This window comes from Phocoena sinus, chromosome 16, assembly GCF_008692025.1.
Source record: "Phocoena sinus isolate mPhoSin1 chromosome 16, mPhoSin1.pri, whole genome shotgun sequence".
Classification (NCBI taxonomy): domain Eukaryota; kingdom Metazoa; phylum Chordata; class Mammalia; order Artiodactyla; family Phocoenidae; genus Phocoena; species Phocoena sinus.
In genome coordinates this window covers 46,732,550-46,839,633 of record NC_045778.1, presented here as the reverse complement: position 1 = coordinate 46,839,633, position 107,084 = coordinate 46,732,550, and the positions used below count along the sequence as shown (strand labels likewise).

The 107,084-nt window shown below is 38.1% G+C and overlaps 1 protein-coding gene and 1 pseudogene across 6 annotated transcripts; both read right to left on the bottom strand.

Moving 5' to 3' along the window:
* Positions 1-12,902: 12,902 nt before the first annotated feature.
* MINPP1 (multiple inositol-polyphosphate phosphatase 1) lies at positions 12,903-91,207 on the bottom strand. 6 transcript variants are annotated; one of them, XM_032608906.1, is made up of 5 exons: positions 90,520-91,202; positions 87,407-87,604; positions 84,354-84,451; positions 74,352-74,485; positions 12,903-13,128 (listed from the first exon to the last, which is right to left on the bottom strand). In XM_032608906.1, the coding sequence occupies exons 1-5, from the start codon at positions 91,154-91,156 to the stop codon at positions 13,113-13,115; spliced, it is 1,083 nt and encodes a 360-aa protein (XP_032464797.1). In that variant the 5' UTR covers positions 91,157-91,202; the 3' UTR covers positions 12,903-13,112. The 6 variants fall into 6 exon arrangements, with proteins under 6 accessions (XP_032464797.1, XP_032464796.1, XP_032464793.1 ...); XM_032608905.1 differs by lacking the exon at positions 12,903-13,128 and adding an exon at positions 18,225-18,437 and having other exon boundaries at positions 90,520-91,203; XM_032608902.1 differs by lacking the exon at positions 12,903-13,128 and adding an exon at positions 37,612-40,164 and having other exon boundaries at positions 90,520-91,207.
* Positions 91,208-91,288: 81 nt separating this feature from the next.
* On the bottom strand, positions 91,289-106,700 carry LOC116741305 (annotated as a pseudogene).
* Between the last annotated feature and the right edge of the window lie 384 nt (positions 106,701-107,084).

The following is a 107,084-nucleotide window of genomic DNA, read 5'->3' as shown; positions in this document are numbered from 1 at the left end:
GTGTCCCCTGCATTAGCAGGCAGATTCTCAACCACTGCGCCACCAGGGAAGCCCTCCACTCTTCTTATTTTATTTATTTAGTTTATTGAGGTGCCCTTTCCTTTTTTTTTTGTTTTAACTGAAGTACAGTAGATTTATAATATTGTTAGTTTCAGGTTTACAACAGCAAAATGTTTCTTTAAATTGTGACACATATATAAAGCTAATTTCTCGGGACTTCCTCGGCAGTCCAGGGTAAAGAATCTGCCTTACAAGGGAGGAACACTCCCAAACTCATTCTACAAGGCCACCATCACCCTGATACCAAAACCAGACAAGATGTCACAAAGAAAGAAAACTACAGGCCAATATCACTGATGAACACAGATGCAAAAATCCTCAACAAAATACTAGCAAACAGAATCCAAAAGCACATTAAAAGGATCATACACCATGATCAACTGGGGTTTATGCCAGGAATGCAAGGATTCTTCAATATATGCAAATCAATCAACGTGATACACCATATTAACAAATTGAAGGAGAAAAACCATATGATCATCTCAATAGATGCAGAGAAAGCTTTCGACAAAATTCAACACCCATTTATGGTAAAAACCCTCCAGAAAGTAGGCATAGAGGGAACTTTCCTCAACGTAATAAAGGCCATATATGACAAACCCACAGCCAACATCATCCTCAATGGTGAAATAACTGAAACCATTTCCACTAAGATCAGGAACAAGACAAGGTTGCCCACTCTCATCACTATTATTCAATATAGTTTTGGAAGTTATAACCACAGCAATCAGAGAAGAAAAAGAAATAAAAGGAGTCCAAATTGGAAAAGAAGAAGTAAAGCTGTCACTGTTTGCAGATGACATGATACTCTACATAGAGAATCCTAAAGATGCTACCAGAAAACTACTAGAGCTAATCAATGAATTTGGTAAAGTAGCAGGATACAAAATTAATGCACAGAAATCTCTGGCATTCCTATACACTAATGATGAAAAATCTGAAAGTGAAATTAAGAAAACACTCCCATTTACCATTGCAACAAAAAGGATAAAATATCTAGGAATAAACCTACTTAAGGAGACAAAAGACCTGTATGCAGAAAATTATAAGACACTGATGAAAGAAATTAAAGATGATACAAATAGATGGAGAGATATACCATGTTCTTGGATTGGAAGAATCAACATTGTGAAAATGACTCTACTACCCAAAGCAATCTACAGATTCAATGCAATCCCTATCAAACTACCACTGGCATTTTTCACAGAACTAGAACAAAAAATTTCACAATTTGTATGAAAACACAAAAGACCCAAAACAGCCAAAGCAATCTTGAGAACGAAAAATAGGGCTGGAGGAATCAGGCTCCCTGACTTCAGACTATACTACAAAGCTACAGTAATCAAGACAGTATGGTACTGGCACAAAAACAGAAATATAGATCAATGGAACAGGATAGAAAGTCCAGAGGTAAACCCATGCACATATGGTCACCTTATCTTTGATAAAAGAGGCAAGAATATACAATGGAGAAAAGACAGCCTCTTCAATAAGTGGTGCTGGGGAAATTGGACAGGTACATGTAAAAGTATGAAATTAGAACACTCCCTAACACCATACACAAAAATAAACTCAAAATGGATTAAAGACCTAAATGTAAGGCCAGACATTATCAAACTCTTAGAGGAAAACATAGGCAGAACACTCTATGACATAAATCACAGCAAGATCCTTTTTGACCCACCTCCTAGAGAAATGGAAATAAAAACAAAAATAAACAAATGGGACCTAATGAAACTTCAAAGCTTTTGCACAGCAAAGGAAACCACAAACAAGACGAAAAGACAACCCTCAGAATAGGAGAAAACATTTGCAAATGAAGCAACTGACAAAGGATTAATCTCCAAGATTTACAAGCACCTCATACAGCTCAATAACAAAAAAACAAACAACCCAATCCAAAAATGGGCAGAAGACCTAAACAGACATTTCTCCAAAGAAGATATACAGATTGCCAACAAACACATGAAAGAATGCTCAACATCATTAATCATTAGAGAAATGCAAATCAAAACTACAATGAGATATCATCTCACACTGGTCAGAATGGCCATCATCAAAAAATCTAGAAGCAATAAATGCTGGAGAGGGTGTGGAGAAAAGGGAACACTCTTGCACTGTTGGTGGGAATGTAAATTGATACAGCCAGTATGGAGGTTCCTTAAAAAACTACAAATAGAACTACCATATGACCCAGCAATCCCACTACTCGGCATATACCCTGAGAAAACCATAATTCAAAAAGAGTCGTGTACCAAAATGTTCATTGCAGCTCTATTTACAATAGCCAGTACATGGAAGCAGCCTAAGTGTCCATCTTCAGATGAATGGATAAAGAAGATGTGGCACATATATACAATGGAATATTACTCAGCCATAAAAAGAAACGAAATTGAAATACTTGTGGAGGTGGATGGACCTAGAGTCTGTCATACAGAGTGCAGTAAGTCAGAAAGACAAAAAACAAATAACGTATGCTAACACATATATATGGAATCTAAGAAAAATAAAGAAAAAAAGAAAAGGTCATGAAGAACCTGGGGGTAAGATGGGAATAAAGACACAGACCTACACACTACCAAACATCAAATAGATAGCTAGTGGGAAGCAGCTGCATAGCACAGGGAGATCAGCTCGGTGCTTTGCGATCAAGAGGAGTGTGATAGGGAGGGTGGGAGGGAGGGAGATGCAAGAGGGAAGAGATATGGGAACATATGTATATGTATAACCGATTCACTTTGTTATAAAGCAGAAACTAACACACCATTGTAAAGCAATTATACTCCAATAAAGATGTTAAAAAAAAATCTGCTTTACAATGCAGGGGACGCAGGTTCAATCCCTGGTCAGGGAACTAAGATCCCACATGCTGCAGGGCAACTAAGTCTGTACGCCACAACTACTGAGCCTGCGTCCCACAAACTACAGAGCCCACACGCTCTGGAACCCGCGTGCCACAACGACAGAGCCCATGTGCCCTAGAGCCTGTGCGCCACAACTAGAGAAAAGAAAACCTGCACGCCACAGCTAGAGAGAAGCCCGCGCACCACAACAAAGGGTCCACGTGCCAAAACGAAAGATCCCGCATGCCTCAACAAAGATCCCGTGTGCTGCAACTAAGACCCGTCACAGCCAAAAGTAAATAAAATAAATAAATAATAAATAAATATTTTTTTAAAAAAGATAATTTATCTGTGTTATCTTGGAGTCCACCTTATAGAAATACCAGTGACTTGATCTAGATAAACTTTGTACCAACCGTGACTTTTTCTTACTCCTGCCAGTCCTTTGTATCTCAAAGCTCCAGTTCAATCAGTACAGTAGTCATTGCTCTGGATTAGGCTGTACCACAGAAACAAAAATAAATAAAGTAGGAAATCACGGTCTAGTGAAGAGTAAATAAACAACCGCGAAGGAAAACAGAATCTGATAAGTGCTCTAATCCAGCAGCAAAGTTTTTATGAATCATACAGGGAAGAGGAAATTATTCAAACTGAGGGTCAGAAAAAAGGGCCACAGGAGGAAGTATTATTTTAGGTTTGCTGTAAAGCTAAAAGAATTTGACAGGGACTGGCTTTTCTTACAAAGATCTAGGTTTTTTTTATTGATCAGGTTTACAAAAGAAAGTCTGCCCTCAAACTGAGAGTAATTCAAGAGACTTTTTATCCACTGGGGAGAGTAGGACCTGGGCCAGGAAAACTTGGGCTAGATTCAGTTGGTTAAATGGAGGTTTCCAGAAATGAGAAAATTCCAAGACTTAACTCCTAAGCTTTACTCCTGTTGTTTCTCAAAACACGTAGAGTGGGTGCTTTGGGTCACGTGGTAAAGGTCGACCTGGAGACTGAGTTCAACTATGTGGGCAATCAATCAATCTGTCAATCAATCACATCTACACAATGGAGCCCCAATAAAAACTCTGAATACTTCTTTTTTTTTTTTGGCTGCGCTGTCTGGCATGCGGGATCTTAGTTCCCCCACCAGGGATTGAACCCGTGCCCCCTGTAGTGGAAGCACAGAGTATTAACCCCTGGACCACCAGGGAAGTCCCTGAATACTTCTTAAATCAATATATTGTACACCTGAAACTTCTTTAAAAATTAAATTAAAAAATTTAAAAACCTCTGAACACTGAGGCTCTGATGTGCTTCTCTGGTTGGCAACACTCTTTGTACACTGTTACACATCGATGCCAGGAGGGTAAGGCATCCTGACTCCACAGGAGAGGACAATGGAAGCTTTGCATTGGGTACCCCTTAAACTCTGCCAATGTGTCTCTTTCTTTAGCTGATCTTAATCCTTTCCTTGTAATAAACCATAACCATAAGCATAAGAACTTTCAGTGAGTTCTATGAGTTCTCTGCACAAGGTATTAAATCTGAGAGTGATTTTGGGATCCTCTGAAGTTGCAGCTGGTGTCAGAAGTGAGAGCAATCTTGGGGACTGTTCCTGTTAACTTTGTAGTTGGCTGAAACTCCTTAGAGTGGATGTGGGAAGTGAGGGCAGTCTTCTATGGAAACTGGGCCCTCAAACTTTGCAGTAGGGCTAACTCTGGGCAAATATTTACAAAAATCCACCAGGTATTAAGCTGCAGAACATGTCTCAACAAAGTGCAAGAATTAGTAATATGAAGATCACTTTTTATGACAACAATGCATCCGTCTTAAAAATCAATAAAAACAACAAATAAAGACCCCCCCATATACTAGGAATTTTAAAATTGTACTATTAAGTAGTTTATGGACCAACAGAGAAATTATATGGAAATTAGAAAATACTTGAAAACGAGTAATATTAAAAATACTATCCAAACTTGTAGATGCAAATAAAGCTGCTCTTTGAAGAAAATTTAAACACATTAGAAAAAAGGAATGTTAAAAGTTAAAAACACCCAACTTGGTAGGTTTGAGAAAGAACATCAGAATGACTCCTAAAAATCTAGAAAGAAGGAAATAATAAAAGTAGATGAAGAAACTAATGAAATAAAAATCCAACATTATATTATGAAGTTTTAACTAACATACTCTCAAAGTGGACATTAGCCTAAAAATATTTACTGCAAAGAAACCACAGGTTGAAGAGGATACTAATAATGTAAACACAAGTAACAATAAAATTGAAGAGCTGACATTTCTCACACTTCCTAGTACAATCTTTACAGAAATAAATTAGGTCCCCTCTAAACAGCAAGCTAGTAAACTTGAGGTATGGAAAGAACATTTTTTAAAAGGAATCTTTGAAAATGTATCCATTGTCCTGCAGTTTTTGTTGCTAAAATTACATAAATGTAATAACACTGTCTAAATACTCTCATAGTTGCCCTTTTGAAAATATGGAAGGAGAATTTGCTAACCTGTTTTAAAAATCTTCTAAATGAAAAGTTTTAGTGAGTTTTGTATATATGTGTTAAAAAGGGGGAAAATGCAATGTGTAACTATTGGTTTGCAAGAACAACTCACAGACATCAGAAAAGATGGAAATTCACTAGCCAGATCTTCACTAGCCAGATCTTCAGCCAAACATTTGCATAACTGGTGAATGTGATAGAAAATTATGAGTAAAAGGAGCCAATGATGAATTTTTTTTCCATTTGATCTAAGAATCTTTGTGAGTTATTGTTTCAGCAGAGCCATACATTAAGAACCAGGTAATGAGACACAGATCAATGGAATAGAATTGAGAGTTAAAAAACAAACATACATTTACAGTCAGTTGATTTTTTTTTTTCACTGTTGTGGCCTCTCCCGTTGCGGAGCACAGGCTCCGGATGCGAAGGCTCAGCGGCCATGGCTCACGGGCCCAGCCGCTCCGCGGCATGTGGGATCTTCCCGGACCGGGTCAAGAACCCGTGTCTGCTGCATCGGCAGGTGGACTCTCAACCACTGCGCCACCAGGGAAGCCCCTGATTTCTTTTTTTCAACATCTTTATTGGAGTATAATTGCTTTACAATGTTGTGTTAGTTTCTGCTGTATAACAAAGTGAATCAGCTATATGCATTCGTATATCCCCATAACCCCTCCCTCTTGCGTCTCCCTCCCACCCCTCTAAGTGGTCACAAAGCACCGACCTGATCTCCCTGTGCCATGCAGCTGCTTCCCACTAGCTATCTATTTTATTTGGTAGTGTATATATGTCAACGCTGCTCTCTCACTTCGTCCCAGCTTACCCTTCCCCCTCCCTGTGTCCTCAAGTCCATTCTCTACATCTGTGTCTTTATTCCTGTCCTGTCCCTAGGTTCAGTTGATTTTTGACAAGCTTACCATGACAATTCAATGACGGAAAGAATAGTGTTTTCAACAAATATGCTGGCACAACTAGCTATCCACATTCAAAGAATAAAGTTGAACCCCTTCCGCACACCATATACAAAAATGAACTCAAACTGGACCTAAATGTAATAACTAAACGTATAAAACTCTTAGAAGAAAACATAGATGTAAAGCTTTAGGACCTTGGATTAGGCACTGGTTTTTTAGATATGACACCAAAAGCATATGAATCCAAAGAAACATAAGAGGTAATTGACTTCATCAAAATAAAAACTTGTTCTTCAAAGGTCACTATCAAAAAAGTGAAAAGATAACCCACAAGATAAAAAAAAATTGTAAATCATATATTCAATAAGGGTCTAGTGTCCAGAATATATAATTACTCAACAATAAAAAGATAAATAACTCAACTTAAAAATGAACAAAGAATTTGAGTAGACATTTCTCCAGAGAAGATATACAAACTACCAACATGCACATGAAAAGATGCTCAGCATCATTAGTGATTAGGGAAATGTAAATCAAAACCACAGTGAGATACCACTCACACTCACTAAGACAGCTATAATAAAAAGACAGACAATAACAAGTGCTGGTGAGGGTATGGAGAAATTGGAACCCTCATAAGACTGCTGGTGGGATTGTAAAATGGTGCACTCACTTTGGAAAACCATCTGGCATTTCCTCAAATGGTTAAACATAGAGTTAGCACATGACTCAGCAACTTTTTAAGTCCACACAAAAGCTTGTACATAAATGTTCATAGCAGCATTATTCATAATAGCCAAAAAGTGGAAACAACCCAAGTGTGCATCAACTGATGAAGAAATAAAGATAATGTAGTATATCTATACAATACAATATTATATGGCCATCAAACAGAATGAAGTACTGATACATGCTACAACATGGATGAATCTTGAAAACATTATGCTAAGTGAAAGAAGCCAGACACAGAAAGCCATATATTGTACAAATCCGTTTATGTGAAATGTCCATAACAGGCAAATCCATAAAGACAGAAAATAGATTAGTGGTTGCCAGGGGCCAGTGGGAGAAGGAAACTGGAGTGACTGCTGATGAGTATGGGGTTTCGTTTGGAGGTGATGAAAATATTCTAAAATTAGATAGTGGTGATTGTTGCATGACTTTGTGAATGTGCTAAAAACCACTGAATTGTATAAATTAAAAGGGTGAATTTTATGGTATGTGAATTATATCTTAATTTTTTAAAGATTTAAAAAATACAAGTATTGTAATAAACTGAACTAGTCCAAAATTTTGAACTGCAGCATCACAGAGTCATAACTGGTTTTTTTGTTGTTTGTTTGTTTTATTTTTTGGCCACCCTGCACGGCATTGTGTGATCCTAGTTCCCCGACCAGGGATCGAACCCGCGCCCCCTGCAGTGGAAGCTCGGAGTACTAACCACTGGACCACCAGGGAAGTCCACAAACTGTTTTTTTTTTAAAGAAGGAAGTATATTTAATCATCTTGCTCTCATTAGCAAAAACAATTTTTTGTACTGTCACTAATTAAAATGTAATTTAAAAGTACCTTTAAGACAGTTTAACCTTTATCTTATCCTTTAAATTTTAATTCTGGCCTATTTCATATTGTATATAAAATAGTAATGCAGCAGTACGGGGATATAGTTTCTAAATATGTAAATATACATATATTGGATATTAATGCACGAGGGCTTTTATGGATGTGGAGCACAGTCAACAAAGTTAGAGGCCACTGCTTTGGTGTCTTGTTAGATGACAGTCAGGAAAGAAACCTCAGGGAAATGGATATAAGAAAATCAGCAAGAGGTACTGACATATCAAATCTTAGTTTATATTAAGAATACCAAAGGAATTTATATACATGATTAAAATAAAAGCTAATCTGAAAGTCTCTACTGGAAAATACTCTGAAGTTATAATTTTAACTCATTTCAATTCTTCATCATGTGGTGGCAATTTGGTACGAAGCAAATTTCCATTCTGTGTTTCTCCACAGGAGAGGGTCACATCTTATATACTGTGTACTAAAAATACATCCTTCAAGAATAATAGTGTTACAGTTCTTTCTTCAGTTGTGTCCCTGACAGCTAGCCAGGCGTTGGCTTGCTTTACCAATTCAGCTGGTACCGCAGACGTTGTCTGGTCCAGTGTCCAATTTCTTTTCTCCACTTGTCCTGGAAAAAGACAGTGGTGTCCCTGTAGTCTGTGATCTGTCTCTTCAAATGTTTGCCTGACCTCATTATCCAGAACACTCTATAAATGTTGTCTGCTACACAGCCCTGAGTCTGTGAAGGAGCAGAATACTCTCTTGAAAGTGACAAAGCAAAATAGAATGATCTGTCTAGCCAGGCTCGGAAAATACAGTTGCCAGGTTCCTACTGGTTTGGAGAAAATGCATGAGCAATGTGCTGGCCACCACCCTCTGTTCCTGAAACACTGCTGTGAAATTTTATAGAAGAATCAAAAACTAAGAGGAAAGCCTGCCCCTTTGCTGGCATACCTGCCCACTAGCTGTTCTTCAGGAAGTGCTTTGTACTGTATGAATGATCACGAAGCTCAGAGCATGGCTGCACACATATCCCCACATCGCCGGTCAGTTGGCCCATAGATTTAATGTCTTTCCTTTCAGTAGGGTGACACCATGGGAAGACTACCCAGAAAAGTCGTGTTTGAATTCCTGGTCTTCTACCTACTGGCCTTGGGGAATCACTCAACTTCTCTGATCCTTGGTATTCTCATCTGTAAAATGGAGATAAGGACAACTACTGCGTATGGCTGTTGTGCAGCTGAAATAAGAGAATATATCTAAAAACAGCAGCACAGTGTCTGGCACATAGTAGATACTCAACAAATGTTAGATTTATTTTTTGCAAGTCAGGGATACAGGATCTGGGGTGATTCCCCTTTATCATCCCACAAGAACTATCACTGACATTGCTGGTGTTGCTTAACCAAAGGACAAACAGCCATATACACTTCTTCTTGACAGGAAACCATGATTTTTTTTTAAACATTTCTTTTGTAAAATATTTATTTATTATTTATTTTGGCTGTGCTGGTCTTAGTTGCAGCACATGGGATCTTTGTTGCGGTATGTGGGCTCTTATTTGTGGCATGCAGACTCTTAGTTGCGGCATGCAGACTCTTAGTTGCGGCATGCATGTGGGATCTAGTTCCCCGAACAGGGATTGAACCCAGGCCCCCTGTATTGGGAGTGCAGAGTCTTACCCACTGGGCCACCAGGGAAGTCCCAAACCATGATTTTTTTGGATGGTATTTGAGCTTGGATTCTCCCCAAGGCAGAGCCTGAGATAAGACTAGTGTGCAAGTATTTATTTGGAAGGTGATTTCAGGGAATGAGGGCCTGAGTAGAGTTGGACAAAGAAGAAAAGCCAATAGAAGAGTATGCTATCAAGGTCACTGCTGCGGGCAATGGAGGTGGATTCCACCAGGACCTTCTAAGAAGCATGCTGAATGCCCCTGAAGGATGGGATGCATGAGCATTTCCCCATTGTTTCTGTGCTGTAGTAGTTAGAGTTTGGGGGTGTTAGCCCGCCACCCTTCCAAGCTATGCATGTCCACCAGCTGACTGAGTGCACCCACGGGTGCCTGCTTGCAGCAAGGGCTGTCGGGGAGAATTGAGTCAAGGCCTTTGCCCACCCCAGCCAGGACTGGCTACATGATTTGTGGGATCCAGTGCAAAATGAAAAGGCTGGGTTCTCTGTTAAAAAATTATTAAGAATTTCAAGACAGCAACAGAAGAACATTAAATCAAGCCCTTCTAAACAAGAGGCCCTGTGCAACTACGCAGGTCCCATGCCCCATGAAGCCAGCCCTGACCCCCTTTGGGGCTGGAATTAGGGACAAGGCCAAGTAAATGTGAGTGGAGGCACCATAAATGTCAGAGGCAATGTGCCCAACCTGAGAGATTGAACTAAAATTAGTCTAAGCCCGTTGTGGGGACCTCTTTCCCCTTCTATAGTAACGGGTTCAAGGATGGTCATGTTCTGGCCAATAAGATGTAAGGGTGTTAAAGGATAACACTGAAGGGTGTTAATTAAAGGGAGGCAAGCAAAGCAAAAGCTTTTTTTTTTTCCTCTTTCCTCTCTCCTTTCTGCTAGAGATGCTGTCCTGTGAGGACATGATTCTGGGAGCTGCAGCAACCATCTTGTAGCTATGAGGAGATACTGCTCCTACACTGAGGATGGGGTCCTTAGAGGACTCTGGTGAGTTTCTGGGCCCACCCTGGGACCACTATTTTGGGACTTCCTACTCAGTAACAGTAAGTGTCCTATGAGTAAAGTCACCAGCAGCCAGAAGCATTCCTAACTTAGTACGACTCCTAAGTACCTTCTCTCTTTGGCCATACATTTCCCACGTTCTTTGAAGCAGAGCAAAGGCTGCTACCTGTAGACTATGCTTTGATCAGGCCAGGGCAGATGAAGAATTAAATAAGTAAGTGATTGCCTGTCGTTGAATGGGTAGAGGAAAGCCACCTCTAATTTATCTTCCCTCTCTGCATAATCTGCATCCTTTGCCTCTGGCTACTTTCTAAATTTTACTTACTGGGAAGAGTGATAAGAAAGGACGTGACAGTTGATTCCTCCATGCCCACACTAGTAGGGATTTAACCACTACCAGAACTGCTTTTCTAGGATTAAGTTGTTTAAACTTTGTAGAGGATACTGTTGTATTTGCCTGCCCTGAATTCCCTTCATCTGGTAGTGAATTCCATTTTATCTTGGAGAACTGTCCAGCCTCTTTGCTTGTGCTCTTGGTAAGACTTTAGAATCAAGGTATCTGGCCCTCCTTTGACCAAGGCCTGGGCAGCTAATCCAGAGGCCAACTGGACTTTCTCTCCAGGAAATCTGAAACCCAAGGCAGTGCCCTGAATGGATTAATTCTTGCTATCTAAATTCTAGGTGATCCAGGGTTCCTGTCCTTGCTGAAGCTCATCCTTAGATTCTGTGAGCTATCCTATATATCTTCTTCTTTGTTTTCTTTTTTTTTGTCCTGCTACCTACAATTCCTATTGCACACCACCAAAGAATCAAATAATCCAAACTTCAAACCTAAAATTTAAAGGAAGTGGAAACCCCAAACACAAACATCATTATTCAGCAGCTTATAAGTGAACTCCCTTACTTTCACATATCCTCTCACATTAATTGAAAATCTATGTAGCAGCCTAATTGCAAAACTAGCTCCAATTATCCACCCTTCCACGTATGCATGTACTTTGCAATGTAACTTGGTCACTCCCACCAAAAGGTGGAGAATATTTCCCCAACTTCTTTAACACAGGTTGACTTTGTGATTTGCTCTGTCAAAAATTTTGACAACAGAATTTGGTTAAAGCAATGATGTATCTGTTCAAAGCCTAGGCCCCAAATGGCTTTGTCTGCTTCTGATCTATCTCCTGGGGCCCTGTGACTGCCATGTGAACAAGCCTAGGCTAAACTGCTGAAGGATGGGAGGCCACATGGAGCAGAGTTGATTCATTTCATCCAGGTCCATCTTAGACCAGCACCCTACTGACTCTCATCCAAAAATCTGAAAAGCTGTCTACAAGCACACCACCGCTGACTACAAATACATGAGTGAGTCCATCCACAACCAAAGAACCATTCAGATGATTAATAAACTCCTGAACAACAGTAAATGGTCACTGTTTTAACCCACTGAGTTTTGAGATAGTTTGTTATACAGCAATAGCTAATTGATATCACCTATAAAGCATAAGGCACTGGACTGGTATTTAACCAATTATTATGTGCTTAATAAGTATCTAGCACTATGCTCATACATGAGTGCTTATTGAGGTTCTCATGGTAATCCCATAGCTTGTTTATTTATTTGTTTGCTTGTGTGTTTGTTTTAAAAATAACGTAGCCCCTCTCTACCTACACATTTTAGAGAGGCAAGTATTTTAGAGAGTCATATTGACTATACCATCTAAATGGTAATTAGGAAATTTATCTGATACCAGAATATTTGTTTTTTATCTGGCATTAGCATAATCCAGCACGTTGCCAAAATCAGAAGGACACTCTGTTTTAACAAAGTATTGTGAGAGGTAATTGTGGACCTTGGGCACGGATTATTCCTATCACCTTTCTCCCTTCTTCTTCTAGCACATGTTTGAAAAATTGAATATTTAAATCTGCCAAGGGCAAGGCTTGTGGTTCTAGTGAAGACTGGAGTAACCTTAACGTTTGTGAGCCAGACCACAAAACACCACTAGTCCAACAGATTCAGAAGGCTTGAGTCAGTTCTGTGATCACTTTTGGAAAATTTTAAAACTGTCTATCCATTTAAAGCCAATGGATAACAAGGGGATCTCGTAGAAACAAATGAAGCAATTCATTTCACAGAGTAAAAGGACGGATTTCAATAATGGGTATGTTTGATTTTCTCAGGCTTTGAAATAAATTTTTGAAAAGCTGTGTTCTAACCTGGTGCCTAAGACCAGCAGTTTATATAGCACAGTGGTTCATTTAAATAGATGAAATTATAAATATATTTAACATATATCCATCATTTTTATTGTACAAGGTATTTCTTAACAAAATGTGATTTTTAAATATCATTAGTAACTTCAGGTTGTGGTTCCAACAGGATTTAGAAAATGTTTTTGCTGATTCATTTGGCACAAAATGTTTCCCCAAAACACAATGAAAATCCACTTGTAAAAACAGGTTTTCCAGTGGTTCTGGTTATAACTCAAAGCAAGCTTCCAAGTTTCTTGATAAATTTGTTTTCTCTTCCATGACATCATGAAAGAACAATTCTTGCAAAAGACACATAGAAAACAAAATGAAACAAAACAAAAGTTACTTAGGTCTGTCATTTAACTCTGCCAATTGCCAATTTATTGTTAGCAAAATGCATTACTTTTTTAAAGTGACGCAGGAGGTAAGTTACTTGAACAATATATAAGCTAAAAAACACCTAGCAAACTAAATAGTTCAGAGGTTTTCCACCCTACTCCATGATATTTCTAAGTTGTCAGACAAATTTATATTTATCAGTGATTATTTCTAAATGTTTTATCTCTGAAAGAAGGAACAAGTCAAACTGTAAGAAAAATGAACTTTGAAGAGTAAAATACTGTTTGGGGCAAAAGGAGAAATGGGAAATATAATCAGCAATGATGAAATTATCTAAGTGACAGTTTGTTTTATTGGGCTGTAATAGAATGTTTCCACATTAGCAGGTCTAAATGTTCACTCCACCTAATCAAAACCAGTTGTTTCATGTTTTTTTTTTGTTCCATATTGAGAAACAATTAAGCAAAACTCAAGGCTTCTCAGTGTAGCTTTAAGAAACTCAAATTACTTAGTCCTCCGAGCAAAGTTCAGGTTTCAAATAGAATTATTAAGGCGGAGAAGCTAAATCTCTTCCAAATCCAAATTACAGTTTTACCTGATTATTGATCTCAGATTTCAAATGTTAAAGACACAATTTACTCTCACTTCTTGCAACTGGTTTTGTGTCACTCTTTAAGCTTCAGACTGCAAACTCGTGGATGCCAAGAGTACTGGTCATTGTGATTCTGTATGTTTGTTGTCTTAGTCTGCCTTGTCATATTTCATCTGCAAACTTTTGATCTTGATTTATGTGTCCTTTGTGCTTTTTATCAAGATTGGAAAGGAAAGAGAAAAAGGAAAATAACTTCCTAGTTCTTCTCTGGGGGAATATAATTTCTTATAACTATTTCTAAGTGGGTCAAATTCATTTTAGAAACCTCTCTATTTCATTCCCAAGTGCTATCCTTTGAGAAGATGGAAACTAGAAAGAGAGGAGAGGAGACTATTCTTGGTTCTCCAACCCTTAGAAGCTTCTAGTTCTTAGGACATTTATTTCAATTTAATCTATTCATAGATATATTTTTATTGTTCAGTATCAATGAATACTGGGAGTGGGAAGGGGGTACTCCCCAATGAGGATATTCTCAAAATCCTCAAAGAAACAAATTTAGATAGGAATAAAATCCATAAAACAAGAGAAAGTTTGAAACTAGAACATGCTAGAACTAGAATCAACTAGAAATGTTAAAATGAAAATATAGTTGTTGAAATAAAACATTTAAAAATGAGCTTCATAGCAGCTTCTTTACTGCTGAAGAATGAATGGGTAAACTGGAAGGTCAAACAAAGTTTATCTCCCAGAATAAAGAGAATGAAAATGTTAAAGAAGAGTTCAAAGAGAAGAGGACACATCCAAACCCTCCAATACCTATTTAATAGAGTGTCAGAAGCAGAGAATAGAAGAAATAGTGAAGAGGTAATACTGAAGAGATACTAGGAAGAACATCCCAAAACTGTAGGGAAAAAATGAGTCCCTAAATAGAAAATTCCCATCAAGTGTATAAGAGAATAAATTAAGAACACACTCTTAGGTATATCATGTAAAATTCCAGAGCACCCAAGATAAAGTGAACATTCTAAAAGCTATCAGAGGGAAAAGACATAATAATACAAGGAAGGAATGAGAATGAGATTATCAGCAACACTGGAGGTTAGCAGTCAATGTGCTAAAGGAAAATAATTTTGGACCCAGAATTCTATATCTAGCCAAATTATTATCCAAGTGGAAAGACAAAATAAAGACATTTTCAGACATATGAATATTTGGAAAGTTTACTATCCAAAGATTCTCTTTGAATAAAATATACTAGGGTGTACTCCCGCAAGAAGAAAAGTAAATCTAAAGGAAGGGTACAAAAAGTCACAGTGAGCAAATAAATCATCAGAAATATAGTATTAAATCAAAATGAATAAGTTTTTAAAATTATGTGTTTAAAAACAAGCTGGAAACAAAATTTCAGAGAGTAGTAACACGGGAGTTGGGAGGAATAGTGTAGAGAGAAGTAAAAGTAAGTTGTGTCTTTTTGTGCTTGGAGAATAGAGATACTGATTAAATTATGTGTTTAAATATTTTAAAGTAACCACTTACATGCACACACATATATAAAACAGTAGAAGAGGGAAATGTGGAAAAGAGAAATGTAGTCAATACAATAAAAGACAGGACTAGAGAAGAAGAAAGGGAAAAAAAGAGTCAAGAGAAAAAAAGACTTAGCCTTAGTGACATTTTCTGAGCTCCTGGATTCAGCCTTACCTGATGCTAGATGCACTCCTGGACTTCTTACCTACTTGAGTCATTCAATCACCCTTTTGGCTAAAATTAGATTAGATGGATTTTTACCACATGCATCCCAAAGCATCTTAATCAATTCAGCCTTCATATTCATCACCCATATTTTTGCTTCACTTGCCTTCCCTTTCATGCTGAATTAAATGCTCACACATTTCCATAACATGTTAAAATTTATTTTTGAAAACTTCCAGGATATAAATAACGAAAAAAAAATTGACTCATTGCTAGATTCCTCATTCCTCTGACTTTTCAACATTTCTACTTTGCCATTCCCCAGCCCTGCATAGAGATGTCATCTATTTTTCCACCTCAGAGTCTGGGCCACACGGTCTTTGTTGGAAGAAGAACTTTTTAAAAATCAACTTCTTCAAGCAAAAATGAAACACAGGATATGCCATTTATAGAGTGTTTTCATACCCAATTTGATCTGAGACGATAGCTTGGGGACAATTAAATAGCCATAAAATAAATCAGCCTCAGAGAGCCTATTTCCCAGGTCTAACATCCATCAGAGTTCCAAGCAGAGTTCCTAATCAGTTTTATTTACATAGGAAAGCACTTCCAGTTATAATTTTTTCCTGCTGCACTCACTGGGCAGGATTTTCTCCTGACCATCTGCAGAATAAAAAGTACTCCTTACCTGGATCAACCTTTCTCTGTTTATAGAGAACCTAGAAGCTTTTAAACATTCCACCGTCAGCATTTATCTCACTGTTGTGTGACTGTTGGTTCCTCTCTCCTAGCAGATGTTTGGTCAGAGGCTGTACCTCAGCTATGTTTTGGTCCCAGGGCTTAGCGCAGGGCCTGGCCCCCAGGGGTTGCCTGGCCCCCAGCGGTGATCAGTAAGCATTTGCTAAGTGGATGGATGGGGCCCCATACTTCCCCTGACTATGCTCTGTGCATTCCAGCTTCCTCATTTAGCTTCTATCACCTCTCTCAATGCCTCCAATGTCCCCCTCACTCCCCCTGGACCTATTTTTCTCTATTTGACCAATTCAATCTCACTTTTTTTCAGGAAGACTTCCTTAACTTGGTGACCACCCTCTTTGGTGTCTGTCACCACCTGCCCCTTGCTTTATTATATTCTTTATTGAGGGCAGTCACTAGGAAACATGGCATCTTTGTGAAGATTAGGAAAAGGTGCCCTCTCTGGACAGATACGCCCTGAGGTACATCAGAGCACGTGGCTTTGGGGGCAGAGAACAGACCAAGCTCAACCCTTTTTCCCTATTAGCTTTGTGCCCTTGTGCAGTGAACCGTGTACAGAGCCAGATGAGGTGGCCCTGACACAGAGCCTCCTTCCTGAACCAGACCACACCTGGGGCAGGGACTTTGTTTGAACCCCACCTTCTAAATCTTTTTAAGCCCCTTTTTATATTCCCAGCCTTTCATCTACCACATTCTTCATTCTATGTGATAAACGTTGTAACTGCTGATGCTTATTATATGAATTTGTTGATTCTTGCTAGTTATTAGATTTCTTATAGGCTGGTTAAATGAAATACTGTCATTTTCTGAAAAACAGAGACAAAATGATTGTGAAGCAATTATACCTAGTTGCTTTTTATAACAGCTTAATTGTGATATAATTCTTACAACATAAAATTCATCCTTTTAAAGTGTACAATTCAGTGGTTTTTAGTATATTCAGAGTTATGGAACCCATTATTGCCACAATACTTTAGCATATTTTCCACCCCAAAAGAAACCCCATATTCATAAACATTCACTCTCCTGTCTCCCCTCCTTCCAGCCTCTAGCTACCACTAATCTGCTTTCTGGATCTTTCTCTATGAATATGTCTATTCTGGACATTTCATATAAGTGCATTCATATAATATGTGATCTTTTGTGAATGGATCCTTTTACTTAGCATAATGATTTTAAGGTTAATAAACACTGTAGCATGGTTAAGTGCTGCTATTCTTTCAAAGTTGACTAGGACTCCATTGTATGAATTTATCACATTTTATTTGTCAATTCGCCAATTGATAGATATTTGGGTTGTTTCCACTTTTGGGCTATTATGAAGGCTGCTGCTATGAACGTTCATGTGTAAGTTTTGTGTGGACACACATTTCCAATTTTCTTGGTTATATACCTAGGAGTGGAATTGCTGGGTCATATGATAACTCTATGTTTAACTTTTTGAGGAAATTCCAAGCTGTTTTCCAAAGTGGCTGCACCATTTTACAATCCCACCATCACTGTGGGTTCCAATTTCTGCACATTCTCATGTAAACATGCTATTGTCTTTCTCTTTTTATTAGAGCCCCTTAGTGTTTGTGAAGAGGTATTTCATTGTGGTTTTGATTTGTATTCCTAGTGACAAGTGCTGTTGAGCACCTTTTTGTGAACAATCAGACTGAAGGTAGCGTAGGGATGCAGCGAGGTCTCAGAAACAACTGGAGGCAGGGTCACAAGTGCAGTCAAGACTCCCTCTCTTTCCCCATCAGCTGCTCTGCTTTTCTTTTCTTTTTTTAAAGGAAAGCACAATTATTTGTTTTAAATTTATTTATTTTTGGCCGCGTCGGGTCTTCATTGTGGCACGCGCGGCATGAGGGATCTTGCGTTGCGATGCGTGGGCTTCTCTCTAGTTGTGGTGTGCAGGCTCCAGAGCGCGTGGGCTCTGCTGTTTGCGGCATGCAGGCTCTCTAGTTGAGGCTCGCAGGCTTAGTTGCCCCAGGCATGTGGGATCTTAGTTCCCTAACCAGGGATGGAACCCATGTCCCCTGCATTGGAAGGCGGATTCTTTACCACTGTCCACGAGGGAAGTCCCCCTGCTCTGCTTTTCTCTGCAGGTGGGCTAGGCTTTCTTCTCTCTCATTGCAGACCAGCTTCTTCCACACGGCTTCTGCCAGCTCCTGCCACCAGAGAAGGCCTGACTCCTTTTCTCAGGGAACTCTGATTCATCAGCCTTGCATCAGACACTCAGGACTAGACCAATTAATAGTGAACAGGAAATCAGCATAAGACAAAAACATGGCAGCTCCCAATGGAATCACATGACTGAAAAAGGAAGAGTGGTTCTCAAGAATAGGGAAATGTTATTGCCAGTGGAAAAAGGAGATACTGATAATATGAAATAGTATGAGTCCATGGCAGGATTAACTTTGAAGAGCAAAAGGTACTAGATTTTTGGTCTCTAAGAGTTTTAAAATGGTCTTTGGTCAAAAGCCTTAAAGGTTTTTACTCACCTGAACTATTGCCAAATACAAAGGAATATATACTTATAATCTTAATGCATATTAGTGATGTTCTTGATGTTGTTTGTCTATTTAAACAACAACATCCTGGGGCCAAGGTAACATTATAACAAAGCTTTTGAAGGAAATGCTATTTTAATAAACTACAGCATCATTCTGTTAGTTTCGCAACTTTCATTAACCTCACCAAAAAGGATTCTGATGAAAGGCTGAACTCAGAGGTCACAGTCTGGCAGCCTACGTACCTGATTTCACCTTATAACACTTATTGTTTGACTCACATGGTGTTTTTTTTTTAAGTTTGAATTAATTTCCCACACTAAAAAATCTGGAAATTTCACACAGAAATCTGGATTTCTAGCTTCTCTTGAACAATCAAAGGCACCGCCATTCCATTCCCATTCTTCTGCAGGCATGTGGTTTGTAATCCCTGATTTGAATTATTTTGATCTCTAGTCATTAACTGTCTCTGAGGAAGCATATACCAAGTAACTAAGTCATAGTTTCCATTCATGTGGCCTTGCTGACTTGTAAGGTGACAGGATATAAATGGGGGATTCGCTTCACAGTTGAATGAAACAAAAATCTCTTCCATAGGTATTTAAAGTTTGTGATCATTTTACTTTTGGGCTCTTGTATAACAGGAAGGGAGATTATAGAGACAACATAAATTCTCTTTGCAAAACCAGGAGTCTTTGTATTAATTCGTGGTCTTCTCTCAAAACAGGCAACTCCTAATTAGTTTTAACTACCTACCACTGGAGGATTATATTTATCTAACAGTATTCCGTAGTTTCTTTAACAATTGTCATAAAACATGTCTTTAGTAAATAATATAAACATATATAGTTATAATAATATAAATATAGTTAATAACACTGTATTACATATTGGAAAGTTGCTATGAGAGTAGATCTTTAAAGTTCTCATCAGAAGAAAAAAAATTTTTTGTAACTGTGTAAGGTGATAGATATTAAACTAGACTGTGGTGATCATTTTGCAATATATACAAATATGGAATCATATGTTGTAACCTGAAACAAATATAATGTTATATGTCAATTATACCTCATAAAAATTAAAAAAAAATGTTTTTAGCTTGAAGTGCTCTAAACAATTCTGGTTCTAATCTAAGGCCATCTGGTTGTCATCTTACTCTAATTGATTGCAAGAAGTTTATAATCGTGCCTTTTACCTAAATCAACCCAATGAAAGATGGCACTCTGTGTTATTTCAATTCGGTTCCTTAAGACTCGAGAGGCCAGAGTATTGCTGTGTTAACCAACGACTGCCTGAGGTAGACCCTGGGCTACGGTACCCAGATTCCCCTTCAGGAACGAGGGATTTATTCCCTCAGATGCTGGGAGTGCTGTTGGAAGATGTCTTCAGCTGTCAACCCTATTTAAACTGCCTCACCCAAGGTCATGTCTTCTCCGAGGACATACCACATCTGAAGAATGATCATTTGAGGATATAAAATCCTGCCCCTCTTGCCCCAATGTGGGATATCTAAAGGGCCATTCCATCCCCAGAGCTCCTGAGGTCTTCGTTGGGAATGCATCTTAGTTCAACTTCTGCTTAATCCTGCTTCCCTGTGTCCCTTCCATAGGTGTTGATCTCAAGCTCTCTTTAGTAACCCCCTGCACCCTAATCTCCATCTTGGAGTCAGCTTTGCGGGAGCCCATCTTATGAAACTACTATGAAGAGGGTGGCTACGAATAAGGGTGGTGTTTCAGAGAGGGGGGGAAGAAACCAGGAGATCTGAAGCACAGGATTCCTATTTGGGAGGAAAGGCAAATTAGAAAGTGGGGAAAGTTTCTGAAAGCCCAGCAAGAAAGTCTCCACTGATTCTCAACCAAAGCTTCTAGAGAGCAGAAGCCAAGCAATACTGATTATCCTTCTCCTATTTCCTATTATCGATAAAATACTCACAAACCCAAAGAGAGGAGATGAAAAAGTTACAGTGGCATTACAAACTAGAAATGCTGCCCAGCCATCTGTCAGATGTCAGGAAGAACGTTTATGTAGTAAAGCCTGGAATGAGAAGCCCGGGGACATAACCGAGGGCTCTAAGTAGGGAAACGTGGGATGGTGAATATGGGCAGAACTATAGACTGCTAGAGATGATTGCCCCCAGAGGGTGGGGGGATCAGTTTTGAAGACTGGAAGCCCTATCTTGTAAGGGCCAGGGGATTTATCCCTTAGAGTGAACAGATTCAGAATAAAATGGAATCAGCAAGCTAACAGAAAGATGGGCTAGGTGGTTTGCCCATCCAGTCCTCCAGTCTAAGATGCAGACAGAGGATTCTAACACTGACGATTGCCCCATGTTTACAGGCATTCACCAGGGCTGAATACAGTTCTCCTTTTTCAAGGATAATCAATATTTAAAATGTCATGGGGGAGCCTATGAAACATCACGTAACATAAATGACAGAGAATTTGGCATTTGAAGTTTTCCGAATAACGTGTTTGGAAAATATTCCTACAGGAAACTTAACTAATTTTAGAAAACATCAGGTTTTTACCCTGGATAAGATTTAGGAAACTATGGATGTTTGAAATAAAAGATGAACTATGGGTAAGAAAACAAACAGATTAAAAAAGGAGCTAGCTGAGATGGAATCAGAAATCAAAAGCTGTATGAGAGGATGGGACTACTGTAAAAAAAAGAGTTATAAATACAATCACAGAATTAGTCACACGTTGACAGGAAAGAAAATTGAAGCAGTGATTTGGAGAATGAGCTTGAGAAGAAAGAAGCATAAGAAAAAACAGAGATAACCAATTTTTTTTTATGAATGGTTTGATTTTCATCTGTTTATTTGTTCATTGTTTTCATCTGTTTTCTACCTAAAAGATCTACTGGCTGGAAATTCAGTATTCATTCTCAGTGTGTTCTCTCAACTCCTTGATTTTATAACTATTAATCAAGCTTCACTCTATGGCATTTGTTTTCCTTACCATGCGCAAATGTGAATGTTGCACTGGTAACTTCAGAATGACCCATTAGCAGTGCTATCCCCCTGAGTATCTGTTATCTTAACTCTGTGGCTCTTGGGATACTGGGGACAGTGTTTCTGAGAGGAAGGCATGTATGTGGGAGGAAGTAGAGTAGAGAAGGTTACTCAAGTTTAAAAAAAAACAAAAAGGGAACAAGAAAAAACTGAGGACTTCCCTGCTGGTCCAGTGGTTAAGACTCCGTGCTTCCAATGCAGGGGGCACGGGTTTGATCTCTAGTCCGGGAAGTTCCATATGCCGTGTGGTGCGGTCAAAAAAAAGAAAAAAGAAAAAACTGAGAGTGAAAATGTGATAAATATATACGGCAGAGACTAGAGATTCAAGATAATAATTATTCCTAAAATACAAGCCAGAATAAACATAAGCAACAAATTAACAATAGAAAACTTTGCTGATATGAAGATGTATCACAGTTCGTGGAATTCAAGAGCCCATTATATATCCAAACATGAAAAGTAAGAAAAAAATGAACACCTAGACATATTCTGTTAAAATTTTCTTTTACTTTCAAAAAATTTTGAAGTGCCCTACATACAGGAGAAACAACTGACCTACAGAGGAAAAACTATAAGCATAAAATAAGACATATTCTTTACCTCTCGTGTACAGATGAAATCATAGACAGGAAGGTGGGTTGTAGAAAGAACAAGGGTGCCAAAGTTTGAGCTATTACAGTAATTCCTTGTCAAAGCAAGTCCTGGATCTAGGATGCAAGTTATACCCAGTATCTCTAATAGCTTCTTAGACTCCTTTGACCTGCTTGCCTTTTCCCTCTGTCCTCTGCCAAGAATGAATGACCCTTCAGCAATGCTGTTACCAGCTAGTGCACATTCCATCTTCACAATCAGGTTCAGTAAATACCAGGCCACCATCAGATTGACTGCTCTGAACTCCTCTGTCATCACACTTTTGAGGCACCCGATCTGCTGGATCATTTGTAGTGATTTTTGTTTTCAGTTTGTGACCACAAACAGGTATATTAGTTTGCTATTGCTGCTATAACAAATTAGCACAAACTTGGTGGCTTAAAACCACTCAAATTTATTATCTTACAGTTCTGGAGGCTGGAAGTCTGAAATGGGTTTCACCAGGATAAATCAAGGTGTCACGAGGGCTGCAGTCCCTACTGGGGGCTCTAAGGGAGAATCTGTTTTCCTGCTCTTTCCAGGTTCTCAAGGCCCGCCTGTATCCCTTGGAACACGGCCCTCTTCCATCTTCAAAGCTAACAACTGTTGGCCAAGTTCTCATCACGTTGCATCACTCTGACCTTCCCTTCTGCCTTCCTCTTCCACATTTAAGAACACATGTGATTATATTGGGCCCACCTGGATAATCCAGGATACACTCTCTCTCTTAAGGTCAGTTTGTTAGTAACCTTAATTCTATCTGCTACCTTAATTCCCCTTTGCCATATGACCTAATAGGTTTTAGGAATTAGAACATAGCCATCTTTGGAGTTCCATTATTCCTTCTACTACCAACAGGCTTCTCTTGTCTTGCTTCTGGCTACCTTAACTATTCATTAGCACTTCCAGAGAAGACTGATAATAAAAAAAAAGGTAAATGTTGACATTTATTTATAATTGATAAGAGTTTGATGAAGGAGGGGGAAACTCATGGCTAAAATATAGACCTGAGATTACATCAGTGGTGATTAAATCAGATAAAATATGTGAAATCCTCTACCCTAGGATTGACCCAGAGCCTTTTGATTAAGTGGAATCTAAAGTTGATACCCCAGGTCCTTTCAAAGCATGGCTACTAGAGTTTGGTCTTTCATCTACTTTTACACGAGTCACTATTTCACAAAATTCTCGTTACCATCTTTCTCTTCTCCTCATCATCATCCTGAAAATATTTTTTATTTCTCTTCTGGATACATTCAGCATGGAAAGGTTGCCATGGACATTGTGTCTGTTTTATTGTTGTGGACCAAGAGTCTGTCCAGTTCCTCTTCTGAGCTGATATTATGCACCCCTGCTCTATAATTATTATTACAATGAAGGGATTGACAGAGGGAACTGTACAGTGAGCAAGGATTGAAGGAGTTCTAGCTATTTGGGAAGAAAGCAACCTCAATAGTCAAGAAAATGTAGAGTTTCATTTATATATGTTATATCAGTTATGATCAAGTGTGGTTGTACATAACAGAAACCCCCATAAAGGGAGGTAAACATAGAAGGGTTTTTCTTGCATGTAGAAGAATTGCAAAAGTGGACAGTCCCAGGCTTGCGTGGTAACTCTGCAAGTAAGACTGCAGTTTGTACTGCAAGGTAAACGTCTAATTCTTTCTTTTTAATGACCAATTTTCAAAGTATGGTGTTAGTGTGCTGACTACCTTCAATGGTGAATGTTGTTTTTCATTTTTTGAAGTTTTAAAAGTATCATTATGAACTCAAATTTTCTACGTTCAATGTGTTTCAATCAATTACAGTTATTCTTTTTGGTGCCCAAATTGTCTCATCTCCTGACAGTTAAAAGCCCGTGTAGGTTGGCTCCAGTCCTTTTGACATGACCCTATCGGTCTTTGAGAACTTCCTTGCTTTGGGTACAAAAAATATGTCAGGCTCATCTTGTACATTCCTGCCCCAGACAAGGAATTAGCCATTTCTCCAATGTGCTCTGGCTCCTTCTAGTGGGAGATGGCATTTGGAGAACACAATCTAGTCTTTACTACTGGGTTGTCATTATTCTTAGGCCTCAGTAGACAGAGTTATTAAATATGTGTGTTTTAGAGAAACCAATAAAATCACTAACAATAAGGCTACTGAATATAATTTAAGTTTCTTTAAAGTCCTTTTTGCCCTTGGAATATTTCCTAAAATATTGTGAAAGACTGTGAAAATTATTAATGTGAAATAATTCTTCTTAAAGTAAATATGTCACCACTTTGATACCCAATTAGGTTTTCTTTTGTCTGTGTATGTTTTTTAATTTTAGAGATCATGTATTTTTCTTTCTGACTTAATCTTGTTTTTTAATTATAACATTTACCTAGTCACAAATAAAAATTTTAAATGGGGTATATTTAGAAAAGTCTAGTTTCCTTTCCTCATAGCTAATTATTTTATTAGTTTTTGAGTTATCCTTTCATCATTTAAAAAAAATACAAACAAATGCTTACAGATATTCCTATTTCTCTTCCTGTTTTACACACAAAGTATCACACTATAAAAACTGTGCTGCACTGTGCTTTTTTCCACTTAAGAAAAATACCCTGGGGATTACTCCATACCAGTATGTACACAGCTTACCCATTTTTTTTTTCATGGCTGCAAAGACCATCATATGTATGTACCACAGTTTATTCAACCAACCCCCTACCGACAGACATTTGTGCTACTTCTTCTCTTTTGCTATTATAAACAATGTTGTAATGAAAATCTTGAATGTATGTCATTATATTTTGTCAGTATACCTTTGGGATAGATTCCTAGACTGGGACAAAGGGTATTTGCATATATAGTATTGCAGATATTGACAAACTTCCCTCACTGGGTTATTTTGCATTCTCCCGGCAACGTATCAGAATGGCTGTCTCCCTGTAGCCCTGCCAATAAAATGTCAAACTTTTGCATTTTTGCCATCTGATACATGAAAAATGATATCAGTATAATTTTCATGTCTCTTATTTTGAATGAGCTTGACCATCTTTTCATGTTTAAGAATCATGGAAAATACATTTTAATTTAAATATATTTGTTGCTTATGCTGGTATCTTCTCACTTGTAAAGTTGGAGAGAACAGGATGGATGTGATTAGGTATGAAACAAGTTTATATTGAGCCAAAGGTAATGCCCAACGTGTTTCTTAGAGTAGAGAAAGTTCTATGAAGCTTTATTTGAAAGATGGCATGGAGGAAGTTTTATCCATCAGATTTTAACATGAATTCATATCGTTTTCTTAGAGCATCCTCCCCTCACTAGAGCGCTCATCTTTAGCTGTGCATCAGATTCACATACAGAATTTTTTTGAAAAAGAAAAGAAATAGATGCCTTGGCCCATCCCTGGACATTTGGACCCGGAGACTCTGGAGTCCCTGTCAGCTATGTTTTTTGTTCTTAGTTTTTTGGAGGTGTTTGCTTGTTTGTTTAAACTAAGGAGATGATTCTGTGCAAATGTACTTATTCAATAAATATTTATTGGGTGTCTACCAAGTGCCAGGGAATGAACTGGCTGGCAGGCGCAAGGAACAGACCAGTGATAAAACAGACATAGCCCCTGTCCTCAGAGACTATAGAAAGATATACCAAAAATACTGAATAGATTCACATGAAGTGTCGCCAGTGCTCTGAAAGGACAGAGGGCTGAGATAGAGAGTAATAGGAAGGAATGCTTTTGGACAGCAATGGTCAGGGACAGTCTCCCTGAAGAGGTAACATTCAAGCTGATCTGCAGAAGCAAAATGGGCTTTGGGGCCATGCAGACCTAAACTTTTAAGGGCTATTGGAAACATCTGAACAGAATTCACATAAAGTCCTTCACTCAGTGCCGGGTTCATAGTAAATGGCAGCTGCTATGGTGATAGTGCAAATGATTTTCTGCTCAGCCAGACCTTCTTCCTCTAAGGCCCATTTCTGACTAAACTACTCCATTAAACCTTCTTTAGTGAATCCAGCCCACACTGATTCATTTATTCACCAAATGTTTATGGGGCCTCTACTGTTTGTCAGGTACCATCCTCAGCTCTGGGGATACACCGGTAAAGCCCACTTGGCTGTCACAGAACACATGTTACAGGAGGAAATTCAATTTTGCAATTTTCTTTTCTTTTCCAGACACAATAGAATTACAGACTCCTGGAGGGCAGGGGACTTACCCCTTTTTGAATTCCCCCCCCCAGTTCCTGACATCAACTAAGTGCTCTGTAAAGTGCTAGACTCTGTGACCTTTTAGCTGGTCCAGTGTGCACCACCGGCCCAGTAGCCAAGGACTTTGAGACCTGGCAGTTCTATTAGGAGAGAGAAGAGAAAAAGTGTAGAGTCTGACACATTAAGGGCCCCAAAGCTATCTTTATACCTTGAAAAAAGGCCAACATCTCTACCATTCCAGTCTGCTGAAAGGCCTGAAGTTGTAAAGTGCCAAAACTCAGATCCTGTTGGCATGGTCTTTAAAGAAGCAGTTTTCATGAATTTGTTGATTTTGTTGTGGTAGTGGTGGTTAACCAACTTAAATTTTTTTTTTTCTTAAGAGAATATGTTTGCCGATCCTGGAGAAGCTTTTGGTTTCCTGATGTTAACCAAAACCCTCCACCTTGCCCACTATTCCCCCCGGCTCCACATATGTGCATCCACATCTATATACTATGTAGAGTCTGTCATTTTATTTCAAACCTCCTGTTTCCTCCAAGTCAGTGCTTCCCAGCATAAAAAACACCTATTATGCCAATAACTTATTGAGTTACAGTTCACTTATTATTAGAGTTTATTATTAGATAAACAATACAGGATGCCTCATTAAATGTGAATTTCAGATAAACAACATATAATTATCTAGCGTAAGTGTGCCCCATGCAATGTTTGGAACATAGTTAGTCAAAAAAAATCTGTTGCTTTATGAAATTCTAATTTAACTAGGTGTCCTGTATTACTATTTGCCACATCTGGCAATCCTACTTGTTATAGGTCTTTACCTGTGCTGTCTCTCATAAGCCTTTAAAAAATACACAAAGTAAGTATGCTAATTTTACAAATAAAGACACTGATGCTCAGACAGAGACAGTAATATCCTCAAGATTATAGCTGGTACATGGTAGAATCAGGATTTGAAGCTAGATATGTTCAAATACGAAGGCCCTGTTTTCACCTTTCTCAAGAAAACCAGTAATTGTTACAACTGTTTTGTCCAGAGCTAAATCAAGCTAGAGTTCTATAATGTGAGGTTAATGGACATGCCTTTGCAGTTCCCAAAACACAGCTCTTCACCATGCTGAGACTTGGCACCCATCTGCCCCTTCTCGCCATGTGAGTGCTACCCAGCCTTCCTGACTCAGCTCAGAGGTTACCTCATGGAGGAAGCTTCTCTGATCCTCCCAGGAAGAGCTGATCATTCTATGTGTCTCCTCAGCACTTGTACAGCGCACCGCAATGATCTTCTTAAGGGTCTGCCTCCCTAAGAAGGCCATAAGTTCCCTGAGATGGGCACCATGTCATTTTCCCAGTGCCTAGCATGAAAGTGGAGCCTCAGTAAATTCTCAGTAAATGCCCAAATTTGAAGCCCAAATCCTGGGCATCCAACTTATATAAACTCTGCTAAAACACGTATGAGATTACTGATTGGAAGACAATGGATCTCCTGGCTGTTTGTGAAAAACGTCATCAGAAAATGGATACTAGAAACTAACCTATCTATGTCACGTGAGTCTTTATGGAGGTACTTTTATTTATTCAATAAGCTGTAAATGATTCTATTTGAACTGTTAGAGTTCATCAGCTAAATACATATTCACAATACAAAATGTGTCTGCTAGATTTCCGCATTTTAAAAATCTTATGAAATACAGTAATTAGACGTGTCCATTAACCATTTTTCAAGACTTTAACATCTTAGTTTTCTAAGGGTATTTTTGCAACAACAGCAAAAATAAATAAAGCATTAATGTAATAATAATAAAGAAACTAACCTATCTAGACATGGACAAGAAAACCGTTACTATTTAACTTGAGAACTACCCTAACAGTTACACTTTTTCTAAATGATCCTATCTTGCTGTAGCCTTTGACATAGCTTTAAGTTGTATTGTTGCACAATTACCTTGAATGGAACATCTGAGAATGAATCAGATTTAGTTAACATTCATAAATATCTGCAGTGGCAGGAGGGAGGAGTAAAGCAAAGTTTAGCCTCACCTTTCTAGCTTGGCAAAGTTCAAACCAGTCATTTTAAAAAGCCAATTTTGCGTGAAAAATGAAGTCATTTTATATGCTAAAGATACATATGCTTGGCATATAAGGACTTTCGTTATTCCTTAAAATATTTCCTTGAATATATTCCAGAGATTTTTTTAAAAAGTCATTTAAAAATGAATTATAATTGTGGTGAATACAGGGCTTCTTTATGTCATTCCTCCTTTGTGGACAGACTTGGTGACTTCCAAAGGCACCCAATTAGATTACTGAAAAGAAATACAGTACTCTTGTCCCTTGGCTGACCTGCTCATCATCGCGAACTGATACTCATATTTAGTGCCAACAAAGCACAACTTCATTGAGAACAGAAATATACCCATTCCCTCTGGTTCTGAGTCATCTGACCACATCCAGGTCCTTTAGCTCTTTTGCCGAGATATTCCAGATAAGAATAACGATGGGTTGATGCCCTTTCCAAAATGATATGTAAGTGCTATAAAAGGTAGCTATTTATACTAGTCAGTAAGTGTTTTAGGAATGATGGACAAATTCAAATTTAGATAATTTCTATTAAGACAAATAATGACTAGACTCAAATGGCAACTCTTCTTTGGCAGAAGCACAAAGATATAAACAATCCACTGAGGAAAACATCTAATTTATTCTTTCATGCTGAGGAAATGACTGATGCAGTTTGGCGTGTCACTTCGTGTGTCAGACAAAGCTTTAAGTCACAAGGAAGTCTGTCTAATGGTGGAGTCCCAGACACCAGCCATGCAGTGCAGGCAGCATCTTGAGAACGAGAAGCGAACTCTCCCTAGTCTGGGCCAGCGTGAGCACACTGTCGGCTGTCCTCAGTATGTGTGGTGGAGGAGGGAGACACATATAATAGGTAAGAACACTGGCTGCAGAGTCAGACTGCTGGAATTTGTCTCCCACACCTAGCATGTCCTGACCTTGGACAAGGTACTTCGCTCTGAGCCTCGTTTTTTTCATTTATGAAAGAGAAATGATAACAGTTATCTAGCTCATAGATTCTTGTGAAGGTCAGTGAGACTACAGGTGAGTGACTTAGTTCAAGGCCTAGCACGGTAAGCACACAATCTGTTAGTCCTTTCTTGCCTGTCAGAATGACTGAAATCAATGGAACAGTACATTGGCACGCAGGTGGACAACGTTTCAGCTTCTGACCACAGCTTCCTCTAGACTGATTTCCATGAATAATGTAAATCATACTTAAAAGGAGCAGAGATTACAAACAGAGGAAGGGATGGCAGGGACTCAGGATTTTAAATGCCTCTCTTCTTCCCCCTCTTTCCCCTTGGCCTCCTTCCCCCCTTAGGTTCTTGAAGGAAACAAACAAACAAACAAAATGCACAAAAGACAGGCCAGGAAAATGCATGTTATAAGACTTTGGCCTAAACCCCCATGCAGACTATAGAGTAAGCTGAGCTGGCCCTTGGGGAGGATCCCTTTCACATGGCTAGAGGCAGGCCTAGGGCCTAAGAGCAAAGGAGCTCCTGCAGCCCTTTCCTCCCAAAGCCCATACCCAAGTTCCTCTGGATCTGACTGCTTTAACAGCATGCAAAAGGGGATTTGGGAAGAACTAGCAAGTCAGCAAAGAAGCAACACATTGAAGAGATCATGCGTCCCTCACCTAGCGCTCACCTGGTCCAGGCTTTCTCAGCAGGTTGGAGTAACGAATAGAAACTTAAGTCAGAATTTTTTTTTATGTGTCATTCTATCTGATTAATTCATAGTTCAGTATTTGAGTACAATTTGTACCATTTCAGATCTGTACTCCAGACAAAATTAGAGTAACTTGAAATACTGTGCTTAAAGAAATTCTCGTGTTCTATCATTAAATTATTTGCCTAATAGTTGACTATATGATTTGTTTAAGTACTTTACGTGCTAAAAGCCAATTATCAGGAATGTTTGAATTATGTATGGTGATATTTCAAGGTGATAGTTTTATTGCAATGAGCATTGTTTTTTTGTCAGCAAGATTCCCGATGTAAAATAACAACTACTGATGAAAATACATGTTCTATACACACCGCAGCCCCAGGACACCTGGCCTAGGTAAGTCCATCAGAGGGAGAGAAAAAGTCAGAAGAAAGAGTCAAAAGCAACAAGCACATCTGGCTCAGAACTTAACTTGTTCAGTTCATTCAACAATTACTTTGTTGAACCGCTATTATGTGCTGGGCACTTGTTCCAGATGCTAAAACCGATCCACCCCAGTTTAGAAGTCAATGACAACCACAAAGAGGATTCAAGCCCTAGACCCCGTGCACCTCAAACCTGCCCTCTTCTTTCTCAGCACTTAACTCCTTCCCCTCATGTTAATGGCTTTGCCCTCCACCCTCATGCATCCTGAGAGCAGGGTAGGAAAGAGGGGAGGAGAGAGAGGAGAAGACAGGTTTAAGCTTCCAGAGCTGGCAGATAACAGAGGATATCAAAAGAGGCGATGTTTTTGGTTGTTTTTCCTAGTTTCACTTTTTTCAGCACTGGGGTCAAAAGCGGTAGTCCTGCTGACCCCAGCGGGTTCTGCTCTCACAAAGCATCTTTAGATTTTAACTCAAGGCACAAAGCCTCACTACTTCTCCCTCAGTTCCGAGTTACTACGAACCTCACATTTCTGTCACTGGACTGTCATTTGGCCCCAAATAGAAAATTAGCTAATTAGCTTTTGCTCTCAATTGGGGAAAAAGTGGCTTGCACCAGCCAGAAGAGATTCAGGTAGATAGCCTGTACTTGTTTGCTTTGGGAAGTGATTTGCCTGCATTACATCATAAGCAAGAAGATTTTCATACAGGACTAGCCTAGAGCAATAATAATCCACTCAAGTGTCATGAGCTGAGGTGAGGCCAAGTTCTAGAGACAAGAAAAAGCAGCTCCACCAGACAACTTCCTTTCCAGGCCAATCCCAACCGTCAGTTATGCCAACGCAGGTCCCCAAATGGAGCTGGAGACTCTGGAGAGCTCAGCACAGACTTCTCTAAATCATCACAGGGCTTGATTTTTTTGAGCTGCTCCTTAAATTTCCTACTCACCTATCCCCGCCATCTTTAAAAATTAAATCAACTTATATTAACATGCTTATATTTTAACTTTGGAGGTTTGAAATTGAACTAATTCAACCAACTAGGTCACTTTGTGTTTAAAAACAAAGAAAAGAATTCAAAGAGGGGAAAAAAAAACTCTCCAGACCTCATGATCTAAGTGTTTTCTTGCTTGTTCTATCACTAACATACTCTCTTTGGAACTCTCTTCATTTTCCAGATGTGAATAAAACGGTGAGATGTGAAGAAGGTAAGTGACCCTTGCCAAGTCACATAGCTAGTGAGTTGCAGAGATAACACTAGACCACAAGACTGTACTTCAGTCTAGTGCTTTTGTTTTGTTCTCAAACACAATAGAGCCTTCCTATAGTCCATAGACTTGTGTTGTAAATTACTCTATAAACTAGCTGTTAGAGTATCAGAACAGGAGCCTGAATTTCTTTAATTGGCTAAAAAAATGTTATCAGTTTCGTGAAAGTTTCAGGTTTTGTGGCTTTTTAAAAACCATCTCTTTAGTTGGGTTAGTTAGTAAATAAAAAGCAACAGGTAATTTTTTTTTTTTTTGGCCAGGCCCTACTTCCTTGATGATGCGGTCATTGTAACTGTTTTCACGATCTAAGAACTACCCCCTGATCGTTCTCTCTTCCAGTTCTGCATCAGGCATGTCGCTTACACTGATGACATCCCAGTTTTCTGAGATTATAATAACTATGCAAAAAAGCTTCTTTCTCAACTGTTGCCCTTTGCTCTTTGCATAAGAATCAGCTCCAGGTAATTTCCTCTCGGTCCAGTGGTTATGACTGGGTTCTTTCACTGCTGGGGCCTGGGTTCAATCCCTGGTCAGGTAACTAAGGGGAACTAAGATCCTGCAAGACAAGCGGCACGGCCAAAAAAAAAAAAGAATCAACTTTTGTATCACACAGATTCAACTTCTGAACCTTATCAGATCTTCTGTTTGGAATTCCAGAAAGCAGTATAAGAAAAACTGGAGAAATCCCCAACTTTCTAGTTAGAAGACTGGACTGGGTGGGTGTGGCATGCTATGGATTTGATTTCTTGATTGCTGTGTTTACAATGAGGATAGCTGTGAGGTATGGCAGAAACAGCTGCTGAGTCAGAAAGCAGAAAACGTGAATTTCAAGTGTCCTACACTACAAATTAGCTGACTGAACACAGACACAAATCATAGGTTGTAGGTTACATAAACAACAGAATTTAGAATTGGAATGGACTTTAAGGACCTTGGTCCAATAGCCTTGTTTTACATATGAATCAACTGAGGTTCAGAGAAGTTCAGTAATTGTCCAATATATATGTACTTTCTATATATATATATAATTGTTCTATATATATATATATATATATATATATATATATATATATATATATTTTTTTTTTTTTTGGCTGCACCGCACAGCTTGTGGGATTTTAGTTCCCCAACCAGGGATCGAACCAGGCCCCTCAACAGTGAGAACGTGGACTCCTAACCCCTGGACCACCAGGGAATTCCCAGGAAGTAGCTACCAATATTAAAAATATGTATATAACTGGATTTCTGGTCAAAATGACTCAGTAAGTCCACACTTTGACAAACCTCTTCTGCTCAAATAGTAATAAAGACAAAAATAAAGAAAAGATATGAGGGGCCTCATAAAAATACTACATATTCCATGAACCAGAAACAGGAGAGTAACATGAAGCAGTGAGAGGGGCTGATGCTCCTGGCCAGGAAGCGGGCAGACACGGTTGGGCCTCTAACTTCTGAAATTTAATGGGGATTAAATATGTTCCAAATGAGATAGGAAATTAATGATTTACTGGTTGAAACAAGGGATTTCAAAGGATGAAAAAGACTGCTGTACAGCCACTTCCAGGAGACATGGCCTAAGAGAAAGCAGTAGGCCTTGGCAGGCCAGGGAACAGGGGGCAATGGCCTCAGGAATCAGCAAGATTTTTTGTCAGCAAGATTCCTGATGTAAAATAACAACTACTGATAAAAATGCATGTTCTATATACACTGCAGAAAGACAATGCTTATGCCCAGGAACGGCTTGGTGATACAGGAGACCCCCAAATATCATTATGAGACATGGTTTGGGGCTAGGTATTCAGACTGCAGCCACTGCAGAACCATTAAACAGAGGTAAGGACAGAAAGATTGAAAAAAAGGAGAAAGAGGAAAAGGAGAAAAAGAAGACATAAATAAACAACTTCTTTGGTAAACAAGTATGCCGAAGACACTTCAAACAAAAAGAAATCTAACGCTAAAAAAGAGAAACAAACAATAAAATCAACAATGAGAACATGAATTCATCCCTGAAAAAATTAATTTTATGTTACAGAATGGCAAAACTCTAAAATAAATGTTTAGAATGGCCAAAGAGATAAACTGAAGATTAACTTTCATTTTAAAAGAACAACAAAAGATAAAACAAAAAGAAATAAAACAGGTAAATATGAAAAAGAACCAATTAGAAGTATTGGAAATTATTTTTAAGTAGTCATGAAGTTTTTAAAAAGTAGTAATAAAATTAAACAAACAAACAAAAAAAACCTCACCAGACCGGATAAACTCTAGACTAGATGAAAACAGTAAGGAAAATTAGAAAGAAGCATTGAGAGACAAAGGTTGAAAAATATATAGAAAAGCTGTGAAGAGCCCTGAAGGATCAATTTACAGGTGAACAGATTGAAAGGATCCAACATACATCTAACAGGGGTTCCAGAAGAGGAGAATGGAAAAATGGCAAAGAAATATGTTTAAAGAAAGAAAAACTGAGAAGTTTCCAGATCTGGAAAAAACCATTCGTTATCAGGTCTACCTTCTCATACTAAACAAAGACAATCCCACACTTACATTTCAGAATATCAAGGATAAAGAAAAAGATTTAAAGCTACTAGAGCCTACAAGTCAGTACAAGAAAAAAGGCAGGCAAACCAATACGAAAATGGGTAAAAGACTAGAACAGGCACTTCACAAAAGAAGTTACGTAATGGTCATTTGAAAATGCTTAATTTCATTAACCATAAAGAAATGCGAATTAAAACCACAATGAGATAACTCAACACACTACAGAAGTAGCTAAAATGGAAAAGATGGATAATACCAACTATTGGTAGAAGGCCAGCCATATGGCACTTTCACATACCATTTTTGGGAGTATAGATTGGTTCAACTTCTTCAGAAAATTGTTTAGCCGTAACTACCAAAACTGAACATATGTGGACCCTATGGCCACAACTAGAGAAAGCCTGCGTGCAGCAACAAAGACCCAATAAGCCAAAAATAAATAAATAAGTAAATTTTTAAGAAGTGGGCAAATTATTTGAACAGGACCTTTATTAGTGAAGATATATGAATGGTGATCCTCTAAAAGACTTAGAAAGGAGAATCTGAGAAGATGACAGTGATGGCATGATTTTTTAACTTTTCCCATCACCTCCCATCACCTAAAAAGAGAGCAACAAAAGTTAAAAAACAAAAATCCATAGACTGTATCTGCAACACAAGTTGATGAAGCATCCCTAAGAATTTCCCAAACTGAGAGGGTGGAAGACAAACCACCAGTTGCTACAAGGCCCATACCAATAAGCACCATCTTACTGGGAAGAAGCAGAGGGAAGCAGTAGAGTAGCTGATGGAATGAGGGAACTCCCAAGTCACTATAGGTACTCACTGGAAGTTTAGAGGGTTAACTGCTGTTGTGCAAGGAATTACTACCTTAAGCTCTGAGAGGACTTGAGCAGAGGGGCCCTATGAACTCTCAAAACTCACCAGCTGAAGCTCCCTTCTGGAACATAACTTTGAGAAATACCTCCTGGGAATAAAAATCCATATTAAACATGATAGAGACAAAAAGGGCACAGGAAAGAGAAGGCCCAGATGAAAATGGGGGCAGGAACAGAATCAGGAGATCTCTGAAAGGGCAAGGAAGCGCACTTCTGACCGACTCCACCCTCCCCATCCCCTGATACCCCAACCAAGGTTCAGGAAAATAACTTAGTACTAGATATGTAGGAAAATCTCACATAGTTCTGAGCCATTTAACACCACCTCCCTAAGTACCCTGTAAACAGAACACTAAGGCTGCAACTCCTTCCCTACATTTTTGTTTAAATCTGCTGGTTAATTCTACTAATTCAGTAGAGGAATATTCCCGCTTGGGTTTTGTTTTGGCTCATTCGGATCTCATCTCAATTATTTCCCAGTTCCGTAGTGGCCTGTGTTTTAGTCATGTCCTGGTCTTCTGACGAGTCATTGTCCCAAGGACTCCACCTCTCTCTCTCTCTATCATAGATATGGTTCACAAGTACATATTTACATATTTTAAATCAAAATTGGATTTTCTTCCAGAATGAGAATATTTATTGAAAAAGTTTCCAAAAGCACCCACATTGTTAACATTTGGTCAAGAGACAATCAGAACCCCAAGGTTAGTGGAATGAACTCTAATGAAAACTGCTGAGAGAATCAATAAATCCCAACTTAATCTTTCATATTAGCTATTTCATAAATAATGTAAAATAAATATTCTAATGAAACAATTCTTATTATACTAGGAGTATTCAATTTGGAAGGCTATCATTCTAATGAACAATTATTTGTTCTCCCAGTAACACAAACAAAAGTATGAACATAAACTGCTTGGGTCTAAATAATGGTTTAAAATCTGGGAATATAGTACATGGAAGATGTTGAACTGAGACTGGTTTTAGAAGTAATAAATTTAAGAATACTTCTATCGTAAAATGTATTATTCCAGTAATGATAAAATAGTTAAAGTTTTAGAAATTAACTTCCTCTCAGGTTGCAAGGTATGAAGCTCAAACTACAAATCTTTTAACTAGAAGAAAATGACATCTTTTTTCTTGCTGTGGAATTTTCTCAAAAATACTGTCTCTCTCCCTTTCTCTCTCTCTCTCCTCTCTCTCTCTCTCTCTTTCTCTCTCTCTCTCTCTCACACACACACACACACACACACACACACACACACACACACACACACACAGAGACCCCAATTAAAAAATAGCTTAACAGATTGATGTGAAGGTGCTTAAGGGTAGACTGAGCTGATAGGTTGAGTGGAAGAAAATGCTTGAGGGAGAGAAAAAGAATAGGAGAGAATTCAGTGACCTGTGATTCTATGAGAATTAAGTGATTGGGTAAGTTAAGGAGAAGAGCTAGATACAGGCAAATTACACTGTAATGCAAATATTTATTTTCAGCTTACATTTGGCAGAACACAGTCCAAATTCCAAGGATCATTAATGAATTATATGAAATACCACCTTAGAGAAATATATTCCAAAAATTGACACTTATAGATTCTGGTTTGGTTGTATGTAACTCCCAAATGTTTAAGGGCGTGCATCAATTCTGAAGTTTATAAAAGGAAAGCACTCAAAGCTATCATAAAAGTTGATTTTGCCTAAAAAAAAACGAAGCTCCTTTTGAGATCAAGATTATATACAAAAAGAGTTTCAAGTGCATGATTATGTGTTGAAGAAAAAAAACTTCAAAATGATAAAATGACTATAAAAAACAGTAAGTACAATGCACTGCACACATCAGGTTGTAGACTAGACAGAAAAATGGCTAATGTCCACAGGCTATTTACTAACTGACCAAAGTCTCAGAACCGATAGCGATTAAATTTTGGCTTGACTGAATAATTTGGTCACCTATCATGAATGAACTCTTGTTGGCCAAAGATTATTATTCAACGTTCAACTTTTTATACATCCTATCCTAGAAAAGACCTTTTGCTTTTATCATGAGATTCTTCGGTTTCAGGCATTTCCTAAGTGAGAATAATAGCACCAGAGTAATGTCACAACCTCTGTAACATTAGGGAAAATGGACCACACTTACCCTCTATCCTGAAATATTTTACATATCAAGGACTACAATGATAACTATATAGTTCTATTTAACAATAAATTAAACAATTCCTATAAAACTTTAATAGTCTATGAAAAGTTTATGAATCAAATTATTTAATGTTCCAGACATCAAGTAAATTTATTTTAAGGTCTTTTAAGATAACCCCCTTGAAAGAAAAACTAGGTTCATTCCACTTTAACATGCCCATAGACTTAGTCTAGTGTTTGTACATAAAAAGTACACAACAGGTATTGATGAACTGATGGTGTTAATCTAAGACAAGTGATCAGGATCAAGAAGTCTTGAAAAACAAATATAGCAATTAAAAGAAATCAATTATTCAAGAATGATACGCACAGTATAAGTCCATTTATAGAAAATTTTAAATTCCCACAACAATACTACAAGTTTTCAGAGTCAAGCATGCAATGGAGTGGTAAATACTGAACTTCATGTTGGTGGCTACCTCTAGGCAGCAAGTGAGGGCAAAAGCACCAGGGAGGCATACAAAAGTCCTCAATTCTTCTTATTTGGATCTAAACCGAATGATATAATGTTAATTTTGATAAAACAGTATGATGAGGGCTTCCCTGGTGGCGCAGTGGTTGAGAGTCCGCCTGCCGATGCAGGGGACACGGGTTCGTGCCCCGGTTTGGGAAGATCCCACATGCCGCGGAGCGGCTGGGCCTGTGAGCCATGGCCGCTGAGCCTGCGCGTCCGGAGCCTGTGCTCCGCAACGGGAGAGGCCACAACAGTGAGAGGCCCGTGTAACGCAAAAAAAAAACCAAAAAACAAACAAACAAAAAAAAACAGTATGATGAGTATGAATGCTCATTACACTGTTCTCTTCTTGTCTGCCTAATTACAAATTTAAAAAAAGAAAAAGATTAATACCAGACCTTTGCAGGAACAGTCAGCAGTGTATTGATGCATCAGTAGTATTTATCAGCTAATCATCTATTTTATGAATATCATTCATTTGAAGATCAATGATCTACAGACCAATGATCTATGCATCTTCTTTTATACCTTCAATATATAGTTGTATCACTTTTTATTTAGATTTTTAATAAAACAGATTTCAATTTTTCTCTAATAAGTGAAAATCTGAGGAAACTTCTATTAGAAAAAACTTTCCTTATATTGCCTGATTTAGTCAAAGCTGCTTGAAATGCTAGCCTGTTACCATCAGTTACTGATTGTGTATCAATACGGAGAGCAGAAAAGACCTGGTAGTAAAGTCACAGGAATTCTGTTTATTATTATAGCAAACATTTTCCTGGCATTTGACAGAACTCAGAACCATTTCTTTGAAATGGGTTCATATCTGTGAAACTAAGCCCACCAGTAGGAAGTCTTTCTTTACAGAAATGAACAAAAAGGAAACTAAACCATCAAAAGATATATTTCACATAATAGTAAAATATAAAAATACAAGCAAAAATGACAAATTTTTTAAAAAAATGCTAAGCAATGGATTTAAGAAACTTTGATTCTATTCTTCTGTCTTGTTGCTAATGGTCCTCTTTGTTCTTCCACTGTTACAGATGTGAAACAGGAATGATAATAATTAAAGAATGGTTTTGCAAGACTTACTAGGAGGTTAAAAGGAATTATTGAAACAGTGTTCAAATACTTTATAAATACTATTAACAAAGATATTTATTATATTTTTGTCTTCCTTCAGTGAAGGTGTTCTTTTAAATCAGACTCTGTTTATTAATATCGTTTCGAATTCTCAACTAGAGAGATGTTAGCTTTCTTTCAAAGCGATACTCCCAGTGAATCATAATAGTTCTGATTAAGAAAGATGATACCAGAACTGTGCTACCTGAGGAAAAGAGAAAGAACTGCAGCACAACTGGCAAAGTTCCTAGACTTAGTCCAATCAAGTTATGGATTGTCCAACTGACATAATATTTTGTTACTCCAACTTTCAAGTATCATCCTGAAGTCACATTCTATCTTAGTGTGAGTTTTCTTACATAAATATTTAACTTCTGTAAATGTTTGTAGTGCCACTTATCTTTTTGAATAGATCTTTTTCCTTTAAGAGAGCTGCTCCAGTGAAGAATCATTTCTTACACGTCCACGTCCAGCCTCAAAAAGAAACGTTTTTCTTTGAAAAGACAGAAATACCCAAGTAATGTTAAAGCTTGCTGTAGCCAGGGACTGCCCACCTATTCCAAGCATGGGATCACTCCCTGGAGATTTCTGATGAATTAAAAATGTTTTCCAGTTACTCATAGCTCATCAGATGTGTTCACCTTTGGTAGTTCACATTCTTCACTGGTGTGACAACTCTGAAGGATGTCCTTGTAGTGGTTCTTCAGATCTTCATACAAAGAAACAGTTTCTTGTGAGTGAGCCAATGGTAACACCTTTTCATTCAGTAACATCTGCACTTGGAATTCTTCCTTTGGAGTCTTAGCATTTTTACAGTGGTAAAGCACAAATATTAGGTTTGAGGCATAGGGTACAATGTGACCACTTCGGAACTTCCGATGCATTTGCTCCTTGTAATTGTAAGCTGTTAGGGGCTCCTTGTCTTTGAAGTAGCCCATGAGAGAAAGCAGTGGAAGAAGGGTCTCTGCATGACCAAACTGAAGGATGACTGGAGAGGAAATTGGTTGAGAACTTAAAAGAGAAGTAGAGAAAAAAATACATATAAACATATTTTTACATACAAAATAATTTAACATAATAGCTTTTAAACATAATAGCTATACTTAGAATTAGCATACAACTTTATCATCTCTTTGTAATCTTTACAACAACAATCTACATAACAACAATATGGCTGAAATTCTGTGTGGCAGAGAACTGAACTTTTTTTTTTTTTTCCTTGCAGTACGTGGGCCTCTCACTGTTGTGGCCTCTCCCGTTGCGGAGCACAGGCTCCGGATGCTCACGCTCAGCAGCCATGGCTCATGGGCCCAGCCGCTCCGCGGCATGTGGGATCTTCCCAGACCGGGGCACGAACCTGCATCCCCTGCATCGGCAGGCGGACTCTCAAATACTGTGTCACCAGGGAAGCTCTGAACTTTTTATAATAAAAGTTATGTTCCAAAATTTTAGAACACTGTAGTATTGTAAACCCATCTAAAACAGTGAGCATACACATTATTCTTTAAGTTTAAAGAGAGTGTTGAGTCTTTTCTTGTAGATTAAGGAACTTGAAGTTGATATGTATTTCAAAACTGCATTGCCTGTCTGTGAAGGACTGGCCCTTAGTAAATATTGATTACTCCTTGGAGCTCATCTGAATAAATTTCAAATGTTATTTTATCTTTATCTAGGGAATAAGGACAAGCACTATTCAGTAAATTTCTCGGTTAAAACCAAGTCTGAACAGTGAACAGTAATGCATGTTATTCCTCAATGTTTTATAAGACCCAATTTGGGCACAAAATGTGGAAGAGAGCTCCAAAAGGGTAGAGACATAACCTATTCTAGCTCATATACTGTGTCTGTGGTTGGGAATGGACTTTATACACTGCAAGAAACATAACTTCCAACACCATGAGCTAGGTCACCTTTATTTTTTGTTTTTTCCAAGTTTTCTACGATTTTTTTCTGGTAAAGGCTTCTTTTAAAAGCAGCAGCAAATGACTGTTTAGCCTTCTCTCAACTTTTATAAAAAGAATATGACTATCGTTCTTAAATATAATTCGTAAACCTATTCAAACACAGTTAACCATCTGACTTCTAGCCACCACCCCAACACATTAGGTTCACATTTTCTGGGAGGACAGCAGCATTTGCAGCAGTTTTTGAACCTTCCTAATTCCTCACATAAAAACAGATGGAGTTGGGCTTCCCTGGTGGCGCAGTGGTTGAGAGTCCGTCTGCCGATGCAGGGGACACAGGTTTGTGCCCCAGTCTGGGAAGATCCCACATGCCGCGGAGCGGTTGGGCCCATGTGCCATGGCCGCTGAGCCTGCGTGTCCAGAGCCTGTGCTCTGCAACGGGAGAGGCCACAACAATGAGAGGCCCGCGTACCGCAAAAAAACAGATGGAGCAAATGGACAGCAGATCCCAAACCCAAGGGAAACATTCACAACATAACTTTGTGGAAAAGTATTCTCCATGAATCATCAATAGCCTCAAGACCTGCATATTATCAGTATCAGTGTAGAAGGAAGCAGAGGGAAGCATGTAAGAGATCTGAAAACTGGAGAATCCCAAACAGCCATCGGGTATTCACTGGAAAGTGCTGTGGGCCAATTTGAGATAGCAGCTGAAATTGGGAAGGGTTTAGGTTACTCTAGTGTGTGTGTGTGTGTGTGTGTGTGTGTGTGTGTGTGTGTGTGTGTGTAGAATATGTATGTACTGATACTATATATTATATATGTATGTATATATATAATGACAATAGTAATATAGATTGATTTTTTCTATATGCCATAAACATACAACATATCATTACTATTTTTGCTTTAGGCAATGTTACCTTTTAAAGCAATTAAAAATAGAATAAAATTTATGGTAGACAGAATTCTAAAATGACCTCCAAGAATTCAGCCCCCTGGTGTATATACCCAGTATAATCCACACCTCTTAAATTGGCAAAGACCTACATATATCAAGATATCACTTGCATGATTATGTCATATGATACGGCAGAAAATATTTTGTAGATGTAAATAAGTTTCCTAATCACTCGAGTTTGAGTTAATCAAAAGGAAGATTATTCTGGGTGGACCTAGCCTAATCTGGGTAGGTTACTGAAAGGGGATGAAGTTTCTGAGAGATCTTCCTGCTGACCTTAGAGCGGAAACAGCCATGTTGTAAACTACATATGGAGGGACCACATAATGAGAATATGAAATTGGCCTCCAACTGCTAAGAGCAGACTCCCGCTGACGAGCAAAAAAACAGGGACTCAAATGCTTCAACTTCAACTTGGTGAGTGCAAGGGAGGACTACCTCTAGGCCTCTCCTGGGGCTGCAGAAATCTAGCCCTTATGAACTCTCCAAACAACTGCTCCAAAGCTCCACTGAAGGACAGAGGCCACACTAAGGAGAAACTGCTGGGAGTGGGGTCAAGACTGAGCAGGAGAGGGACCACAGAGATAAAGGAAAAAGGAAGCCCAGATAAAAGTGGGGGGAGAGGAGCAGAGCCAGGAAGCAAGCTACCATATTCCTGAACAGTATACACACACACACACACACACACACACACACACACACACACACACCAGAAAAGGGAGCTCTGTAAGGTTAAAAGAGCAACCTGATACAGCCTTCTTCTAAATGTTGAGGAAAACTAAATTTACATTATAACAAGCAACAGAAAAATAAGAGAATAAGGAGCAGAAAAACATCCCTACAGAAAATGAAACTATACTAGAAAAGTATACTCAAAAAATACAGAGAAACATACTATTTCTCAATTATCCATTATTTTGAGATTAATATTCTCTAAAAGGTGTGAAATTTAAAAACCATTCATCAGCAGGTGACTGTAAGCCTCTTTTCTTAACTGGTATACTTTAATTAGGTCATCTAAAGTACCTAAAACCTTTATTTATTTCCAAGCAGTATCTCCTTAAGTCCAAAGTTCTAAAGCAGTACCATTCAAACCACAGTTATATTTAGTTTGACTGCATAAATATTTTTACATCTTATAATATTTGTCAGTATTTTAAAAGTGGGAGATTTCAAATTCTTAAAAATCCAGATTTGTGGCTCCTCTTAAAAACCTGAAAGATGTGGCAACATGAACTCCTAACAAGGCAATAATCAGCTGAACAGGGAATAAGGTTTACCCTCCAGAGATGACATATACCTGTTGCACAGGACATATATCATTTCACGTTGTTTAAGATAGGATGGATTCGTTCGTTTGTTACTTGCCTCGCCCCTTTATATATCTGACTATAAATAAGCCAAAGCCACTGCCATAATGTAAATATAATGGAATTTAACAGTGATAGAAGTTAAAGAAAAACATGTAATATAAAGATACTGGTTTGTATTTTAAATCTTCTAGCCATGAGGCAGTAAGTGCAAAGCCAGGAACAAACCTCAGCTCAATACTCTACTATTGCTCTTTGTAAGGTTTATTAGGACACATCAGAGTTCAGGAAGGAGAGCAGCAATACCCTCACTGTCTCACTGAAAGGCTTAACTGTCAGCAACTCTCTCCTATTTTCCCCACTGGGGAACTCCAATAAACTGGGAAGAATATATAAGGCAATATATAATATAAAATATTCTACTTTTAACATGTAATTAACATAAAAATTATTAATAAAACTATTTTATTCTTTTCTACCAAGTCTTTGAAATGCCGTGTGTACTTTACATTTACAGCAATCTGAATTCAGACCAATCCCATTTTCAGATGCTGAATAACCGCATGTGGCTGGTGGCTATTATGTGGGAAAGTGTCTGATAGACAGTGGAGTAAACAGCCTTACCCTACCTACCTGGGTTTCAAAAGTCAATCAAATAAAGAGAAAATAGAAAAAAAGATAAAAAACAAATAACAAACACACATATGAAACAAAAAAATGTGTGTTGGGGAAGGGAAGAGACCAACAGGGCTATGTACAAATGATGAGTTCAAAGTCCTATTAACTACATCCAAGCTACAGAAGAAATTAAATCTAAGCTGTTACCCAAATTTAAGGTTTAAACCTAGGCTTCCTTAGGTTTATATAAAAAGCAATAAATCCCATTTTCTCTTCTGACTGCCTACTTTCAGTCACATATTAAAATCAGCTATTTTGGAGGGGGACCTTGAAGATGGCGGAAGAGTAAGACGCGGAGATCGCCTTCCTCCCCACGGATACACCAGAAATACATCCACACGTGGAACAACTCCTACAGAACTCCTACTGAAGGCTGGCAGAAGACCTCAGACCTCCCAAAAGGCAAGAAACTCCCCACGTAACTGGGTAGGGCAAAAGAAAAAACAGAGACAAAAGAATAAGGACGGCACCTGCACCAGTGGGAGGGAGCTGTGAAGGAGGAAAAGTTTCCACACACTAGGAAGCCCCTCCGCGAGCGGAGACTGCGGGAGGCAGAGGGGGGAGTTTCGGGACCGCGGAGTAGTGCACAGCGACGGGTGCGGAGGGCAAAGCGGGGAGATTCCTGCACAGACGATCGGTGCCGACCAGCACTCACCAACCCGAGAGGCTTGCTGCTCACCCACCGGGGCGGGCGGGGCTGCGAGCTGAGGCTCGGGTTTTGGTTTTGGACGGAGCTCAGGGAGAGGACTGGGGTTGGCGGCTTGAACATAGCCTGAAGGGGTTAGTGCACCACGACTAGCCGGGAGGGAGTTCGGGGAAAAGCCTGCACCGGCCGAAGAGGCAAGAGACTTTTTCTTCCCTCTTTGTTTCCTGGTGCGCGAGGAGAGGGGTTTAAGAGCGCTGCTTAAAGGATCTCCAGAGACGGGCGCGAGCCGCGGCTAAAAGCGCGAACCCCAGAGACGGGCGCGAGCCGCGGCTGAGGGCGCGAGCCCCCGAGACGGGCGCGAGCCGCGGCTGAAAGCGCAAACCCCAGAGACGGGCGCGAGCCGCGGCTAAAACCGCGGACCCCAGAGACGGGCGGGAGACGCTAAGGCTGCTGCTGCCGCCACCAAGGGGCCTGTGTGCGAGCACAGGTCACTCTCCACACCCCTCTTCCGCGGAGCCTGTGCAGCCCGCCACTGCCAGGTTCCCGGGATCCAGGGACAACTTCCCCGGGAGTACGCACAGCGGGTCTCAGGCTGGTGCAACATCACGCCGGCCTCTGCCGCAACGTCACGCTGCCTCTGCAGCCGCAGGCCCGCCCCGCACGTAGTGCCCCTCCTACCCCCATCCCCCAACCCCCGGCCTGAGTGAGCCGGAGGCCCCGAATCGGCGGCTCCTTTAACCCCGTCCTGTCTGAGCGAAAAAACAGACGCCCTCCAGCGACCTACACGCAGAGGCAGGGCCAAATCCAAAGCTGAGCTCCTGTGAGCTGTGAGAACAAAGAAGAGAAAGGGAAATCTCTCCCAGCAGCCACAGAAGCAGCGGATTAAAGCTCCACAATCAACTTGATATACCCTGCATCTGTGGAATACCTGAATAGACAAGGAATGATCCCAAATTGAAGGGGTGGAATTTAGGAGCGAGATCTATGATTTTTTTCCCTTTTCCTCTTTTTGTGAATGTGTACGTGTATGCTTCTGTGTGAGATCCTGTCTGTATACTCTTGCTTCCACCATTTGTCCTAGGGCTCTATCCGTCCATGACTTTTTTTTAAAAATTCTTTTTCTTAATAATTAAGTTTAATTGTAATAACTTTATTATACTTTACCTTCGTTCTTTCTTTCCTTCCTTCCTTCCCTCCTTTAGACAACGAATCACCCCAAATTGAGGAGGTGGTCTCAGGGAGCAGGATTTATGATATTTCCCCCTTTACCTCTTTTTGTGAAGGTGTATGTGTATGCTTCTGTGTAAGATTTTCTCTGTATAGCTTTGCTTCCAACATTTGTCCTAAGGTTCTATCCGTCCCTTTTTTTTTTTTTTTTTTTCTAAATATTTTTTAATTCAATAACTATATTATACTTTATTTTATTTTTACTGTATCATCTTTCTTTCTGTCTTTTTTCCTTCTTTCCCTCCTTCCTTCCTTCCTCCCTCCCTCCCTCCCTCCCTCCTTTCTTTCCTTCTTTGCTTCTTTCTTCCTTCCTTCCTTTCCTCCTTTCCTTCTTTCTTTACTCATACTTCTACTAATTCTCCCTACTTTTCCTCCCTTTTATTCTGAGCTGTGTGGATGAAAGGCTCTTGGTGCTCCAGCCAGGAGTCAGGGCTCTGCCTCTGAGGTAGGAGAGCCAACTTCAGGACACTGGTCAACAAGAGACCTCCCAGCTCCACATAATATTAAACAGTGGAAATATCCCAGAGACCTCCATCTTAACACCAGCACCCAGCTTCACTCAACGACCAGCAAGCCACAGTGCTGGACAACCTATGCCAAACAACTAGCAAAACAGGAACACAACCCCACCCATTAGCAGAGAGGCTGCCTAAAATCATAATAAGGCCACAGACACCCCAAAACACACCACCAGACGTGAACCTGCCCACTAGAGAGACAAGATCCAGCCTCATCCAGCACAACACAGGCACTAGTCCCCTCCACCAGGAAGCCTACACAACCCACTGAAACAACCTTAGCCACTGGAGACAGACATCAAAAACAACGGGAACTACGAACGTGCAGCCTGCAAAAAGGAGACCCCAAACACAGTAAGATAAGCAAAATGAGAAGACAGAAAAACACACAGCAGATGAAGGAGCAAGATAAAAACCCACCAGACCTAACAAATGAAGAGGAAATAGGCAATCTACCTGAAAAAGAATTCAGAATAATGATAGTAAGGATGATCCGAAATCTTGGAAGTAGAATGGACAAAATGCAAGAAACAGTTAACAAGGACCTACAAGAACTAAAGATGAAACAAGCAACGATGAACAATGCAATAAATGAAATTAAAATCACTCTAGATAGGATCAATAGCAGAATAACTGAGGCAGAAGAACGGATAAGTGACCTGGAAGATAAAGTAGTGGAAATAACTACTGCAGAGCAGAATAAAGAAAAAAGAATGAAAAGAACTGAGGACAGTCTCAGAGACCTCTGGGACAACATGAAACGCACCAACATTCGAATTATAGGGGTTCCAGAAGAAGAAGAAAGAAAGAAAGGGACTGAGAAAATATTTGAAGAGATTATAGTTGAAAACTTCCCTAATATGGGAAAGGAAATAGTTAATCAAGTCCAGGAAGCACAGAGGGTCCCATACAGGATAAATACAAGGAGAAACACGCCAAGACACATATTAATCAAACTGTCAAAAATTAAATACAAAGAAAGCATATTAAAAGCAGCAAGGGAAAAACAACAAATAACACACAAGGGAATCCCCATAAGGTTAACAGCTGATCTCTCAGCAGAAACCCTACAAGCCAGAAGGGAGTGGCAGGACATACTGAAAGTGCTGAAGGAGAATAGCCTGCAACCAAGATTACTCTACCCAGCAAGGATCTCATTCACATTTGATGGAGAAATTAAAACCTTTACAGACAAGCAAAAGCTGAGAGAGTTCAGCACCACCAAACCAGCTTTACAACAAATGCTAAAGGAACTTCTCTAGACACGAAACACAAGAGAAGGAAATGACCTATAGTAGCGAACCCAAAACAATATATAAAATGGAAATAGGAACATACATATCGATAATTACCTTAAATGTAAATGGACTAAATGCTCCCACCAAAAGACACAGATTGGCTGAATGGATACAAAAACAAGACCCTTATATATGCTGTCTACAAGAGACCCACTTCAGAACTAGAGACACATACAGACTGAAAGTAAGGGGATGGAAAAAGATATTCCATGCAAATGGAAACCAAAAGAAAGCTGGAGTAGCAATTCTCATATCAGACAAAATAGACTTTAAAATAAGGACTATTAAAAGGGACAAAGAAGGACACTACATAATGATCAAGGGATCGATCCAAGAAGAAGATATAACAATTGTAAATATTTATGCACCCAACATAGGAGCACCTCAATACATAAGGCAAATACTAACAACCATAAAAGGGGAGATCAACAGTAACACATTCATAGTAGGGGACTTTAACACCCCACTTTCACCCATGGACAGATCATCCAAAATGAAAATAAATAAGGAAACACAAGCTTTAAATGATACATTAAACAAGATGGACTTAATTGATATTTATAGGACACTCCATCCAAAAACAACAGAATACACATTTTTCTCAAGTGCTCATGGAACATTCTCCAGGATAGATCATATCTTGGGTCACAAATCAAGCCTTGGTAAATTTAAGAAAACTGAAATTGTATCAAGTATCTTTTCCGACCACAACGCCATGAGACTAGATATCAATTACAGGAAAAGATCTTTAAAAAATACAAACACATGGAGGCTAAACAATACACTACTTAATAATGAAGGGATCACTGAAGAAATCAAAGAGGAAATAAAAAAATACCTAGAAACAAATGACAATGGAGACACAACGATCCAAAACCTATGGGATGCAGCAAAAGCAGTTCTAAGGGGGAAGTTTATAGCAATACAAGCCCACCTTAAGAAGCAGGAAACATCTCGAATAAACAACCTAACCTTGCACCTCAAGCAATTAGAGAAAGAAGAACAAAAAAACCCCAAAGCTAGCAGAAGGAAAGAAATCATAAAAATCAGATCAGAAATAAATGAAAAAGAAATGAAGGAAACAATAGCAAAGATCAATAAAACTAAAAGCTGGTTCTTTGAGAAGATAAACAAAATAGATAAACCACTAGCCAGACTCATCAAGAAAAAAAGGGAGAAGACTCAAATCAATAGAATTAGAAATGAAAAAGGAGAAGTAACAACTGACACTGCAGAAATAAAAAAAATCATGAGAGATTACTACAAGCAACTCTATGCCAATAAAATGGACAATCTGGAAGAAATGGACAAATTCTTAGAAATGCACAACCTGCCAAGACTGAATCAGGAAGAAATAGAAAATATGAACAGACCAATCACAAGCACTGAAATTGAAACTGTGATTAAAAACCTTCCAACAAACAAAAGCCCAGGACCAGATGGCTTCACAGGTGAATTCTATCAAACGTTTAGAGAAGAGCTAACACCTATCCTTCTCAAACTCTTCCAAAATATAGCAGAGGGAGGAACACTCCCAAATTCCTTCTACGAAGCCACCATCACTTTGATACCAAAACCAGACAAGGATGTCACAAAGAAAGAAAACTACAGGCCAATATCACTGATGAACATAGATGCAAAAATCCTCAACAAAATACTAGCAAACAGAATCCAACAGCACATTAAAAGGATCATACACCATGATCAAGTGGGGTTTATTCCAGGAATGCAAGGATTCTTCAATATACGCAAATCTATCAATGTGATAAACCATATTAACAAATTGAAGGAGAAAAACCATATGATCATCTCAATAGATGCAGAGAAAGCTTTTGACAAAATTCAACACCCATTTATGATAAAAACCCTCCAGAAAGTAGGCATAGAGGGAACTTTCCTAAACATAATAAAAGCCATATATGACAAGCCCACAGCAAACATCATCCTCAATGGTGAAAAACTGAAAGCATTTCCACTAAGATCAGGAACAAGACAAGGTTGCCCACTCTCACCACTCTTATTCAACATAGTTTTGGAAGTTTTAGCCACAGCAATCAGAGAAGAAAAGGAAATAAAAGGAATCCAAATCGGAAAAGAAGAAGTAAAGCTGTCACTGTTTGCAGATGACATGATACTATACATAGAGAATCCTAAAGATGCTACCAGAAAACTACTAGAGCTAATCAATGAATTTGGTAAAGTAGCAGGATACAAAATTAATGCACAGAAATCTCTGGCATTCCTATATACTAATGATGAAAAATCTGAAAGTGAAATCAAGAAAACACTCCCATTTACCATTGCAACAAAAAGAATAAAATATCTAGGAATAAACCTACCTAAGGAGACGAAAGACCTGTATGCAGAAAATTATAAGACACTGATGAAAGAAATTAAAGATGATACAAACAGATGGAGAGATATACCATGTTCTTGGATGGGAAGAATCAACATTGTGAAAATGACTCTACTACCCAAAGCAATTTACAGATTCAATGCAATCCCTATCAAACTACCACTGGCATTTTTCACAGAACTAGAACAAAAAATTTCGCAATTTGTATGGAAACACAAAAGACCCCGAATAGCCAAAGCAATTTTGAGAACGAAAAAAGGAGCTGGAGGAATAAGGCTCCCTGACTTCAGACTATATTACAAAGCAACAGTAATCAAGACAGTATGGTACTGGCACAAAAACAGAAAGATAGATCAGTGGAACAGGATAGAAAGCCCAGAGACAAACCCACGCACATATGGACACCTTATCTTTGATAAAGGAGGCAGGATTGTACAGTGGAGAAAGGACAGCCTCTTCAATAAATGGTGCTGGGAAAACTGGACAGGTACATGTAAAAGTATGAGATTAGATCACTCCCTAACACCATACACAAAAATAAGCTCAAAATGGATTAAAGACCTAAATGTAAGGCCAGAAACTATCAAACTCTTAGAAGAAAACATAGGAAGAACACTCTATGACATAAATCACAGCAAGATCCTTTCTGACCCACCTCCTAGAGTAATGGAAATAAAAACAAAAATAAACAAATGGGACCTAATGAAACTTCAAAGCTTTTGCACAGCAAAGGAAACCATAACCAAGACCAAAAGACAACCCTCAGAATGGGAGAAAACATTTGCAAATGAAGCAACTGACAAAGGATTAATCTCCAAAATTTACAAGCAGCTCATGCAGCTCAATAACAAAAAAACAAACAACCCCATCCAAAAATGGGCAGAAGACCTAAATAGACATTTCTCCAAAGAAGATATACAGAATGCCAACAAACACATGAAAGAATGCTCAACATCATTAATCATTAGAGAAATGCAAATCAAAACTACAATGAGATATCATCTCACACCAGTCAGAATGGCCATCATCAAAAAATCTAGAAACAATAAATGCTGGAGAGGGTGTGGAGAAAAGGGGACACTCTTGCACTGCTGGTGGGAATGTGAATTGGTTCAGCCACTGTGGAGAACAGTATGGAGGTTCCTTAAAAAACTACAGATAGAATTACCATATGACCCAGCAATCCCACTACTTGGCATATACCCTGAGAAAACCAAAATTCAAAAAGAGTCATGTACCAAAATGTTCATTGCAGCTCTATTTACAATAGCCAGGACATGGAAACAACCTAAGCGCCCATCATCGGATGAATGGATAAAGAAGATGTGGCACATATACACAATGGAATATTACTCAGCCTTAAAAAGAAATGAAATTGAGCTATTTGTAATGAGATGGATAGACCTAGAGTCTGTCATACAGAGTGAAGTAAGTCAGAAAGAAAAAGACAAATACCGTATGCTAACACATATATATGGAATTTAAGGGAAAACAATGTCATGAAGAACCTAGGGGTAAGATAGGAATAAAGACGCAGACCTACTGGAGAATGGACTTGAGGGTATGGGGAGGGGGAGGGGTGAGTTTTGATAGGGCGAGAGAGAGTCATGGACATATACACACTAACAAACGTAGTAAGGTAGATAGCTGGGGGGAAGCAGCCGCAAGGCACAGGGATATTAGCTCGGTGCTTTGTGACAGCCTGGAAGGGTGGGATGGGGAGAGTGGGAGGGAGGGAGACGCAAGAGGGAAGACATATGGGAACATATGTATATGTATAGCTGATTCACTTTGTTATAAAGCAGAAACTAACACACCATTGTAAAGCAATTATACCCCAATAAAGATGTTTAAAAAAATCAAAAAAAAAAAAAAAAAAATCAGCTATTTTTGAGAAGAAACTCGAGAAAAATTGTGCTTTAAAAATGTTTATTGGTAGTTTTACGGGAAATCAAATAACTTTATATATTAGATTCATATAGGAAGCCAAATCAACAAAAATAAATGACTGTCTTCTGCCATATGATCTACCTAAATTTAAAAAAATATTTTAGAATTCCAAGCAATTCTCAATAGGAAGGAAAAATGCAATTTAAAAAATAAATGCCATGAGTATCATCTACTTACTACAGATCAATCTCCATTACAGAAGGATGCAATATACAAAAACAGTATGTTTAAAGGTCTGGTTAAATGCATCAATACAATAATGATAACTAAGGACAAGGAAAACTACATACTAGAGGGTCAAGACTAATGTAGCCTTCCCCAAAACAATCTAAACAACTAAAAACATCAATTTACTTAGAGATCCAAATGTGCTTGCAGAAAATAGTAAGCAACTTACAATTTTTTGTAGGTTATATATTTCTACAATAATGCCAAATATAAAGAAGGAGAAATGAGCACAATCTCACTCATGATTATTTTTTGTCTGCCTTTAACCTTTGTGCCTTAAAGTGTCTTGCACAAATAGCAGATGCTGTTGCTACTTCAGAAAAAGAAGTTGGCTGATGTTGCTTGTATTCATACAAAAAAAGCACTGGACAAAAATGGATGTGCTCAATTTTCTGAAACATAAAGAAGAGGCTTTTCAAAGATCCATTCTGCCATTTGTTTAGATGTGACAGATACTAGCATTCTCTGCCAAGTGCCAGGTACCATGCTAGTTTCGCTTTTTAGAAGAGGGAGGAAAGATGAGAAAGGGGGAGAAAAAAGGTGGTAAGGTGAAAGAACAAAAATACAAATAAAACATATGCCTGGTTCTTGCAGATGAGAATTTGTCTAAGTGTTAGGGGAACCCAGAGAAAGAGAGTAAAATCATCCTCTCTGAGGAAGAATTGGACGGACTTTGCTGAGGAGGTGGCGTTTGAGCTGGATCATGAATACATTCCTATGAAGTCTTATAATAGAAATGCTGCCCGTTGTGGCTTTAGTAAAGTGTAGTATCTGGTTTACCCTATGATGTAGATATCATCATCCCATTTTTACAGATGAAAACACTGAAGTGAACTTACTTGCCTAAGTTAACTCTGAACCATCAATTAAACTCACTAGAAAAAATACTATGCATTAAATTCATAGGAATAGATAATATAAAAGATTAACCTAAATCCTTTCAAAAAAATATTAATTGTCCTCAGCCTGATTCTTAAGTTCAATTTTTCAAAATTGTTTTTTTTTTTAAAGAAGGGAACATCTGAAATTATTTAATTTTTTAGCTTGAACTTGAATACAGAAATACTATAAATCGAGTTTCACGAATATAATATACACACAAAAAAATTCACTTGGAAAAAGCTCAATGCCTCTTATATAGGAAAATATTTGCATAACTGGACTGGAGCAAATAAGTTAGGAATTTAGTAACCCAAGTTTACTTTCAAGCCATTGCTGATTTAAAATCAATCAAATCAAATAAAAAAAACTTAGTACAAATTTAAAATCAATTTCAAATCAAATCAGTGGGCGGGGGGGGGGGCTATGAAAACATGGCATTTCAATATACCAGCTGAGAAAAACCACAATGTTAGTGCTTGGTAACAAGGCCCCTGGCGTACTAATGTGAATTGGGCAATTTAAAAAATACTCTTTAGCAACATGCCCTTTGGTGAGAGCACATGTTAAATCCTACAGAATAAGAAAATGGACTATCTCTTAAACAAGGCATCAATTCTTCTCCAAGAATGTATAAAAGGCAAAGATTACATTCCCCGGGTTTTTAACCTGAAATAAATATGCGATAGAGGATAAACAAAAACAAAAGACAAGAAATCTTGCTTCAGGAACACACTACATGACTAACTGCGTCCTAAAATTTGAGACACCATGTGTCTATTATGAGCTTATGGAGACCATCTTCTCTCAGTAACTCTGAGACACTCAGTACAACATACTCTCCACCATGAATTCAGTTTGCTGAGTAATAAAGGATGTATGCATCTACATTTTTATTGTAGCATGAAGAAAGGGAATATGTCAACAAATGACAGTTCTCAGTTTCAGAGACCCAACATCTAAGCCAAATACTTTTCAACTCCCATTAGTAAGTACTAGCTATCTGGAACACTGTACTGAGGTTGTATCCAGATCCAATGTCTTCTACTTCTTATTTCCTAAACACTTTCTTTATATATGAACATCTTCTCCTTGCCAACCAATCTCCCCCTCTTTATTTCTCTCATTTCCCAGACATAACTATTTAAAATCACTTTGCCCATTTCTAAGACACCTGATTACAAAATACAGCAGCAGACAATGCTTCAAGTTTGTATCAGGATGCATGATTTCTTGTTTTTTGACAGCAATATCACCCCTGGTCAAGTGTATTACAAAACAACACAAATATATATATAAAAAATATATACACATATATATGTAATATATTATATATATATATCATACAATCACCTGAAACAAACGATCACTTTAAGAACTATGTGTAAATCATTCCTAAATGTATGTACACAAATCTTCATTGAGCGCAGAATAAGAAGACACTTAATTGGTTTGGTATACATCTTTTTAAAAAATGTCAAGGAATATTATTAAAAATCTGGCTTAGAGAAATTTTATCTCACAGGGAAAGAGCTTATAAAATAGAAAAGAATGCCTTATGATACTTTGTAAAATATGCTATCAACAAGAACATAAAACTGAAACTCTCACATGGCCTAAAAGTTATCTTTAAGCACTTAACATGTTTCATACAATTCTAAAAATCTTCTTGATTTTTGCATTTCAAAAAAAAATTCAGAGATCACTAAATGTGCAGGTTGGATTTTAAGGGTAAGAAGCAGAATTTAGCACGCTCCTAAATAAGTTAAAAGATCGAAAAAAAGTAATTTTTCCATTAACTCAAAAAGTATTCCCAATAAATAACAGCTCAGAATATAAATCACTTGCCTCAGACATAACTGTTTTTCTTCACTATTTATTTTTCCTAGCTGATTCAACCTGGTAATCCTTAATGATTCAAGTGTTAAAACTAGAATAAATATAATAATCTTCTTCAAGGCTCCCTAAGAAAGCAGAAGTAAAACACCTACCTCATAATTATGAGGTATAAAATTCAAAAGAACTTAGCTAATAATTTTTCAGTCCTTTTAAACTACATACTTTAAATCAAGGGCCTACTTACAGCTAAGAATGCCAGAATGCTTTTCTTCACTAATAAACAGTGACTAAGCAATATGTAAACTGATTTCTACTTTACTGTTTGAAACTCAACTGCCAAAATATCAAATGCTGGGTATAAAAAAAACAACTAGAAATTTCAGTCTGCAGTCTGTAAGGAGCTTAGAAATTGCAATTGCACCCTAACAGCAAAGAGCTGAACAAACTGAAAAATCAACAATTCTTCTTAGATCCATCAGAGAAGTGAGGTCACAGGTCAAACCGCTGTCCCCCAAATTGGAGAGAGAGACAGGTAGATACAGAGAATCACAATTTACAGGAGCAGAAACCTCCATGGGAACCATGCCAGGGTCGGAAAACCTAAACTGTAATTGACAAATTGCTAGAAGCTCAGTGTGGACAAGTCTAAGTTAAAAACTTCAGGGGACCAGGGCTTCCCTGGTGGTGCAGTGGTTAAGAATTTGCCTGCCAATGCAGGGGGCACAGCTTCAAGCCCTGGTCTGGGAAGATCTCACATGCCACGAAGCAACTAAGCCGTAAGCCACAGCTACTGAGCCTGTGCTCTAGAGACCGTGAGCCACAACTACTGAGCCCACATGTCACAACTACTGAAGCCCACACGCCTAGAGCCTGTGCTCTGCAACAAGAGAGAAACTACCGCAATGAGAAGCCCGTGCACCGCAATGAAGAGTAGCCCCCGCTCGCCGCAACTAGAGAAAGCCTGCGTACAGCAACAAAGACCCAATGCAGCCAAAAATTAATTAATTAAGTTTTAAAAATAAAAAGTAAAAAATAAAAATTTCAGGTGACTAGGCATAGTGAGGGGAGTGAACTCTGCCAGGTCCTCAGTGAATCCCCTCTTGCTTCTGGCAGGGAAAGGATAAAAGGAACCATTTTGAAATAAACCAGAGCTTTCTGTTCTTCTTAACAAGGCCTGCCCTCAGGAGAAACTATTTCACCAGAGTCTAACCTGCTAGGGGGTTTTATCAGAGCCTAGCCTACCTGGGAGAATAGAAATACTCAACTCTAGCCCCCTCTAACTCTCCTGTGTCATCTATGGAGGAGAAGAAAACTGAGAGGCACTGGTGAAGTTCACTGCTTGGGGCACAGGCTCATCAAAAGCCTGAGACCTAATCATAGGACTATAGAATGCTTCCCTTCCCTCCACACCTTACCACCATATTACTAAAGGCCTATTTACCATAGTTCCTCTTACCCAGTACATCATGTCCACTTTCAACAAAAAAATTACAAGGCATACTGAAAGGCGAAAAACATCATTTAAAGAGACTGAACAAGCATTAGAACCATAGTCAGATACAGCAGGGATGTTAGAATGATCAGGCCAGGAATTTTTTAAAAATATAATTTATCTGTCAAGGGCTTTAATGGAAATAAAAGCAGACAATATGCAAGAACAGATGAATAATTAAAGAGATGAAATTTCTAAGAAAGAATTAAAAATAAATACTAGAGATCAAAAACACAGTATAGAAACAAGGAATATCTTTGTAAACCTGACACAGATGAGGAAAGAATCTCTGGGCTTCAGCATATGACAACAGAGACTTCCAAAGCTGAAAACCACAGAGAAAGAAGACTGGAAAAAACCAGAACAGAATATACAAGAACTGTGGGACAATTATAAAAGGTTTAAATTAACATATATGTAATGCGAATACCAGAAGGAGAAGAAAGAGAGACAGGGACAGATGAAATATTTAAAGCAATAATGAATGAGAATTTACCCAAATTAATGTCAGATGCCAAACCACAGATCTAGGAAGAGAATATTGAATGGACAAATTCCAAAAAAACTATACCTACACATATAATATTCAAACTTCAGAAAATTAAAAATAATGAAAAAAATTTTGAAAGAAGCCACAGGAAAAAAGCACCTTACCTATAGAGGCACAAAGATAAGAATTACACCTGACTTCTCTTCAGAAGCCATGCAAGCAAGAAGACAGTGGAGTGAAATATTTTTAAGTGTTGAGAGAAAAAAAAAAACCCAACCTAGAATTAATGTTGAGGAACTCAGAGCTTTCCTGCTAATATAAGGTACAGGCAAGAACGTTCCCTCTCACTACTGTTTTTCAACATTGTACTGTAAGTCCTGGCTAATGAGAGGAGATAAGAAAATAAAATAAAAGGTATACATATTGAGAAGGAAGAAATAAAACTGTCTTTGTTTGCAAATGACATGATCATCTATCTAGAAAATCCAAAGAATCAACAAAAAAAACCTCCTGGAATCAATAAGCACTTATAACAAGATTGCAAGATACAAGGTTAATATACTAAAGTCAACTGCTCTTCTATATACTAACAATAACCAAATTTCCATTTGAAATTAAAAACACATTACCATTTACACTAGCAACCCTAAAAATGAAATACTTAGGTATAAAATAACAAAATACGTACAAGATCTATATGAGGAAAACTACAAAGCTCTTATGAATGAGATCAAAGAATAAATAAATGAAGTGATATTCCATGCTCTCAGATAGGAAGGCTCAATATTGTCAAAATGTCAGTTTTCCCTAACTTGATCTATGGATTCAACACAATTCCAATCAAAATCCCAGCAAGTTATTTTTGTGGATATATTCTAAAGTTTATATGGAGAGGCAAAAGACACAGAATAGCCAACACTCAATATTGAAGGAGAAGAACAAAGTTGGAGGACTGATACTACTCGACTTCATGACTTACTATAAAGCTACAGTTATGAAGATAGTGTGGCATTAGTGAAAGAATAGACAAATCAATGGAACAGAAGAGAGAGCCCAGAAATAGGCCCCTGTAAATACAGTCAACTGATCTTTGACAAAGGAACAAAGGCAATACAATGGATCAAAGACAGTCATTTCAATAAATGGTGCTGTAACACTAGACATCCACATGCAAAAACAAACAAACAAACAAAAAACATCTAGTCACAGACCTAACACCCTTCACAAAAATTAACTCAAAAAGGATCAGAGGCTTAAATGTAAAACTTGTAGAAGATATAACATCAGAGAAAACCTAGATGACCTTGGGGATGGCAATAACTTTTCAGATACAACACCAAAGGCACAATCCATGAAAGAAATAATTGATAAACTGGACTTCCTTAAAATTAAAAGTGTATGCTCTACTTAAGTCAACGTCAAGAAAATGAGAAGACAAGTCACAGACTGACAGAAAATATTTATAAAATACACATCTGATAAAAGACTGTTATGTAAAATATACAAAGAGCTCTTTAAAATTCAACAATAAGAAAACAATCCAACTAAAAAATGGACAAAAGATCTGAATAGACACCTCACAAAAGAAGATATACGGATGCAAACTAAGCATATGAAAAGGTGCTCATATGTCATTAGGCAATTAAAAATTAAAACAATGAGATACCACTACACACCTATTGGAAAGGCCCAAATCCAGAACATTGACAACACCAAGTGCTGGCAACAGGAACTCTCATTCATTCTTGGTGGGAATGCAAAATGATACAGCCACTGTGGAAGTTTCTCACAAAAAAAACATATTCTTATCATTTGATCCAGCAACTGCAATGCTTAGTATTCATGCAAATGAATTAAAAACGTATGTTCACACAAAAACCTGAACATCGATCTTTATAGCAGCTTTATTCATAATTATCAAAACTTGGAAGCAACCAAGATGTCCTTTAGTAGGTAAATGAGTAAATTAACTGTGGTACATCCAGTCAATGGAATATTCAGCCCTAAAAAGACATGCACTATCAGGGTATGAAAAGATACGGCGGGAACATAAATGCATATTACTAAGTAAAAGAAGCTAATCTGAAAAGGCTACATATTGTATGATTCCAACTATATGACATTCTAAAAAAGGCAAAACTATGAAGGTAGTAAAAAGATCAGTGGTTGCCAGGGGTTGATGAGAAGGGAGGGATAAACAGGCAAAGCACAGAGGATTTTTAGGGCAGTGAAGTTATTCCGTACAATACTACAATGGCAGATACGTGTCATAATACATTTGTCCAAACCCAGAAGACGTACAACACCAAGAGTGAACCCTAATGGAAACTATGGACTTTGGTGATAATGATGTGCTAACGTAGGGTCATCAATTTTAACAAATGTACCACTGTGGTGTGAGATGTCAATAGTAAGGGAGGTTGGGGGGCATGTGGTAGGGAGTTTATGAGAAAACTCTGTACTTTTTGCTCAATTTTGCTGTAAACCTAAAACTGCTCTAGGAAATAAAGTTTATTAATTAAGCAACAACAAAAAATCTACTACATGGGAATATATGTGACCAAAAAAGCACATTTTTCCTTCCAAAGAGTTAAAATAGTCCCTCTTAAATAGCTGCTCATGCTTCTACCTGTTTGCCCTGTTATAAATGACTTACTCACATCTCAGTTTTCTTTGACAAAGTTAAGCAGCACACGTTACATGTAAAAACATACTGTGTTTCTATTCTAAATTACTTCCAAACACCCAAAAATGGGGACTTGGATACCTTCAATTAGTGGAGGCTAAAGAGTTGTGGAGTTTCTGTGTGTGCACATATAGCAGTGATTTTTAAATGTGGGGTTATTTTTGTAACTCTAAAGATGTCAAAACAAATATACAAAAGTATTTATTTATGGTCCAGCTTTCATCAGAAGCCATTAAAGGTATGTGCCACGTTTCTGTAAAGTAAATCAGTAATTCTTGTGAAGGTAGTGGGTTCCATCTCAGGAACACAACACTCTTTGCTTTGTCTCATAATGAAGAGTGCATCTTAGAAGTGTTCTAAGTCACCTGCTAGGAACTGATTTACTTCACTTAGTACAGGCACAACTGCTGTTTAAAAGAACCAAATCCCCAGCTTCTCCTTAAATATACCCAAGTTCGAGGATGGCATGGGAATTTTTCTGGGTTTTATTCCCAAGCTTCTTCAAAGCAAAGTTGGTTTATGATTAAGCCCAAAATACTGGCAACAGCCACTAGGTAAGTGTGTGTATATATGTCTGAATGAGGGAGTACAGAAGTGTGTGTGTGTGTGTGTGTGTGTGTGTGTGTGTCTGTCTATCTGTCTGGGGGCTGGGGGGTTAGAAAGACCAGAGAGAACAAGAGAACATAATGTATGGGAGGACAAAAAGGGAAAGAATGTGAAAAAAAAAATCACTTCTCAGTTTACTCAGTTCCTAATATAAGGCCACTGCACATAGTTTTGCCAGAAAATTGCTGAGCGCATGAAGACTGCTACATTCCATTCTACCTATGGCCCCATGTAAATAGCTTTCTTTGTATCATATGGCCATTCAATAAACAGAGTTGTGAGGTTCAAGATGCCATGACATAAAGAACTAGGTTTTTACCTTTAACCACTTAACAAATTAAGAAAAATTCAGATATTCTATAATTTGCTTTGAACATTCCTGTTTTTCTTAAATCATGCTGTTCCTGTTCTCTATATCTTGGCTGCATACTCTAATCCTTCAACAAACACAGACTTCTATTAGTCACACTTCTCATATTAACTATATCTCTGACTTGTAATGATATTCTTTAGAACTCGTAGCACAACAGTCTCCCAAAAAACAAGGAATAAAAAGCCATGGCATAAACCTTTAACTCTGCCCTCTCCCTCTGATAAAAATGCATTAAAACTGAAATGTCACATTTTCCAAAAACTGACAAAACCACTTTTACAGAGGTTCATTTTAGCTTTAAAAAATTTTAACAACCCTAGAAAATGTAAACTACTAATACAAATATAAGAAAACAAATAACCTATATGAAATATATGTAGAAATACACAGTTGGAATTCTAATATTTTAGGGTTGAGATCTGGCCAAGATTTGCTCATTTTAGAAATAAGGAAAAGACAAGTGAATTACCTAATGTTATCTAGCAAGATAAGAATGCAGTTCTCTAAATTACAGTCCTCTTTTTACTTATATAAGTTGGTAAGGAGATCTTATCAAATCTTCCATTAAAAAGCAAATTTAATTTGAAGTCTAAAATTATGTTGTTAACTGAGGTTTGATGACTATGCATGTGTTCAAAGTAAGTAAAACACCCCCCAAAAAGCTCAACTAGAAAAAGAACTGATAATTGCATGTTTTTCCCTAAATGTACTCAGCTTAGATTTTTCTAAGCTCTTAATTCATGTTTCACACTCAACTAATGTTACACAAAGTGTATTTTTAAACATGATCCAGGAATATCAAATAGAGCTTTAGACAACTCATAAAATTCCCATACTTATGTAAGTGCACAATAAGCAACATGAACTGCCAGAGATATGAGATGCTTTGGGAAGAAAATTAGGAGGAAAAAAAAATTTTTTTGAAGTCTTCTTTTACATCTGATTGAAGCATCAGCTCCAATGAGGCATATGGAGAAGCATCAGGTTTGACAGTTTAACACAAATATAGAATGAAATGACTCAAGCATAAAGTTTTATCTCAAGCAAAAATACATAGAAATAACTTTTGCTTCCAGCCAAGATGGAGTAACGGGGACTGGATTTGCCTTCCTGCCTTAAACTACTATATAGCCAAACAAAATACATGAAACAGCAATTTTTAGACGTTCAACAATAGTGAGAATAAGAGCGAGGCAAGGCAAATGAGGTGAATCCCAACAGCTGTCCCATCTTAACTGCCCAGAGCTTCCAGGCTGCAGCACAGGGCAGGGGAACCCAAACAGAGCATGGCAGTCTTCCTGAGTAGATGAGACAGAATTGAAAATTTAGGGAGGCCAAGCTGGCTAGAATACACAGGCTAGAGTATCACAGAAGAGAGGTCTACAGGGACTCCCCTCAAGTTTTCAGCTAGTACTGATCAGCTCATGTCTGTGAGAAAACTATCCAAACCCAGACAAAAAGTGTTAAAAAGAAGGAGGCGAAAAAAATCCCCAAAGCTAACACAAGGCCAGGAATAGTTTGTGTTCACACAATCCAGACTAGGAAAACCTCAAAATATACAGGGTGCCAAACAGATGCTCAGGAGGAATTGCCTCAATAGTGGGCCAAAATTAGCCCATAAAAAACATTATTATAAACACAAAAAAGGTAAACCACAGACTAGGAGAATGTATTTGTAAAGCATAAATCTGAGAAAGAATTTGTATCTAGAATATACTTAAAGAACTCTTACAACAACAGTAAAAATGATAAACAACCCAGTTAATAAATGGCAAAAGATCTGAACAGACACTTCACCATAGTAAACATATGGATGCTAAATAAGCACACAAAAAGATGCTCAATATCACTAGTTGTATGGCTGTTAGCATAACTGATACCATCTTGAGCCCTTAGAGTTTCTCCTTCCACTGACCCTGCCCAGAACTGTTACTGTGTAGCAGTGAATCACTACTCTGTCTTCAAGGGCTTTGTAGTTAACAGATATTGTTTAACAATCATCAGGACCAGGTGGCCTCAATGCTCTGTTCGTCCCCAAACAATAAAAACCTTCACTGACGTATTCCCAGTGCCCAGGAGACTCATTACCCATTGGTGAATCCTGACTTAGGAATGCACATCCTATGTCCAAGTTCCCACCCCCATACCCTAAATTAACTATAAAACTGTCCCGATGCCCCCTCGGCGGTGCAGAGTACAGTTGTGAATGCTTCCAGATCACTGTCCGCCTGACCCTGATCCCACCATGTGCGTAAGTTACCCTATAATAACGGATCCATTGATTACATGGAGCGGCCCACCTTTTGTTTTCGTTTCAAGATGCCTTATCAGTTTGGTGGGCACTTTTCATTCCCTCTGTCCTCCAACACTAGTTTTTAGGGAAATGCAAACTAAAACCACAATGAGGTGCTCCAACACACCCATGAGAATGGCTAAAATTAAAAATACCTACCATACCAAGTGTTGGCCAGGATGTAGAGCAACTGTAACTCACACACTGGCGGGGAGAGTTTGGCCGTTTCTCAAAAAGTTAAACATACACCTAAATATGACTCAGCTAGTCCATCTCTAGGTATTAATTACCCGAAAGAAATGAAAGCATATGTTCATACGAAGACCACAAATGTTCACAGCAGCTTTATTTGTAATAGCCTCAAACTGTAAACACCCAAATGTCCATCATAAAGAGAATGGATAAACAAATTGTGTAGTATCCATATAATGGAATACTAAGTAAAATGCTAAATAAAAAGGAATGAATGACTGATACCCACAACATAAATCTTATAACCATTAAATTGAGGGAAAGAAGCCAAACCAAAAAAAATGTGCATATACATACTATATGGTTCCATTATATAAAATTTTAGAAAATACAAGTTAATCTATAGTGACAGAAAGCAGATCAGTGGTCTGCCTGGGAATGGGGGGTGGGAAGTACATTAGAAAGAGTCACAAAGAAATTTCTGTATGCGATGGATAGTTCATTATCTTATTATGGTGATCGTTTCAAGGGTGTATAAATATATAAAAACTCATCAAATTGTATACTTCAAATATGTGTTGTTTATTTCACATCAGTTATACTTCAATATAGTTTTAAAAAATCAAAGCAAGTATTAAGAGTTGATATGCTGAGGTCTGGGAAAGAAATCTTCAATGACCAACCTCAAAAACTCCTCCTCCCATAAAGCCTTTACCAAAGCCCAACAGTTCAAATCAATTCTCCTTCAGTATTTCTTTTTACCTGTTTTAGTGCTGTCATATAGATATCCTCCAAACTAGGATATGAGTTCCTTTAGACAATAATTTAAATGTATTCAACTTCGTATACACCCTCTATTGCCTGCATAATAAGCTGCACTGGAGTAGAAGTAAAACTAAAATCAGGGAAGCACTCACTTAGGAGGCAGTTGCTAAAATCTAACAGAGAGAAGATATTAGCCTGAATTGAGACAGTAGCAGTGGGGATGAAGAAAAGTCAAAGGACTTGATATAAAACTGGAAGAAAAAAAAAAACAAACCCCACAATATGGTGAGTAGATGTAGAAGGTGAGGGAAATAGAGTCAAGAATGATGCATAGGTTTGTGGCTTGGATGCCTGGGAGGATAAACAAGGATTGTAGATATTCCTTCGGTACATACTAAGCACCAACTGCACGGCAGGCTTGTTCTAGACACTGAGGACAGAGCAGGGAAATAAAGTTCTAGACATCACAGATCTACAGTCTACTGAGAGTCAAAACATGCCTTTCCAGAAGACCAATGGACACTTGAATCTGAACTCAAAGCATAGCCAGGCCCTGCTGGCTTTTACCGTATTTAGCCAGTTATCTTTCAACAACTAGCACTATCCTGGTACCTAGTTAAACTCCACGGAACACTGACTTTGGAAAGTTAGCAAAAAGACAAGCAAGAATATATTCTGAGAATTTAGAATCTGTATACATTCCTAAGAACTTTAAAAGACAAAGCTCATTGGTTACAATGGGCTAAGTAATCTCTTGGTACCACTATACTTTTATTTCAATGCTGCCATCTTATGTTAAAATGTGGAACTACACAACCTTAAAAAGCCATACTCTTATTCAACTGTGAAATATAAAAACATCAAAGATTTGAGAGTCAATGAAAAGGTAGATAAAGGTTAATGAGAGTTATTTAATGACCATAACATATATTTACAGCAATTACTTCTGGTATCTGAGAGTACCCCTGACAAAATGGAAGATCTCATGAGGTAATTAATACATAGTCCAGAATATAAACCTTACTTTGAAAAAGTAAGGAAGTGACTTACTGAATCCCCCCAGTTAAAAAATAAAAATAAAAATATACTAACAGAGGTAATGGGGAATGGGAAAGTAGAATAAAATCCAGATATATCTCATTTATTCAGTAAATTCAATCTGCTTTTCTCATCACAGCTGCTTAAACACCAATAGCTGTTTAAATTTGCTTAAATAGTAAAATTACTGGTTTTAACTTTAATCCCATCACTGTAGTGATGGTTTACGAAGGAAAATAAAGTCAAGATCCTAATAAGAGCCAAGGACTATGCATTTGGAGGACTGGTTATATTTAACCAAAATGTTGACACTTGTCAATTAACATCCTTTGCAATCTCCAATTTTTCTGTGAATTAAAACATGCTATAAAAATTATGTTGAAAAATATTCAGAAACATTGAAGAATATCTTTGATTTAATGTTACTATAAAAAGATAAAAAAAAGAGAACAACCTGTGTACACAGTATCATCTCAAAGTGGGGTGGAGGAGGGATGGAGATAGCAAACAGTAGCCTGGGAACTCTAGAATTAAGTGAAAGACATTTCCTCAGATAATATTAATGACAAAATATTGCTTTTGTACATATGTATACATATACATATATAAACACACTTGGTATAAACTCAATACAAATTCAAAAAAGAACTTTAAAAGTCATGAAGAAAAAAGGTTAATTGTTTTGATAGAACAGATCATAAAAAGTACAAAGATAAAATATTGTTAAAACATTATTATTATACCACACTGGTGTGTGATATTAGCAGCGGGGAGGCTGTGTATGTGGGAGAGGGGGTAGTGTGAGGGAACTTTTTTTTTTTTTTGGCGGTACGCGGGCCTCTCACTGTTGTGGCCTCTCCCGTTGCAAAGCACAGGCTCCGGACGCGCAGGCTCAGCGGCCATGGCTCACGGGCCCAGCCGCTCCGCAGCATGTGGGATCCTCCCAGACGGGGGCACGAACCCGTGTCCCCTGCATCGGCAGGCGGACTCTCAACCACTGCGCCACCAGGGAAGCCCGAGGGAACTCTTTAATTGCTACCCATTTTCGTTGTGAACCTAAAACTGCTCTAAAAAAGTCTATTAGCTTTTTGTTTTTTGTAACCTATTCTGTCTTTGCTGGGCATATATGCTGGTTTTCTTGAGAAGTACCCTTAATTTTGGCACTGCTCATAGAATTGGATAGTGTCAATCTGTTTTTTGGAAAGAAATCTGACAGAAGTCTCTAAACTCACTTTCTTCCCTCTACTTATTTAAGAAGATTTCATCTTGATTCGGCTAAATGCATATTTTTTAACAACCCTAACCAGTCTTTTAGTATAGAGAAAACCAGTCTCTGAAAAGCACCTGCCAGTTTCTTCACAATCAGTGCTAACTCTCCTTCCTCAGTTAGAAAAGGAGGCAGTGGCCAAAATCACTTCTTGACTTACAAGGTCAAACTCTCCTTCCTTTAACTTTTTATACTGTTTTACAAACTTACATGAATAGTTATACCATGGCCCATGGCTTTTATATACATTTCTATCTTCTCTCAATTTTAAGAGTCACAAGTGCAATAACTTTATCTTACTCATCACTATATCCAGCTCCTAAGACACTGCCGGACATGTATCACAGTAGATGTTAAAAATATTGTTGAATGAATCTTCTTTTCAATTCACAAATAAAGGGGTAGTCCTCCAAAAGGAGTAAAAATTTAGGAGTAGTCCTCCAAAACGAGTAAAAATTTTCTCCATCTTGCTGATGAAAAGGGAATTAGTTTAAGAAATGAGCTCAAGACCATGAAAATTTGAAGAGACTAAGTAATACAAAATATCGGTTTCCAATATTTGAATAATCACAGCAGCAGAGGGAGGGGAGGTGTGTGAATGTCTGACAAAGACATTAAGGACATGTTTTGACCAGAGAACTCTCGTATACAATAATAATACCACCTTTGTATACTGCATTATACTAAGTGCTTTATTAGACACTACCTCATTTGATTATCACAACAACCCTGTGAATCAGGAGAGATATTCGCCTTTTCAGAAGTGGGGAATCTGCAGCATCAATAAAGCAGAACCAGGACTCAAACCAAACCCAAGCATCTGCCCACTACATCACATTGCCTCTATATTACTGCATCTCATTCAACAAGCCACCCATGAAAATTAGTCTCATTAGCTTCTAAGTATTTAAAAACACAGTCAGCTATTACCTAACATAATGGAGTACTCAGCTTGTTGCATTTTTTTCCCTCTGTACTTCACTTGTGGGTAAGATAAGCAAATTATAAGAAAATAAACTAAAACTGTTAAGATAAAAACAAAACAAAACTTCCTACCAGGTAATCTAGATTACTATAAATGGACGAACCTCAACTTGGAATGCTTCATCTTCAGATCACATCCAGGAACCACTGCATGTCAGGGATTGTATACACATCTACGGTTTTAATATTCTTTAGCAATCCCTGATAGTCAAAATTGCTGACCCCCTAGAAACTGCATTACTAGGTGTACACCGAAGCAAAAGTAAAATAAGTCCCCGCAAAAAAATGAATACAAATGTTCACAGTAGCATTACTCACAACAACCCAAAAGTGAATATATCCCTAATGTCCATCAACTAATGAACAGATAAACAATATGGTATATTCATACAATGAAACATTATTCAGCCATAAAAAAAGAATGAAATACTGATACATGCTACAACATGGATGAACCTTGAAAACACTATGCTAAATCAAAGAAGCCAGTCACAAAGAACCACATATTATACGATTCTATTTATATGAAATGTCCAGAAAAAGCAAATCCAGATGCAGAAAGTAGATTAGTGCTTGCCTAGTGCTGAGAGGGCTGGGGTAAATGAGGAATGACTGCTCATGGGCATGGGTTTTTTTTGTTTTGTTTTGTTTTTAATGTTTTGAAACTGAAGTACTGTAGAGTTGATTTACAATGTTGTTAGTTTCAGGTATACAGCAAAGTGATTCAGTCATAATCTTTTTCAGATTCTTTTCCCTTATACGTTATTACAAAATACTGAGTATAGCTCCCTGTGCTATACAGTAGATTATCTATTTTATGTATAGTAATGTGTATATGTTAATTCCAGGCTCCTAACTTATTCCCCACTCCTTTCCCCTTTGGTAACCATAGTTTGTTTTCTATGTCTGTGGGTCTATTTCTGTTTTGTATGTAAGTTCATTTGTATCATTTTTTTTAAGATTCCACATATAAGCGATATCATATTTGTCTTTGTCTGGCTTACTTCACTTAATATGATGATCTCTAGGTCCATCCATGTTGTTGCAAATGGCATTATGTCATTCTTTTTTACAGTTGAGTAATATTCTATTGTGTATATATACCACATCTTTATCCATTCATTTGTCCATGTCAATTAATTGAAGTATAGTTGATTTACAACATTATGTTAGTTTCAGGTGTATAGCATAGTGATTCATTATTTTCATAGATTATACTCCATTAAAAGTTATTACAAAATAATGGCTATAATTCCCTGTGCTGTACAATATATATCTTATTTACTTATCTATTTTATATATAGTAGTTTATATGTCTTTTTTTAAAATTCATTTATTTGGGGCTGCTTTGGGTCTTCATTGCTTTGCGTGGGCTTTCTCTAGTTGCAGTGAGCGGGGGCTACTCTTCTTTGCGGTGTGCAGGCTTCTCATTGCAGTGGCTTCTCTTTTGCGGAGCACAGGCTCTAGGCGCGTAGGCTTGAGTAGTTATGGCACGCGGGCTCAGTAGTTATGGCTCATGGGCTCTAGAGCGCAGGCTCAGTAGTTGTGGCTCACGGGCTTAGCTGCTCCGCGGCATGTGGGATTTTCCTGGACCAGGGATCGAACCCGTGTCCCCTGCAGTGGCAGGCGGATTCTTAATTACCGTGCACCAGGAAAGCCCAGTAGTTTATATGTCTTACGCGCATACCCTTATTGTGCCCTGCCCTACTTCCCTCCCCTCACTGGTAACAACTAGTTTGTTTTCTGTATCCGTGAGACTTTGTTTTGCTGTATACATTTGTTTATTTTTTAGACTCTAAATATAAGTGATATCATACAGTCTTTGCCCTTCTCTGTCTGACTAATTTCACTAAACATAATACCCTCCAGGTCCATCCATGTTGCAAATGGCACAACTTTCTTTCTTTTTTATGGCTGAGTAATATTCCATTGTATTTACTCATATACACTGCATCTTCTTTATCCATTTGTATGTTGATGGACACTTGGGTTGCTTCCATATCTTGGCTATTGTAAATACTGCTGCTATGATCATTTTGGGGCATGTATCTTTTTGAATTAGTGTTTTCACTTTTTCCAGATACATACCCAGAAGTGGAATTGCTGGGTCATATGGTTGTTCTATTTTTAGTTTTTTAAGGAACCTCCATACTGTTTTCCATAGTGGTTGCACCAAATTATTCTCCCACCAACAGTGCACAAGAGTTCCCTTTTCTCCACATCCTCACCAATATTTGTTATTTGCAGACTTTTTGATGTTAGCCATTCTGACCAGTGTGAGGTGATATCCACTGTTGTTTTGATTTGCATTTCTCTAATAATTAGTGATGCTGAGCATCTTTTCATATGCCTGTTAGCCATCTGTATGTATTCTTCGGAAAAATGTCTATTCTGGTCTTCTGCCTGTTTTTTGATTTGGTTGCCTGTTTTTCAGATATTGGATTGTATGAACTGTTTATATTTTTTAGATATTAACCCCTTGTCAGTCATATCATTTGCAAATATTTACTCCCATTTAGTAGATTGTCTTTTCGTTTTGTTGATGGTTTCCTTTGCTATGCAAAAGTTTTTAAGTTTAATTAGGTTCCATTTGTTTATGTCTACTTTTATTTCCTTTGTTTTAGGAGATGGATCAAAAAAATTATTGCTACAATGTATGTCATAGAGTGTTCTGCCTATGTTGTCCTCTAGGAGTTTTATAGTACCTAGTCATACATTTAGGCCTTTAATCCATTTTGAGTTATTTTTGTATACAGTGTTAGAGAATGTTCTGATTTCATTCTTACATGTCATAAGCATTTTGGGGTCATCCTGAAAAAACTCTAAGGAAAGGTGCCATTTTTCTGAATTAGTAAATTCTTTTTTTAAAAAAATTAATTAATTTATTTATTTTTGGCTGTGTTGGGTCTTCATTGCTACGTGCGGGCTTTCTCTAGTTGCAGTGAGTAGGGGCTACTCTTCGTTGCAGTGCGCGGGCTTCTCATTGCGGTGGCTTCTCTTGTTGCAGAGCACGGGCTCTAGGTGTGTGGGCTTCAGTTGTTGCAGCACGTGGGCTCAGTAGTTGTGGCTTGCGGGCTCTAGAGCACAGGCTCAGTAGTTGTGGTGCACGGGCTTAGTTGCTCCACAGCATGTGGGATCTTCCCTGACCAGAGCTCGAACCCGTGTCCCCTGCACTGGCAGGCAGATTCTTAACCACTGCGCCACTACGGAAGTCCTAAGAAGATTCTTTTTAAGAAGCTGTCAAACTTTTTCAAAGCAGCTATACAATTTTACATTCCCACCAAAAGTGCGTAAGGTTTCCAGTTCCTCCACATCTCACCAACACTTGGGAAAATATATATTTTTTTAATTTTAGCCGGTGAATAAGAAAAATACGTAGTCCTTTCCTCCTCTGTTTCTCCTTTACTCTCACACTATCACCACATTCACAATACTTCTGACGCTTCTGGTTACCAAATGTGTAGGGTTTTTTCCCCCACATTAAGCAATTTTCTGTGACACCAGATGGCTGTTCTAAAATGTAACTCGATTCTGACACTATCTACCTAGAGACAGCATCAGATCCCACAGGCTAAGGGCTCAGTCCCACAAGACTGGCCCCCACTTCAGGTGCCAATTGTAAGCAGTAGGTCATCACCCAGGTTACCCACAATTTCTACCCAGTATGGCTACAGATAGAAGGTTCTCATGACCCCTTCCTCGGGTTTAATTTGCTAGAGTGGTTCAAGAACTCAGGGAAATACTTATTTACATTTACCAGTTTACTAAAAATGGATATGACATAGGATACAGATGAACATCCAGATGGAAAAGATGTGCAGGGCAAGGTATGTGGGAAGGGGCACAGAGCTTCCATGTCCTCTCCAGGCATGCCACTCTCGCCACACCTCTACTCATTCACCAATTCACAAGCTCCCTGAACCTCGTAGCCAAGATTGATCATTAACTCCACTTCCAGCCCTTTCCCCTTCTCAAGAGAATTGTGGGGGCGGGGGTGGGGCGATGGGGCTGAAAATTCCAAGTTTCTAATCATGGCTTGGTCTTTCTGGTGACCAGTCGTCATCCTGGAGCCATCCATGAGCCTATGCAGTCACCTCATTAGAACAAGACACTCCTATCACCCAGGAAATGACAATGGTTTCAGGAGCCCTGTGTCAAGAACCTGGGGCAGAGACCAATATATATAATTTTTCTATTATTTTACAGCCAGTTTAGGGGTATTACTGGTATTTCACAGTGGTTTTAATATCTAATAATATAATCAGTAGATAGTTTATTAGTATCTTTTCACATGCTTATTTGCCATCCATATGTCTTCTTTAGTAAAGTATCTGTTCAAATCTTTTGCCCTTTTTAAAAATTGGGTTATGTGTCACCTTACTAGTGAGATATAACTTCTTTATATATTCTGGATTCAAATCCTTAATCATATATATGTTTTGCAATTATTTTCTCCAAGTCTATTGCTTGTCTTCTCATTTTCCAGATAGTGCTTTTCGAAGCACAAAGATTTTTTAATTTTGATGGAGTCCATTTCATCAATTTTTTAATGGATTGTGCTTTTAGTGTTGTATCTAAGAAATCTCTGCCTAATCCCAAATAGGCAGAGTAGTAAATGAAGATTTACTACTATGTTTTCTTCTAAGAGTTTCATTGTTTTAGCTCTTATATCCAGGCCATTGATCCTATATTTTTTGTTTACTTTTTAAAATTGAAGTATCATTGATTTACAATTATACTAGTTTCAGGTATATCACACAATGGTTCAATATTTTTATAGATCATACTGTTTAAGTTATTACAAAATAATGGCTATATGTCTCGACACTGTACAATATATCCTTGCTGCTTGATCTTACATTTTCTTCTAGAAGTCTTCTAATTCTACATTTTATACTTAAATCTATGATCAATTTTTGTGTAGAGTGTGAAGTAAGGGTCTGTCATTTTTTAACATATGGAGGTCCAATTGTTCCAGCACCATTTGTTGAAAGGACTATTCTTTTCTCCAATGCATTACCATGGCATCTTTGTTAAAATCTGACCATATATATCGGAATTTATTTCTTGACTTTATTCTATTCTATTGATCCATTTGTTTACGGCTATAGTTTTATAAGTTTTGAAGTCAGGTATTTATTAAGTCCTTTTTCAAAATTGTTCTTTTTCAAAATTGTTTTAGCTCTTCTGGGTGCTTTGCATTTCTGTATAGATTTTAGAATAAGTTTCTCGATTTCTACAAAGAGACCTAGGAATTACAATAGGGATTGCAGTCAGCCTACAGATGATCAATCTGAGTCTTCCAATCCATAAAGATAGTACCTCTCTGCATTTATTTGGGTTACCTTTAATTTCTCTCTGTAATGCTTTGTAGTTTCCAGTGTACAGAAATACTTAATTTTAAAACACCAATGATAAAATTCTTACTTAAGCTTTGAATCTGGTATCAAATTGTAACAGCAAACCTTGCAAAAGTTATTTAAGAATCTTTCAGACACAATTTTAATTACCTCACATTCAACAATGGGACAAACAAATAAACAATGAACAATGTCTAAAGTCTAACGGTTTTAAAAAGTTCATAAAACCAAGTAGGAAAGAAATTAATGCCTATCTCAAGAGGGAATTTTCCTTGACTATTTTGCCCCAAAAAAGTGTTTGGTAGCAGAAACTAAGTACAGATCTTCCTCCACTTATGATGGGGTTATGTCTCAATAAACCCATCATTAAACTGAAAACATCAATAAGTCAAAAACCTACCAAACATCATAACTTAACCTAGCCTACCTTAAATGTGCTCAAAACACTTACATTTGCCTATAGTTGGGCAAAATCACCTAATACAAAGCCTATTTTATAATAAAGTGTTGAATATCTCATATAATTTATTGAACACTGTACTCAAAGTGAAGACCAGAATGGTTGTATAGATATAGAAGAGTCGTAAGTATATTAGCAGTGTTTCACTCGTGATCGCATGGCTGACTGGGAGCTGCGGCTGACTGCCAATGCCCAGAATCATAAGAGAGTATCATACTGCATATAGCTAGCCCCAGAAAAGATCAAAATTCAAAGTACAGTTTCTACTGAATGTGTATCATTTCTGCACCATCAAAAAGTCAAAACATCATAAGTTGAACCATTGTAAGTCAGGGAAGAAAACCACATCTAGTACAGATGGTTCCTAATTCCCAAACCCAAGAAAATTCCACAAACTAAAGTCATATCCACAAACTCACATAATTTCTCTCTATATCTGTATGTATATAAAACTTCATACTGCCAACCCAATTAAATACACCATCTTCAGTCTTTCTGTCTCAGTGTTTATAGCATGATTTTCATCTCCAACTGGGAATGTATAAGCTTTCATGGAAGCATATTTATCAAATAAAATGGGGTTTATATTCTACCAAATGTTCAAATTATGAAAAGGTTTTTTTTTAAACTTTGAGAAGTATGAATGTTAACAGAGACTTTTTGATGAGAAACTCTCATTTAAAATAAAAACAAAAAAAAATTCATACCAGAAACCATGTACAATTACACTATTTATAATAGCAAAAAACAGAAACTACCCAAATGCCCACTGACAAGAGAAGATGATATAAACTGTGGTATTTATTTACTGAATATTGTACTGTAGTAAAAATGAATGAACTACAGTATATGCAACAACATGATAAATATTGTAAATGTAATGTTGAGGGGGAAAAAAAACAAGTCCCATTTGCTTATGTCTCTAAGCAAAACTAAACATATTGTTTGGGCACACATACATTCATGATAAAGCCTTTTTATAGAGGCAAAGGAATGATATGCACCAAATGCAGAATAGTAGTTAAAGGGGATAGGGAGTAAATGGGGCAAGGGAGGGGAGGAAAATTGAGTCACTAAGGAACACATAAATAGACACATGCAAATTATTAGCAGTGTTCCAGTTCCTGGGTTGAATGGAGGGTTTATATGTTTACACGCTTTATAACTTACATATGTCATCTAATTCTTTTGTAAGTATAATTATTTTTAAAAAACATAAGCAAAATCTATTTTTTAAAATCACCCATTATAAAACATTTTCCAGAAGTGTAACTGGGCACTCAGAATATATTGGGTTGGCCAAAAAGTTCACTTGGGTTTCTCCATAAGATCCTAAAACCTGAACGAACTTTCTGGCCAACGCAATACATCAAAAAACAAAATTTTTTAAGTTTTTACCTTTGTTTCTGTTCAACTGCTTTGTCCAAGTGCTGAAAGATATCCTGAAACAGGGTGCAGCTGGATTGACTATTAATCGTATATCCATATCCTCTTTTCCAATATTGTTTCAGATCATTTAAGTATTCTAAAACCTAAAAATACAAATTTCAAAAATCATTACTATTAATTTTTATTAATGTAACAGATTTTCTGATTTAATAATGATTTTTTCAGAAAAGGTTACATTGCTTAATCACCATTCTACACAAAGTATAGTAGAATCTTAGCATTTACAGAGTTTATACTTACCATTTCAAGCATTTAAAGGTTAAACCTAAAGGTCCATGACACAGAGATTTATGCTGAGACACAAACCCAAATGGGAATGTAGAGACTGACATGCAAGAGCAAGTTAGTAGTACTCACAAGCAGTAATCCAGCATCCATGACAGTTCAGGATACTGGGTTAAAGACATGTGCTCACCTCCACTTTCTTCTAAAATTATTTTAAGATGATAGCAAAGATATATACAGAAAAAAGAAAAAATGTACATAGAAGAATATTCATTACAGCACAGAAGGTGCCAACAGTGAATCAGGAATTTTTAAGAATTTCAGGAAGGTAGAAACCAGATAGAAAATGAGTTACTTTGGTTCATGTATCAGTTTGGCAAAAACAGTAATAAAAGTAGACCAAGGGGGCTTCCCTGGCGGCACAGTGGTTGAGAATCTGCCTGCCAATGCAGATTGAGAATGCCTGTCAAACATGGGTTTGAGCCCTGGTCTGGGAAGATCCCACATGCCGCAGAGCAACTAGGCCCGTGAGCCACAACTACTGAGCCTGTGCATCTGGAGCCTGTGCTACGCAACAAGAGAGGCTGCGACAGTGAGAGGCCCGCGCACCGCGATGAAGAGTGGCCCCCGCTCGCCGCAACTAGAGAAAGCCCTCGCACAGAAACAAAGACCCAACACAGCAAAAAAAAAAAAAAAGTAGACCAAGGATATGGAAAACTGGTACTAGAAGGAATGTGTATTAATACAGATGTTCTAAAGGACAGACTGGCAAAATACACAAAAACACACATCTTTAAGGCCCGTTTAATTCTGTTTCTTATAAACTAATATTCACAGAGGAACACAAGAGACAATGTATAAGAATACCTTAGAGTAGCACTGCTTAAAGGAGCCCCCCCCCCCCAAATTTCCTGGAAATACCTGAATTTCATTAATAGGTAGAGGCTTAAATAAACTATGATATACACATACTATGGAATACTATAAGATTATTTATAGATCTACATGAACTGACATGGAAAGATCTCCAAAACATACTGCTAAATGAGAAGAGCAGGTTAAGAATGATAAATACTTGCTGGCCTCTGCTACTTGCAATAGATCAGACCCACCAACTATTATTGTTGTAGTTCAGTGGGGCAATATTATGCCATTTCTGAACCTATCATGGCCAGAGTGCTCTTTACGTACTGGGTTTTTGTATAAAACCCAGTGTATGTTGTCTAACTGCTGTTGGTAGCAGGAGAAGAGCAAGATGGTGGGGAAGGATTGTACACAGATATGTATAGAAGGAAGATAGCTATCTGTAAGTCAAGGAGAGAGGCCTGGAACAGATACTTCTCTTACAGCCCTCTGAGGAGACCAATACTCCTGACATCTTGATTGCGGACTAGCAAAGGAATACATAATTTTCCTTCTTCATTTTCATGAGAAGTAATTGAAAGCTATCATCTATGCAAGGGGAAGCTCTGGTCAGTTATTTTCAGTGTTTTGGTCCTTACGCCTTTCACAGATCTAATTCAAATGCTGGATCTCTTCCTTATTAGCTTTGTAATCTTGGACACATCCCATAATTTAGTTGAGTCTTACTTTCATTATCTGCAAACTGAGAGTTCTAGTACCTCCTGAGAGTTGTGCAAAGCCCTCAAAAATGCCCTTAGCACACAGACGTTGTTCAATAAATGTCAATTGCTTTGTGAATTCCTGTAGTTGTGTGCTGCAGTAATTTTTTAAAAAATAAATTTATTTATTTTATTTATTTATTTTTGGCTGTGTTGGGTCTTCGTTGCTGCATGTGGGCTTCTCACTGTGGTGGCTTCTCCTGCTGCAGTACACGGGCTCTAGGCACACGGGCTCAGTAGTTGTGGCACAGAGGCTTAGTTGCTCCATGGCATGTGGGATCTTCCCGGACCAGGGATCAAACCCGTGTCCCCTGCACTGGCAGGCGGATTCTCAACCCCTGTGCCACCAGGGAAGCCCTGCTGCAGTAATTTATATGAGGGGTAATCTTTGTACAATAAACGTATTTGTTAAAGACAAAAAAAAAGGAATAATACAGTATAATATCATTTACTAGCAAAATACACACACAATTACACTGCTTACATTTCTAAGAATGGTATAAATTATAAATAGAGCACAGAAAAGGTTGAAAAGTACACATCAAACTGACAGGAGTGGTAGATTTCTGTGGAGAGGTCTTGAATTGGAGTTGGTGATTAAGGTAGCCTTTATCTGAATGTCAAACTTGTACTCGTGTATCATTTGATCCAACACCAAAAATAAAGGACTAAATCTTGCAACCCAAAAGAGGTACAAGAGAAGACTACACAGTAGTTATGAGCCATTCTTCTCAGAAGAGTCCCTAGAGAAATTAAGTGCAAGCCGTAAGTTTAAGAGCAAGAGCAAGGGTAGGCCACTGCCATATACCAAACACAAAACTAAACATATATTAAAGAGGCAATTAAATTAAGACGTTAGCAAAAGGGACAAAGTAAACGTTAAAAAAATTAAAATAAAAAGAATTAGATAAAGTTCTGCCAAATCTATTCAAGAAATAAAACAAAAACAGTATCAGAAATGAAAAAGGAGAGGCGCTTCAAACCGTGGCACAGGGAAAAGGATGTCAAGCAGAATTCGGCAGTCTTGCTGAGTTGAGGAGTCAGAACTCAGAGTTTAATAAGTCTGAAGTGGTTGGAATTAGCAGGGTAGAGTATCAGAGAGGAGGAAGCTACACAGAAAAAGAACTCCAAAAATCGTGGGGGGCGTCCCCTTGATTCTGCTGCCAAAGGCCGTGGGAGTTGTAAGCTGATCAATTCCAGAGCTATCACAAGGCTGAGAGATAATTCATGTTCCAAGTGGCCTAAGTAGAGAGAGCTTCCATAGATACCAAGACATCCAGGACTTCAATCTGGACCCCATAAGAGACATACTTTAATAGTAAAGACATGTGTATAAGTAAGGTTTTGTTTCTGAGTTTTGTAAGGTCAGGTCGAGAGCATGAAACTCAGAAAAATGAAGCCTGAAAAGGATCAAACTGATCCACAAGTAACTTAACTGCAAAATAAAACAAAATTCAATACTTAGAAGACAAAATCCAGGTATTCAACACCATAACATTCACAGTGTCCAGTATCTAATAAATAATTACTGGAAATACATGAAGAAACAAGAAACATGACTTATAACTAGAAGAAAAATCAGTCAGTAAAAGAATCTATCATAAGAAAGAAGGAATGTAAGGATAATTCAATATTAGAAAATGTACTAATGTAATTTCTATGTTAGAAGATTAAAGAGGAAAAAAAAATCATCTTCCTAGATGCCAGAAATTCAGCACATTCCTGATCTTAAAAACAATAAATAAATAGAAGGTTTTGGTAAGAAACAGAAATTTTCTTAACTTGGTAAGGATAACTACTAGTGACTATGCCAAACATCATATTTTGCAATGAAACACTGAAAGTGCTCTTAACTAGAAAATATAAACAAAGCTTTGGGTTTTAAGATGATGGAATTAAGATATATATGCTCTCTTCTCTCAGAAATCACTCTAAAAAAAGAAGAATGAAAAAGAAATGCAAATGCCCCTTTCAAAGAAATTAGGAGACCTCTGTACCCTGAGCCACCACCATAAATGAGGAAGGACTGCCAAATGCAGTGAAAATCAAACAAAACCCCTCAGATAAAACCAACAGAAGACAGATCCTCAAAGCACATGGTACACTTGCAGGAGTAGATCCAATAATCCTTTGCTTGAAACAATAAGAACGAAGTCTAAGAGGAGCCTCCCTGGACAGTATGTAACACCATTACAGGAAACAGACTGATCTTCCATCTTTACAAGAAGCATTCTACAAAGAATCTCAGAGAAAAACTCCAAACTGGAAGGAACACGACTTATCTCTGAATAGCTGCTCATCCCTACTGGCCGTCTGAGAAGTAAAAGCTGAATTCACTGCAAAGATGAGTAATAATTTAAAAGGTGCTAGTATCTTTACAAACATACAAATTAAAAACAAGACTGCTACACAGATAAAATAGCCAGAAAAAAAAAACCCTCACCCTAGATATTCTGCTACAGAGAAAATGAAAACTATAATTAAATAAACACAGTATCATGAATTCCAAAGACTTAAGAAAATAAAATAATCATTTAAAAAAGAAAGAGTCCAAAACAAGAAAAAATATATATGGAAAGAAGCATAAAGATAGAAATATAAACTGGAACAGCTCCAAAAAATAATTGGGCATTATCTAGTAAATTTGAAGTTCTGCATATCCTATGATCCAGCAATTCTACTACAGACATAGACCTTCAGAAATGTGTACATACACACCTATAGACATACACAAGAATATTCATAATAGTCCCAAACTGAAAACAACCCAAATGTTCACCAACAAGATAATGGATTAAAAAACTATGGTAATTCATGTAATGGAATACTATACAGCAATAAAAATAACTGAACTATAGCTACATGCAGCACCATAGATAAATCTTAAAAACATAATGTTGATAAAAAACTAGATACAAAAAAACACATACTGGATGATTCCATTACATAAAGTTCAAAACATAATTAAACTGTTTCTTGGGAAAAAATAATAAATTAGTAGACACTAAACTAACATAATAAAGAAAATGCAGATACACAAATAAGTAATAATAATGGGGACATAATCTCAGATATAGAAGGAAGACATTTTTTTAAATCATGAGATAAATTTGCCAAACTCCACAAATAAATATGAAAACCTGGAGAACATGAATGACTTTTACAAGAAAATATTAAATACCAAAACCGACCCCAGATGAGATAGAAAATCTAGATATACTTGTTACAGTAGAAGATAGACACAAAGCTGCAAAAAGCTATCCCACAGAGAAGTACATAGCTCATGTGTCATTTCTTTTGTAAGGTTTACCTGACTGCCATTAATCAACTTCCTCCTTTGTGTATCACTATACATTATATATACTTCTGTTATAGCCATCCCATTGTCTTGCAATGGTTTTTTTGTCTTTCACTCCTTGTGACATTCTTTGAGGACAATGCCTATCTTATGTTAGTATCTTCAGCTTCAACCAAGTGCCTGGCATGGAGCAGGCACTCAAACAATATCTGCTGAATGAAGGCACAGATGGACCAGCATTTCATAAGGTCTTGGATATCTAATAATATCCAGAATTCTTAGAATTTCATACATTTCTATTCATTTTTAATTCTTAAAACACTTTTTTAATAAATTAATTTATTTTATTTATATTGGCTGTGTTGGGTCTTCGTTGCTGTGTGTGGGCTTTCTCTGGCTGCGGCAAGCGGGGGCTACTCTTCGTTGCGGTACGTAGGCTTCTCATTGTGGGGGCTTCTCTTGTTGCGGAGCACGGACTCTAGTCACACGGGCTTCAGTAGTTGTGGCTCGCGGGCTCTAGAGCGCAGGTCAGCAGTTGTGGCACGCGGGCTTAGTTGCTCCGCGGCATGTGGGATCTTCCCTGACCAGGGCTTGAACCCGTGTCCCCTGCATTGGCAGATGGATTGTTAACTACCGCACCACCAGGGAAGCCCCTTAAAACATTTTTAATAAAGAATTTCAAACATAAAAATAGAGAATAGGAGAATAATGAACCCCCACGTACCTCTCATCCAACTTCAACAACAATTAACACTTGGCCAATTCTGTTTCAGTTATGCCCCTACCACCACCACTGGATTATGCTAAAGCAAATCCCAGACATCATTTTATTGCATCTGTAAATACTTCAGTATGTAAACCTATTTCATAGTGAAAAGTCCTAAGCAGAGATTTTTGTGTCAAATTACTGAAAAAGAAAAAAAAAATCACAGGAAACATCTAAATCAAAAGAAAACTTTAGGGCTTCCCTGGTGACGCAGTGGTTGAGAGTCCGCCTGCCGATGCAGGGGACACGGGTTCGTGCCCCGGTCCAGGAAGATCCCACATGCCACGGAGCGGCTAGGCCCGTGAGCCATGGCCGCTGAGCCTGCATGTCCGGAGCCTGTGCTCCACAATGGGAGAGGCCACAACAGTGAGAGGCCCACATACCACAAAAAAAAAAAAAAGAAAGAAAACTTTATATTTTTTAATGAAGAATCTAACTTATTTGCTTTTACTATATAAAAAGAAAGTCTCTTATTCAATTAATTTAAACATGTATTTCAAATTTTCAAATCATGGTCATTTAAATGAGAATTTCTTTGAAAGCGGCGGTGCGGGGTGGTGGTGGTGGGATAAAGTGGGAGATTGGTACTGACATGTGCACTAATATGTATAAAATGGATAACTAATAAGAACCTGCTGTATAAAAAATAAATAAAGTTCAAAAAAAATATGAGAAGTTGTTTAAAGGTACCTACACAATGGAGAAATCTGGAAGGTGCCACTTTAATCATATGATCAAACATATCATCATCAGTGATGTGACAAACTGACATCATTCCTTCTGATTAGACACACTATATAAGAATACTTATATAGTATTCTTGTCAAAAATGTTTAAACCCCAATCTAATCTTAAGTGAAAAAACAGACACAAAGACATTCTGCAAAAAAGCTGGCCTAGATGCCTGCAAAATGCCAGTGTATAAAAGACAAAAGAAAGGCTGGAACACTCTTCTAGATTAAAGGCATGACAAATAAATACAATGAATGATCCTTGATTAGATCCTGAATTTAAAAAAAAGTGGGAGGGAGACGCAAAAGGGAGGAGATACGGGGATATATGTATATGTATAGCTGATTCACTTTGTTATAAAGCAGAAACTAACACACCGTAATAAAGCAATTATACTCCAATAAAGATGTTTAAAAAATTTTTTTAAATAAAAGCTATCAATATAGGATTCTATTAAGACAAGTGTGAAAACACGAATACTGACTGTATATTAGACAATACTGTACTATATATGCATATGTAAATTTACATTTTATTATGATTATGTAGGAGAAGTTTCTTGTTTAGATGTATCTCCAGGTATTTAAGGGTGAAGTGTCTTGATGTTTAGAAAGAAAAAGGTTACATATATATGTGACAGAATAAATGTCCCTCAAAGATGTCTACATCCTAACGCCTACAACCAATGAATATGTTATCTTATATGATAAAAGGGAATTTGCAAATGTGATTAAGTTAAGGAGCTTAAGATGGAAAATTATCCTACACTATCTAGATGGGCCCAATAATCACAAAGATCCTTATAAGAAGTAGGCAGGAAGGACACAGTAGGAGATATAACAATGAAGCCGTGGTCATAGTGATACAAGGAATGCAGGTGGGCTCTAGAGACTGGAAAGGGCAAGGAACAGATTTTCCCCTAGAGTCTCCAGAGAGAACACAGCCCCCTGTTGATACCCTGATTTTAGCCCTGTAAAATTCATTTTGGACTTCTGACTTCCAGAACTGTAAGATAATAAATTTGTGTTGCTTTCAACCACTAAGTTTGCAGTAATCTGTTATAGCAGCAATAGGAAACTAATAGATTATAAAGAAAGAAAAACAAATGTGGCAAAAAAGGTTAAAAACTGGTGAATATAGGTGAAGGACATGAATGTTCATTCTGTTATTCTTACAACTTCTGTCAGTTTGAAATTTTTGAAAATAATTTGTGGGGAAAAAAAGAGAGAAGTTCATATGCAATAAAGAGATAAAAGGGTAATCCTAAAAATAAAAGGAAAAGAAAAACAAGTAGCATAGAATCTAAGTCACCTAATAGTTCCATCTTTTACGATATGGAAATAAAAGCAGAGTTGTTGGTCTTTGGAAGTAAGGGACCACATGGATATAGCTACTCAGAATACAAAAAGGGCAGATAGCCAGGTAAGCATATGCCAAATATTCCAACAACTGCAGTAACTTGGGCAAATAAGTTGTTCTTCTGTTAAAAAGTAAATTTCCCTTTTGCCCACACCCCTCAGTCATTTACACAATACTGAAAATCACTTCAATTCTGTTTATTGGCTTTTTCCCCTACAGCAATCTGGGTAGGGAGAAAAGGGAGGTGAGGAATTTTGACACAAGTGAATGGTGACCATAAGTCTCTGTTTATACCTATACTGGTGTAATTATTACTGGTTCCCCTTTCACTTTTAAAAGTATTCAATTTAGGAGATTCCCTAGTGGTGGAGTGGTTAAGAATCTACCTGCCAGTGCAGGAGACACGGGTTCGAGCCCTGGGCCGGGAAGATCCCACATGCTGTGGAGCAACTAAGCCCATGTACCATACTACTGAGCTTGCACTCTAGAGCCTGCGAGCCACAACTACTGAAGCCTGCGTGCCACAACTACTGAAGCCTGCGTGCCTAGAGCCTGTGCTCTGCAACAAGAAGCCACTGCGATGAGAAGCCCGCGCACCACAACAAAGAGTAGCCCCCACTCGCCACAACTAGAGAAAGCCCGTGCACAGCAACGAAGACCCAATGCAGCTAAAAATAAATAAATAAATTTATAAAAAATAAAGTATTCAATTTAGAACATAAATTTTATGATCATCCTAAGCATAGAGTTATTTCAAAGAAGGGTAGGCCAGGATGTTTCTGAAGTGATAGTTATGGACGTTTAGAGGAGATGAGAAGTGTTTTGAGTACTTGAGACAGAGAAAAAGTAGATCATCAGGGAGCAATTCAGGAGCACAGAGAGGAAATACATACGCCTATTACTTCTGGCGCTCAGCATCCTAGAGCAAGCAACCATCGAGGGCTCTTTTCCCTTCTTCCAACTTACCGGCTAAGCCCTACATCTGCATTGGCATAATACTACAGAAAAATCACCTTTAATCTGGTTGTTGGTCACTTTAGTCTTTAATTAACGAAATAAAGCACTTGTTTTACTTTCAAATGTACATTAGCTCTCAGCTTAAAAGCTTGCTTCTAACTGACAAATAGTACACTTCTTTTCAAAATTTGAGGTTAAATTCTGAAGTTAATAATTGATTTTCATACAGAATGCTGAAGGTTCCATATATATGCAAGGGATGACTGAAGTTTCTAAAGTCCATATTTCTGAATGACCCATACATAAAGATACATCTTACTCTCATCCATCAGAATTCTATCCAATGCCTTGATCCTCAATACTTAAGAAAACAATTAACACTTTCCTACCCCACCTCTCTGGCTCCCAGCATCCCAGATTTGACCAGAATTTGCCTCTTTTATAGTCACCAGAGGTCTGTCTGCCCTTCTCTCTCTAGAGTCTAAAAGTCTACAAAGAAACAACATGAATGAAGAGGAACGAAAGGGAATACAAAGTAGCCAGGCAGAACCAAGATGAATCACTGCCATCACTGGGTAGAAAACAGAACTCTATTTATTATGAAAACTTTATAAAAGAATAGGTATTTGGAAAACCATTCATCCTCTCTGAGCTTTGGCTTCCTATAAAAAGAAGAATTTGGATTATATTAGCTCTATGATCCTTTCCAGCAGTAAAATTTGATGATGGGTTAAGTAGGTTTTTAACTGGGTGGACTTAGAAATCAAATCACAATGGAAGAATGTTTTCCAGAGTTTTATGAACCTAAACTATTTACAAGTAGGCAGGTCCTATCTGAACAATTAATCTCTCTTTTTAAGGAAAATTACAAGATAGTCAAAGGCACTTAATGTTCCCTACTCTGCTTATTTTTTGAAAAGCTGCTTCAAATAAAGACAACAATGAAAACCATGCAAAAAAAAAAGCAAAGAAACTGCAAAAGTAATACTTACCTTTGCATCATCTATGTCAAAAACATCACACCAAGGAGATTTAACACCTTTAATTGCCAGGTCAAATGAACAGGTGAAAAAAGCTACCTGAATTAAATCTGAGAGAAAAAAAAAGGTAAAATTTGTAGGTTACTATTTCCTGCAGTTTTCCAAAGGCTGAATATCTACAGAATGCCAAGGACTTACTACATAAAACGTAACTTGATTTTGTTACTTTTAGAGGATTAGAGGAGGGGAGATAAAGTTATAAAAGGTTTTAGTCCCCAACTTGAAAGTCAGTAATGACAAAGAACATTTATTGAACGGTTCTTTTAACTACACAATTCACATTATAACTATTAAGAAGAAGCAAGTACAGAGAAGGATATAAAAAAGAAGAGAAGACTGCAAAAGGTAAAGAACAAAGAAAAGGCAGACTGAGGAGTCAGGAGGAAGGTGAAGCAAAGGGTCAAGAAGGAGAGAAACAAAGAGGGAAAAATCACACTATGAGACCGGACTCTGACACTAATTATCTTGGGTAAGTCACTCTAGGCTTCCTGGGTCTCAACCCAAAATAGGCAAAGGATTTATTCTTTTGTCAAGCAATATCAAAGGACATATAATTAATATATCCATAACACATAAAGGGTACCTATGATCAATAAGAAAAAACATAAAAATAATCCAATAGAAGATGGCCAAGGTTATGAAGAGGCAATCCTCAGAAGGAATGAAATAGCTAATAAACATAGGAAAAGATGTTCAACCTTACAAGTAACCAAAGAAATGCAAATTAAAGCTAGATATCATTTTTCATTAATTAAATTGGCAAAAGTCAAAATGACTAATAATATCCACTGTCAGATGAATTGGGGGAAATGAGCATTCTCACATATTGCTGATATAAATTTTTCTACACCTTCAGAGAACTATTTGGAAGTATATGTTAAGATGTAAAATATTCATGCACCTAAGCCAACAATTCTACCTATAGTTACCTTATAAACTCTCAAGTGCAAAAAGCAGACTATAAGAATGTCCACTGTTGCGTTATTTCAAAGAGTTAAAAACTAAGAAAAACCTTAGTAGGAATGTAATTTCCTATAAAATAGAATTTGGACTGTATTAGCTCCAGCCTCTCTGACCAGTAAAACTTGATGATGGGTTAAATAAATTTTTAACTATCATTTACCTAAAAAAGTAATCATACATATCCTATAAAATAACAGAATTTTTAAAAATGAGACAGATACATTGCTAAGTAAAAATGTTACAGAAAATACATACAGCATCACCTTTCTATGCAAAAAAAAAAGTATTTAAATAGCTAAAATATTTTTGAACAGTTACTCTGTGCCACGTACTGTGCTAATGCTTTGCATGAATTAATCTCATATAATCCTTGCAATAATCCTGTGAGGCAGGTACAATTCCTATATCCATTGTACAGAGAAAGAAACTATGGCACAGTGATATTAAGGAACTTGCCAAAGATCACAGAGTTAGTCAATAATATAACAAAGTCAAGAATCGAATAGTCGAATTCCAAACAGTCCAATTCCACAACCCATGATTTTAACCACTATGCTAATATTGCCTCCAAAAAAAAGTTGCTCTCAGTTACTCCATCAGTAAAATACAAATAATTCTTGTCAAGTCAGAGACTAGAAATAGTGTTTTTAAAAAAATCTTCAACAATCTTAAATGCCCACCAGCAGAATAATGGCTAGATGCTGGTATTATATAATGGGATTCTGTACATAAGTTTAAAATGCAGAACTAGAATTACACACATTAAATAAAAAATGCAAAGTTGAATTAAAATCAAATTTCAGACTGATACCATAGTTTGATACCATTCCTAAAAGTTTAAAAATCTGCAAAATGCCCCATTTAGTCATAGAAACATAAATATAAAAACTGGCATGGGATGACTTAAATGCTCAATTCATGACAATGGTTACCTCTGGGAGAAAAGGAAAGGAATGAGATCCTAGAGAGGGACAAAGGACCCTCAATTTATTTAAAGCAACTAAGTGAACCATAATGTTAAAATCTGATCAAACTAAGTTGTGGGTATACAGCTACTCATTAGCCTTTATTATTATCTATATACTTGAATTATTTCCCAAATGAAATAATTTTTAAAACTCTGCAAACGACCCCAATGTATAGCCAGTTGAAGAAAAGAGAAAAAACTCAATTTTAGATGCCAGTCTAGGCATCTTCACTTTTTTGATCCTTATAAAGCATTCAGACACCAGGATTGACATGTTCTAGTCTACTTAATTTATTCCCAACATTTCCTATTTCTAGACTTCGGAAATTTATTCACAGTATAATGAAATCACACTCTATATATCTGTCAATATCTGCTGTATGGATTATACATTCCTAGAAAACAGGAAAAAAAATCTTATTATTTTTTCTTAATTTCTCATTGCTAGGTAACCATGTACCTTGGTTTTCTACCTGCTCTCCCAGCATAATTATTAATAGTGTTTCCTTTCACCCTAAAGTGTACCAGGTGGCACAGTCAACCCATCCACTGCAATAGCTTATGACATACATGACTGCTCATTTTCTCAGCATCTCTAGGTATAAAAGCTTCAAAGAAAAAAAAAAAATCACAGTACTTTTTAAAAACTTAACCCCTCTCAAAACATTAACATGTACTTCTGAACTGCTTTAAAAGCTAAAGAATTTATATGACTTTCCATTTGTATCACTTTAAGAGGAGATAATTCAGAAAAAGATAATTTTTGTTTTATAAATAATGTTTAGAGTTGAAGCTTTATATAACTTTGCCCTCAAAACAAACAAAAAAAAATTCCAAGATACATCAAGAGTCTTGTGTATGAATTTACATAAAACTCAAAGAAGAATCTGAATTTAAGAATAGTAAGCATGAGATACAGAATTTTCTTGACCTAGAACACATTATTTTCTCAACATAAAATCAATTGTGGTCCTTTAAGAGGAATAACTTTATGCTTCCATATTTTTCCATGTTCAGAGTTTAAAAACCACTTAAACTATTTCAGAGTTCAAATGCGAGATAATAGGCACATTACCTGCATTTAAGTTGTTGACTGGCACTTGCAAAATACCTGCAACTTTTTTTAAAATGTTCTGCATTTCTGGTCCAGTTTTGAAGGCTTCTACATGATAAAGAGCCGTAGCATTCCTTTCCACTTGAGTTAAAAACTTCTCACAATGATCAAAGAACCTCATTAATTTATCATTAATTCTTGGAGGTCCACACTCCATGTCTGAAAGGGAAAAAAATAATTGTGTGTATGTATGTATGTATGTATGTATGTATGTATGTATGTATGTGTGTGTGTGTGTGTATATATATATATATCCAGGAAAATTTTGTTAGGAACCCTAAAAACCTATTTATTCATTGACATGTCTGAAATAAGTACACACTGCTCAAGAAAGACATAGGGCAAAACTATTCCCCATTTGTAATAATTGTTAGCTCATGAGAGGATACGCTAAAAAAGACTAAAGAAACAGAAAATATCAAAGATAAAATAAAATGCTAGAGCAATACTACATTATGAAATAAAGGTGAAATGAATGTTTTCTTAAAGAAAACAAAAATAATTAGATATGAATGTCATAAAAAGTGTAAAAATCTATTACCTAAGTACTGTTTCCATCAGGCACAGAAAATTTGAGAAAACGATCTAAAGATTAGCAACATTTCTAATTACAAGGTGAGAGAGAATTCAACAGACAGGCTCTGTTTTACTACTCTAAGCCAAAGTCTAAAAATAGAGTATTTTATTTTCTCAATTAAGTTTCTCAATCCTGTGTTCCTTTACAAAAGACTGCTTTGGACAAAAACTACTGACAATAGCACAAAATGCATTAAAGTTTCAGGTCTTCTGTATTTCATTGTGCTAGATGCTTCTGATTCGGTTTATTTTCTAACTGAAGCTCCAGAATAACTTCCCATTTAGAATTTTATGTATTAACATTATTTCCCCAATTCGGTAACAAATACATACTAGAAAAGCATTCGTAATCATGCTTCAACTACTGGGGTGCCTTTTAAGTTTTCTCAGAGTCATATTTAAAAATACACAGATTCCAATCATCATTTCTCCAATAATTTACCATGAAAAGAACACCAAGTATACATTTCTGTAATTAAAATAAGAAAATTATGCCTAGTTATACCATTTTGCTTCAGATGTGTATGTGAAAATATCTATATGTATGTGTGTGTGTATCCATTTCAGGAGCTCCTGAAATGAATAATTCTGCCAATTTTAATTGGCAATCAGATTACAGTTCTTAAGAAATTACTAGGAAAATAAGTGATCTTTGTCATCTTTTTCTGTGGCCTCAAAATTTCCTAAGTGGATCTGGATAATTCATCCCTGCTATTATCTAATTACTGCTATTCTTTAAATAGAAACAAAGGCATTGTTCTGTTTCTGTAAGAATACAAAATCCAATTCAGTGGCTTCCCTCCAAAGCCCAGATGTACACAACAGGCAAAACAATTGTCTGTAGATAATAATGAAGCAGCTAAGCAAAGGGTTTAATCTCTGATACTGAAAATTGTGAGGGGTGGCTTATCCTGAACTATTTTGATCCATGGCTGGCAAATGCCCATTCTCATAATCCATCTAAGGGCAAAAATTCATTCATCCCAGGAGGTCCAGTAGTCCCTTTCTGGTATACACTATATACATATATAGTACTATATTGAAGTATGTTCTGCTTTCAACGTTCAGTTAATTTAACAGATTTGTGGGAAATCTTCATTCATATCAATGGAAAAAAGTCTAGCTATATTAAAAAGCATGATTCAACAAGTGACTAAAGACAAGTCAGCCAACCGAGTTACCCACAGAGTCATGACAGAGTCATAACACATGACAGAGTCAATGGAAGAACCCCTTGGAGATGGCTGAACGGCGTAAGAGAGAATGCTATTAGAGAAATGACAAACCAGTCTACTTCTAATTTATTTTTTGCTTGGGCTTTTTAAAGCTAAATGATGCCTCACCTCAACTTTGACCTTAAAGCTGATCAAGAAAGTATTAACACTTGTTCATCTCTCTGGCACAAAAATGTCATGTTTTCATTCTTATCCTTAAGTTACAGGACAAATGGAAGCTGTACGTACAGTGTAATGGTTAAGAGACCAAGCTCTAAATCAGATTTCCTGGGTTCATACCTACTCATTTGAAATTAGGCAAATTAGTGTTTCTACGTCTCAATTTCCTCACCGGTTAAGAGGGGGGGAAATACAATCAACCTCAGAGAGCTGTTGTAAGGATTTTGTGAAATAAATGTAGGCATGCCTAGCACATAGCAAGCATTAAGTGTTTGCTATTATTATTATGTGACTTTTAAAACATTTTCTAAGGAAAAAGCATCATTTGAGGGAAAACAGAAGACCTGGATTCTGGGCCTCAAACTAAGAAAGGACAATCAGCAGGGCATTTTCTTAGGCTCAGCTTCTTCACCTGTGAAATAAAAGAGCTCCGCTAGACGATCTCTCAAACTTTGCAAAAGTATTGGTAGTGGAATAAATTAGTAAAGTACTGTGCCATGACCATGGACCACAGCTACAAGGAGAGTAACTCTATAGTACATGCAAAATCAAAATAGAGAAAAAAGCAGAGCAGTAAAGAAAGTTTGAGAGTACTTCCCAAAATAGGTTGTAGGTCTAGAATTAATATCTGAAAAAGCTGCTAAATGAAAAAAAAACAAAAACAAAACAAAACCCAAATAGTATTAGTATCAGAAGTAAAACCTGAGGAAGAAAAGTCCTAGATTTAAAAAAAAAAAAAAAAAAAAGTGCGCCGAACTGCAGAACTAGTCGCCAGAGAAGGAGGAAGGGGAGAGGGGTTGGTGCTCAGATGGAGAAATTAATTTTGGGAATGGGTGATCAAAAACTGCCCTGGCCTGTCTCCCTTCTTACTGGATCCCCCAACGTCTACCACAGCGTCCTGCACGTAGAAAGTGCCAAACTCATCCCTGATGAATGAAAAAATGAACATTATGTACGAGGATAAGGGAGAGAGCCAAGTCCTGAACATCCCATGGGATGGGGGGCTGGGGACAGAAGGAAGTAAGGAGAGGCTGGGACCGGGGAAGTCCGGGATCTGGGGGAGGACCGAGGCAGGGCACTGGCTGGGCGGCCCGGGGTGGTCACCTGCGACGTCGGGCGGCGGTAACCCAGGGTGGTAGTGCTGCCACAGTCCTTGCAGGAAGGCGGCGCCGCTGTCCACGCAGCGGTGCTTGGAGCTGGTGACTAGCTGCAGGCGGCCGCAGTTTTCTCGGCTGAAGAGGACCGGGAAAAGGGAGGCCAGGCGCAGGGCCAGCTGTCGCATGTCCTGCCGCCCCTTCTCCACCAGCTGCCCGTCCATCCAGTCCGCGTACCACAGCGGCCAGTTGGCCAGCACAGCGCCCAGGTCGCCGCCGCCGGCAGCGCGGATCCGGTCATCCCCGGGCCCGCGGGCCTGCAGCAGTCCGTGCAGCTGCCGCAGCTTGCGGATCTGTTTGGTGGTCGGGTAGCGGGTGCCGTGGCGGATGAGGGCGACCAGCTGTACCGGGGTGCAGGTCTCCTCCAGCAGTTGTGGGTCCCGCCGTGGCGCCTCGGGGTCCGGCAGCAGCCCGGGGTTGGCATCCTCGTAGCGAGTCTTGGTGCCGAAGTAGGGGCTGAGCGGCGAGACCACGCGGTCCTCCGGCTCCAGGAGGGAGCAGCGAGAGAGCGACGAGACCAGCGCCACAGCCAGGGCCGCGACGGGTGCCACGGAGACCCTGAAGAGGCGGCAAGGGCCACGGAGCATGATGCACTGCGGCCCGCGGAGGGAAACATACCGGCTCAGTCGACGGCTTCCGGCTCCGGAGGGCAGGGGGCGGGCCCGGCCGGTGCTTCCGTCCGGTGCCCCACCCCGGGAATCACTGCGCGTAACCAGCTCTCAGGATGTGAGGAGGCCGCCACTGCTTCCGGCGTACCGAGAATGCGGGCTGGACGCTCCGAGGAGCCCAGTGGCCCTGTGGCTCGGGTGAAGCCGGTAGAAATCCTCGAAGCGCTTCGGAGACCTGTGGCTTAGGTGGAGCCGGCGTCGCCTGCACCCCCGAGCGTGGGCGAGTTTCCTTGTAGCTGGCGGCGCCTCAGGGACTGACTCAACGACTCCCCCGCTGTTTAAATTCTCTAGGGTGTGAATAAGCCGGGACTCAGCCTTAAGTCTCCAAAGCTGCCAAAACAGGACACCTTTTAAGAGCTGACTTCTGTATCATCATCCATACCCCATTCTACTCTGTTTTTCAAAATGTATTTTGAACCAGCTGCATCAAATCCACCTGAGGCGGTGACGGAAAATGCAAACCCCAGGGCCCGGGCCCAGCATGCCTCCTGGAGCCCAAGATTTACTCCCCCTCATTAGAGTTTGAAATGAATCCCTATACATTAAGGCAGAGGCGAACCTGGAAAGAGTCTCAGTTCTCCAGGAAATTTAATTCCTGAGCTTTTGGTAGTATTCTGACCTGGACCAGCAAAGCTGACATCAGGGGGACAGCACCCCAGAAGAACTATGCTTGTTGATACCAAGGGTTTAGACAGTAGAGACAGCAATCCTGCTAACGGGCGCATTGAATCGTGGCCCAACAGATTTACTCCATTATAAGTATGAGCTGATCTGTGTGAAGCAAACAAGATGTGTATTTACCGCCACTCCGAGTCCAAACTCTCCTCCCACGTAATGACATATTCAAATCAACCCCAACGATTTTTCGTAGGTTTTTGCTCCCCCCAAATCATAAATCTGAAGAATACCTTGGTTTCTCCACTTGAACCCTAGTTCATATGCCAGCTGGAAAAAGAATAAGTATTAAGTCATATGGTGATCCAGATTGAAGGAAGTTTGGGCCATGTTTTTATAAGTGCAGCTTTTCCTTCAAAGACACCATTAAATTGCTCTTGGTAAGTCCGCCTCCATCTTTACTCCTTTTCTCCTTAAAAGTGCCCCTCCGGTCCAGAGAGGTATACCTCTTAATGTTAACCCAGTGAAGAAAATGGTGTAAAATCAAGAATAGATTCCGACTTGAATGCTGCAAATTTTAAGCTGTTCTGTGGCAGGTAACCATCTTTAGAATATGTTCTTTTTTGGTATGCCGTTTTGTGGAATGTCAATGCCTGAATAGTCACGGTCAGTGATATTGTCACAGAACTTTGCTCAAGTTAATATTTATTGAATATCTACTCTGTATGAACTTCCTTTTTAAAAAAATTTTTATTGGAGTAGAGTTGATGTACAATGTTGTTTTAGTTTCAGGTGTACAGCACAGTGATGCAGTTCTACATATACTTATATCCACTCTTTTAGATTTTTTTTCCCATATAGGCCATTAGAGTACTGGGTAGAATTCCCTGTGCTATACAATAGGTCCTTACTAGTTATGTATTATATATACACAATATACAGTGTAGTAGTGTGTATATGTCAATCCCAATCTCCCAATTTGTCCCTCCCACCCCCCTTTATGGACTTCCTAACCTTATATTTTATAGGTTGAGGTGCTTGGTAATATTTCTAACTTCATTCAGCAAGCATTTGTGCTAGACGTGTCTCAATATATTTTACTTAGTATATGTATTTAATAATGATCACCTCTCATGCCCAATCTTTTGAGTCCTCAGGAGCTACCAAGTCTTCCTAATGGCATCACTCCTTCCTAATGAAACAATCTTTAGAGACCCTGCCTAAATATTTACAAAACACTAAATTTGCCCCTAGCTTGATTTTATTTTTCTTCCTCTAATTACTCATTAATTTATGCTGGTTATATACCTATGTAAACCAACTCTAATCATCTTTGGTGTCAAGCCAAGATGACAAATGATAAAATTAATCAATGCCTTCATGTTTTTGGCTAGGAAAAAGCAGCATAAAAAGGACAAAGAGCCCATAAGCTTTGGATCCAGACCACAGCTCAGTGACACATTAACCTCAGAAACCTACCCAAGTTCTCTGAGCCTTGGTTTCCTTACCTGAAAATAGGCATATTAGAACCTACATTGCAGGATTTTAGTGAGAGTCAGACATGATTAAACCCAGTATAATAGGCTGCTATGAATGATTTTTTGTTTTGCGGTACGCGGGCCTCTCACCGCTGTGGCCTCTCCCGCTGCGGAGCACAGGCTCTGGACGCACAGGCCCAGCGGCCATGGCCCACGGGCCCAGCCGCTCCGCGGCACGTGGGATCCTCCCGGACCGGGGCACGAACCCACGTCCCCTGCATCGGCAGGCGGACCCCCAACCACTGCACCACCAGGGAAGCCCTATGAGTGATATTTTTATCATAATGTTCAATGTTGTTATTATTTCTGTACTGAGATGCTTAGGTCTCTAGCAACCATACAGTGTAAACTTACTTCCACCTTAAAGTGAATGACTTTCACAGGCAAGACATGCATCAAAGATCATTTCATAACTTTTCTAATAATAAAAATCCACTCATCTCACTTAAAATGGGTCTCTCATTCTTAAAGCAGTGAGCACCTTTGAAAAGTTTTCATACCAGGCCATGTATTAATTCTCTACCAGCCTGTAAATTGGCTGCCCTTTGAAATAGATGCCCACCTTGTCCAATCAGTTAGTACACAAGAATTTGTATGGTACAAAACATGGCTGCCCCTTTGCAAAGACTGGGTGGTTTCCCTTCCATTATAAGAGGCTGTGGGCATGGCAGCAATGTATTTGACAAATCTACCACAACACAAGAGATAGAATGGAAAATTAATAGTTCAACTTCCTTGAAGAGATGAAAGAGAGTGGAACCAAGAGCAGAGAGAATTTGATTTGGACCAGAAGGAGAGGAGACTTTATCTTCTGAAGGAGAATTGAAAGGATGGATGCACATGTGGATAAATTTGTTGGTCTAGAGGCAGAGAATTCATGGATTTCAGGCCTGGTGGCCTCACTTTCTTCTGTGACATAGGAAGCAAGATTGTCTGAAGAGATGGAGGAATGGGAATTAAGTCCCATGGAATGTAGAAATGGCTTAGATTTGCAATTGAGAGAAAAGGGGAAAAAAGTAGAAGTTTGGATGTTCAGCTCTGAGGATCCAACTGAGAATCGAAGATTTGGATTGCTAATGGTTGTGCAGTTTTATCCAGAAGTAAACATTATCTGTTGTGTCTTTCAGAGTGGAAAAGAAAACTGAACTCAGTTCTACATTTTTCTAATTTGTCTTAAGTAGAACTTCTTTTCTAATCAATCTATTACATTAAAGAATAGGGTAGGTTATTTTTTAATTTTTATTTATTTATTTATTTATTTTTGCGGTACGCGGGCCTCTCACCTTTGTGGCCTCTCCTGCTGCGGAGCACAGGCTCCAGACGCGCAGGCTCAGCGGTCATGGCTCACGGGCCCAGCCGCTCCGTGGCATGTGGGATCTTCCCGGACCGGGGCACGAACCCGTGTCCCCTGCATCAGCAGGTGGACTCTCAACTACTGCGCCACCAGGGAAACCCGGGTAGGTTATTTTTGTCAGATTATTCATAGGACTTTTAAAATGGTAAAGTCATTCTACTCTTAAGATTGCATGATGACATACATAGCATTTTAAGTTACAGTTATCTACTAGACTTTTAAAGAAGTTATTAAAGAAGATGGCCTCCTGGTGAAGTAACAGTAAAGAAAGGAAAAATCTAAATTCTGTGAGGAAAAGGGTAAGCTGTCTATGAAAGGATAGAAAATATTAAGAACATGGTTTCTGAAGTTAGAATTCCTGGCTTTTAAAATTCCAGCTTCACTTGATATCTGTGAGAAAAAGGGTAGGCTCTCTATGAAAGGATAGAAAATACTAAGAACATGGTTTCTAAAGTTAGAATTCCTGGCTTTTAAAATTCCAGCTTCATCACTTAATATCTGTGAGATTTTAAACAAGTTAAACTCTTTGCCTCAATTGTTTTCTGTAGTGAGGAAGATACCTATGTCATGGGATTGTCCAGCAGATTAATGAAACAGTTAACATAAGTGCTTTATATAGTTCCTGGCCCCAAATAAGTATCACTTACTTTTAGTAAACAGAATTAAAATTTCTTATTATCACTTTTAATCAAGTAAACTGACAAATGGCCAGCTCTTCATAGATATCTATTATCTCACAACTACATTAAGCAGCTAACTTTGTGCCTATGCCAAGAAGGTTTTATCTCTAGTATCTCAGTGCCCTGCTGTTTCATCTTTCCTTTGTCGGTTAATGATTCAGTGCTTACTTGTTTTTTACTGCAGTAGAAGAAGCCAACAGAGGAGGGGTCCATGTGTATGGACAGAGCTGGAGTGATCCATGCTTCAACGGCAGTCCCTTCAACCTTGCTTGAATGTGGAAGCTGCATAGATCACAAGCTCCGCAGACTGCAAGACAGCTTTGCTCCAAAGAAGCTGACCACTGTATGGTTCCCCAGCGTATCAAAGCTTACCTGAATTATTTAAGTTGTGTTTCAGTTGATGAATAGAACTTCACGGAACCACACAACAACAATGGAGGTGACCTGCTCTTTTACATTCTCTATTATACCCTGCTAAGGAAGTTATTTTGCAGTGGCAAAGCTTCTTTTCTAGTGTCCTGACAAATCCTAGGATTTTGATGTTGGGAATTCTTCCCTCCCATCAAATATTGGTTCTAAATCCACAGAACTATTTGAGAAACCAGGTAGAAAATTATGGTAAGTTTAAATTACCAATATGCTTTCTGTGCTTTCTATAATGACTTTCAACAAGCCGGCACTATTGCTCAGAAACATAATTTCCTCCAGAAGTCCCCTCCATCCAAAATATATTGTTATCCTGTTACAGAAATAAATAATATTTTCCAAATCCTGGTAAAAATCTTTCTTCTCCCCTATATTTTTCAAGAACAAGCATAGGTGATAGCAATTGTGTTTTAACATCTTATTTTTTTTCTGAAATGTTAGTTTTCCAAAACTGAAAAATATTTTTGATCTGTTGGATCTTTTGGTTGGCTGACTTTAAAGCCATGAGTGTTTTCTTATCATTCCAAAGAATGGAGAACTTTCAGAACACAAGTTTATTATTTCATCAGTTAAGCAATTTTTTACTTAGTTCATTAATGGAAATTTCATGTTGTCTCACTAGCCCGTGCAGGAACCAAACTTCTTTTAGTTTTTGTTCACTGTTTTGTTCTAGGATAAACCCATCTTGTTGCTTTGCTTGTATTATATATCAGTAAATATTAAAACGCAATAATACCTAAGCTAGAAAAGCAATGTAGGCACCTCTGGACTCACACACTTGGTTGCAGCTACTTTAGTAAATAGGGTAGATCACACTACAATTGAAGCGACCTTTATGTTTCCAGAAACAACACCCCTCGTTACCCCACTTTACCTTTCTTGTCTTACATCTTACACTGCCTTGTAAGGCATCTTACACTTGCCTGATTCTGTACTCCAGGAGAAAGTAGTTGCTGCTAAATCATTCATTGGTTAATACCTTAAATGCAAGGACCATGGTGAAAACTTTTTTGATTCCCAAATATTTATTCCATGTCTTACATGAAGTATACTGTCAACAACTATTTGTTGAAAGGGTGTACAAATGAGTGAATAAGTGAAAATAGAACAAACAGGCAGTATGGGAAGCTAAAATAATATTGCTTTGCATTTATGTAGTATAATTATTTTATTTTCCCAGCTATCCCATGATATATGAAGAGCAACATTTATATCACATTGTGGGTGTGGAAATCAAGAGGTTAGTAGGTGCCTTACCTAAAGTCATCCAACAAGTATTTAGTAGAACAAGTTCTAGAATGTGATTGATGGAAACAGAGCTGTCTTTAATGCCTACCCTATTCATGACAAATGAGCAGTGACTACAAAAAGTGTCGCTTGTAGCTGAGGCTAAAAGATAAATTCAACACATAGTGCTATAGCACTTACTATTGGCTAACCACCCAACATTTAGTCCCCCTGTTTCATTGGAATCAATGTGTAAGTATTCACCTCTCAGGAAGATCACTCTATCCCCACCTCAGGAAAAAAATCCTGATTGGTTTAACTCAATCCCGGTAACTCTATTTTTCTTAACGGTTTTAGTTTAAGAAAGAGCATGTGATTCAGTTCTAGCCACTAAGATATGAGGGTCAGTCTCCTGAAAAGTTTCTGGGAAAGGTTTTTGGTTCTAGGAAAGAGACAAATGATGGGGCAATGAACAGTCAACTGTCAATGGATTGGAGATTCTGTTGAGTCAGAGGAATATTGCATTTGGCACAGTAAAATATTCTGGAAGGAATGGAGATAGTATTCAGTGAATGAAATGCTTAATGTATATTTTGAAGGTGGTACAGTACTTGTTATTGATTAAATGAGACATTTTAGAATAAGATATTAAGAAAGCTTAACCAAGGTAAATTACAGAATATAAATCTTTCAGAAGTAAGGAGGCAGGTTGGTTGTTTGGCCTGGGGCACCCAAGCACTGGAGGCTACAGCTTTTTAGTGGGGCTAATGGCGGACTCCGGGAGGGCTCAGGAGGGCTCACGCCAGGCAGTGCTTTCCAGAACTTCTGCTGCCAGTGTCCTTGTCCCCGCGGTGAGCCACAGCCAACCCCCGCCTCTGCGGGAGACCCTCCAACACTAGCAGGTATACATCCAAAAGAATTGAAAACAGATATTCAAATAAAACTTGTACATAAAAGTTCATAGCAGCACTATTCACGATAGTCAAAAGGAAACAATCCAGGTAGCCATCTGATGAATGGATAAAATGTGATATGGCCATACAATTGTAATACCATTCAGCCACAAAAAGGAGCAAAGTACATGCTGCAATGTGGATAAACCTTGAAAATTTTATGGTTTATAAATCAAGGAACTAAGCATGGCCCTCCAGCCAACAACCAGGGACAAACTGAGGTCCTCAGTCCAACATCCAGTAAGGAATCAAATCCCACCATCAACCATGTGGGTGAGCTGGGAACGGCACCCTGCCCCAGTTGGGCCTTGAGAGAACTGCAGCTTTGGGGACACTTGTTTGCAACCTCGTGAGAGACCCTGAGCTGGAGGACCCAGTTAAGCCATGCCCAGATTCCTGACCTGCAGAAACCTTTTCTCCTGTGGAACATCAAAATCACCATAGTGGGGACTTCACTCGTGGCACAGTAGTTAAGAATTCGCCTGCCAATGCAGGGGACATGGATTCGATCCCTGGTCCAGAAAGATCCCACATGCTGCAGAGCAACTAAGCCCGTGCACCACAACTACTGAGCCTGCATGCCTAGAGCCTGTGCTCTGCTACAAGAGAAGCCACCGCAGTGAGAAGCCCGCGCCCCACAACAAGGAGTAGCCCCTGCTCGCCGCAACTGGAGAAAGCCTGCACACAGCAATGAAGACCCAACCCAGCCAAAAATATAAATAAATAAATAATTTTTTAAAAAAATTCTAAAAAAATAGTAAGGAGGCCAAAAAAAAAAAAAAAGGCCAAGACATCCTGGCCCAAAACTTTTGCTCCTGGCTGTAAATTTCTGTTCCTACTGGACTTAAGCCCCAGTAGCTTCTCACCTTCCACTAGCCTATACACCCCACCCTCTACCCCACCCCTAAAAATCCCCACCTCACTCAGCAACTATCCCATGAATGTTATTAAAATAAATTATTTTACACAGGCATTTTGTTTTTAATAGATGCTACTGATGGTTTGGAAAGATGAAAGAGATCAACAACAAAAAGATGTCAGTAATTTAAAATATAATATTAAAAAACTTTATTCTTAAAATGAGAGAGATACACATACAAGGAAGAGAAAACTGCCCTGGACACTAGCATGTCCAATTGGGATGACTAGATATGCTGCAGCCATCTTGCAACCAGAGAGGAGCCAGCTTGAAAACAAAGCTAACACAATGAGATCACACAGCAGAAAATGAAAAGAACCTGAATCCTTGATAATCCTAATGAGCTGATGGATTAAACCTGGAGTATACCTACTATGGGTTTTCTGTTATCTCAAGTAATAAATGCTTTTACTGTTTAAACCAATGTTTCATTATTTTCTGTAGAAAACCAATTGGGGTAAGTACCTATTAACCCCACTTAACCACTTAGGATGTCCTTTCGTGCTTTTCTTGATTGTGCTTAAGTCATCTGAGAGTAACAGAAAATCACAGGTGGTGATTTTCTGATTCCAACCCTTTAGATATTACTTTGGATTCTTGTTCTGAATGATCATAGTTAATAAAGCATAGAAAGCACTGGGAAGGGTAGGAAGTAGTTGGGTAGGATGAGATATCTGGTGATGGAGGTGATCCTGGTCAGGTAAGATGAAGTGTAACCTAAGCAGGAGATGCAAATGAAAACAGAAGGCAACTATTCTTTTTTTTGGGGGGTGGTGGTGGTGGTGGTGGTATTCTAACCTTTATTATTTTTTAATTTAATTTCTATTTTATATTGGAGTATAGTTGATTTACAGTGTTGTGTTTCAGGTGTACAGCAAAGCAATTCAGTTTTGCATAAACATATCCATTCTTTTTCAGATTCTTTTCCTATATAGGTTATTAAAGGTTATTGAGTAGAGTTCCCTGTGCTATATAGTAGGTCCTTGTTGATTATCTGTTTTATACATCTTAGTGTGTATATGTTAATCCCAAACTCCTAATTTATCCCTCGCCTCCACATTTCCCCTTTGGTAACCGTAAGCTTGGTTTCAAGATCTGTGAGTCTGTTTCTGTTTTGTAAATAAGTTCGTTTGTATCATCTTTTTATTAGGTTCTACATATAAGTGATATCATATGATATTTGTCTTTGTCTGTCTGACTTACTTTACTTAGTATGATAATCTCCAGGTCCATCCATGTTGCTGCAAATGGCATTATTTCATTCTTTCTTTATGGCTTGGTAGTATTTTATTGTGTATATGTACACAACTTCTTTATCCATTCCTCTGTCAATGGACATTTAGGTTACTTCCATGTCTTGGCTATTGTGAATAGTGCTGCAATGAACATTGGGGTGTATATATCTATTTGAATTATGGTTTTCTCTGATTATATGTCCAGGAGCAGGATTAACTGACCATAGGGGCATGGGTTTATTTCTGGGCTTTCTATCCTGTTCCATTGAGCTATATTTCTGTTTTGTGTGTGTGCCAGTACCATACTATTTTGATTACTATAGCTTTGTAGTGTAGTCTGAAGTCAGGGAACCTGATTCCTCTAACATTGTTTTTCTTTCTCAGGATTGCTTTGGCTATGTAGAGTCTTTTGTGTTTCTATACAAATTAAAAATTTTTTCTACTTCTGTGAAAAATGCCATTGATAATTTGATAGGGGTTGCATTGAATCTGTAGATAGCCTTGGGTAGTATAGTCATTTTGACAATATTGATTCTTTCAATCCAAGAACATGGTATATCTTTCCAACTGTTTGTGTCATCTTTGATTTCTTTCATCAGCGTCTTATAGTTTTCAGAGTACAGGTCTTTTACCTACTTAGATTTATTCCTAGGTATTTTATTCATTTTGATGCAATGATAAATGGGATTGTTTCCTTAATTTCTCTTTCTGATATTTCATTGTTAGTTTTAAGAATGCAAGATATTTCTGTGCATTAATTTTGTATCCTGCAACTTTACTGAATTCATTGATGAGCTCTAGTAGTTTTCTGGTAGAATCTTTATGATTTTCTATGTAAAGTATCATGTCATCTGCAAACAGTGACAGTTTTACTTCTTTTCCAATTTGTATTCCTTTTATTTGTTTTTCTTCTCTGATTGCTGTAGCTAGGACTTCCAAATCCATGTTGAATAAAAGTGGTGAGAGTGGACATCCTTTTCTTGTTCCTGATATTAGATGAAATGCTTTCAGCTTTTCTCTGTTGAGAATGATGTTAGCTGTGGGTTTGTAATATGTGGCAGAAGGCAATTATTCTGAACAGGCCCTTAGAAAGCCAGTCTTAGGGACATAAGAGCCATATCTTTGGGGAGAGTTGTGAAACCCACATTATACTAATGTTCCTCTCTCCAGGAGAGAAGTCAGTGTTCATGGGATATCACAGGGTTCTTGTCATGCTTGTCCTCTTCAGAAACAGACCTAAGTTCTGATGTGTCTCATGATGACATGATGATCTAAAACTGAGAAGCTTGATTTTAATTTTTCCTGTAAACATGCAAGAGGTCCATGGTATTGCTCTCTTTCAGCCTGGCACAAGTCTCATAAACTAGAAGATAACCTTAACATTCAATCTATGGTAGTTCTCCCCCATGACCTTTGCCCTTTTCTAAACATATTCGTAAAGACATAGTAATATTCTACTGTGAATTATATGAGAGCTCTTAACATGGATTTAAACAGTAAATTTAACAAATAGGCTGCTCTTTGCCTGATGACTCAGAGGTTGTTAATTATTCTTCAATTTTAGGCATTTGGAAGAAAAAATTAATTCCTTAATATATTGTATTCAATTGAGTTCAAACCATAAAGAAGAAAGAAATAATAAGAATTAGAGTAGAAATAAATGAAGTAGAGAATAGAAAAACAATAGAGAGAATCAATGAAACCAAAAATTGATTCTTTGAAAAAAATCAACAAATTGAGAAACCTAAAGATTAAGAAAAAAAAAGAATACTCAAATTACTAAAATCAGAAATTAAAGAGGGAACATTACTACTGACCTTACAGGAATAAAAAGAATTATAAGAGAATACTATGAACTCTATATGCCAATAAATCAGATAACCTGGATGAAATGGACAAATTCCTAGAAATACACAAACTACCAAAACTAAAGAAGAAATAGAAAATCTGAATAGACCTATAACAAGTAAGAAGATTGGATTAGCAATAGAAAATACCCCAACACAGAAAAGCCTAGGACCAGATGACTCCATTCGGTGAATTCTACAAACATTTAAAGAATAAACATGACTACTTCTCAAACTCTTCCAACAAATAGAAGAGGAAAGAATACCTCTTAACGCATTGTATGAGGCTGACATTATCCTAATACCAAAGCCAGACAAAAAGACACTACAAGAAAAGAAAACTACAGACCAGTTTTTCTTGTGAATTTATTGATAGATACAAAACTCCTCAATAAAATGCTAACAAATAGAATTCAGCAGCATGTTAAAAGGATTATACACCAGGACCAAGGGGGATTTATCCCAGAAATGCAAGTGTAGTTCAACACACAAAATCAGTCAGTGTAATTCACCACATAAATAGAATGAAGGAGGGGAAGCACATGACCATCTCAATTGATGTTGAAAAAGCATTTGACAAAATCCAACATTCCTTCATGATAAAACACTCATTAAACTAGAACTAGAAGGGAACTTTCTCAACATGATAAAGGCTATATATAAAGAACTCCCAGGTAACATCATCCTCAAGGGAAAAATACTGAAAGCTTTTCCCCTAAAATCTGTGTTTTGTGTTTGAAAGTCAAACATTCAGAAACCATTAGATGTTCTTTAAAAAAGAATCCATTTTGGGGGCTTCCCTGGTGGCACAGTGGTTAAGAATCCGCATTCCAATGCAGGGGACATGGGTTCAAGCCCTGGTCCGGGAAGATCCCACATGCTGTGGAGCAACTGAGCCCGTGCGCCACAGCTGCTAAGCCTGTGCTCTAGAGTCCTCGAGCCACAACTATTGAGCCCACGTGCCACAACTACTGAAGCCCGTGTGCCTAGAGCCCGTGCTCCACAACAACAGAAGCCACTGCGATGAGAAGCCCATGCACCGCAACGAAGAGTAGCCCCTGCTCGCCGCAACTAGAGAAAACCCACGTGCAGCAATGAAGACCCAATGCAGCCAAAAATAAATAAATAAACAAAAATTTATTTAAAAAGAAAAAGAATCTATTTTCTTAAAGTTTCTGGAAAAAAGAATGTTCTCGGGCTTCCCTGGTGGTGCAGTGGTTGAGAGTCCGCCTGCCAATGCAGGGGACATGGGTTCAAGCCTTGGTCCAGGAAGACTCCACATGCCGCGGAGCGGCTGGACCCGTGAGCCATGGCCGCTGGGCTTGCACGTCCGGAGCCTATGCTCCGCAACGGGAGAGGCCACAACAGTGAGAGGCCCGCGTACCGCAAAAAAAAAAAAAAAAAAAAAAGAATGCGCTCCTCTGTATTAAAACCTCTTCATAATGAACATTGCTACATTGTACATTAGGCACAAGTATTATTGAAGTTTTAAAAGAATTGTTATTGTTCATGCAACTGGAGTATTTAATGTTTATTTCATAAATACATTTTGCAAACAATAGGAAATCTAGAGGACATTCTTTGAAGTATGAAGCAGTGGTGCTCAATTTTGGGGTGCTTTTATTTATCCTCTGTTTTACACGTGAATACAATAAAACCTTTTTTAAGAAATTCAAAATTTTTAAGGAGAATGCAGAAAAGCATTTGATGATCTGGGATGTAGATGAGGGGTGGCTTTTTTTTTTTTTTTTTTTAAGTCCTTTCTAGACTCTTAATGTTTGGGCCAATTACTGTGATGGAGTCTCTGCCCTCAGACCAAATCCCAGTGATAAGATATCTGTTCTTCACATGAGCAATAACTGGAGTACATAGGATAAAGCAAAATATTAAATGTCTGTCACAGTATAGAAGAAGTGAGGAAAGTGTAAAGTGATAAGGTGCTAGTCACCTCAGAGTGGTCAGTTCAGATATGGTGATGCAGCAGAGTAGAAACTTGTCAGAAAGGAAAGGTGTCAGGCAGGAGATAAATATGTGCCCACATTATCCAATGTCAAGAGCTGAAAACTGTTGAATTTTTATCCTGAAGATAGAAATGACATCCTTATGAGAAATTGAACATTAAATAGATATGTATTAAACCGATTTTGCTTGTTGACACATTTGTTTATTTATTTGACAGTTACTGAGTGGCTACGTGGTAGTTTTTAGGCCTTAGAATTAACCTAAGGCAAAATTGTGAAGTAAAAATTTTCATTTCAGTCATTTTACCTCTTTATACTGTGCTCTTTTTTGGATTCTTCAGCCTTCCTTTTCCTCCCTCAGGCTTTGGAGCTTAGAAACTAATAGCATTAAAGCTCCGGTGACAGGAGTGACAGGACTCTAGGATAAAAGATGGTTGTGTTCAGAGGAAGAGAAAGTGTGTGTTTAGGAAAGAAGCAGCACCAAGTTGTAAATTCTACTACCTGTGGATAGATAGAATTATGGTGTACTTTATATTCTTTTTGCTTTTCTACTGTAACGATATGCCTTGCTTTCATAATCCATGAAAAAGAGTACATATAAGAAAAGTAACAGCAAAAGGAATGTGTTAAAAATTATTTCTACCATTTCAGTTTTTTTCTTTCTAATTCTTTTTTTAGTCCATCAGGCCTGCTTTGCTTGTTTGGCAATGTCCTTTAAATTGTTTAAAAACTTTTCCAAATTGGTAAAAGCCTAATGTTTCCAAGTACTACAGACTTCTATAACTATTATGCATCATGCAAACATCATGAGGTGTGGTATGAGACAATGAACATTTTAAGTTGCTTTAAAATTTAAGTATTGGACATTTAGGGTGCTCTCAACTTTACACAGTTACCAATGGAGTTGAACAAATATAACTGGTTAGTATTTTTAACCAAACATTTTGACTAAATCATTGCATTGCTTTGGAGTCTTGAAGGATACAATATACCATGAAGGAAAAGCATAGAGTAGATTAGGATGTGACTGTGTACAACTAAAACGGTACTTTGTCATTTTCCTTTTTCTCATTTTTGAAAGTAGTTGATAGCTACTTTTTCTTTTTCCCTTTCTTTCTCTCAGCGTATGAAGATTACCAGTATAAAAGCAAGAGGTGAAGTTATCTGCAAATATACAAACTTGTATTTATCCATTGGGTCTTCCTGCTGCAGATGACTCTCTTGCATTTTCAGATATTCCTTCTCATGTTTCTTCAGTTTCTTGGTTTGTACCTTAATATTGTAAGCCTGCTCCATTATACTTCTTGCATTTTCCTCTGCCTTGTATCTCTGAATAACTTTAGAAAGCTGAACTCTGAAGAACTGTAAAGTACCTTCAGAATCAGCTTGCAGAAGATCTTCCTTTGAGGTCTTTAGGAGAGCCAAGGCTACGTGAAAGGTTATGTTCAAACCCTCACAAAGTGTAAGTCAATGATGTGGAAGACCATGCAGAGTGGGAACTTGTCAGTAAAAGGAGTGAGAAACCACTGGGATGCACACATATGAGCTTCCAGGTTCAGATTAGAAAAATGGTCGTGGGGGTCCAGTAACTGCTCTTGCATTAGTCTTTCCAGCTGATACAATTTGCAGTGAAGGTCTTCAAAGCTGTTTTTGCAGAAGTCTCATAAATCATAGTCATTCATGATTTTCACCAAAACACAGAATGCTTGTTCCTCTGGCAAATGCAGCTGTGATACAGCAGCAAGAAAAGACTGCCCTTGACAGTACCCAGTGTCTTTGTTGTAGACAGAGTAGGCCTTGCAAATCTTGTAGAGCGATTCCTGGCCATCTCCTCTGGTTTCTTTAAAGTAATCGTGTGCAGGGAATGTCTGATGAATATATCTCTAGTAATAACACTCTCCTGGGCTGAGTCCATTGTGATAAGAAATTGATATCTATCGAGCATTGCCTGGTTGTCATGGCATCCTGCTAATAATTACCATACCTCTGCCCTCAATGCTTCAGGAACAGCACTCTTCACCACAGTGGATAGCCCTTTCTGTCGTGCACCAAGGTTATTGTGCCATCTTCCTAACAATTCTCCCCAAGAATATAGGATCTTCTCAGGACAATGCTTAGAACATCACCTGTTCCACTTGAGAGTTCATTATCACTCTTCTCTTCTGCTTCATCCTCCTAGGGTGACACTGGACCCCATCTGCTAGTAGCAGTGTGATTCGTTCCTCCTTCTCAGACTCTTGCTGTAGACTTACCACCTCATCTATTGCATTTCCAGCATTGGTATGGCCTTTTCCCTCAGACTGTTTCAACCTCATGAAGAAAGTCTCCGTGAAAGTCTTTCTGCTAAAATGCCAAAATCACTTATTTGCAGGGTACACATGTACTGCTGTCTCCAGGTGAAAATAGACAGGCTCCATCACATCCATGACTACCATATCCATTGCCACAGTCCTATACACTCATTTATCTTTTGGAGTTTCTTCATTAAGTGCCAGAAATATTGGTTCATTGGTGTTCCACATGCTGGTGATAACATAAGCTCTTCCATCATAGCTCTTTCCCATGGCTTCCATATCCAGTAGATAAATGTCACAGTTCTTCACATTTCAACCTGGGCTTAATAAGATTCCAAAGCATCTTTCAGCAGCTAATTCTTTGTTAGAAAGTTGCTGCGCTGTAATCACAACCTTCTTTTCTATTCCTTGTTTTAATTTGACAGTATTTAATTGACAGTATTTTTTAAAGTTTAATATTAGTATAAAAGATTATAAAGTGAGGAGTAAAAGTCTTCCTCTATCTAATTTCCCCTATTCAAATTTCCAAAGGTAAAACCATTGTTTCTTCTATATCCAGGCATTTGCTATTAGAATGCAAACATATGTATATATATGTGTGTAAATATGTATCTATGTACACACACACACACACACACACACACACACACACGGGATTTTGTTAATGGTTCCATAGCACTCATTGTATGGTTGTACCATAATTATTTAACGAGTCCCTCCATGATGACTTTTATTTGTTTATTTATTTTTTGGGCTGTGTTGGGTCTTTGTTGCTGCATGCAGGCTTTCTCTAGTTGG

Bases quoted from the DNA above. Each gene is read 5' to 3' on its own strand.
- MINPP1 (XM_032608902.1), bottom strand. From the start codon at position 91,156: ATGCTCCGTGGCCCTTGCCGCCTCTTCAGGGTCTCCGTGGCACCCGTC. The intron at 74,486-84,353 runs GTAAGTATTACT...TTGTATTTTTAG, and splicing joins TTGACATAGATGATGCAAAG to GTTTTAGAATACTTAAATGA. The intron at 40,165-74,351 runs GTAAAAACTTAA...TTCTCTTTTAAG, and splicing joins GCAGTTGAACAGAAACAAAG to TTCTCAACCAATTTCCTCTC.